The sequence below is a fragment of the Amblyomma maculatum genome, chromosome 4, assembly GCF_055883805.1.
Source record: "Amblyomma maculatum isolate TAMU_Amacu chromosome 4, ASM5588380v1, whole genome shotgun sequence".
NCBI classification, from domain to species: Eukaryota; Metazoa; Arthropoda; class Arachnida; order Ixodida; family Ixodidae; genus Amblyomma; species Amblyomma maculatum.
The window spans coordinates 114,091,486-114,212,851 of NC_139347.1; the positions used below are offsets into that span (position 1 = coordinate 114,091,486).

Here is a 121,366-nt window from a genome sequence, read left to right on the forward strand (position 1 = left end):
CTGAGGCTTATTTGTGAATATTGTTCGGGAGGGGCAAGTTGTGACAACCGGGTAACAGATGTGTTTTTTTCGTGTCCTTATTTTGAGAACGTAAGCGCATGTGAGTGCATTTCGTCTGTCTTTCAGTGAAGGCTCGTTCGTTTCCACATAAAGACTATTTATTGGGGATGTTCTGTACGCTCCGCACGCAAGGCGAAGGCCTAAGTTATGTACCGGGTCTAATTTTTTAAGGTATGAAGGTCTAGCTGAACCATATACTATGCTCCCATAGTCTAAGCGTGAGCGTATAACAGAGCAGTATATATGTAGAAGACATGCCCTGTCGGATCCCCAACGTTTCCGCGAAAGAACTTTCAGTATGTTAAGAGATTTGGAAGCTTTCTTTTTCAGTATATTTATGTGTGGTAGAAACGTAAGTTTTTTGTCGAACGTAATGCCTAGAAATTTGTGTTCAGTTTTCACCGGTAATTCTTTTTTATTTAAGTGGAGGACAGGACTGTTCTGAATGCCTCGCTTGAGCGAAAACATAACTGCCACCGTCTTCTGAGGAGAAAACTGAAATCCATTTTTGTCGGCCCATTTCGCTAGTTTATTAATTGTTATTTGTATTTGCCTCTCACATGTTTGTATGTTTGAGGATGTGCAGGCTATCTGAAGGTCATCTACATAGAGCGAAAACATAACAGAATTTGGGATTTCTCTGCAAATGAAATTCATTTTTACAACGAACAGGGTTGTGCTTAGAATGCACCCTTGTGGCACCCCGTTTTCCTGAACAAAGCTTCTAGACAGGGTGGCGCCGAGACGGACTTGGAAAAAACGGTGTGAGAGAAAGTTATTTAAAACATTTAGCATTCGGCCTTGGATGCCTAGATCTGCTAAATCCCGCAGGATCCCGTACCTCCACGTTGTATCATAGGCTTTCTCTAGATCGAAGAAAACTGCGAGGCAATGCTGTTTATGTATAAAAGCCTCTCGGACAGTGTTTTCAAGGCGTACTATGTGGTCAGTTGTTGAGCACCCTTTCTTAAAACCGCACTGATGAATATCAATAAGTTCATGAGATTCTAAAACAAAGGTTAATCTAGTATTTAAAATAGTTTCAAAAGATTTCGCTAGACAACTGGTGAGAGCAATAGGTCTATAACTGTTAGGAGAAGTTGGCAGTTTTCCTGGTTTTAAGAATGGTACAATAATGGCCCTTTTCCAAGCTTCCGGCAATTTCCCTAGAACCCAAACTTTGTTAAAAATTTCAGAAGTGCCTCTACAGAGGCTTCGGATAGATGAGCAAGCATCTCGTAATGAATTTGATCAGGACCTGGTGCAGTTTGTTTACCTCTAGCTAGGACTTTCTTTAATTCTTGCAGTGTAATTAAACTATTGTATGGTTTGTTCGTGCTGCCACTTGTTGGAAGCTTTTGTTTTTCAGCTGTGCTCTTATATTTTAGGAATGTTTCTGTGTAGTGTGTAGAATTTGAAACCTTATGAAAATGTTCCCCTAATATATTTGCCTGCTCTTCGATGCTCGTTTGCATACCAGGTGCTGTGAGAATCGGAATTGTATATGAGGAGAAGCTGCCATTTAGTTTGTGGACTTGTTCCCACATTCTTTTAGATGGTGTTGAGCTGTTTATAGATGTCACGAATTTCTGCCATGATTGTTTTTCGGCGTTGCGACGAATATAACGAGCTTTAGCTTTCACTTTTTTATAAGCTGTCAAATTTTCATATGTTGGGTATCTTCGAAACTTACCCCAGGCTTTATTTTGTTGTTTTTTTGCCTCCCTACATTCCCGTGTCCACCAGATTTTGCTGTTTTGTTGTACCATTGCTGAGGTTTGTGGAATGGCAAGGCTCGCGGCATTTATAATGCAATCTGTGATGAGTTTATTCATTTTATCTACGCTATGCTCCTCTGAAAAAATTGTTTCCAAGTCTGCTTCTGTTCTAAAAAAATCCCAGTCTGCTAAATGGGGTTTCCAACGTCGTGGTTTGGTTGGTATGACAGATGTTGAAGATGAAGATGATAAACTGATTAGTGCAGGTAGGTGATCACTCCCATATGGATTATTTAAAACATTCCATTTAAAATCGTTAAAAATAGAGGGCGAGCAAAAGGACAAATCTAAAACGCTCATCTTTCCTGTGTTTGGAGAACAGAAAGTAGGTTTTCCGGAGTTTAGCAAACATGTGTTACTGCAAAGAATAAGGTTCTCTATAACTTGGCCTCGCGCGTCAGTTTTCTCACTACCCCACAGGGGTGAGTGCCCATTAAAATCGCCTACTACCACGTATGGCTCTGGAAGCTGGCTAAAAAGATGTTCTAAATCATGGAGAGTTATTTTTAGGTGAGGTTGAATATACATGCAACACACAGTAATGGTTTTATATGTAAGTAATGTGGCTGCCACAGCTTCTAATCTGGTGTTTAATTGGTGTTCTCGGGCTGCAATACCGTTTTGCACTATAATGGCCACTCCACCGGAAAGTCTGCTGGCTTGTTGTCGGTCTCGGCGGAAGACTTGATATTTCTTTAGTATTTTTGTGTGCTTGGGACCTAGATTTGTTTCTTGCAAGCAAAGCGCAACAGGTGAGAGTGTGGTTAGGATATCTTTTATGTCGTTTATGTTGGTTAAAAGTCCCCTGCAGTTCCATTGCACTAGGAACACCATCTTACTCTTTTGTGAGTTTAGAAGTAGAGTTATTATTTTTCAGGGCCCGTGATGCGGGCCTTGTCTTTCTTGGATCGTTCCAAGGAGCTTCGCCGTCTGTGTGACGACGAAGGCACATGGCCATCTTGGCTGGATGTGTCCATCACCTCTTCAGAGGAGGCGGACAGTTGTGCCGGAGGCGCGTGTTCATTGTTTTTAGACCCCGCCTCAAGGGCAGAGGTCTTGTGGGCCACCGCCCCTGAGGAACGGGTGGCCTGTTTTTGGGGTGGAGTGGTACTAACCACTTCCACCAGGGGCGCAGAAGGCCCTACCTCAAGCTCACTTTGTGTGGCCTGGGCAGGTGTTGAAGGCCGGTGTGGTGCCTCGCCCCGTCGCACCACTTCGGCGAGATTTGGCTTTGCCGTGAACTGGAATGCTGTGCGTTTTGTCTGGAAGTATTTGGTTCGTGCTTCTTTGTAAGTTATATTCTCAGTTGTTTTGATGGCAATGATTTGCTTTTCATCTTTCCAAGTTGGACAAGCTCTTGAGTAAGCGGGGTGCTCCCCGTCACAGTTTGCACAGTGCGGTGCTGCAGCACAGTTGTCTGCATTATGTTCGCTTGATGCACATTTGGCACATGTGGTACGGCCGCGGCAGCTCTGTGATCCATGACCATACCTCTGACATTTGAAACATCTTCTTGGATTTGGTATATATGGCCTGACATTTACTTTTATGTATCCCACTTCAATTGATTCTGGGAGCGTGCTGCTGTTGAAAGTCAAAACAAGATGTTTGGTGGGGATTTCCTTGTCATCCTTTCGGATCTTGATTCTGTAGACACCTATGACATTTTGGTCAGCAAGTCCTTCTGCCATTTCTTCCTCAGTCAGGGACAAAAAGTCACTTTCTGATATAACACCTCGGACAGTATTGAGAGATCGGTGGGGTGTGATAGAGATGGGTATGTCCCCAAGTGCCACAATATTTTTCAGATTAGAGAACTGATGTTTGGTCCTGACTTCAAGCAAGAGGTCACCATTTGTTAGTTTGGTTACCTTGTAACCGGGGCCTAGGCTTCCTGTGAGACATTTTGATACCGTAAATGGAGAGATTTTTCTAGCTGGGATTTCTGACTGTTCACTATGAACAATGTGGTATTTCGGAAAGGTTTCTTTTTGTTTTTGCACGAACTGGCCTGTTACATCGGTCCGCCCTCTTTTGTTTGGAGGGCGATCATGTGTTGAAGATAGAGAGTCCATGAAAGAGTTTGCTTTTTCGGTAGTTGTGCCAGCCACCCACCACGGAGCCCAACAAGGGGGCGAGACAGGAAACTTGCAACAAGCCCTGCCGACGCCAGCTGTACACCTCTACTATAACCGAATATGGGTAACTCAGGGTAGCTACTCCACACAAGGTTAACCCTTGCCGCCAGGAAAAAAGAAAAAGCAAGAAAGGAGGAGGAGACAGGACAGGGCCAAGAAAAGAGATAGGAAAGTGAAAGATAAGGGGGAGGACAGGAAAAGGCGACTGCCGATTTCCCCCGGGTGGGTCAGCCCGGAGGTGCCGTCTGTGGGAAGCGTGGGCCAAAGTGGTGTGTTGCCTCCGCCGAGGGGCCTTAAGGGTCCAAACACTCGGCATCGGCTCAACCACCAGGATCCCCTTTTCCCCAGACACGGCAATGCCACGCACGGCTAAGCGTGGGTGCTGGGGTCCGTGGTGTCGCACAGTACACGCAAACACCTGCTTTAACAGGTGCCCCCTGCGGGGTGTCATGCTTTGCTGAAAAGAACTGGGCTGATACATCGGTCCGCCTTTTCTTGGAAAGGCGATCAGTTTGTTTAGAGGAAGAAGCCATAAATAATGTATGATGTTCAGCCGCGGCGCCAGCCACCCACCATGGAGCCCAACGAGGGGACGGGGCAGGAATTGGCAGGCAAGTCCTGTCCACGTCAGCTGTACACCGTAACTATAACCTAATATGGCGTAACTCAGGGTAGTCAGCCACACAAGGTTAACCCTCGCCACCTGGAAGTAAGGAAAAACCGGAAGAGAGTAGAGGACAGGAGAGTTGTAGGATAGAAGATAGGAACGTGAAAGATGAAGGGGAGGATAGGAAAAGGCGACTGCCGATTTCCCCCGGGTGGGTCAGCCCGAAGGTGCCGTCTATGGGAAGCGTGGGCCAAAGTGGTGTGTTGCCTCCACCGAGGGGCCTTAAGGGTCCAAACACTCGGCATCGGCTCAACCACCAGGATCCCCTTTTCCCCAGACACGACGATGCCACGCACGGCTAAGCGTGGGTGCTCGGGGTCCGTGGTGTCGCACAAAACACACAAACACCTGCTTTAACAGGTGCCCCCTGCGGGGCGAAAAAGGACAAGCCCCGAATCACGGGGCCAAAAACAACGTAGTCTCTATTTTACTCGTATAGCTTAAGATGGCTTTTGTAATAAACTGGAATTGCAGGGGACTGCTTAATAACTTAAGCGACATAAAAGACATTTTAGCAACATATTCACCTGTGGCCTTATGTCTGCAGGAAACAAACCTGAGTCCTCTACATGTGAATATTCTTAAAAAATACAAAGTCTTCCGCCGTGATCGAGAGCAGGCATGCAGGCTCTCGGGCGGTGTTGCCATCATAGTTAAAAACAATATTGCAGCTCGTGAACATAGGCTCAAAACTCGGCTAGAAGCAGTAGCTGCCACACTTATCACAATTTGCAGTATTTATATAGAGCCACACTTAAAAATAACACTCCATGATATCGAAGACCTTTTCAGCCAACTGCCAGATCCATGCGTAGTAGTTGGCGATTTTAACGCCCACTCTTCTTTCTGGGGCAGTGAAAAAACTGACACGAGGGGCCAAATTTTAGAAGACTTTATTCTGTGCAATAATATCTGCTTACTTAACACCGGAAAACCCACTTACTGCTCCCCGAGCTCCGGTAAAATGAGTTTTATTGATCTATCTTTCTGCTCATCATCGGTTTTTAGCGATTTTAAATGGGATGTCTTAGATAATCCGCATGGAAGTGATCACCTACCTACAACAATCAGTCTAACATCATCACCATCTATAATTCAAACCAAACCAAGATGTTTGAAGCTGCATTTAGCAGACTGGAAGCTTTTTAAAGAGAAAGCTGACTTAGGAAAGCTATTTGCCGAAGATTTTAATGTCGACGAGTTAAATGAAAGATTTACCTCTTGTACTTTAACCGCCGCACGCCAAGCCATCCCTCAATCATCTGGAGTTGTGAGACAGAACTGTAAAGTGTGGTGGACAAAAGACTGCAGGGAGGCAAAGAAAAAACAAAATAAGGCGTGGAGTATATTTCGCAGGTGCCCCACACAAGAAAATCTCCTAATTTTCAAAAAGGCTAGAGCTAAAGCGCGCTATGTACGTCGTACTGCTGAAAAAGCTTCATGGCAGCATTACATCTCTTCTATAAACAGTCATAAAACATCCAAGGATATGTGGGCACAAGTAAATAAATTAAATGGCAAGTACTCCCCGTTTACAGTTCCTCTCCTTACAGACCCAAATACCCAGACAAGCATTCAAGAGCAAGCGGACATTTTAGGTGAACATTTTTTCATGGTATCTAGCTCATCACATTATTCAGAATCATTTTTAAAGTATAAAAGCCAAGCAGAAAGACAGAAATTACCTACTACTGGCAGCGTTCACGAATCATACAACAGTCCCCTTACACTACAAGAAATAAACACAGTTCTCTCTTCCGGCAAACGCACAGCACCAGGCCCAGATGAAATACACTATCAAATGCTAGCCCATCTTTCTGAATCCTCAGTTGAAGCACTCTTAAAATTTTTTAACAAGGTATGGATGTCAGGAGAAATACCGCAGGCCTGGAAGAAAGCCATTATTGTTCCGTTACTGAAACATGGAAAGCCACCAACATCCCCAAGCAGTTATAGGCCCATAGCACTAACGAGTTGTATTGCTAAATCATTTGAAAGTGTTCTAAATATCAGGCTCATGTTTACACTTGAATCTCGCAAACTTCTCGACACCCGCCAATGTGGATTTAGAAAAGGATGTTCGACAACTGATCATCTTGTGCGCTTGGAAAATACGGTACGAGAAGCATTTATACGCAGACAACACTGCCTTGCCGTATTTTTTGATTTAGAAAAAGCTTATGACACGACGTGGAGGTATGGAATCCTACGTGACCTGGGAGACCTTGGCATCCGCGGCAGAATGTTAAAATGCTTGAAAGAGTTTTTGTCCGACCGTTCTTTCCAAGTTCGTCTCGGTGCTACTCTGTCAAAACGTTTCACTCAGGAGAATGGTGTCCCTCAGGGGTGCATCTTGAGTACCACGCTGTTTGTAGTAAAAATGAACTCCATAGTAAAAATAATCCCAACGACTATCATGCATTCAGTCTATGTCGATGACCTACAAATAGCATGTACATCCTCTAATGTATCAACGTGTGAGAGACAAATTCAATTAACAGTGAATAAACTAGCGACATGGGCAGATAGAAATGGTTTTAGGTTCTCTGCACAGAAATCAATAGCCGTTTTATTCTCACTTAGACGAGGTTTGCAAGTGGACCCTACAGTTTACCTCAATGACATTGCTCTCCCAGTAAAACACGAACATAATTTTCTAGGCATTACTTTCGACAGAAAGCTTACTTTCCTCCCCCACAAAAACACCCTTAAAAAGAAAGCCTCCCAATCTTTAAATATACTTAAAGTGCTGTCACGTAAACGCTGGGGATCTGACAGGACATGCCTTCTGCAGATTTATCGTTCAGTTGTACGTTCGAGCTTGGACTACGGTTGCATAGTCTACGGTTCCGCAAGACCCTCATACCTAAAACGACTAGACCCAGTCCACAACCTAGGTCTGCGTCTTTCGACTGGGGCATACAGGACGTCGCCTGTGCGAAGTCTGTATGTAGAAACCAACGAACCATCTCTTGAGGACAGAAGAACCATGCTAACTTGTTCATACATTCTTAAGATCCGTTCGCTACCAACACACCTCTGCTACCCCATAGTAACAAAGTGCCCGTCCAGAACCCTGTTCAACAACAAACCGCAAGCAGTCAGACCCCTCCTCCTCCGCTTCGAACAGATGTGCGAAGAAATAAAAATACTCGATACACTCCCCGACATTGCACAATGCCCTGATCCATTACCCCCTTGGTATAAATTTCCCTGTGTATGCGACCTTACTTTAACACAGTTTGACAAACAACAAACTCCACACGAACACATATTACAAGAATTCCTGACATTAGAGGAAAAATACAAAGACCACAATACATTTTATACCGATGGTTCTAAAGCGACCTCATATGTTGGTAGTGGTGTCGTAGAAAACAATCGCCAGAAAACAGTTAGGTTGCCCAATTGTGCATCAGTGTTCACTGCAGAAAGTTATGCCATATCCATTGCTGTGGAAAAAATAATAAAATGCAATATTGAAAAGAGTATAATCTACACTGACTCCCTCAGCTTAATCAAAGCATTACACTCTAAAAATGCAACAGAACCTTTAGTGGGAAAAATAATACATTGTATAACATCAGCCGAAACACGAGGTTACAAAATTAAATTCTGCTGGGTACCTAGCCATGTCGGAATCGTAGGTAACGAGAGAGCTGACGAATGTGCAGCAGCTGCCCACAAAGCAAAGATAGAAAAAGTAAATGTACCACGCAAAGATGTTTTGAAATTCATACAAAAAAAGCTCAGGGAAAAATGGCAAGCCTCATGGAAAAATGAAATAAACAACAAACTACACGTCGTGAAACCAGTTGTCAAAGAATGGAAGTCATGCAGTCACCAGAAACGCTTCATGGAGGTAATATTATGCCGCCTTCGAATAGGACACACGCATCTTACTCATAGTTTCATTCTCAAAAAAGAAGATGAACCCATATGTGAAGACTGTGGACATGGACTGACGATAAACCACATTTTAATTTCATGTAAAAAACTCGAAAAGCTACGGAAAAAGCATTTCACTCAATTTTACACTGAACAGATACCATTCCATCCATCACTTCTCCTAGGAGAGAATGCAATTGTAGACATTTCATGTGTTTTTAGTTTCTTAGAAGAAACATCTTTCCTGAACAAGCTATGATATCTTAACACTTTATTCCTTCTCAAACATAATATACCTTGTGCTTGGCGCATGATAGCCTGAGTTGCTTATGCGCCATAAAACACAACACAACTTCTCGCTTTCTCCAATGATGCTTAGTCTAGAGAAGCCTTTGGGTCTTTGCTTCGGCGTTGCGAATCAGGTAATTGGTTTCTGTTATCCATTTGTTGCTAGATATCGATGTTGGGAATTGACCAAGTAAAAGTAAGTTCATGCCAATCTGTTGGAATAGCCTCGTAAGTGGTTGGTTTGGTTATATAAGTTCTGCAGGTCTTGTTAGCAGTGTTTTTTGGCGTTACCAGTCGCAGCAACTCCTGACATAGTGCGTGGCAGCAGATAGACGAGGCGAATATAGGCCAATATAATATAGCTTGATTGCAATCGAGAGTACAAATAAAGCTGAGGTGCTCAGCTGTGGGCTCATTATGAAAGGCCTGTAGGATTTCATAGAGAAGGCAAACAGGGACAAGTAGGTAGGTAGTAGGTAGTCTTGGGTGTGAATGCCATTATAAAACACAAAGGAGGCTAATCCACATTTGTACACATCTCACACACCTTTCTTACTCCTCGGACAAGAAAAACCTACATGTGAGACATGCAACAAACAACTGACAGTAAACCACTATTATGCACAAAATATGAGGAAATCGGGAGGAATCATTTTTAGGTTTTCTATAATAAATACATTCTATTTCATCCAAGTCTTTTTCTAGGAGAGGATGCTATTGTCGAAATGTCTTCTACTTTTGATTTTTTTAAAGAAGTAAAGCTAATAAACAAACTCAGAGTTATTTTAACAAGAACTGCTTTACCTTGAGTTTGGCGCATGATGGCCTTAGTTGCCCCTATGTGCCATAAAACCCATCACAACATGCTAATCCACATTTGAACACTGGGGGGCAAGGACGACTTTGCTCTAGCTCGAAATCTGAGCACAGAGTTTGCACTAAGTCAGTGCTGCTTATGGGCCCTAAAACGGCATCATTTTGTCTTCTTCAAGCACTTTTGGACGAGGGATTGTGATAAGCAGTAGTACCAGGTGTGGTATGGCCAAAATAGGTCTTCCCAGCAACTCTTAGAGCAGAAATAGAAACGTTTTATAGCATAAATATTGGCTTTTTGAAAAAACTTCAGAGCATGTGGTCAATGTAAATCTTCAATAAGTCGTAGGGCCTTTGCTACCCTTCTTGACAGCAGAAATGGTGCTTGCTTACAAATAGGCCTGCTGTACAGACAGTAAACAGCACGTGAGCACGCAGTTGAAAGTCTTGTTTACACCTGCTAGTCGCGAAGGGTGTGTGACCGAGGAGCCGCTCGACTCAACTGATGTTCACAAGGCAACCCCTGAGTCGCTTTCCCGAATTGCGCTCATTCCGAACGAAACTTGCTAATCTTGAATGTTCACCAACAACCAGAAGCCGGATATAAACCTAACTTCCATTCATGCCAACTGCGTCGCTGATTGGTTACCGATTTGGGACCAGCGTCACAAGGCTTGAAAAATGAGTAGAGCTTCAATGGCTACGACTGCTGCCTTTTGATCAGTGCGACCATGCCTGACTCCCACGGGTTAGCCTGAAGCTAAGAAAACCGAAACTATTCCACTGAGCTGTACTTCGGAAATGGGGTGACATGCCCACATAGTACGCATGAAGTGCATGTGCACCACTATTCCATTAAATTCAGATTTGGGAGGACTATTTCAGTGATTTTTGAATGTGCAAGTCGTACCTCTGTGTTGTACCACATCCAAATTATAAACTCTGCAAGCCCGCCTATTTCCAAATTAATGAGCGTCTGATACCATAGCATGGGCCAGGACCACCATGGTTCCTATCCTGAACTAATGGTTGAATTGTGTTGTGTTGGGTTTAGTGGCGCATAAGCAACTTAGGCTATCATGCGCCAATTTCATGGTTAAGAGTGTTGTATTTATGTAATTTAAACTTACATTCTGTTTAGGACGTTTGCTTCTATTAAAAACCTGAAAACACAGGGCAAATCAACAAGCGCATTTTCACCTAAAAGCAAAGCTGGATGAAGAGGAATGTGTTGTTTGTAAAACTGTGTAAAATGTTTTTTCCTCAGTTGTTCAAGTTCTCTGCATGAGATTAAAATGTGGATGACTGTTAGCTCGTGTCTGCATGAATCACACAGGGGCTTATCCCGTTTAGTTAAAATGAAACTATGTGTTAAATGTGTGTGTCCTATGCGAAGACGGCATAGAGCCACTTCTTTGGAACGTTCAAGGTGGGTGCTCGATTTCCACTCTTCTATTACAGGCTTTATGAGGTGTAGTTTGTAATTTGTTTCAGTGTTCCAAGTGGACTGCCATTTTTGTATCAGTCTACTCTGTACCAATTTCATGCAGTCTTGAGATGGTATCTGCACTTCTTCTATTTTCTTGTTTCGAGCTTTGGCAGCGCACATATCTGCTTTTTCATTACCTCGGATTCCTACATGACTGGGTACCCAGCAAATTTTTATGCTTCGTCCTTCATCTGTAAGTGTTGCTATGCTGTGTATGATGTTTCCAAGTATTGGTATAACTGCATTTCTTGTGTGAAGGGCTGTGACTACACTTAGGGAATCTGTGTAGATAATACTTCTCCTGAGGTTTTCTTTCATTATTTTCTCTATGGCAACAAAGACAGCATAGCATTCAGCAGTAAAGATGGACGCGCACTGTGGAAGTCTCATTATTTCCTCCCATTCGCCTTGAACAACTGCGCTTCCGACATAATGATCTGTTTTCGAGCCATCCGTGTAAAAGTCTGTGAAGTTACTGTATTTTTCTTTCAGCTGAAGGAATTCTTGTATGAAGTGCTCTTGTGGGGTTATTGTTTTTTGGAACTGTGTAAGAGAGAGGTCGCAAACAGCAGGGACCAGGTACCAAGGAGGCAGAGGGTTAGGTCTTTTGGCAATGCTAGGTAAACAATCCAGTAGCTCAACCTCTTGACACATTTGCTCAAATCTTAGGAGCAGTGGTCTCACTGCATTGGGTTTGTTGGTGAATAGTGTTCTAGAAGGGCATTTAGTTACTAGAGAATAGCAGATATGCTTTGGCAGAGATCCGATTTTAAATATATAGGCACATGTAAGTGAAGTTCTTCTGATTTCAAGAGGAGGTTCATTTGTTTCCACAAGCAGACTGGATATAGGAGAAGTTCGGTATGCTCCACATGAGAGTCGAAGTCCTGTGTTATGTACCGGGTCTAGTTTTTTTAAATATGATGATCTAGCTGACCCGTACACTATGCAGCCATAGTCTAAGGTGGAGCGTACGACAGATCTGTAAATGTGTTTAAGGCATGTCCTGTCAGCGCCCCAGTGTTTACGGGAAAGAACTTTTAGTATGTTTAGAGATTTGGAAGCCTTTTTCTTCAGGACATTTATATGAGGAAGAAAGGTGAGTTTTTTGTCAAAAGTTACGCCTAGAAATTTGTGTTCGTTTTTCACCGGTAATTTCGTTTTGTTCAGGTGTAGTGCAGGATCTGTTTGTAAGCCTCGTTTGAGAGAGAATAGGAGAGCCACTGTTTTTTGAGGAGAAAACTGAAATCCGTTTGTGTCTGCCCATGCTGCTAGTTTATTTATGGTCAACTGCACCTGTCTCTCACATGTAGATACGTTAGAGGATGTGTATGCAATCTGTAGATCGTCAACATAAGCTGAATACATTACGGATTTCGGGATAACTGTGCTTATGGAATTCATTTTTACTATAAAGAGAGTTGTGCTTAAGACGCATCCCTGTGGTACGCCATTCTCCTGTACAAAGTTCTTTGAAAAGGTTGAGCCCAAACGCACACGGAATGAGCGATTTGACAAGAAGTCCTTTAGACAGTTTAATATCCTACCACGTATGCCTAAATATGCTAGGTCACGGAGGATGCCAAACCTCCATGTAGTATCATACGCCTTTTCCATATCAAAGAAGACGGCAAGGCAGTGCTGTTTGTGAATAAATGCTTCACGAACAGTGTTTTCAAGGCGGACTAGATGGTCCGTGGTAGAACATGCTGTTTTGAACCCACATTGGTGTATGTCTAGAAGTTCTTGGGAATGAAGGACAAAGGCTAATCTGGTATTAAGAACACTTTCAAAAGACTTTGCTAGGCAACTTATGAGAGCTATGGGTCTATAACTGCTGGGGGCCGTTGGTGGCTTTCCTGGTTTCAGGAAAGGCACAATAATAGCTTTTTTCCAGGCCTCAGGAATACTCCCGGATACCCATACTTTGTTGAAAAATTTCAGAAGTGCTTCTAATGCAGGTGTAGAAAGATGTGCAAGCATCTGATAGTGAATTTGATCTGGGCCAGGTGCAGTCTTCTTGCCGGCAGATAGAACAGTGTTTATTTCTTGTAGTGTTATTAACTTGTTATATGTTTCATTAGTACTTCCACTTGTTGGCAGTTTTTGTTTTTCGGCCTTGTTTTTGCATGTTATAAAAGATTTTGGGTAGTGTAGTGAGCTTGAAATTGCAGAAAAATGATCGCCTAGAATATCTGCCTGTTCCTGTAAGTTTGTTTGGGTGCCAGGAGATGTTAGAAAGGGGACTGTGTACGGGGAGAAGTTGCCATCCAGTTTGTGAACAAGCTCCCACATTTTTTTTGATGTGATTGAGCTATTTATTGATGATATGTATTTTTGCCAAGAAGCCTTCTCAGCGTTTCGGCGGATGTACCGTGCCCTAGCTTTCGCCTGTTTGAATTTTACGAGGTTTTCGTTTGTAGGGTACCTGCGAAAGGTTCCCCAAGCTTTGTTTTGTTTCTTCTTTGCATCTCTGCACTCCTGAGAATACCAGACTGCGATTTTTCAGTATCACTCCTGAAGACTGTGGTATAGCTACAAGTGCTGCGTCAATGATGCAGGCCGTAAATTTTTCATTTATCTCGTCAACACTGAGTTTTTCGGAAAAGACCTTTTCCAGGCTGGCTTCAGACTGGAATAGAGCCCAGTTCGCAAGGTGCAGCTTCCACCGCTTGGGTTTGTTTAGAGTGATGGAGGGTGAGGGTGTTAGGCTGATAATGACAGGCAAATGATCACTTCCTAGAGGATTGTCAAAGACGTCCCATTTAAAATCAGTAAAAATTGATGGGGAGCTAAATGATAAATCTAAAACGCTCATTTTCCCCATGCTTGGGGAGCAGTATGTATGCTTTCCTGTATTTAGCAGGCAGACATCATTGTATAATATAAAATCCTCTAATATACGACCTCTAGTGTCTGTCTGATCGCTTCTCCAAAAAGTGGAGTGCGCATTAAAATCTCCAACAACCAGATATGGTTCTGGCAGTTGTTCTAAAAGCTCTTCCAGATCATGAAGGGTTACAGTTAGGTGCGGTTGGAGATATAGTGAGCATATAGTTATTGTTTTATAATGAATGATAGAGACAGCAACAGCTTCGATCTTGGTTTTGAGGCTAATTTCACGTGTTGCTACTCCATTCTGCACTACAATAGCGACACCTCCAGATAACCTATTTGCTTCTTTTCGGTCGCAGCGAAAAACGTTGTGTCCTTTTAAAATGTTTTGGTGTGGTCCTAAGTTAGTTTCCTGTAGGCAAAGGGCTACAGGAGAAAATGAATGTAAAATGTCTTTTATATCGTTGTAGTTGTTTATGAGACCTCGGCAGTTCCAGTGTATGAGGAACGCCATTTTTTTTTTTTTTGGAATGTACCTGAATTTAGGTTTCAGGTTTTTCTGGTCCTGTTATACGAGTTTTTTCTCTCCGTTTTCTTTCTAGATAGTTATGCCGCCGCTGCAGCGTGGACGAGGAAGGGGTTGTGTCCATTGCCTCAGGGGCTTTGGACGTTTGGGGAGAGTTAGGAGTGTTGGTTGCAGGCTTCCCTTCTGGGGGAGAAGCCTTTTGGGCTGTTGGCTCTGGGGCCAGTGTGCCCTGTTTCTGCGATGGCAGGGCAGCTTTCGCTGCTTCTGCCTGGGGCAAGGATGGCCCTGCCTGAGGCTTACCCTCGGCGGAGACCAAATCCTGTTGTGGTGTGCTGCCCCCATGCTCCACCACATTGGAATAGTTCGGTTTGGCTGTGAACAAAAAAGTGCCCTGTTTAACAAGATATCGCTGTCGTGCCTCTTTAAACGTTATGTTTTCCTTGACTTTTATGGTAATGATGTCCTTCTCCTTCTTCCAAGAAGGACATGACCGTGAGTACGCGGCGTGTTCACCTGCACAGTTTGCGCAGTGTGGCGCAGCTTCACACTCGTCAGGTTTATGTTCATTTGAGGCACATTTTGCACATGTTTGTCGGCCACGGCAGCTCTGGGAGCCATGACCGAATCTTTGGCAGTTGAAACAACGTCTAAGGTTTGGAATGTAGGGCCGGATGTCTACTTTGATGTAACCGACTTCAATGGATTCAGGGAGTTTGCTGGAGCTGAAAGTCAGAACTATGTGCTTTGTTGGTATTTCTTGGTTGTTCTTCCGGATTTTGATCCTGTGTACACCGATTACATTTTGCTCAGAAAGACCTTCTAGAAGTTCTTCTTTGGTGAGTGACAGGAAGTCATTCTCTGATATCACGCCTTGGACTGTGTTCAAGGATCTGTGAGCACTGACCGTTATTGGGATATCCCCAAATGTAGTAAGTTGTTGAAGGTTGCTGTACTCGAGTTTGCTTTGCAGCTCAAGCAGGAGATCCCCGCTAGCCAGTTTACTAACTTTGTATCCTGGGCCTAGTATGGTTGTGAGAGACCTAGATACTGCAAAGGGGGATATTAGCCGAGCTTGTTTGGCAGGGCTTTCACTGTGGATCACATGATATTTAGGGAAAGTGTCATGCTTTGCTGAAAAGAACTGGGCTGATACATCGGTCCGCCTTTTCTTGGAAAGGCGATCAGTTTGTTTGGAGGAAGAAGCCATAAATAATGTATGATGTTCGGCCGCGGCGCCAGCCACCCACCATGGAGCCCAACGAGGGGACGGGGCAGGAATTGGCAGGCAAGTCCTGTCCACGTCAGCTGTACACTGTAACTATAACCTAATATGGCGTAACTCAGGGTAGTCAGCCACACAAGGTTAACCCTCGCCACCTGGAAGTAAGGAAAAACCGGAAGAGAGTAGAGGACAGGAGAGTTGTAGGATAGAAGATAGGAACGTGAAAGATGAAGGGGAGGATAGGAAAAGGCGACTGCCGATTTCCCCCGGGTGGGTCAGCCCGAAGGTGCCGTCTATGGGAAGCGTGGGCCAAAGTGGTGTGTTGCCTCCGCCGAGGGGCCTCAAAGGTCCAAACACTCGGCATCGGCTCAACCACCAGGATCCCCTTTTCCCCAGACACGGCGATGCCACGCACGGCTAAGCGTGGGTGCTCGGGGTCCGTGGTGTCGCACAAAACACACAAACACCTGCTTTAACAGGTGCCCCCTGCGGGGAATAGTTGAATTAACGAGACCTTACAAAACATCCATAGAAATAAAGCAGTTGCCGCAAAATTACCACATGTGAGATGGCTGACTAAAGATGTCTATTTCAGCCACGTCTACATGGTGCAATGTGATCGTAGCGTACATTCCACTATGTTCTTAAGGCTGGTTCCACAAGTGCAGCATCTCGATGCTGCCAAAGCATTGCTATTGTGCCTAGGTACTAGCACTGCCACACATCGATTTCACAAAAAAAGAGCAACTGGTGTGACCATTGTGAAATGCTGCAACCAGTGAATAGAGTTTGAAATCTCAATGGTTGGCCACCCCAAGTGAAGACAAATAAAAAGTTCCATAATTTCCAAATATGCACATCAGTCAGATACCTAGAATAAGTGTGGCTAGAATGGAATAGCAATTGTTGTCGCAAGCAATTTCAAATGTTTGGACACCCCTAGAAACTGCGCCATGTGGGGAAAAAAAGAAAGCATCGTGCTTGCGTGGGCTTTTTGGATCAATTTTACGTAGCCCAGACAATAATTATCAAGGTGCTCTTTTTCTGGCATGCATGTGGTTAGGCTCGGCATTCGATAGAGAATGGCTAACATAGATGATCCTTTCTCCAAGCCCATCGCTTTTTGTACAAAGATGGCGCCAGGGCTATGTTGCTTCTCTTTTTTGTCTTGTAATTTTTGTCAAAGTACCAGAGGATTAGAGGGGACTTCCTTCCCAATTAAATAACATCTGCTTTTGTCAAGCTGGGTCAAAGTTTTTGCATGGCCAAGAAATCTGCTCACAGCTTTCATCTCACTAAGCTCCAGGAACAGGGTAATAAGTCTGTCTTTCTTGGTCAGGGCATATGCCATCTTTGTGTATTATGTGCCCAATGAGCGTGCACGTGGCACTCCTTAGGCTGCAGAGTCAGTCCTGCTAACCTGATTGCACCCAACACTTTCTCAGTCTCTTCAAGTATTCCTCAAAAGCTTGTTGCAAAGACTACACTGTCGATAAGACAAGACAGGTTTGTCCCCCCTGAGGACTGCTAGCACTGTGCCCAGGACTCTATATGTTACTGGTGCAGCAGTACACCACAATGGACCTGCGCTGGCGTAACAGTGGTAAAAAAGGCACGAAAGTCGGACCGTCATTAGCATTTAGACCAAAATAGACCTGTTCCAACCTTGGACCGACGTTCATGCCACGATTGGACCACTGTACTGCCCATCTATTGGTGATAACATTGGCCTGACATTCAATGCCACAACTGGACTTGCATTCAGCCTGTCTACAAAAAATGTACATGCCACAATTAGACTATTGTTTATTTAGCCTATCTGTTAAAACTGGCCCCAGAATTCATGCCATGCATTTTTAGTGCATCCCAGCTAATATTTGCATTATGCAAGCCACGAACTCCATATATACATGCATAAAATAAGGTGCAACAAGAATCAAGGTAACCATTTATTCAAAAATGCAAATCATGACTGGCTTCCACACTAGGTGAACATGCATCCACAATGAGTGCGGGCAGGGCCCTGCGAGGCAGCACTGGAGGCGGGGGGCTATGCTGAAGGAAGTGGGGGCCGGGCGAGGCAGCGAGGGTACTTGTGCTGGATGTTGCTGAAGTACAGGGGTTCGGTGTGGTTGCCAGGCTGCCAGTAAAACTTGGCATCAGTGTCTAGGCAAAGCGCCGCTTCCTGCCGCCACGGTTCGGACGAACCAGGCAACCACTTCATAATGAAATCGAGTGCTTCGGCACCATCTGCGCCTGCCTTCTCACAGATGGCATCTGCACAAGATAAGTGGACATTTTAAACAAAACTTTTCAGTGTAGGTGTACGCACGCTGCAAAGAATTAGAAAGACGCTGTTGCCCCCAACATCCTGGGGCCCACACTTTTCTTGTGTCAAAGCTGCCAAGGACACAGGACTCTGATGGAAGTAGCGTTCTTTCCACCCACAACGACCGTCTTGTTTCTACTGCTACTGCTGCATGCTCAAGCTAGCATACGACGCTGAAAGAACACTTTGTTGACTCAGAGAAATCAAGCTTATTTCACTGAAAGAACTAACCACACAAGTTAGGCCACACAAGTAAGTGTTACACGGAATGAGCCTCATAATTCAAGGACTTAGGGCAACCAAATACAACTTTAGAAAAAACTCACAAGAAAGCTCTTCTAATCAACTGTATTATAGCTACTATGGTCCACCTTGCAAGGACTAGAGGGGAACACAAGTTGGCCAGTGCAACATGACTGAATGCTGCGAGAAAAGATGGACTTAATTTGAGCGCGTGGTAAAGTGGTAACAGATTTTACAGACAAAAACTGTGAAGCAAAGCCTGTTACATGTACTTCCATTGATGTTTTAAAATTAACAGCTACTGTAATTAATAAAAATATACCTGTGGCCACCTAGCACAGCCTTAGGCCAATACCTTTCTGACCATGAAGACTGTATACAGTCGAGCCCACTTATAACGATACCGGTTATTACAATATATCGGCTACAACAATGAACAGCCATGTCACCGTCAAATTTACTACAATGATGGGTTGCCGCACTAACGGTTATAACGATTAAAACCGGCTACTGTGACCCAGCTTTAAAATAAAATACGCGTGATTCCGACGAAAACGCGAGCGTCCACAATCGCACAAAGCGAGCGCATTTCGCTCCGCATGTCACCCTTCCACCCCTCGAGACGAGTGGACTGCGCCCACGATACGAAGAGAGGAGAGCACTCCGTTTCTCTACCCTTGCCCCCCTCCCCCCCCCCCCCACCTCCGCGCTCCATCACATGGTCGCGTCCCCGCCGGCGTATTTGGGTTTGCTCTGTGCGGTTGCTCCGCAAGGGAGAAAGAAACAGAAGAGACGAAGAAAACGGGCTGTTCTGACTAGCATCTACCGCCCAGCGGCGCATGCTTTTTCAAAGGGCATCACGTTGGACGCGGCACTAGCTTGAGAGAGCCTATAATACTATTACTATTACTACTACTACTACTACTAACAATAATAATAATAATAATAATAGTAGTAGTAGTAGTAGTATTGTATTGTATTGGGGTTTTATGGCGCATAAGCAACTCAGGCTATCATGCGCCAAGAGCAAGGTTAAAATCTGTTCTTATTTGAAAAGGGAAGAAGGTTCGTTAAAGTTTACAGTTTATTCAGAACGTCTGCTTCTTTTAAAAAACTAAGAACACATGTTAAGTTTATTTTCAGAACGTCTGCTTCTTTTAAAAAACTAAGAACACATGTTAAGTTTATTATTGCTCTTTCTCCTAAAAGTAATTTGGGATGGAAAGGGATGGCACGATTATAAAAAATAGTGAAATGCTTTCTCCGTAGTGTCTCTAGTTTTGGGCATGTAATCAGGATGTGGTTGACTGTGAGTACTTCTCCGCATTCTCCACACGTAGGCTTATCTTGTTTCATTAGTAAAAAATTATGTGCGAGATGTGTGTGCCCGATACGCAGACGGCATACTGTAACCTCCATGAAGCGTTCTTGATGGCTGCATGATTTCCATTCTTTTATAACTGGTTTTACTAGGTGTAGCTTGTTATTAACTTCGTTATCCCATGCAGCCTGCCACTTTTGTCTCAGTGTTCTTTGTATAAATTTTATGGCATCATTATGTGGAATTTTCACCTTCTGTACTTGAGCAATGGAGGCGGCCGCAGCACATGCATCAGCCCTCTCATTACCGCTGATTCCTACGTGGCTTGGCACCCAGCAAAATTTGATATTAAGTCCTTGTGTTTTTGCTATCACTACATAATGGACTATGTCCCCTATTAAAGGTTCTGTAGAATTTTTTTGATGTAGTGATGCAAGTACGCTCAGAGAGTCTGTATAGATGATACTGTTTTTGATGTTTTTGTTGACTATTTTATCTATTGCTAGGGATAAGGCGTAGCATTCGGCAGTAAATATTGAGGCACACTGTGGCAACCTTACTGTTTTTTCCTGTTCGTCTTCTATTACTGCACTGCCTACATGAAATATTGTCTTTGAACCATCTGTATAAAATGCCTTGTGATCACTGTATTTCTCATTTAATGCCAAAAACTCTTGTATAATGTGTTCATGCAGTGTTTGTGATTTGCGAAATTGAGTTAATGTGAAGTCACACACAGCAGTGAAATTGTACCAAGGTGGCAGTGGGTCAGGTCTCCGTGCAATATCAGGAAGTGCATCCAGCAAGTTGAGTTCCCGGCACTGCTCTTCAAAACGGAGTATGAGAGGTCTGATGGATCGAGGTTTATTGATGTACAGTGTTCTTGAGGGGCAGTTTGTAAGTATGGAGTAACAAATATGTTTTGGCAATGAGCGAATTTTCAGGACGTATGAAAGTGTAAGCATGGTCCTCCTGTATTTTAGTGGCGGTTCGTTTGCTTCTACATACAGACTTGCCACCGGCGATGTCCTGTATGCACCAGTTGAAAGACGCAGACCCAGGTTATGTACTGGGTCCAGCCGTTTAAGGTATGACGGTCTTGCTGACCCATAGACCACGCACCCGTAATCTAAACAGGAGCGTAGCACTGAGCGATAGATATGGAGAAGACATGTCCTATCAGAGCCCCAGTGTCTCCTTGAGAGTACTTTAAGGATGTTGAGAGCTCGAGAGGCTTTGACTTTCAGGCTGTTTATGTGTGGGAGGAATGTGAGCTTCTTGTCGAACGTTAGTCCTAAAAATTTGTGTTCTTGCTTTATCGGGAGTATGGTTTCATTTAGGTGCAGGGTGGGATTGAGCTGTAGGCCTCTCCTCAGAGAGAAAAGAACTGCAACTGTTTTCTGAGGCGAGAACCTAAATCCATTTTTATCTGCCCAATTACTCAGTTTCTTTAATGCTAGTTGCATCTGTCGTTCACACGTCGATAGGCTGAATGATGTGCATGCAATTTGGAGGTCATCAACATAAAGGGAGTACATAACAGACTGTGGGATTACTTTGGCTATGGAATTCGTTTTTACAATGAAAAGTGTAGTACCTAATATGCATCCTTGCGGTACTCCGTTCTCTTGTGTAAAGTTCCTCGAGAGTGTAGAACCGAGGCGTACTTGGAACGAGCGGTCGGACAAAAAATCTTTTAAGCAGTTCAACATTCTGCCGCGGATTCCAAGATCTGCCAGATCGTGAAGTATCCCAAATCGCCAGGTGGTGTCGTACGCTTTTTCCATATCAAAGAAAACTGCGAGACAGTGCTGTTTATGTATGAAGGCTTCTCAGACTGTGTTTTCAAGCCGAACTAGATGATCCAGTGTTGAACAAGCTCTTCTGAAGCCGCACTGGTGGGTGTCAAGGAGTTCACGAGCTTCAAGAATGAACATTAACCTGGTATTGACTATGCTTTCGAATGATTTGGCAAGGCAGCTAGTTAGGGCTATTGGCCTGTAACTAGTAGGAGAGCTTCAGGAATGGTACAATGACAGCCTTCTTCCAAGCATCAGGCATTTTGCCTGACACCCAGATTTTGTTAAAAAATTTCAGGAGTGCTTCTACTGCAGGTTCGGACAGATGGGCTAGCATTTCATAGTGTATTTCATCGGGGCCTGGTGCAGTTTTCTTGCCATTAGTTAATACTCTATGGAGTTCCTGAACTGTAATTAAGTTATTGTAGGGCTCGTTGGTATAACCATTCGTAGGAAGTCTGTTTTTCTGCTGTGTTTTTATACTTTAAGAAGGAGTCTGTGTAATGTAGGGAACTAGAAACATGAGAGAAGTGTTCTCCCAATAGGTCAGCCTGCTCGAGTATACTTGTTTGTGCATCAGGGGGTGTAAGGAAAGGAACTGCAAAAGGAGAGAATTTGCCATCGAGTTTGCGAACTTGCTCCCACATTTTCTTTGCTGTGACGGAACTGTTTATTGAAGACACATAACCTTGCCAAGATCTTTTTTCAGCATCACGTCGAATATTTCGAGCCTTAGCCCTTGCCTTTTTATATTTAATTGGATTTTCCTGTGTAGGGTATCGACGAAAAATTCCCCAGGCTTTGTTCTGCTTCTTTTTGGCCTCTCTACATTCCTTTGTATACCATGTCTTTCCATTCCTTCGTACAATTCCCGAAGTCTGGGGGATGGCTAAATGAGCAGCGGCAATGATACATTCTGTGAACTTTTTATTTTGCTCGTTGACATCGAGGCTGTCCGAAAAGAGTTTTTCTAAAGCGGCATGTTTTTGGAAGAGTGCCCAGTCGGCTAGGTACAGTTTCCAACGCCGTGGTTTAGTAAAGGTGATTAATGGTGACGATGTTAGACTGATAATGATGGGAAGATGATCGCTTCCATAAGGGTTGTCAATAACATTCCATCTAAAATCAGTGAAAAGACTTGGTGAACAAAAAGACAAATCAATGCAACTCATTTTTCCAGAGCTTGAAGAACAGTGTGTTTGCCAGTGTTCAGGAGGCAAACATTGTTGTTGAGAATAAAATCTTCTAAAATCCGACCTCTGGCGTCCATTTTTTCGCTTCCCCAAAAGGATGAATGAGAATTAAAATCCCCTACTAAGATATATGGCTCCGGTAGTTGCATTAAAATTGCTTGTAAATCATTAAGTGTGATAGTGAAATGAGGTTCGATGTATAAAGAACATATTGTTATTGTTTTAAAATGCACCACGGTGACTGCAGCAGCTTCAATTGAGGTTTTAAGGTTGATTCCTCGTGTCGCAACGCCACCTTGGACCACAATAGCAGTGCCTCCGGAGAGCCTGCTTGAATTCTGTCGGTCACAACGGAAGACTTGATATTTTTTAAGAAAGTTTTTGTTCTGTGGTCCGAGATTGGTCTCCTGGAGACACAACGCAACTGGAGAAAATGAATTTAAAATGTCAGTTATATCAGTGTAGTTGTGTAAAAGCCCGCGACAGTTCCAGTGAGCTAGAAATGCCATGGTGGCGGATTAGTTGGGGATAGGGTTGAAAATCTATGTTGTTGGGTCTTTTGAACCCGTTATTGGGACTTTGTCCCTTCTTTTACGCTCGAGAGAGCTTTGCCGCCACTGCTGCGGAGGCGAGGGGGGCGATGTGTCCATCACATCTTCAGATGTGCGGGACCTTCGTGCAGAAGGCACGGATACACTTGTTTTTGACCTTGCCCCTTGGGACAAGGCCTTCGGGCCCGCTGACCTCGGGGTCAGCGCAGCCTGTTTTGGGGTAGTGGAGTAGCACCAGCTACTTCCACCTGGGGCGCGGATGGCACCACCCGAGAAACGCGTCTTCCTCTATACTACTACTACTACTACTACTACTACTACTACTAATAATAATAATAATAATATTAATAATACTAAATAGCAGAGAAATATTACTGTGTGTTATTATTATTATTTAGTAGTAGTAGTAGTAGTAGTAGTAGTAGTATAGGCTTTCTCAAGCTAGTGGCGCGTCCAACATGACGCCCTTTGAAAAAGCATGCGCCGCTAATCGCTAGGCTGCTCGGCTCCTGGGGGCGGTAGATGCTAGACGGAACAGCCCGCTTTATTCGTCTCTTCTGTCGTTTTGTCCCTTGCGGAGCCACCTTACCGAGCAAACCCAAATACGCTCCCCGCCGCCGTCCCGACCGACTCTCTGTGTGGCGATAGCGGCGGCTGTGTGCGGGCGGGCGTCGTAGTGCTTATACGTGTGGGGTGCACGTGGTGTGTGTGCAACGCCTGTGTGTGTGCTACGCTGCAACACTTTAAGGATAGGCACGGGACTGTATATAAAGTAGTCACCGGCAAGGAAGCTTCACTCGACATGGAAGTGAGACACCGTTGGGAGGAAGAAACCCTGCCACGTATCTTCGAGAAGTACGCCGACAGCGATATCTACAACCGTGATGAAACTGGACTTTTTTTTCAAATGCTTCCCGCGAAAACCCATGCAAGGGTGGAAAGAACAGTAAAGTGCGTGTGACCGTACTTCTGTGCGCAAGTATGGACAGAAACGATAAATGTCCAGCATTTGTCATCGGAAAATCCAGGAATCCCTGCAGCTTTCGAGGTGCCGCCAGAATCCCCGTACGCTACCGCCAAATGGTAAGGCGTGGATGACACGAGCGCTTTTTCATGAGTGGCTCGTGGAATTCAATGACTGCATCGAACGCCAAAAGAGGAAGGTTGCATTGGTATTGGATAATTGCAGTGCGCATCATTCCATGCCAGAGCTTTCCAGCGTAGAAATCTTCTTCCTTCCGCCGAACACCACTTCAGGTTTGCGGCCTATGGATGCCGGCATTATCGCTAATTTTAAGGCCCTGTACCGCCGCCGCGTCCTGAACAGGTTAGTGCTTGCCATGGACATGGCTGCGCGAAGTGATGAGCAGCCTGATTTTAAGATTAGCCTACTGATGGCAGTTCAGTTCATCTTCGGTGCATGGTCAGAACTCAATGCTTCAACGGTGCAGAATTGTTTCAGGGAAGCAGGCTTCATTCGGGATCGCACGACTGCCGCGGCTGATGCTTACGTAGCTCTGACCAATGAAGGGATGCCAGAACTGTGGTCTGCGCTCAGCAATGATGCATCGGGACTGGATGAGTTTCTGCATGCAGATGATGATGTGCAAACGTCCGAAATCCTCACTGACGAGGCAATCGTGGAAAATGTGCGAGCGGCGGGCAACGACAGCGATGACGACGACGACACTGCAGATCAGCCTCTCCAAGTAGCGTCCTCACAGGAGGCCTTGCATATGATTTAATCCCTCCGGGACTTCGTTTTTTCAAGGGGGCCTTCCACTTGAGCACATCGAACAATTAGATGCTCTCAAGACCAATGTTAATAAAAAGCAAGCGAAGCTCACGGACTATGCTTTTTTTGTTAAGTAGTGGACAACTTTTTTTTCTGCTTGATTAAAATTTTTGAACCTTATGTTGACTGCATTTTTTGGCAAACCCGGTTATAACAATGACATTTTCTTGACACTTGAGTATTGTTATAAGTGGGCTCGACTGTACTCCGTTTCATACATCAGGTGCAACGCAGCAAAAGCTACGCAAGTAGTCCGAAAGAAAAAAAGGCGTATCACTACGCGCTCGTTTTGTGGCCGAGTGGTTCTAGCGGAAACGGGCTCTATCCGAGCATACACATTTGCAATAACTTGCTTCGCATGTCTAGACATCATCGCAGTGCGGATCTTATAAAAAACTGCGTACCAAAGAACCATTTTCTCAAAAAGAGATGTGCAGCGCGGAGGGCACAGCCAGTGCCATCTAGTGGCACAGCTGGCAAGTTTGCGGTCAGTGAAAATGCGACACGAATGAAAACGACATAAAAACATACAAATTCACCGAATCCGATCTTTTCTCCCTAAAACGTTGCTATTTATGAAGTTGATGGCAAATGTAAGATGTATTAAGCTTGCAGACAAAATAACTATTATTTCCTCTCGTCAAGAGCAGGCATTATTTTTCATCGCGGATGCGGAGAGCGCAAACAAGAGCTGTAGCTTTGGCAGCGTTGCACTTGATGTATGAAATGGAGTATAGAGGCGCTGCACAGAAACCCCCATGATGGCTGTGATGGCACTGGCCTCCACCCCTTTCTGCCTTTTACCCCCCAGGTGGAGCAGCTGCTTTCTCTGAAAAGAAAGAAAATCATAGTTGCGCAACTGCTGTTAGGCTTTTAGTTCATTTCTTTTTACAGAATAGATTAAAGTGCCTGCTGTTTAATGCATCATTCTTGTTACAAGCGATATAGAAACTTGTTGCAGATCAGGTAGTGAGAAAGTGCGCCTAAAGAACACATTCTTATTCACATCAGTACTTATGTTATAGTCACCTGTTTCTAGAGCTGCATGAGTAAATATGAAAAACAACACTGCCATCATATGCAGTGTCCCATTTCCCACTTGCTTAGGCAGACATCCAAGATCTATCTGGAATTGAACAAATTATTGCCTTGGTTAAATTCTTAAAAATGTTTTTTAAACGAATTCCGTAACCGATTTTTACATCAAATACCATATTCTTAATCAAGCGGATGTCAATTGTTCCCCCAGCATCACTGCTCCAATGACAAGTTGTAGGCTTTGCCACTATGCATGCAATTGGCTGGTATTGGTGCAGCAAGCATCGGCGCATAGTCTCCGCCTTATTTGCTTCATCAAATCCTTCCATTTTTAAACGAACATGCACGATTTTTACATGGTATGCCCTACACATCATGTGCTGCAGTTATGTTGCATTGTATTGTACTTTGTATGGACCCAACACTACCCCTTGGTATGGGTCCAAAATCTTGGTGCATATTCTATTGTTGAAAGATTACTGTTCCAAATAAAAAAAAAAAATTCCTCTCTAGCACCAATTCCACGACAGCTTCGATGACAAGCTGTAAGCTTTGCCGGACTTTGGGTACACTCGCTACTTCTTAACTCCAACACCGCCACTAAAGGCTTGCTTTCTAGACAGTCACAAGCTGTCCATGCATGCCATAGCATGGGATGTAATGATGAGAAACTTTGCAGAGTGATTTCAAAGAATTTAGCTTGCTTGCTTAGTAAAATGTAAGGAAAATCCTGTTATAGCCGTGAACAAACTTCTTCAAGCCAGCTTATTCATAAAAATGACTCAAAGTATAATGTGTTCAACACATTGGCTATACACCTGTGCACTGCTAGGATGTGCAATATTTTTTTTATTCTTGCAGGATGATCTTACACAAAGTGTGGAAATGTCAACATAATCCACGAGAAAAAGCATCAAGCCGCAACACTTGATGCCCAGCGAAACTGGACATTAAAATTTAAAAAAGTGAACCGTGACACAAAAAAAAAAAGATCTATTTTTTTGCCGAGAAACACTTCTACAGGCTGTTGTAAAGATTTCAGATCACAATCATAGCCTGCAATCAGCTGACTCTTTCGATGAAGGAATGGGAACAGCTCAAGCTATAAGCCACCACGAGAGAATTCTTGCTGGGAAACCAAATGGGCCCACCTTACTGGCACATTCAATGGTGAACCCACCACCCAGGAGTGTGTATAGGTGGCATCAAGAATTTCGGAGCAGGAAATATGGCCCACAGTGCAACCCATCTACAAAGCTGCAAGAAAACAAGCCCAGGGTAAGCAGAATTATTTTACGAACTCTAGCATCGTTCTGTGAAATTTCCAGGCTTCTTTTGGCTAGCAGTCTCAATAAGTACACACCATCACATATCAAAACTGTAACCTTTGAACAGTTCTGGACAGTATCATTAAGTGTTGGACTTTTGCTTTTATTTTTGACAGATTTGGCACACTTTTTTTTTGTGAGTATTCCAGACCATCAGGTTCATTTTTGGGGGGTTGGGTGAGAAAGTATTATTTTTCATGGAAAGATTTCAGGTTTCAACTTTATTATCAGTAAAATACATGATGACACTGTTTTGATTCAGACGTGATCTGGGCTTTAGCTTTCTTTTTTAAACCCGACAGTTCATATAGCAGTATTTATATTAGTTATAATGGTTAAAGGGCACTGAAATGGCTGAGAGGAAGCCTCAGTTCGCAAGCCGAGTCAATGTTTTGACAAGGTGTCTTGTTTGAGCGAAGACAAGTCCTCTTGTCGAAATGGAACTAAGGCTTCCTCTCAACCTTTGTTCAGTGGCCTTACTGTGTAGCCATCTTCTTTCTCTCATTCTACCATGGATTCTTATAATGGTTAAAATATTTCAAGGAAACAAAATAACCAATGCAAGACACGATAATGGAAGTACCATATGTAAACAAGGCGCTAACAGATGCAGTGAACAACGCTAAGCAATATGCAGTTGCAGGTTTTGGAGTCACTGCTATTGGTAACATTACACCATTCACAATGATTAATCCGCGACTATTTTCAATAACTTTTACAGCTCCTTGATCTCACTGCTGATAAAAGGTGCTGGATAAGGTTTAAGTAAAAACTGCAAAGTGCTGCCAAAAATCAGGAAAAAAGCTATGCGGAGACTCAAGTCATGTATTATACCAGAGTGGTTATTTTCATGGCTGAAGAACAATCTCTTTTAGACTGCATGAAAACGTCTTTATTAATCACTTTGTTTCTTATGTTTTCTGTGGTAGACACCAGTAAAAGACTGGTCCGCTGTCAAGACATTGCAACAGAATAAATGATTTTACGTTACGCGCATACAGCTCGGTAGGTCAAAAAGGCATCGCTATAAACCAGAATTGAGAAAAATAGTGTGGGCTAAACTATAGACAATTTCATATCAAAACTAGAATGAAACACTTTTGTGCTGCACTCAAGGCATTGTCACATTACTTCACTTCCCATTTAGCGTCCCTAGCTCTGCTAGTTAACATAGCCTCAAACTGATGACATATGTGCCTCCAGTGGTATGCAGTTCATTGTAAGATACTGCAGCTTTCCCCCAAAACCAAACCAAAATTTTCCAAACACTTTGCCAAACTTTGTGCCCGTCTCTTGATGCCAAAAATTTGTGAAATAAAAAACCGCTGCTAAAGGCATTATCACATTTACTCTTAAAGCAATACTTACACCATCCTTCTATTTTTTGTTCATGAAATATCAAACTTCTTTGATAATGCGCTATGCAGAGACATCTAAAAATATGTTGGAACAACAGTGTGGTTATCAAAAGCAACATTGAGTGAAAAGAACGTTTACAGCAATACAAACAATGTTCTTTATAGAGTTACATTATGCTCTGTAGCAAACACCTGAATCAGGATGAGTGTAGAGGTAAAATTAGTGACAAAGTCTTGCTCAAACATAACTTGTGAAAATTTGTGTGTTTCAAGCATAGATTTTGTTCTGCCCTACTGCTGTAGCTCACAGCCTGTAGTAGATATACATAAAAATGTTATGAATGTTGTTTATTGGACATAAGGAGGAATGAAACAGGTGAGGTATTCTAAACAAGCCTCTTTTTATGCCATTCTCTTCCTGCTTGTTTGCTTTGCAGGAGTAGACATCACCTTCACAAGTGCCACAGATGACAGCTGGGCAGTACTTGTGACACCCATCATGCGCTGAGCCCAACAGCTGGAGTCAGCTCAAGATATATTTGTAGACTCCACATTATCATGTGATGAAACTAGGAGCACTATAACGGTGCTGCTAACAGCAACAAAAGCTGGAACTGTGCCAATAGCAGTTCCGATACACAGCTTGCAAACAACGCAGGGGTACGAGCAGGCCTTTCAGCTGTTGAAGCACCAATATCCAACATGCTTTGGAACCAGCTCGGTATATTGCTTTATTGAATTATGAGCAAATGTAAATAAGGTTCATTTTTTGACAAATTGTGTACTGGGTCATTGACATTAGTGCCTTGGGCAGTCACAGCAACAGTGGCTAGCAGCATAACAAATCTACTGCTAGTCTGAATGGCTTAGCAATGGTACTTCAGTGAGCCTTGCTTTGCTTTCTTAAACTTCCCACAACTCATTTTAAATATTAGTGTCAATCATGCTTAACCCCCTAGTAAAGAACAAAGGCATCACACTGCCAACAAAAATGCAGATAATTCGTGCTATGGTTTTTTTTCTGTTGCGATGTATGGATGCGAGAGTTGGACTGCGAAGACGGCTGACCGCTGAAGAATCGACGCTTTTGAATTGTGGTGCTGGTGGATATTCTTGAGAGTTCCTTGGACTGCCAGAAGATAAATCAGTCGATACTGGTGACTATAAACCCTAACTGCTCATTAAAAGGTAAAATTTTAAAGTTAAAGCTCAGCTACTTTGGTCCTCTGATGTGAAAAGAGGCAGTCGCTGGAGAAAACTGATGCTGGGAAAGATTGAGGAACATGGGAAAAGGAGTAGGCAGCAAAAGTGATGGCTAGATGGCATCCTCGAGGCATTGCAGATGAATCTACGCGATTGGAAAGATAGTGGGAGAGTAAAAGAAATCTCGGCGTAATTTGGTTTATAGGGTCACAAGAAGTCTCACATGACTGAACTGTTAATCATGCTATGTATTGCTCATCTGATCAGTCTAGCCCTGCTTGTGGTAAATACCTTTTATTCACAAGTGAGTTCATCATATACTTTTTGTGTTCCGGTTTCAGATTCTGTATGCGAAAACAGCAGAGCAGCTCCAGAAAGCCAAGGAAGAACTCCGCAGTTTGAAGCATGAAGCTTTTGTGAAGAGGGTCAATACCTTTCTTGATAATGAACAAGAATGGGTGCTCCATTACCGTGCCGGCACAATGACTAGGGGGCACAATACAAACAACCATTCCGAAGCGCCCATCCGCATTCTGAAAGATGTTCTGTGCTGCAATGCAGTAGCCCTGGTGGACTTCACTATCACAACATGGGAGAGCTACTTTGAGGCAGGGCTGCTAAGGCATGCTCACAATCAAGATGCCTCTCACCGTGTTGCATTCCAGCACCTGCTGCAGAAGCTGCCCAGCGATTTTGCCGAGTCGATAGTCCAGCTAGATGGCACTTTGTATAGTGTGCCTTGTTCTTCCGGCACAGGCTCTCCTATGAAGTGGACGCCAACATTGGCACCTGCAGCTGCTGGATAGGCAGCCAAGGTGCGTTATGCAAGCACCAGGCTGCTGTGCAGAAAGCCTTCGGTGGCTTTTTCCCGAATAGCCCGAAGCTGACTCCTGAAGATCGGCAACAGCTTGGACACCTGGCGTTGGGAGACCGCTGCCCGCACCTAGCATATTTTCTTCCCATGATGTCAGCAGGCTCTGTGGATGTGATGTAATGAGCAATTGTAGCAGCATGTCAATTTTTTTAGGTTTATGACCATAAGAATGTCATCACCGTGAGAATATGGCCCTGAGTTCATTTCCTGACTGGTAAGAATACTCTAAAAGAACAAAAGGGGATGTGAAAAGGTTCCATTATATACTGCGTGCAGAGTAGATTAACCCAGAATCGCTGTTGCTCATTTCTTGCAAGGCTGCAGTGAACGCAAAGACAAAGCCTGTAGAAACGTGTCTGTCTCCACCACTCGGAACAAAGGATATAGCACAACCGTTTTGTATGCCCAGAGAAGGGCTGCGTGGGCAGAACAGGGCTTTTAAAACTATCATGTTAAAAATAATGCACTAAACTGAGAGTAGCGCAATGGATGGACTAACAACCATATAAGTCAGGAAGAGAAATAAACACATAAATTATCCAAAATTCGATTTCTTATCTGTCATTGTTATAGAGGGTGTACCCACACAAGAATATCTGCGCTTCTTTATCAGGAAGATCTGAAGGATTTCTTGTGCTTTATACGTCAACAATGCAATAGTTATCGAAATTCTGTAAAAAGTGGCATTACAACACAGGCAGAATGCCTGTACAGCTTGAAAACATGCAACCAATAAAGGAAAAAACATTCAAGTCATTCGTATACTTTGTCTCACTATGTAGCACTGTGGAAGGCAGCGGTGCCCTGGACCAATCAGGATCATGCAAATTATAATAGACAACTGTGCTCCTCTTGGCCCAGGCCATAATAATAGGCACGCATGGTCCAGAAAGGATCAGGGTGTTGTGTTTTTCTTTTCTTCTAGGATGGAAGTTCGAGTGTGTTCAGTAATTTACAGTTCTGCATTCCTCCCTCCTGTGTTGTGTGCGAGGGGTGTTGCCGCATCCTGTGCGTGGCGCGGCGCCGAGCCCGAGTTGGGAGTAAAAGGTCGAGACATGCGGGGGACCGCGCCCCGGCGCCAGGAAAGAGAGAGACTCGCCTGCAGATCATGTTCTCCTGTTTCGTGAACTGACAGAAAGCAGACGTGTGTGTGCGGCGCCCCCTCGGCGCCGACGGAGAGAGAATGACTGTCGGACACTTTGCTTTGTGAACTGAAAGAAAGAAGTCGTGCTTGTAGCGAAAGATATCGAACGGTCAGAATTATATTGGCTGAAATCCGTTCAAGAGGAGTCCTATCCAGATGACGTATCGCGTCTACGCCAAGGAATGTCGGTGAGCTCTCAATCGACCATCCAGAAACTACAGCCCATTCTAGACAAGGAGGGATTACTCCGAGTTGGAGGCAGGCTCCACTTTTCCGATGAGAATGAAGAGGTTCGGCATCCGATTCTACTCCCTCTCAGCCACCCATTCATGGAGCTCGTTATTCGTGACGCTCATTTCCGAACATTCCACAGCGGCACTCGAGACACTCTCACTGAAGTGAGAGAAAGGTTCTGGATTCCACGTGGCTTCAGCAAGTTAAACGGGCAACAGCTACCTGAGAGGTCGTGCAAAGCCAGGAGGAGCTCCCATAGCACCTTTGCCAGCAGAAAGAGTAAGTCGTTCGTAACCGTTTGAAGTCGTTGGCATAGACTTTGCCGGACCGCTCTTCATTAAAAACACGGAAACGGTCTCAAAATTGTACATTGCACTTTTGACGTGCGCCGTCACTCGAGCCGTTCGTCTAGAGCTTGTCTCGAACCTCTCATCTGATGTCTTTCTATTGGCTTTCCAAAGATTTATCGCCCGACGGGGATTACCATCTGTTATATACAGTGACAACGCGAAGACATTCCAGAGGGCTTCTAAGGAAATTGCAGTACTGAAAGACATCCTATTTGACGGAAAGTTGCACGATAACTGTGCCAAGACAAGAATTCGGTGGAAATTAATTGTCGAAAGAGCAGCATGATGGGATGGATTCTGGTAGAGGATGGTGAGAACCGTGAAGGTTTGTCTGCGCAAAATTCTACGTCAGGCCAGACTCACCTTCAAAGAGCTTACAAGTGTTCTAGAGGAAGTCGAAGGCATCGTGAACTCCCGTCCTTGACCCATGTTTCTGCATCGCCAGAAGAACCAGATGTTCTTATGCCAGCCCACTTTCTGACTGGAAAGACATTTACCTCGTCACCATCATCGTATCCTGGTGTCATCTCGTCAACCCAAGCTTCGACACGAAAGTGGAGGCATCATCAACGATTGCTTGAACAGTTTTGGAGGCGTTGGCGCAAGGAATATCTTGTCTCTTAGGTCGGCTCACACATGTGAGACCCAGCGTACTACAAAGACCTCCGTCAGTGACCTGGTTCTCCTTCACAACAAAAAGGCGCCTCGACATGTGGAAGACTGCCAGGATAGTGGAATCGATCCCAGGAAGAGATGCCCACATTAGAGCCTGCGTCGTGAAGCTGCCCAATGGAACCACACTGCGACAGCTGGTGCAGCTTCTCTACCCCCTCGAGTTGTGTGTTTAGCACTACCCTATCCCACAGCTGGAGCCCGGGAGGTTGTTGTGTTTTTCTTCTCTTCTGGGATGGAAGTACGAGAGTTTTCAGTGATTTACAGTTCTGCATTCCTCCCTCCTGTGTTGTGTGCGAGGGGTGTTGCCGCATCCTGTGCATGGCGCGGCACCGAGCCCGAGTAAGACTATGCTTCCCCACCCACCCCTCTGCTGTTTACCTCGTGATCTGGTGCCTGGGAGCCCAAGGTCGAGACATGCGGGGGACTGCGCCCTGGAGCCGGGAAAGAGAGAGACTCGCCTGCAGATCATGTTCTCCCTGTTTCGTGAACTGACAGAAAGCAGACGTGTGTGCGGCGCCCCCTCGGCACTGAGGGAGAGGGATTCGCCTGCGGGTCTGTCAGACATTTTGCTTCGTGAACTGAAAGAAGTCGTGCGTGTGTTGTTTCCCCTTGTTTAACCTCCCCATATAATGTAAAGTTCAATACAGTTAGTCGTTTGTTCTCACGAAAGTTTCACCCTGTTGTTATTGACTGTTACCACATGCAACACAGGGTACCGCTGCTTTTCACAGTGCTGCAAACATTTTGTGAGATAAAGTATAATTTGCATAATATGGTGCACAGCACAAAAACTGTACTGATCAGCTTTGCTTTGTACAGAACTATGTACACAGCATATCAAAATGTTATGCATGATTCACAGAATCAGCATACATGCAGAGGTATGCTCACAATATAATTATTTTCATTAAATATCAATTGCAGGACATGGAAGCCAAGTACTGGGCACTAGAAAAGGAGCTGCAATGTGTGCACAAACTGGCTGAGGACAGTAATGCTCTGCTGGATGCATTCATAGCCCAGCTTAAGCACGTGAATACAAGCAGTGCTGCACATGCTCTACTGCTGAAGCTGAAGGTCTCTGCAGCAGTAGATAGGAGGCGTGGCAGAGTGATTAAAGTGCAACCAACTAGCCTGGCAAAACGCCGGCCTGCCTTACCAAAAGGTTCGAGACGTGTTCCACCTGGGCGTCCAGTCACGGCATCCACCAGGAAGACAAAACGTGGGCACAAATTAAGCCGTAGCATTGAACAAAATGTTCCAGGTCTCAAAAGCCACTAGGGCTTTTTTCAGGGTTCACGCTCACTTCACAGTCGAGACCAACTGCACATTTCCTTAAGGATAGTGTTCCTGTTTGTATTCTTTTTGACGCCAGGGGCCGTATTACGCACCGCTCTCAAAATCGCTCTCAAGTTTGAGAGCGTGACGTTAAAATGACGAGCCTCAGACATATGAAGTGTGACGACATCGTGGCTTTAGCCAATTACAAGCAGGCTAGGGTGCTTAATAGCAAAGCCCCGCCCCGGAAACTTTTATTTGCACGATAAAGGGGCCGTGTGCAAACATTTTTCGTGAAAACACAGAGAATAAAGTATAAATGTTCTATTTACCTAAGAAACATTGTTCGAAGCTATAATACGGCAACTAAAAATAGAAGCATTTTCAGTATTACAATTAAATGTGCTCCTAGGTAACGATTTTCACCGCGAGGGTCAGCTGACGACAGCGAGGCGTGAACATGGCGGCCTGCAAAGAAACAGCCGATTTTCCCGTCTAGTTGCTGCTTTTTACGCGTAGTTTAAAATCGAGGTCCTCTGTAGATGTTGTTAGTTGCCGGAAAAATCTGACTGAAAGCAGTAAAGGCTACGAACCTGCAGTGAACAGCTTGGTGAAAGTGTTTGTCACGAAAATAGCTTGCTGAAGAGTGTTTTCCATCAGTGCTTACCAGCGATTGCAAGAGCGACGAGCGGTAGATCTAGTGTTATTCTTTGGAAAATACAAGAGGAAATTGAAGGCTACACTATTACTTCTGCCGATAGATGGAAGCTGACAGTATCAGTAAAGTAGGTGGCAGCCACTATGCAAGAGCTCGCGACTGCAGTGCGGGAAACGAGATCCGGTGCACGACCCTCAACCACTGACTTGTCGTGCAAGCCAGAGTGACTCGCTGCTGTGCATCGCAACCAGTTGACTTCAGGCACATTGGGCTCGGTTCTTCATATTGCGATTGATGCTGCTGCTGCTCCATGCTGATGTTGTTCTGTGTGAGGTACAGAAATCGACGTTTACGCTGTTTTGGTTTGTTCAAGAGAAAGAACACTTTCTTTTTTACTCTCACCGAGGCGAGAACGAGTTTGTTCAACCAGACCTAAGTTTAGAGGCGATAAAGGTAGGCCTGAGCAGGGATGTCTAGTATGTTGCATTTCTCGCAGCGGTAAGAGTGATGGTGTTGGTCGCACATTGTTGCAAGGCCTCTCTGACGGTGTCATAGTTTCTGTTCGTGCTAGACGGTGTCCACTCTGTCGGCAGGAAAAGCAAACGTATCATGCATGTGATGCCGCAAGCGAGCTGGAAATCGGCTTAATTTCTGCGATCGCACTATGACAACTAGCTTTCAAGTGCCTTTATATCCATCAGAGTCTTTAGTGTTTCAAAGTATGTTCATTTTACACACATGCATTCTCTTTCAATATTGTGTGAATTATGTACAAGCCTTTTCTATTAAATTATCAGTTTGAACAGAAGATGAATTTTTTTGGTTATTTGTTGAACAGACTTGGAAAATAAATGCCAATGACAAAAGTAGCTGTGCAAAATGTTTATATCACACATTTATGGCGTAGTCATTTATTGGATGCTTCTAGTTTAGCTTCCTCTACTGTCTTCAAGCTGTTTAGCATTCTTCTTGACAGTGTTGCACGTTTTATTAGTGTAAAATAACCTTTATTCACACATAGCCCCAGCAATGCATTTGTTATGATTGCAGTTATTTTATTGTCACTAAGATTTTTGTCATTCAGCAGTCATTCTGGGCACTATTCTCCTAGCAGCTGCTACAGCAGAGAGAAAGAGACGTCTAATAGTCTACCATCCAGCTGGCTTTGTTATATCTGATATATAAGCATTTTGTATACTGCACCATGCATACAGTACCTATTTGTATAGGTAGCTTCAATATGCAATGGAATGGCTTCTTTGGGCCTAGTAATTTATTCTCGAATGTACATGTCAATGTTGTATGGTCAATGTATATCAAGGTACATGTGCTTCTCTATATGCTGCCTCTTTTGCAGTAAAAACACTCAAGTGAAACGCTGCTGCCAAGAAATAAGTGTTTCTACTGAACATAAGTGGCAGTAAAAAAAAAGATCTTTGTTGGTAGTATTTTCTGATTACAATCAGCATCATGAACATTTACTGCTTTGCTGTAATACTGCACTTTTCATTTTAAGCATGTTTACACCACAGTGACCACAGCCAACTGTACCAGGCTGCAAAACGGTAGCAGAGAAGGGACAGCGAGCTGGGACTGGGATGGCTTGGCACTGGTGTAATCAGCCATGACTTCAGTGGGTAGTTGCCGTCTCATGGGTAACCAAAATATGACATCAACTTAGGCCCATCTTTTGCTAATCTCAACAGCTTTTGAGCATGCTTTAGCACTCAATTGAAGATCCATACTAAGTAGCCCACAGCCAGAATCGTAAACATTCGCAGGAATGCTTACAACGTGTGCCAATGCTGTTTAGCCAAGCATCATTGTAAGGACAGCCTTGTAACTTGGTAGTGATGATTACCTGCATAACAGAAACACCCTGGTTTCTTAGGCAGCAAATAAATTTAAACACTATAAATATTTATCTCCTATTGCTTTTGCCATGAACAAAATTTCAGTGCAACATGCATTCTTTGGCATATGGCCCGTCTCAGCATATTCAGGAAATGTATCTCTTACCGAAGCCAAAATCTAAGTCAGTCTCTCCCTGCAAGGCTTGTTTTCAAAAAAAAAAGTCTTGTCCTCAGGAAAGACTCCCGGTTTTTGCAGAAATGAAAAGAAGCAGGCGTTTTTATGGCGCATTCACTTTCAAGCCGCGAATGTGTCGCAGGCAGGGAGCGTGACAAATGGCCCGAAACCAGTCATCGAGGAACAAGGCGCGCTGGACAATCAATAGTCTCTTCATCCAGTACTTTACATATAAAGGGCAGGTATACAGAACCCTTTCGACAGCTCTTGCTAGGTCATCTTGAAGACAACTGTTGAAAAACAATGCACGAGTGGGAACGAGACCTTTTGGTTGGAAAAAAAGCCTTGCAGAGAAGCCGACTTACAACAAGTGGTATTGCACACATCAATGCATATAATCAAGATAGTTCGATGACCAACACGGGTTTTTAGAGCTTAACCAGGAATAAGACGCAGGTGTTCAGCAGACCTTCGATCACCTTTCGGTGCACAGGAGTACCGCTATCAAACATTATGGTGTCGCAGCGCTGGCAGACAAGGACAAAGACTAGGGACATACACAACTGCACTGAACTTGCAACTTTATTTTGGATGCTTTTGATCCACGCATATATAATTGACAGAAGGATGAAATGAAAGGAAGCAGGCATTTTTACGACGCATTCACAAACGCTAGACGAACGTGCCGTGGAGGAGGCGTTGGTCCGGCGGGGCAGCCAGGGTCACGAAATGCGCGTGTTCGCTTCGCAGATCTGAGATAAAGCAGGCAGAATACAAGTTTACTATGATCTTCAGAACTCTTCGGCAAACACACGCAGTCAATAACAAAATCTACTCACTATTGTGATGTTCACAACGTGCGTAGAACCCCTTGCCTAGTGACTTGTTTCCGTATCCTTGACGGCAATCATCGTTCCGCCCGATGGCTTCCGCAACCGACGCACTGCGTGATGCAAACGATCTTACATTCCCTACGTACGTTGGAAGCACGGTATAATCGTGGTTGGAAGCCTCCGGTAGCAAAAAAATGCAGTGCGCTGGCCGGCGCGGTGGCGACGCACTCGCCCGCAAGCCGCCGTTCATCGATGTTCGTCAGACATCGTCGCGCAGTCACTACACTTTCTGCTTGTTCCCGAGTTGAACAGAGCCGGAGCAACTTGTCAGGCAAGTCAAACGCGTCCTCGTGCTTCATTCTTCGCTGTGGATCGCCGATACAATACCTCAAAGCGGCGCATCGCAATTTACGCGGCCGCCATTTTCACTCTCAAACGTTTGAGACTGCTTCTGTCGCTCTCAAAAAAACGCTCTCAATTGGTGGCCATATTTAGGTGCTCAACGTCATCGTTTCTTTTGTGTTCATGACGTCCACTGGTGACGCAGAACTGACCAATAGGACATAGGCCTTTGAGAGCGATCCGTTTGAGAGCGGTGCGTAATACGGCCCAACTATCCATTCTCAGTTCCTGGGTTCATCACCACTTCAAGAAAGTAGTGACGCCAGCCGCCTCTTCCACAGTATGCGCCGGCAATTGGAGTCTTGCTTCTTAAGAGCCCACTCTGCCCTTACTGACTGCTCTATTGGCCTTTGCTTGAACCTTACCCTCTGCTCTGAATATCTCATCAGCTCAACTCGCCTTCTTTCAGTGAAATTTTCCCGCTTCCTTCCTGAAGCTGCCATTTACATTCCTATGTGCCCTTTTCTACCCATGCAAGACAGCGACTACCTGGCATATCCCATAGCACGACACCACTTCTATCTGCTATTTGGTCGACAACCGGATTTTCTTGGAATTCGCAGCTGCACCTGAGATCCGCGCTATCCGATGTCAGCAAGGCCAAGCACCAGAATTTGGGCTCCTCGCTGAGTGAAACATGTCTTGGGCTAATGCCACCATGGCCTCCCAGTTGCAACAGCCTGACAATGCGACTGCGACACGGATAGTTGAGGAATCTGCAGAGCGGCTGTGAGTGATCGTTGGAAGGCCTAATGATCAGAAGCTTGCGTGTCACGCCCAGTTTTAGAAAGCTACGTGCCCTACATCTAAGACGTCCTGGCAGTCTGTCACAAGATTGATGCTGGCTTTAGTGACACCGACAAGGTACACCATGCGCTCAAAGGAACTGCCTGCAACACTTTTCAGTTGTTCATCTGCAAATATTCTGTTACAGTCAACAGCATTATTCAAGAGTGCCATCAACTTGAGCAAGTGAAAAATCACTGCAATCCCCAATAGTTTTTACAGCTTCCCAGCACTGCAGTGGCATCTACCAGCGAGGAATAGGGACCATCGTGTCGAGAGCGTGGACTCTACAAAGTCCCCAGTAGGTGGCTAAGGTGTCGGGCGTTATGTCTGCAAGAGTATTACTACACAAGGTCTATAAGTCTGGTCACCTACATACAGGTAGTGACTGCCTTTCCCGCTATCCAGTTGGCACACTGAACAATTCTGGCGGCGGTCGCAATGCTTACTTGTTTGCACTCTCTTCCTTTACTTACACCAATGAAGAGCAGCGCCAGGATGCCGAGCTACACAGTATTGTCGACCGCCTTGAGACTGCCCCTTCTACGTATTTTGTCCTCTGCGGTGACACTTTATACCACCACAACGTTAACCCTGCTGGCTCCGACTTCCTCCTCCTCATTGTTCCCAAGCACCTTCGCAGTGCCGTCCTTCGAAAACTCCACAATCTCCCAACTGCTAGTCATTTGGGTGTCTCGTGCACTCACGAACATGTGTCGTTGATTCCATTGGCTCCACCTCTATCACTGTGTGTGCCACTGAGCTGCCTGCGACAGCATCAGAAATGCTCTAACATTTACCCGGCGCTGTTTCAGTCTACTGACATCCCCTCCAAGACTTTCTATCAAGTCAAACTGGACGTTCTCGGCCCATTTCCCAAGTCACCCTTTCGAAATCAGTATAAGTTGTAGTTGCCACAGACTACTTGCTATGCAATTATGCGTGCAGTTGCAGCCACTACTGCTACTGATGTCGCCGATTTCCTTCTTTGAAAGATTTTACATCATGACGGTGCTTCCAATCAACTCCTTACAGACAGCAGTGACTTCTTCCTTTCCTAAGTTCTCGAAGACATTCTCTGTTCCTGCTCCAACTAGCATAAGCTTGCCACCACCTATCACCCCCAAATCAATGGCCTCACTAAGCACTTCAGTCATACTCTTACAAATATGCTTGCAACATACATTTCACCGCACCACTGTGACCTGGACCTCGCTCTCTCATACTTCACATTCACTTACAACTCCTCTCACTACAACTGTGCTGGTGATTTACTTTTATGTGCAGCCATCATCCCCAGATGCCTCTCGACATGCTGCTTCCAACATCTGCTTGTCCACCTTCTGCCTACTCCCATAATGCTGCTTCTTATGCCAACCTCACTACCAACTAGACCCCTCTTGCCTGCTTGTCTTGAATATCACACAGTAAAGGAATCTTGCAACTGTCATCACCACATGGTTTCCTTCTGTCCTGGGTTTCTCATCTTGCTCTAGATGCCATCTCGCCATATGGGAATCCCTGGAAGACTTGAATGCCGGTATGCCTGCCTAGATTGTGTGCTTCGTCAGGTCATCAGATCACTGCTGTCACCTATGTTATAGCTCCAGCCTTCTTGGCACCTACGTCAAGTTCCATTTTTTCCGAGATCATGCAAGTCTCATACCTGAAACCTTATCATTCACTGTGTATTATTTGCACCAAGATTACTCTAAGCATGATAAATGTAAAATAATTTAGAACATGAAGGAATAAAAATGACATGCTCATGCCAGCATGCACACCTGGTTGAATTCATTACTTCAAGAAGTGCACCTTCATGGCGCACTTGTTGGCGTCTGACCATTATCCCTGTCTCTCCCTTTTGTGTGTGAATTTTTTGCGCCAGGGTTTTTTTCCCAGTTAAAAAAAAAGTGCGCCTTCACTCTTCCAATTTCTACCAAGTATATTTTTATGATGCAATTATATGAGATTTAAAAACTAACATCCATTTGTTTATCAATAAATAATTTCATTTGCACCAATTCAGTGTTGGGAGCATGATCAAGGATGCAAGGATATTGAATCCAATTTAACTGCACTGTCTTTATAACTGTGTTGGTAACACCAGATGTACAGTGCCACTTGGGCTAACAGATGCGTATACATATTTGGATCAAGTGCACGTCAAATACAAGATATCAAAACATATTCGTGCTTGCTTATTATTCCTGCCAAAAACTGCAATTTCATCGCCTTTCAGGATGACCTATGTTGCTACAAACAGAAGCTATATCATGGTAGAGCCTACACCCTTGCCATAGTTTCCATTCAGCTTCCAGACAGAGCACATGGAGCAATGCTTAGCAAGCTTGCTTTCAGTCTGCACTGGCAGATAGATCACTCTAGGCCATATGGCTTGATGGCATTGTGCCGCGCTTGTAGGAAGCTTTTAGCTACTATTGACGTCCGACAGAATGCACTCTAAAAAAAGAAAAAAAAAGAGGCAGACACCTGCTGTCTACTACTACTAATAAGCAAACGAAACAGGAGCGCAGGTGATCCGCAGCAACCGACTATTTCATGCACAGCGATTTGCGAGAACCTGGTTGGAGAGCCGAATGGTCAGCGCTGGGAGATAGCAGCGCGAAGGCAAGAATGGTGGAGCACAATCGAGGGCTTTACACTAGCTTCAAACAATAGCTAGGATAGGCACGGCACACGGATATGGCATGACTTGACGATACTTAATGGCGCAAACAGGGCACAAGTGGCGCAAGCGCGCCGAGATCTGCGCGAGTAGGGAGACGTGGGCGGTGCCATTTTTGTTAAACCTAGGTGTCAGCTGTCATTGCCGCACCGTTGACAGTACTTTTTTATATCCACTCAGTATTCTTATTAATTTTAAATTTCATATTTGAAATGTTTCTTGACCCCTAAGGGTGCCTTTAAAAGAGAAAACAGAATTGCGCCGGAAGCGCGTCAAAGCACTGCGCAGCCAATAGCGCAATAAGGTGCTGCGCCGGCTGCATTTGGCGAAGGCGCGTCCAGGCAGAGGCCGTACGCCTCATCCATAAGCAGCATGTCGGCGGCGGCCAGCACCTCGGTCACATTGTCATTGTCAAAGCGCACCTTGAGCAGACCAAATAAAGAAGGTGGCGCTCAGCGCATCGAAGTGGCCCTGCGCTAGTGCGGCCATGCCGAGGCAGGACTTCCATGTTGTTTAGCAGGCAGTCCAGGCAGAGGTTGTGCGCCTCATCCATAAGCAGCATGTCGGTGGCGGCGGCCAGTACCTCGGTCACATTGTCATCAAAGCGCATAGAGTTAGTTCTCTTGCTGGTAAAAAGAATCTGCACCTCCTGTGCATTCAAGACAGCATTCTGATTCCGGGGAACACCTGACCGCTGTGAAAATGAACACTTTTCAAATTTTATGCCTTCACCACAGCTCTTGTCACGCGGAATGCCTCCGAAGAAACACCTATTTTCGGCTATTCGGACTCTTTTTTCTTGTGCAAACTTGATGATTAGCTCTTCAAGCATGGCCATAAAAAGTTAGAGCGTGGACTCATTAGTGGTGCGTGCTAATGTTCGTCTTTTGAATCTCTAATCATCCCAATCTCCTACACGGCAACAGATATTTAAACACATCACATTTGGAAATCCATGTATAGTATTTGCACATTGACCATTTCTAAGCATTGAATCCTTGTAGCTATTCCATTTTCTCTCAGTTTTCCTCCCTTCCATTACGACGCTGTTCAGGTGTCCACAAACGAAACGTGACAGATATAGTGCCTTTCTCTCCCTGTACAACAATCATGGTTGTTATCACAGTACTTGCATATTGCTGTTTTTAACACTTGGTTTCACGATTCGAATTCATCCCTTTTTTTCAATTTCGCTTTCGGTTTTATTTTTTTCACCACATCGCGCCCGTTCTTAAGGCGAACTTATACTTTGACGTTTGGGTACGTCGGGTCGGCAACGCTGCGCCTGCCGCAGCGTTGCCGACTTGACGGTCACTCTTTACTCTATACCGGTCACTCTATACTCGGACACAGCCTGACACACGCAGCGACTTGCGAATGGCAAAGTGCATGCGCAGAGCATCCAGCATACTGCCTGCCATAAAACTCGCGAAGCAATCCTCCGCAGCTACTCGTCCCTTTTTCCTCCGGTCCCGACGAGATTTCGTGCCTTTTCATTGAAAGCGTCTTCAGTTAAAGCACTTTGTGGTAGGAGTCGGATTCCTTCTCGGTTGATTTGCACGTAGCCTCAGGAATGTTGTTGCTCGATGAAAAGTGTGTTGTCATGCAGAATTTTGGTTCATTTATTGAACGCAGGATGACGAAGACTTCCTTTGATAAGCTATTAGACCCTGTTTATGAAAGAATTCTGCACCCACCAACGCACAGGAGGCGAACTTATACTTTGACGTTTGGGTGAGTCAGGTCGGCGACGCAGTCACTACTCGGACACAGCCTGGCACACGCAGAGACGCGGATGGCAAAGCACATGCGAAGAGCGTCCAGCGCATCGCCTGCCGTGAAACTTGCGAAGCAATTCTCCGCAGCTACTCATCCCTTTTTCCTCCGCTTCCGGCGAGATTTCGCACCTTTTATTGAAAGCATCTGCAGCGTCTTCAACGAAAAAAAACAGCGCGAACAAACGGGGACGACAGGAAGAAACAACAGGAACAGCGTCTTCAGTTCCAGCACTTCGTGGTAGAAGTCAGATTCCCTCTCGGTTGATTTGCATGTAGCCTCGGGAATGTTGTTGCTCGATGAAAAGTGTGTTGTCATGCAGAATTTCGGTTCATTTATTGAACAGGATGACGAAGGCTTCCTTTGATAAGCTATTAGACCCCGTTTATGAAAGAATTCTGCACCCACCAATGCACAGGAGGCCCTGTTCTTCAGCAGAAAGGCTTGCAGTCACACTGAGGTAAGATGCTCGCTTGAAAACAACTAGCGTGATGTTCAGCGTGTGAATATGCAGCGTGCACATTTATTTTTTGCCTTTTACCCTAGTCTTCAATGTGCCTACATCAATCGCTATTCTCATGAGCCGGTGAATGAACCCATTCATGGAGCTATCACAGAAAAGTGTGCGGGCCATGGCAAAGGAAAGGTTGTGAGAGCTGCAGGGTATAGGAACCAGAAAGTGTTTGGGATGGGCGCGGGATGGATGAAACAAGAAGCAGCAGCGATGTGGGCAGCCACCACTGCCTAGAAAAGTGGTTATGCTACGCTCTATTGCATTATATGCAAAGTGCTGTGCTTAGTCAACATCCTTTCCGCATCCATTAATGCCATCTCCATGTTTCTTGGCTCTTAGCCAACCATATGTGGTCACACTATGATCGCAGTATTTCTTTTGTTTTTTTGAGCCTCAAACTCCCCCTCCCTTTGTATTAAATGCAACATTTGCATATTGATGTGGATGCAAGAGATAGCTGATGGCTTATTTTTCATGAAACATTTTTGCCGCCTAAGTAGATGAATATGTTCATCAATACTTAACATATCTGCTACTCTCTATAGCCTTGTAATTGTTTCGTTCTTAATCCATATTGCAAAACATGATTGTGATAAGTATTTGAACAGTAATGTGAAGCGCTTGTTCTGTTAACATTCCTTTGTAGATTCCTGGACACTCGTGGATCGATTCAAGCCATCTCAATGAGTTAGAGAATTCATACATCCACAGTGGGAGAGATCTTAAAGGAAACTCTTCCAGCAATCTACAATTTCCTGAAGCCTGTTGTACTTGGGTGTGAGAGAGTGGAAGAAAGAGAAGATTACGAAGTAGAATTTTCCGAATGGATTGGGAGTATTGACTGTAAACATTTCGCTATCAAATGCCCTGAAAACAGTGGGCCAGACTACTTCCACTAAAGGGGTACTACTCATGCTCGCAATCGCAGATGCTAATTATCGCTTCATTATGGTTGACATCGGAGCTAAAGAGCAACCTGAAGGCAGCCATTAAATAAGACTCGCTTCAGGAGTTTCTAACTGGCCGGTTTATCTGATGCGTCCCTACCCTGGGAGAAAGCTAGAAGAAAAAAAGTATTCAACTATCACCTCTCGAGAGCCCGCAGACGCATTGAAAATGCTTTTGGCATCTTAATTCCGAGATGGCCCGCGTTTTTGGGTACAGAAGAAGGTAAGCGAGCTCCTAAGCTCTATGATAGAAGCAGCCGTGGTCCTGCATAATTTCCTCATGGTAGACAATGCATATTGCCCTAACAATTACGGGGACAAGCCCAAGTAAGGAGACTGTGCAGGATGGAGAGTGGCGGCACATGGTTTCCCAAATTGGCAGCAGTGCACCATCATTAAACCACTGTGGCCTGCCTCAGCTGCCATGGACGAAATTGCAGACTATTTCATGTCTGCTGAAGGTCCATTGCCATGGCAGCTAAGTGTTGTCAAGCGGAGCTGATGCCACTGCATGACATTTTATACTGCACACAGAAATGGAATGTGCACATTGATACTGAAAATGTACTGTTCTAGAACAGGGTGAATAAGACTCCGCTGGGAGACAGCTAGAAGAAAAAAAAAGTATTCAACTATAGCCTCTCAAGAGCTCGCAGACGCACTGAAAATGCTTTTGGCATCTTAGTTTCGAGATGGCACGTGTTTTTGGGTACAGTGGAGGATAAGCGAGCTCCTTAGCTCTATGATAGAAGCAGCCATGTCCTGCATAATTTCCTCATGGTTGATAAGGCATACTGCCCTGACAATTACGGGGACAAGCCCAAGTGAGGAGACTGCAGGATGGAGAGTGGCGGCACATGGTTTCCCAAACTGGCAGCAGTGCACCACCATCAAACCACCGGCCTGCCTCAGCTGCTGTGGCAATGAGGGATGAAATTGCAGACTATTTCATGTCTGCTGAAAGTTCATTGCCATGGCAGCTAAGTGTTGTCAGGCACAGCTGATGCCATTGCATGGGACATTTTATACTTACTGCACACAGAAATGGAATGTGAAAACATACTGTTCTAGGACAGGGAAGTAACTGGCAGGCCGCCTGCCCATCTTCATGACTGGTTTGCCCAGCCAAGCTAAACTGGCTGCTATGTTTTTCTTCGATAGTTATGTAACCAAAAAACATGAAATTGGCTGACAATAGTAACTTGCTTCTACTAACCATCTAAGCTAACTATGTAAAGCAGAGTAAAAACTAGAAATTCTGGTTTTTCTGGGGCCAGTTTTTTCAATTCGGTGTGACCCCTCTTCAGGGGCCGATCAGATTTTTTTAAAAACTTTATCCATGCAGTTTATTAATTAGCTTTTTTAAATAATGCCACCTCTGTTTCACCTTTATATGCAGAGAAAGGTTTCAGAGCCTCTCGCCTGTTCGACAGACGAGGAGCCTGTCAGCCGAGGTTTGACCACAACCGCAACTGTTAATAATTTCTTTCCTCCACTTTACAACCTATCGCCATGGTGCGGACCACAGCTTTGGTATGGGGGCTCAGGGTCTGTGGTGGTACAAGGTGCCCCTGCAGGTCCATATATGTTTGAACTGCGAAGGCAACATCAATAGCTTATAGACAATGCTAAATCTTGCACGGTACCTTTGTCACATCGACACTTTTTGGATCCTGAAATTGAACTGCATTCAATGCAATGCAGATCGAGGTTATCACACAGCTCAAATGCAATCAAGCCCGAGCCTGACACTCGAGAGGCACCAGAATGCAATAAAACCTCAAATATTAATATAGAAATTTTGATGGAACTTTGTTATTAACTTGGGTTATTAAGAGGCTTTGGTAGGAAGAGCGCAGTGATTAACTGGAAGTACCATCGAAACTTTTCATCTACATGCGCATGGAGAAAACTGATGAGAGTTGGCCTAGGGCACATCTGCACACTGCGGTCAAACTTTTCTCTTTCTCTGCTTTTGACAGATTGATGAAAGTGAAGAACTTCACATGGAATAAAGGTATGTCCCATGTTTCCAGCATCACACTATCGTTTGTGGAATACTGTCTCCTATTATTTATTATTTCTCCACGGGAGACATCACGACCAAGAACCTGGTCATCGAGAGTCAAATGCGTTTTTATTTTATAGGCGAAGGGAAAGAGTGTCATAAAAGCTTCCAGAAACTCAAATCAGTATTTCCACTCAGCCGCCTTCTCGGCAGGCATGACTACATACCAAAGCCACAGATCGATGAAAGTGGAGAACTTCAGATGGAATAAAGGTATGTGCCATGTTTCCTGCATCACTATAGTTCATGGAATACTTGTCAGCTATTATTTATTATTTCTCCACAGGAGACATCACGATCGCGAACCCGATCATCGAGTCAAATGCGTTTTTATTTTATAAGCAAAGGGAAAGAGCCTCATAGAAGCTTCCAGAAACTCAAATCAGTATTTCCACTCAGCCGCCTTCTCGGCAGGCATGGCTACATACCAAAGCCACAGATCGATGAAAGTGGAGAACTTCAGATGGAATAAAGGTATGTGCCATGTTTCCTGCATCACTATAGTTCATGGAATACTTGTCAGCTATTATTTATTATTTCTCCACAGGAGACATCACGATCGCGAACCCGATCATCGAGTCAAATGCGTTTTTATTTTATAAGCAAAGGGAAAGAGCCTCATAGAAGCTTCCAGAAACTCAAATCAGTATTTCCACTCAGCCGCCTTCTCGGCAGGCATGGCTACATACCAAAGCCACAGATCGATGAAAGTGGAGAACTTCACATGGGATAAAGGTATGTCCCATGTTTCCAGCATCACTATCGTTTGTGGAATACTTGTCACCTGTTATTTATTATTTCTCCGCAGGAGACTTCACGATCGAGAACCCAGTCATCGAGAGTCAAATGCGTTTTTATTTTATAAGCGAAGGGAAGGAGCCTCATAGAAGCTTCCAGAAACTCAAATCAGTATTTCCATTCAGCCGCCTTCTCGGCAGGCATGGCTACATACCAAAGCCACAGATCGATGAAAGTGGTGAACTTCAGATGGAATAAAGGTATGTCCCATGTTTCCAGCATCACTCTATTGTGGAATACTTGTCAGCTATTATTTATTATTTCTCCGCAGGAGACTTCACGATCGAGAACCCAGTCATCGAGAGTCAAATGCGTTTTTATTTTATAAGCGAAGGGAAGGAGCCTCATAGAAGCTTCCAGAAACTCAAATCAGTATTTCCACTCAGCCGCCTTCTCGGCAGGCATGGCTACATACCAAGCCACAGATTGATGAAAGTGGAGAACTTCACATAGAATAAAGGTATGTCCCATGTTTCCAGCATCACTCTATTGTGGAATACTTGTCAGCTATTATTTATTATTTCTCCGCAGGAGACTTCACGATCGAGAACCCAGTCATCGAGAGTCAAATGCGTTTTTATTTTATAAGCGAAGGAAAGGAGCCTCATAGAAGCTTCCAGAAACTCAAATCAGTATTTCCACTCAGCCGCCTTCTCGGCAGGCATGGCTACATACCAAGCCACAGATTGATGAAAGTGGAGAACTTCACATGGAATAAAGGTATGTCCCATGTTTCCAGCATCACTCTATCATTTGTGGAATACTTGTTACCTATTTATTATTTCTCCACAGACTTCACGATCGAGAACCTGGTCATCGAGAGCCTAGTCAAATGAGTTTTTATTTTATAAGCGAAGGGAAAGAGTCTCATAGAAGCTTCCAGAAACTTAAATCAGTATTACCACTCAGCCGCCTTCTCGGCAGGCATGGCTACATACCAAAGCCAGTGGAAAGGAACCATTGTACTATGGTGTTTGTGAAGCTTCAAGGATCGTGGACCGACTAGTCTGCCACCACCAACGAATCTGCCAGGTACTCCCCCCTATCCAGCACCTCTTACTCCTTCCTCCCTCATAACCCAAGCTCCACTGGCTGCTCCGGGGCAGGTCATTTGGACCAACTCCGCTCACTGCAGAGAGCTCCACCTTGATCTGCCGACCAAAGGCGGATCTCACCGGAACTTCCAGTTTATAATGTCGTCACTTCCTTAGGTTGCAGGATGTTTTTCGGCGGTTTTCAGTGGTTTCAAAAATATTGGCAGGACACACTGGGCATCGCCGTTTTTTGCGCGCGCAGTATGGCATCTGCAATTAATTAGCGACGACAATTTCGACTTGTAATGCCTTCTTTCAGCAATATTTTGCAGGGTCACCTACAAAACGCCCAAAAGTTATCGGCTACATAGAGGATGTGGTACACAAGTACTCCGATGAAGAGGTGCATATTATACGCGTAATGTGGAGAAAACCAAAAAGGAACCTTAATTTGTATGCAGTTGTCGCTCGTGCAGCAATTCATATGTATAGTGTGGCAACCGAACTTACTGCCGGGTTCGAGGCGTTCTTCCATGTACCCTCGTTCTGACAATGGGGATTCGGCTTCAAAAACAGCTAAAGAGCATGTTCTGGCTTTCCTGTGGTGAGTGCCTCAGTTGCTAGGTAATGTAAGTGGCGTGGCGGTGGCCTAGCTCAGCCAACGATCTGTCCGCCGTCTCGAAAAGCCTAAACCAGATGTATTATATTTGCATTTATATGCGACCACAGGCATAGTAAATCGAAGCTTGGTGCATATATGCCATAAACAGCACACAGCACTGTTCCAGCTCTCTAAATTGGGCTATTCATAGCTAGACACAGGCAAGACCACAGTCTTCAGGGTCATAAACCGTATAGACTACCTCGAGGAGGTGTCTAAAACATCCATCGCATTTCCACATACATAAAATTATTCGAGACTACAATGATTCGTCTTATGATTACTGTGGGAAGCGTAATAATAATTTGCTGTTTTGTACCGCATTGTACAGGTGCGGAAGTGAAGATTATGACTAGAAATGCCATTTGCTGCAAGACATACTAGACATGGCAAAAGAGCATGGATGCGTTGAAGAAAATGGCAACAAATAAGCTGGCTTCTGGTCACCCGTCATGCAGCTGAAAAGGCACGTGCATGTGACAAGAGATGTTGCTGCAGCCGCTCTTACGCTGCACCTTGAAGGCCCAGTGTCTCCTCCACAGATGCGCAACCAGTGTAAGGATGTCTAGCAAACCAATATTTTCAAAATCTCTGAATTACAAATTTTTCCTGATTATTTAAGTTCAAATTCCCTGCCGAATGAATCTGCAAGTGAAAATATTGAAATGGAGTACTGAAAATTAAATGTGCACTGCATGCGAGCTGCCCAGCTGAGCCAGACCTAACCAATATGGCTGCACGCGTGCTTGGCAGCACAGCTTGCTGATCGCCTTTCGCACTGGCTGCTACCGATGCGGTTATTCATACTTTTAGTTGCGCACTACTCTCACGTAGCATTTACACATATTTACACAATACCCAAACACATGTGTATTGTTTCTTCTATTGTGGCAGCTCAGCCATGTGCTGGATTTATCGCGCCTCACCTTGCGGCGCAGCCGCCATGGCGGACATGCGCTGCCGAGACAGCACAAAATACAATCTGCACGAATAACTTGCTGTGGGTCAGCTTCATATGAAAATGCATTGCAGAATATATATATCGTGCAACTTTCCCTGATTTCGCTAGACACCCCGAGGGTAAGTGCCCTGTTAACACAATACACTGGCTATATAGGGAGCTGTGCTGGGAATGTGAAAACTGTTGTTCTGGATTACAGTTGGATTTACAGTTACTGCAATCACTAAACGACATTTCAGCAGGGTGTTACAGGATGGTTCAAAAGAATGGCATATACAAAAAAGCATTTAGCACCGATTATACAAGGGAAAGCAAAACACAAGCACTGTTGAGCTCAACAACTAAATATGAATAAAGCATGCTAAATAAAGCAAAGTAAATGATACAAGAAATAGATATATTGTACACTTTATAAAAATACAGTTAATGTTAATGCAGGAACGGGGTTTCTGTGCTGAATCCAGTTGACTGCTGTGTTGAAATTACATTATAGATGTAATATTATAGGCAAGTAAAGCCATACTATGCTTAAGGGCTGCAGGGAACATCACAAAGTGTGGCAGAAGTACAAGAAATTTACGGAATCGATGGACATGCACAACAATGCCGACAATACCAGCAACAGCGCTAATGGCCAAGATGCATCAAATGACCCTGTCAGCAGTACATGGCAAGCAAACAGCAACATGCCTACAGCAATAAATGTAACACAAGCTGCCACAGCGACAGCAAGAAATGTGCAACCCACAGCTACCACACAAGAGATGCAGTTCAACAAGGAAAGCAAGGCCTATCAGGCAAGCTGCTTTAGAGCTATGATGGCATCTATATAGCAATGAATGTAGCAATGCGATGGCCACAGAATGAGCCTAGTGCACCTTAGCTTTATCGGCGCAACAATTCCATTGCTGTGATGCAGGTCTGTGCGTTTTGGACAGTTTTGTATTTCTGTGCACTAAACATTTTTTTTTTTGGTCAGGGTACAGGCCTTTGAAGTCAGATGCTACTGCAGGCACAATCCTACAATGAAAAGCTGCTGGCAACTCGTCAAATATCGACCTCTGACAGCGATAAGGACACTATAGTGGACCCCAGCTCTTCTAAACCTCTGACGATGAAAGTAGTGAAGATGATGGCCTTCAACTTCTAATGGCAAAGCATCTGGAGCATGCTGGTAACACCTTAAAGAGTAAGCATTGTGACACTGTATGGCTTCGCTGTGTTGACGAACCTGCAAAGAAAATTTTATTTCTAACACTTGTTTTTTTCAATGCAGGCCCACTACAACCTGGCTTCCAGCATTCATTCCCGGCAATGCTGATGACAGTGACGTGCGGACCTCTTGGGCCCCCTACAATTATTTTTTGTAGTATGTACCCAAGAGGCATACCAAAAAATGGCCTATTCAGTGAACAGAAGCCATGTGAAAGTGACTGGGCATTCGTTGGATGTTCAGCTAAAGAACTGAAGACATTTTTAGGGACATCATTGAAAATGTCATGCTTGGGCTACCCACAAATTCAGATGCATTGGCAAAGAAAGACGAGTTTCGCTTGTAGCCGAAAACATGACTCGTAACAGGCATTTCAAGTTACGACGCCGGCTTCAGCTTGTCATTGAGCTTGATGTTAGCGATGATGAGAAGAGGACCTGTTCTGGAAAATCCAACCCCTGGTCTCTTTAATTAAGGATGGCTGTCACAAACTCCCTCGCCCCAAGCACGTTTGCATTGATGAGCAGATGATACCGTTTACCGGGCTAACACAACTCGAAATTGTATGCTGGAAGCTCACGAATAGCAAAGTCAGCGGTGCTGCGACTAACAGAAACACCCAGCCCAGGGACGAAGTTATATTTTGATAGATATTTAACTTCAAGTGCACTCCTGGATAAACTTGAGCAAAAAGGAATTGCTGCGACTGGACCAGTGATCAACAACAGACTGCCAAAAGATATCAAGCTGTCCAGTGAAAAAGAACTACAGAAAAAATACCTTAACGTGCCCCTGCCACACGTCAAAATGTGTATCAACATGGGTGGTGTTGATATGGCTGATCGAATGATTAGCTATTACAGAATGAAGGCCCGGGTCAACAAATGGACTATCAGAAGTATGTTTCATTTATTTGACATTGCATTGAGCAATTCATGGGTGCAGTACAACGAGGACATGCACAGAGAGAAGTTTTGCATTGATGATGCCTGGAATGAACGCAGTGTGTGCATTAAAAAAAAGTAATTCTGTCCCATCCTTTTAATGCGCACATTTAGATACTGGCTAAATCTTCGCTCATTATCATTGTTGATTCTGAAGTGGACCACCGTTCTGGTAATGTAGTGAGTGCTTATTTTATGATGCGTGTACATGTTTTTAGGAGCAATTTTTGAGACACTGCAGTATGATCGTTTGCGAGCCTTGGTCAGCTGCGTGGTGCTTTACGTACAACGTCTGATGCATATCAGATTTCAATACAAACTGCCGGCTTATTTTCTGTAGTTGGCTAGCGTGCTGATGAGGACAGAAGCGCAGTAGAAGGGTTGACACCCTAAGTGTTCCAGGAGTGAACGGGGAAAAGGAGGGAGTGAAAGAAGAAAGCTAGAAGCACTGTTGTAACTAAACCGCCTATAGTTTTACGTGCGAACATCGTTTGCATTTAGAGATTGGATCCCGCCTCCATGGCCGGGGTTCGATCTGATGATTGACGTTATGGCTGGCATCCATATGCTATGACCATCATCATGGGGCATAGAAGCTGGCCTTTAATATGTTTGTGGCACGTGCTCTTAGCTCCCACCAATTTTATAAATTCCCCTGAACTCGTGCTTGTAATTATCATATGCTTAAAATATTCTTAGCCACTCTGTTCCCGAGTTACATCTGTTTTTATACACTGTGGGAAGGCACATATCACCGCTCCTTCCCCTCCTGGCTACGATGCAGTGGCGAAGGTGAAGTGTGGCCTCTCCTCTCTACATCACGTGGCAGCCTCCTTCCCCCTCTCTTCCTCTACTGCTGTGGCAAGGGAAGCGCGTGCTGTGTTGGCTGGGTGTGGTTTCGGGGAGAGTGAGTGCGTGTGTGGTGGTGTGCAATATCGACAGAGTGGACCGGACGGGCTAGCTCCGGAAAAGAGGGACTTTCATCAGGTGAAAAGAATTGGTTGATCGCGCGCAAACATTAAACCGGCTTACCCTTTGGTCCTCGGTGTTCGTGTTGTTCTTGGGGCTACCACTGTGGTCTGAGCCAGCGGAGCATTGATTGCTCTGAAAGCGGAGCCGCAGCCCCGTAGAGAAGCCCACAACACACAGGCCGTAGCAGAAGCAGAACTCATCTGAACTTAGTGCAGAATAGGAATGAATTACCAGCATTCTGAAAATCTGCAAGGCAGTGCCAGTTTACCGTTGAAGTAGCACTCTTGAGCATTGCATACAACTGGGGAGACAGCCTCTGCAATTTTACCCTAATGCTTCAAGACTAAGCTTTTCCCAAAAACTTTTCTTGTGGAAGAAAAAAATTGTACATAATTTATGATGGGGGCTAATTCAAAGCACTGTGCAAGAGTTAAACATTTTACATCATAAAGGTTATCACACACTTAGCAAGACACTTGTTTATTACTTTAGCTGCAATGTTCAACACGACCAAGGGTTATTTGCTCACAAATCCTGCAAGCAGGTGAAAGCAGCTGTTCAACGCTGAAAATTGACAGCACAAACTTTTCAGCACTGCGTGGAATCACGAGCAGTATTTCTAAAGTGCAAGGGTTATGAATATCAAATTTCTCAACAAAAACGAGGATAAGATGCAGGCATGCCTTCTATTTTAATCTATGTTAATATGTTTGTGAAAATCCACTACAGAGATCAAACTTAATGACAAGTTCTGGGCAATACAATGAACGGGTGCCCTTAATGGTCTGCCCAGCAGTTTCACAAGAGAGTGGATGCTCCATTTGAGATGAAAAGCCACCACTCCAAAAGTGAAGTCAAGCTTCAACAGCATCAGAAGTAAAAAAAAAAATGGATCAGTGCAGAAACTGCTTTGGAAGAATGCAAAAGCATTTTGCACTGCCATGTTTCAAGAATTTTTGCTATACTAATAGTTTATTTTATTATTTATTAGTATGACTAATTACATTTACAATTACAGTCCAGCCCACTTATAACAGCCGCAGATATAACGAACGCTCGCTTAGTACGAACAAGGGTGGTGCTACAGTCAAAATATATATTGGGGCAATGGCACAGTGTCTCAAATAGAACAAACTGTTGTGGTCTCAACACTCGGTTAGAGCGAACGCGAAGCTGTCGGGCCCCCGTAGTTGACCGAGCTGGCGGTGTTTGGCGCGGTTTCGCTCAACTGCGAACTCGCGGCAGGCGAATTTTGCGCACTTTGTGTTCCTCTGACACGACGCGAACACAGAGCGCACAAAGCGTCCCTCAGCACTCCTTTGCGGGTAAAATAAAGTAAAAGAAGAAAAAGCGTGCATTCAAAAATTAAAACGAAAAAGCACGCGCACGCGGTGACGAAAGAGAAAGTGGCGACGCCCACGTCGCTGTGATGCATCCAAGTGATCTGCGTCGGCCAATCCGGAAAGTCAGGCGCCTGCTGTACCGGCTCAAAACGGTTCTCCATTTGTTGCGCCGTCGATTCTTTCTGTGCAATGGCACTGCATTGACATCGTTGCCGCATCCGTGCCTTTCCCAGATCGGGGAGTTGAAGACTGCCTCAACGCGCGAGCCCACTTCAACCGCGATTGGTTACATCGCGTCGCTTAAGGAACTCGTGTGCAGCAGAGGCCTTGGCGATGAACATATTACCACGCTGGAAAAATTAGAAACTGCAGTGATGCGATCAGCTTTAAAGAAGCAGACATGCATCACTGACTTTTTTCAAAAATAAAGTTAACTTTCGTCTCGCTTGCTTTTTGCCCATATTATAAGCGGTCCACTTACTACGAACTTTGGATACAACAAACAAATGTGGCATGATGATCAAGTTCGTTATAAGTGGGCTGGACTGTATTACTATTATCATCATAACGAAGATCTCAAGATGGCAGCAAGAATGCATGTGTGCTGTGCTCACAGCCTTTTATTAGTAGGCAGCAGTTTTTCCGCTATGTCAACTGTGAGCAATGTGTGCGGTGTGTCATTTGGGCTGGTTTTCAGGCTGCAACTTTTGAAGTCTTGCTCACAACTATTTGTGAGCAATTTGTTTTGTCATTGATGGAGCTGTTTCTCGACCGTGACAGTGGACAATTATTACAACTCTCCAGAGTTAGTAGATTTGTTGATCAAACGAAGAACAGATGTTTACGGCGCAGCCAGGCCCATGCGGAAGGGTATGCCTCCGTTCTGGGAAGCAAAGCTCCAAAAGGATAAAATCGTTGCACACCAGTGCAGTCAGTGTCTTGCAATGCAATGGCAGGACAAGAAGACTGACTTTCCTGTGTGCTGTCCATTCTGCGATAATAGAGGAAGTTGTCAACAAAAGGAATGCATTAGATTACAACAACACGATGGGTGGTGTGGATAAATGCGATCAGACTCTGTCGTATTACCCTGCTACCAGAAATGGTCAAAAGGTGCACTACAAGAAAATTTTTTGGTACCTCATCGATATGGCAAATTTCAATGCACTTCTACACCAGACGCCTGGAAGAAAAGGCACTCATCTTGATTTCCGTGTCAAACTTGCGGCACAACTGCTCAGGAAAAACCTGGATGAAGACAGGAAGCCAAAGCAAGGAAAATCCTCACGAAGCGACTTGCTGAAGTTACAAGGAAGGCCCCAGAATAACCCCCCTCACAGAAAAGAAAGCAACACCCATGAAAAGATGTGTAGTGTGCTACCAGTTTGGCGAAAAAGGTGCTTCAAGGAAAAAAATAGCAGGAAACACATTACTGGTGCGAACAGCGTGGAGTTGGCCTCTGTGCCCCACCTTGCTTCGAAAAGTACCATGCGAAAGTGTCCTTCTAGCTGTGCTTCAGGAGCTGTGGAAATTAGCCGCTGTTCATGTCTTTATTTTGTGCGCAGTTCATATTTTTTTCTTCATGCTCTTTTTTATTGTATCGAACTCTGCAAGATGCTTTTTTGCACAATACCGGTGTCTTGCAGTGAAGCCTTTCAACATCTTTTTTATGAAATTTGTGTAATAAAGATTCCCTACAGCATCGAAAGAATGGTGCCGTTTTCCTCAGATGCTGCCGCTGCTCGCCTGCTCCGGACGACTACCGACAGGACACTGGAGTCTGTCTCTTGATTGGCGCTGACCACTACAGGGGCGCCACTACAGATGTCAAGCGGATAACAACTAAAAAGCTTGTCGCCGTGGAGACCATCTTTGGGTGTACAATGCAAGGCACATTGGCAAAGAATACAGCGAAGACCTTTTTGACAATGACCGGAGTCATGCGTGTGTTTATGACCACCGAGCAAGATGACCTCTCCAGTCAGCTAAAGTCATTATGGGAACTGGAGCATCTCGGTATAGTTGACACAAGGGTCACAGAAAAGGATGGTGTTCTGCGAAGCATCCAACAAAACGTTACTTATAGATGGCCGTTACCATGCCTTGCCCCGAAAGAATGCCCCAGATTTAGCTGACAAGGCAATAGCTGCGGAGCAACAAAACTGATGAGAAACAAAAAGAACATGCAAGTTTATGACCAAGCGCTGAAAGGATACCTGATTGCTGGGCATGCTGAGGATATCAACGAAAATGGTGAGTTCCAAAAGGGACCTATTACCTGTTGCATCGAGGCATCAGATCAACAGCAGACCACTCAAGAGGTGAGCGTACTCTCTGCTGGACCAAATTTAAATAAGCCTCTCACATTCTAATCAGGTTCCAAACTCACAACATCGCTGTCATGTCCAACATCAAAAAAGCATTCCTCCAGATGCAGCTTGTGGGGAGTGACCATGACGCTTTGTGACTTCCTTGGTACGAGCGAACCTCCAAACAGTCCGAAGCTCTGCCTCCCATTAAGGTGTACCGAATGACTAGAGTGCCTTTCGGGGCAACATTAAGCCCCTTTCTGCTCATAGCAACTTTGAGGTAGCATATAGTCAAATGCAAGAAATTTATCGCAGCATAGCCGATATCTTCGAAAATGACTTATATGTTGATGATTTGGTTACAGGCACTGACACCATAGAGTAGGCTGAATGCATACGTCAACAATCGCAGTGCATTACACAAGGCTGCCGGCATGCACCTGTGCAAGTGGCACCCGAATGCGGCACAAGTTTCAATGATGCTCGAAAATGAGAATGCACGATGCACGAGTCAGATTGCCGGAGCTCACCATGACCATGATTTTCGGTGTCGAATAGCAGCCCCATACAGACGACTGTGTTTGAAATAAGCACCCTGATAGATTTTCTTGAGATCACAGCAAGACAGATTTTTGCTGCAAGCATTAGTGCATATTTTTGACCCCTTTGGGTTTCTTGCGCTAATTTCAATTTCCACCACAACGAAAATTTTGTTTTACCCTCAGGGAGCGACGTATGGACTGGGATGAAAAACTCTTCAGACGTATTCGAGAAATGAGACATTTCGTGCCAACAGCTTCCTGCGCTTCGCCACATATCCATACCTCATAAACTCACCTTGAAAGGAGAGCATACCAAGCCTGAGCTTCACATTTTCTGTGATGCCAGTTCGAGAACCACTGTATCCCTTTTGATGGCTAAGTCAAGAGTGGCTCCGCTACAGCGCTTGTCATTGCTGCGGTTAGAGCCAATGGGGGCACTGATAGGAGCTCGGCTGGCCAAAACGCTTTTTCAGCAAAACGTGAGAGCTATTTTGATCCACTGCTTTCAAGTGGAAACGTTTAGTTGCAAATAGAGTACAGGAGGTATAGTCTCCGACTGATACGGCAGTTTGGAATCATTGCCCCGCAGATCTATTAACAATGGGGCATTATGCCTTCCACTTTGATTGAAAATGAAGTGCAATGGAATGGGCCTGCATGGCTGAAGACGACCACCGAGCACTCAGTGCTTCTCTCTAGCATTGATAGCAGCTCTTGCGCAGGAGGAAAAGGCCATGCAAGTGCTCAATGCAGTGACATGCAGTGCACCGGACCCACTATAGGATATCGAAAATATTAGCTTTTTAACCTGGATTCGAATAACCGCGTGGGTTCAGCGCTTCCTGAATAACTCTTGAAACCCTTCCCAGACACAAGAGGAAGGGTTAACTGCAACGGATCTGGCACAGGCCTGCATGCGCGGCACTGCTGCCCGAACTAGTCACCTGCGAGCGTTGGAAAAACTAGTAATTCGACAAGGGCCTTTATAATCTGAGGGGTCATTGTTTTGACGAAGCTGCGAACATCTCAAGATTTAGTGCGGTACAGAAGCATATCACGGACTCAGAACCATGGTCAATTGTTGTGCACTGCAGTAACTGCCTGGACCTCACCAGGAGCTGTGATATCGTAGGCAACACTGAATATTGTAAAGGATGTTTCTAATACAATCCTTAACCCTTTCGGCCCTGGCGGTGTCAATTGACACCGCACGACGAATGATACCGCCACGGAAAGAAAACGAAACAAGAACTGGCAATTTTTCGCCCAAAGTGAAGTCCGGGCCCACCTACTGCCATGGACATCAGTATTCTCGCGTTTTCTCGAACGCTGAGTTCACAACGAAGAAGAAGCAGCAGAGACATCATGGCGAATGCGGAGACGGGTGAGTTGCAATTTTCTGCAATTGTAGCTACGTAATTCCTTCGAATTATGTGCCCAGTTTTTTGTATGTTGTGCCTTAGCAGTACATTAGTGAGAAGGCGTTTGAGTTTTTTTGTTTGCACATGCAGCTTTTGCGCACCGGCATGCTTTTGTCATGTACGATTTTGACACCATCAGAGCTCAACGGTTGCAAATGGCGGTGGACGAATCGATTGTGGCGCCTGCTTTAGAGGCGCGATATCTGAATGAATCCTGACGCAGTATGTTAATTACCGTGTTTCTCTCTGTTCACAGGTGCGGGTACACCTGCGACTTTGTTTTATTCGTGTCACCGAACCCGTTCCGCACGGCTACAAGCAACAACCGACGCGCTGTTCGAGGAGCTCGACAACGGCAACTTGTCCGACGTAGACTGCGAATTTGATGACTCTGACGACGAGGGAGTGCGGCCTTGTGCTTTTGATGAAGCTCAAACGGAGAGCGACAGCGAAAGCTCCGATGACGAGAGTGCACTGCACACATCTGGGGCCTGGAGACGAAAATTGTTCAAGCCACCACACTCGACATACAAAGGTGATGTCCACGAAGCATCGGGACTCGAAGAGTTGTCGTCACCCTATGAATATTTCAAAGGGTATGTGCCAAATAGTGTATTCCTGGAGCTGGCTGAAAAAAAAAACCAGTACTCGGTGTTTCATGAAGGCAGCTCCGTCAACACCAACGAGGCAGAGATAAGGCGACTAGTCGCACTACACCTCACAATGGGGGTCCTCCACTATCCGAGGCTCAGGCTTTATTGGAAGCCGAACATGAGATGCGATCTCGTGGCGTCTGCAGGAATGCCACGAAACCGGTTCGAGAAACTGCGCAATAATTTGCATATTGTAGATGTGAATTGCCCCGACTGCAACGACCGTCTCTGGAAAGTGAGGCCACTGCTCGATGCTTTCCAAAGCAAGTGTAAATCACTTACAGCAGAGGAGCGCCTCTGCATAGATGAACAGGTGGTGCCCTTCAAAGGGCGTCTTGACGTAAAACAGTATGTCAAAGGAAAGCCGCACCTACGGGGCATCAAAATATTTATGCTCTGTGGCGAATCTGGCCTTGTATATGACTTTCTACCCTATCAAGGGTTCACAACAAAAATCGAAGATCGCGTCAAACAGCAGTATGGTGTTACAGGCGCAATAGTTTTGCATTTAGCTGACCGAATTCCATCTGATGTGGGACACAAGCTTTTTTTCGACAACTATTCTACCTCTCTGCCACTGCTCCGTAATCTGTTTTGTAAAAAAATATTTGCTACCGGCACTGTAAGATCGAACAGGTGTGAAAAGTGTCCTTTGCAGACTGAAAAGGAATTGAAGAAAAGCGGCCGCGGTTCTTCAGAGTGCGTTGTGAGTGCTGATGGAAAGATAGCCATAATAAGGTGGATGGACAATAGGATTGTGACCCTTGCGTTTAATTTCATTGCCATCGAGGAAGAAGGCAGTGTTCGTCTTTGGAACAAAGCAGAAAAGCGTTTTGTGGACGTGAAGCGACCAGCAGTCATTAACGCATACAACCGCAGCATGGGCGGAATCGATAAAGCAGACTTCCTGATTTCTCTTTATCGAACTACCATTCGCTCACGGAAGTGGACCTTGAGAATGACGTTTCATTTTATGAACCTCGCAGTGGTAAACGCTTGGCTTGAGTATAAGTGTGACGCGGACAAAGAGAGCCTCCCTAAGCAGCTTGATCTCCTTGACTTCACTCTGAAAGTCATCGACGCACTGTCAGCAGCTGGGTTGAAACCTGTGGCACCCAAGAGGGGAAGGCCTTCACTTTCACCATTGCAGGCTTCGAAACACCCAAGGATGGCAGAAAATAGACCTGTCCAGGATGTGAGATTTGATCAGCTCGGACATTTCCCACTTCATGATGACACGACAGAAAGAAGGTGCAAGATGGAAGGCTGCACAGGAAGAAGCCGCATAATGTGCGAGAAGTGCAAGATTCACTTGTGCCTAACAAAGTCGCGAAATTGCTTCAGGGGTTTCCATATGCGTGTATAAGATATCCCTTTGATCGCTGTCACTATTTTGAATCGCCCTATGTACTTTTGAATAAAGCTGCTACATCTTTCACTTTACAACCATTGAGCCCTGATGTACGGTTTTGACACCATACTTGTAATTCTGTAAGTATTGATGTTGTGAAGTTGAAAATTTTTGGTGATGTTATTTATGCCCTAAACAAGAAAAAAAAAAATGCATTAAAAAAAATATGCAAAGCTCTCTTCCTAGCAGTGGGAAAGCCACACTAAAAGGATTCTAGAAAGCACTGAATAAATTCGAAACTGTTCGGCATCAAACTTTCTATTGCTCTGTTTAGCCCATGTGAGGAGTTGGCAAAAATGCTTCAACACCCAGTTTGCTGTGCAGCCGGACCAAAAGAAGCAGCAGAGGCTCTTTGCTGCATGCGGTGCGCCTGGGAGTGGTTCGCAAGTTGCTGCAGACATGGACATCTCATCTGAACCATTCTCCATGTTTGCTTATACCCTCTTTACACGGCCGGCTTAACTGAGGTTACCGAACTTAACCACAGTTAACCGCCAATCGTGGTTAGCTGTGCTTACACAGCTTGCCGCCGTTCTTGGTTACGGCCGCCACTGTCCATAAAGTAGAACCGAAGTGGCGCGGTGATTTGCGGACCGAAGCATCATTTACAAATTTCTTATTTATAACTGTTTCCGGAGTGCCGTCCGACAAGGCAAGGCGTCAACAGCACGGTCGAGCCCCGCATAATCGCAGCACTTCATCGACCACCGTAAACACCGCCGAGGCCCCTCCTCCCGCAGACTGTATGCGAATGACACGGCGGCTCACTAGTGCCGAAATCAAAAATAAAGCGTGCTAAATTTATCAGCATCTGGACTACTGAGCCGAATGTCAGGACTGAATCACTCTTGAGGATCACTGACCAGCGGCAAATTGCTGGTAAGACCGATAACTGCGATACTATCAAGTTTCTGCTCAAGCCAGCTGCCGCCGGTGCATTGTGGCTCTTCGCTCTGCTTATACTAGCTCTGCGATTATTGCGTCACCAAAGTTGATCATATCATTATTTTACGGACAGAATAGAATTCACAATAAAAGTTTCGACAGAGTCGATCAGTTCCAAAGCGCCGACCGCCGCGGCTTCGAAGAGAAATAATTTACGCCTATCGACGACTAGGGGGTTACGCACCCCGCCGTCGTTCGCCGCGCTCACACACTTTACTGCCGCGGCAAGTGTAACATACCTCAGCCTGCTCGCAACATCCCGCGTTGCAAGCGTTGCGAACTTGTGCACTTTCATGATAAAGCTAAGACCCGCGCTCAGCACCAAGCAGCGCAAACAATAATGCAGACACAGGACGGGGCTTCAGTACACAGACTCTTGGCTGTAGGCCATAACCGAAAACGTCGGGCGGCACAGTAGACACCGCCTATTCAATACGGGCAAACGAGTACACTGTTGAAGCAGACACGCTCGTACGCTTCGCGCAGTATGGTGCCGACGAGCAGCCTCCGTCAACAGACGCCACCATAACCTCGGTTAAAGACGCAAACTAAGGTTGCTAAACTCAGTTTGTGATAACCTCGGTTAGGGGTGTAACCTTGGTTTAGTCTGCTGTGTAAATGGGCTAACCACTGGTTTGCGTAACCGCAGTTACACTAACCATGGTTAACTCTGCCCGTGTAAAGAGGGTATTACCGGCTACATAGGGCATCGAATGACCACCCCCTTTTTGCCATGGTGATTACCGAGTGCATGATAGTCGATCAGCGCATTCCCAATCAAGGAGCTCCCAGACATGTTTAAACTGCCACAAGCTGGGCAACAGAGCAGACGTGCCTCCAACCATGCCAACCCACTTGCTGCTGCTTTAGCATGGCGCATGAGCACCAACAGCTGGCCAACCATCGTCCTGCGAAGCACCGTGCATTGTATGTACAGGCACACATCCTACTGGCAGTAAAAGCTCTAAATACTGTTTCGTGTTTATCAATCGACCCAAATCCTGCACGAAATCCTGCAGGAGATGACTCTAGTACCCTGTGAAGCAGCAGCTTCGGCTCAAGCTCTTGGGATTCCTGAGCAAAATCCCAGGCCAAGATCACACCCTTTAAAGTGAACATGAGGGCCATGAAAAGTATGCAGAGCATCGGAAAAGGCATTACGACCCTCTCTGATTTCTGCTGGAATGAACCTGTCACACAGAGGTCTCCACCACAGAATGTTTCAAGCCACCTAAGGAAAGTGGTCAAGGTTTGTGAGGGCACTGCAGCAGCCTCTGAAGCTGCTAGTGTCAGTATTATCAAGGGAGTGCATAAAGATCTCCAAATAACATTGATGTTATCTTTGACAGCACCCGAATGACCAGAAGGCGATCATCTACTGGGGTGGGCTGCATCATCTAAATGTACACCAGTCTATGATTGATCATGTTGTCCTTTCAAACCTTCGTCTTGGATGTACCATCAGTTCTAAACCTTCAGATAACGGTTACGAAGACTGGCTGGCAGAGCATGAGTGCCAGAAGAACATCGACTGCAATTCAGGGCGAGTGAAAGTTGTGGCAGCCCTCCTGCTGTTCAAGCATTCACTCTCCAAAAATGGGCTCCACTACGCAACACTTTGAGACGGAGACAGCCGCACATTCTATGCCTTGCAGGCAGAAAACGCCTAACCAGGTTTGTCCCCATAGAAAAAAAGGACTGCCTGAATCGTGCACAACAGTATGGGTACTGCACTATGAAGCTTATTGGAGAAAAAAAAGGCCCAGGGCAAAACACTCAGAGGCAGAGGAAAATTGACCCAAGAAAGAAATAAAAAGGTCACTAACTACTACAGTGCAACCTCCGCAGCCACACGACATGTCAGGAGTGAAAGCAGTGCAAGCCACGCTTCGACATGTCTTCGACAGACTGCCCCCGACCACAGCTTGTACCCCGATTGCGTGAACTCATGGTGCAAATACAATCGCGCTATCGCGAATGCTGAGGAGCCTCCTACTCACCAGCTTCTGTTTGCGCAGCACTAGAGCCAGTGTTTGCTCAATTCAGTGATGCCTTGCTGGAAAGGTGCGCCGATGGCGATTTGGACACAAGTGCCCAAGAACAGCCACACATCACTGCTCAGTGTAACAAGAGCAGTTGCTGAAACTGTTGCAGTATTTAACAAAGGCAGAAGAGAAACTAATCGAGTGTGTAGCTTTGGGCCTCGGCTACTCTCCAGGCTGCACCTCCTTCGTCAGAGTCTCGAAATGGACCGTATGAGGCTGAAGAAATGTACAGCAGCCTTCTTGAGCAACAATGCCGAAAATAACAGTCTCTCTAGGAGGCACAAGGGAGACAGGTGCCCCGACTACGGCCCTGGACAAGTGTAAATTTCCATCAACACAAACCGTTCCAGACAGCCCTGAAGAGGTGTAAATCACCATCAGCATTCACAAGTGTTTAGTTATAGAGCTTTCACAGCCCTCGTGCAATAACTGACAATATGCTATTAAAATATTGCTACTGCCTTGTCTACACATGAGGACCACAAGTTTTGCTGAATTCCTAACGACATATGCTATCTTGGCCTTGGATTGTCTGTGATATCTTCATATTTAGTTGACATATTCAGAATGGGAAGAATATGGGATTTTTGGTGACAGATATCACAATTCAGGTGTCAGCCGTTCATCTTATAACATACAGTTGAACCCCTCTATAACGAAAGCCCTCAAGAACGAAATTCTCGCGACAACGAAAAATTCTGGCGCCCCCGGCGAACTCCCATAGGGTTCAATGCATTTGTCCCCTCTCAACAGCGAAGGGTTTTTAAAAAGCAGTCCCGCATTAACGAAAGTTTGAGGTAGTGATCTGCAACATTTTTTCGGCACATCAGCCAGTCGGGAACATAGAATGGGCGAAACTGCAGCAGCACACTCATCCGACAAGTCGAGCCCGTTCATTTCACCTGCCAACAAGCACCGGCGCAGCCATTTTTGTTTACTTTCGGTTGGTTCGGTAATGATGATGATAGCAAAGCATATATATTTTTTTTTTGCCCGCTGAAAGCGGCTTTTTGCTAGCCTGTCTGTTGGCCACTACGCATGTATGTGACGTTTCACGCCACGTGACGACACCGCCGGCCAACCGGGGAAGAGCAAGGAGCCTCCTTTTTTTTCTTTTCGCTAGTGCGCCGACCATGCGACCACGCTATCTCGCCGATCTCGCCATCCGCCTTGTGCCGCTCGCGACTTGACTGTGTACAGTGTTTTTTGTTGTTTTGTTTTTACTGTCGGAAACATGCCGCCTCCTGTAAAGAAGCGCAAGTTTTTGACGCTGCAGGAAAAGGCTGCAATTATCGCCGAAGCTGAAAAAGGCAGGAAGAAGACTGATATTGCGGAGGAGTTCGGTATCCCGTGCAGCTCGCTTTCTACGATTATGAAATCAAGGAATGGCATCATGGCGGCACTCTAGAACGGCGCGCGCGCTCAGAACAAGACTTTGGCAGCGCCGGTCTACGAAGACGTGGACAAAGCCGTATTTCAGTGGTTCCTGGACAAGAGAGCGAACAAGGTTCCTTTGTCCGGAAGCCTCCTGCAGCAAAAGGCGATTGACTACGCGTGCATTCTGGGGCACGACAACTTTAAGGCGAGTGCCGGATGGCTAAGTCGATTTAAAGCGCGGCACTGCATCGTCGCCAAAGTGTTGTCGGGGGAGTGTGCGAGCGTAGACGCTGAAGCAGCATCTTCCTGGATGGAGAAAAGTTACGAAGGCATAATGGACGAGTACGAGCCCTCCGAAATTTATAATGCGGACGAAACGGGCTTCTTCTATGAAATGTTGCCTTCAAAAACGCTAGACCTGAAAGGAAAAAAATGCCATGGCGGCAAGCTGAGCAAAAAGCGGGTCACCATTCTTTTATGCTCAAACATGGATGGATCTGACAAGCGTCCCCTCCTCGTGATCGGCCGGAGCAAGACTCCACGGTGTTTTAAATGTAACCGAAAGCTTCCGGTCCAGTACACTGCAAACCAAAAAGCGTGGATGACGCGCGCAATATTCACAAGCTGGCTGGAAGCCTTTGATACGGACATGCGAAAGCAGGGCAGATCTGTCTGCCTTTTTTTGGACAACTGCAGTGCGCACCACATTGAAGACGTTGCCCTGACGAGCATCCGCTTGATTTTTTTCCCCGCGAACTGCACATCCGTTATCCAGCCTCTTGATCAGGGGGTTATCAAAAGTGTGAAGTCTGCGTACCGAAGAAGGCTCATACAGCGGATGTTGCTAAACATCGAAATGAAGCGACCGACAGAAATTGACCTCTTCATGGCGCTGGAGATGCTTGCCGGCGCGTGGATTGCTACTTCGGCCACGCTTGTCCAGAACTGCTCCAGGCACGCCGGTTTCGCAGCTGGTCAGCACGCCTTGGCAGAACCGAAAGCTGCAAGCGGTGACGATCTGCAGCCACTAACCGAAGCATGGAACGCGCTTCGCAGTGTAGATACAATGGTGCCAGAGGCTGTTGAACTGGAGGACTTTTTGTGTGCGGACGCCGACTTGATCGTGCACGAGGAATTCAGCGACGACGCTATTATCGACAGTGTGCGCAAAGGAAATGAGGCGAGTGACGACGAAGATAGCGAAAACCAAGCACAAGGTAAGCAAGTAAGCTCGCGTGATGTGCTTGATGCATTCGATGTGATCCGGACTTTTCTCGGCGACCACGACGACGACGACGAAGCTATGCATAGCTTATCAAGCTGCGAAGCCAGAGTCGTCAAGCTCCTGCACAGCAATGTCAAGCAGAGCAAAATAAGCGATTTTTTAAATTAAATCTTGGTTCTGGAAGGTAATGGGTGTGCTTATTTGTCCATTTTCGCGACAACGAAAAGGTTTTCCTTCCCCAGCGGTTTCGTTATTGCGGGGTTCGACTGTATAGTCAAACTTGACATGCAGTTTTCCCAGTTTCATATTTTTGGTCAGTCTCCTCAGCCTTATGCAGAGTTTTGATAACTTCTTTTTGGTTCACAAAAATAACACTGGCACCATTCTCTTCGGAAAAGAATTCGGTACCTGATGACATTCTTACTTTATTTTGTTTAGAGCATGCATAAATAGCAATTTGCAAACAGCTTAACGAATTTCAGTGTCATATACTGCAATCTTTTACTCTCGACAGTATATCAGGATGACATGTCTTAGAAAAAACAAATGTCATCGCGTATGGTAACTCTTTAGCTATCAATTCATGTAATTAAAAGCAACAAAATGAAATGCGAAAGTTTATTAATGGTGCATAAGAATTTGTCTAATTACACTCTAGGCTTTGTAGAAATTTTGGAATTGGGAGATAAAAATACATCTGTATGTAAAGTTTCACGAGGTTCTAATAAATAAAAAAGAGATTTAGGACACTCATCCCCTCTTTGACATTGATCCCATATTCAACGCCTTTGATGCCTGCACCTCACTGAAGGCTGTGCCATAATAAAAGGCAATATCCACACCCCCACCACCAATATCGAGCACCTCACCAACAAAAGCAAAAAAGCCACAGCACACGTTCCTATTTGATACTTGGTGCACATGATAAATGTTTCAAAGTAACACCTGTCACACCGCCCTAAAGTGGCTCAGACTATGAGAAATGCTGCAGTGCATCATTCAAAGGAACAAGTATTTAGAAGACAAGACAACATTGGAATGTGCAAGAGAGCTGGGCTACAGCCCACCTTGCTCGGCGAAGGGGCTCTCTTGACGATTTCCAAAGTCTCTGTGTTGAGGATCCAGGTAGAACAAGAGGAAGAACATGGTTGCATGGTATGAAAAAGTACTGAGCAAGGGTAGAGGGGGGAAGCCTCAGTTTGCAGGTGGAGCCAAAGTTTCAACAAGTGGACTTTTCTTCTGGGCACAGCAATCATCACTGGCAGGGGTTTAAATATACTTTTGCTTCCTAAGAACAGCTGGGGAGGGGGATAGTGGGTGACAAGAAAGTAGGTCAAGGAGTGAATAAAAAAAATTTTTTCTTCAGTATGTATTTCTCAGCGTGGAACTGGTGATCCTGTGGCCTGAAAAAGAAATAAAAGCAGCAGTACCAGGAAGAAATACAACGCATATGGATGATTAGTCAGCACCAAAAGCAGGTTTAGTGCAGGCACATCTTTCTTGAAAAGGGACAGGCATTCCAATGTATGACACTTTCTCACCGCTGTCTCTCCCCCCCCCCCTTATGCAATGTCCCTGATAGGGATCTTTAAGGGAATAATAAATGATGATGATGAAAGGGTCTTGATAAGGAGTACAGTCTAGCCCGGTTATAACAAAGTCGGCGGGAATTAGAAATCGCTTCACTATATCCGCCATTTCATTGTATCTGGACTAAGAAAAAAAAACACAAATTTGAGTAAATTGTTTCTTCGTCACTGGACGAAGTGGTCCAGCGTTCCCTGAACACTGTGCAAGTGCAGTCTTCAGGATCGTGGCCTCCATACTGTCCATAGCGAACCGAAGTTCTGCTCTGAACTCCCGAGGTACATCCATAGTGTGTCAACTGCTGCGATGGCCGCCGCGGTCACCGGCTTATGGGCGCAACCAGTGCCGTCACACTCACTCTCAAAGGCGCTATCCCTCCCTTCCATGACATTCCCAGCAACTTCGTCATCAATTGTGAATTCCTCTGTGGCAATAAGTTCATCGTCAGCCGAAATGAAGTCCACATGGAACAGACCTGGAGGCACAAGGTCCAACTCGTTAGCAGACTCCCATAACTGCTCTAAGCAGGCTGTCGTGGCAGCAGCGTCAGCTGTTGCAGCGGTGTCAACCGCAGCAGCTTCATCCTCGGCAGGTGCCGTGTCCGCGTTGCTGCTTCGGGAGAAGCCAGCTTTCTTAAAGCAGTGAGCGATAGCCAAGTGCTTCACATCCCTACAGGCTCCGCTTGCAAAATGAGACCTACATCTCGGCCACATTGTCGGCAGAGCGAGCATTGATCAGGAGGCGCTCATAACCCGGCGCCGGTAACGCACATTGAAGTCAACGATAACCCCCTAGTCCATAGGTTGCAGCTTGGCAGTAGCTGTTCAGGGCAGGAACAAAATCTCGACAGAGCTCAAGTGTGCACTGACGTGATGCACAGTGCAGTTGTCAAGCAATATCAGCACTTTGCGCTTCCTCCGGACCATCTCTTTGTCGAAGTCGGCGAGCCACTTGCCAAAAATGTCTCATCATCCATGCTTTCTTGTTGCTTATGTAAGTCACTGACACAGAGAGCACTGTGGCCGCGCGGTTTCTTAGCGTTGCCAATGACCAACAAGTCTCGCTTGTCCAAACCATCCATATTGGAGACGATCAGCACTGTGATCCAGTTTTTTCTGGCTTTTCCTCCCACGCATTCGTCCGTCTTGGCTGTGAGAGTCTTTGATGGTAGCGGTTGGAAGAACAAAACAGTTTCGTCTGCGTTATAAATGTCCTTGTTGGAATACGCAAGAACCTGACTGCGATGCTTGGCCATCTACTGCTGGAGCAATCCCTCGTCAACAGATGCAGCCTCCTCAACAATGTTTTTACACGTAATATTTTGCCTCTCCTTGAGTCTCTAGAGCCACCCATTTGATAGCTGGAAGTCATCATGACTGAGAGCAAAGCCCAAATCCTTAGCCTTCACTAGCATGATGTGTCAACTGAGCGGGATATTTTTTGATTGGACATCGAAGAACCACCTGTAAAGTGCGGCTTCTACATCGGCGTACGTGGTTCACCGGGTCCTCTTTCGGTCCACACTGCCAACTTCGTCGTCGAGAACAGCGTCGATCTTGCTGCTGTTCTTGATTATCGTGGAGAGTGTAGGCTGTGCGATTTCATACTTCCATGCGATATCACTCTTCTTCACGTTTCGGCGCACTTCGTCCAGAATGAAGCGCTTCTTTTTCAATGACACTTTTCTCTTTCCCATTGAGAAGCTGAGGCTCGCAAGACTCGACATTGCTGAGAAATCGAAGCGTCGGGTCCAAGAAAGGGGATAACTGAGTAGGTCCGTTGTCTAAAAATTGTCCAGGCGAAATCAGGGGTTACGATACCAAAGGTAAGAAGTGGAACAAGGCAGGAAGGCGTAATGACGTCAGCGAGAAAAGCAAAAGAAGCGAAACAAGGCAGGAAGGCGTAATGGCATCAGCGAGAGAAGCACATACAAAGATCCACGAAAGCGCAGGAAACACTCTCGCTTCTCTCTCCTTTCACGATGCTTTCTCCCTGACTCTCTCTCTCCCGGGGCCAGAACTGAGAGGAGAGAAGCCCCAGAGAGAGAAATTCAATAACCGTGATTCGCCAAGTCGACCGCTGCTCCGTGACGTCGAGAATTGCATTTTATTTTCTTCTTTTTTTTTTTTACCTCCCGCGCAACCTGGCTCAAAGCACAACGAGATGCCACATCACGAAAATGACAAGTCAAGCGATGCAGCGAAGCAACCTTTCGCGTCGCGAAAGAGCAGACGACACTGAGAATGTGGCTGTCAGCCAAATTTTGTCCTTATTTTCAAGTTTAACTGAAGGCGTAAAAATCTCCTTATTGATACATTATTTTACATTTGGTACAAAATCACTTCGCTATATCGCTGACGTGCGCTTATTTACTTCATTAAAACTGGACCCAAATTGTATTGAAAATGCAAAAATGGGAATGGGAAATTGAACTTCCTTCGTTATAACCACTATTTGTTATAAGTGGCTTTGCTATAACCGGGCTAGACTGCATGTCTACAGATGAACGATTCTCAAAATCTTTCTGCAAAGGGGGGAGAAGAAAAAAGAAACAGAATAGCAGGACAGTAAGCCACACCTGTCATGCAAAAAAAAAAAGAGAAAAAAAAAAGTTTGAGGGCCAATTAAGGTAAGAAGTGATAGAAGGAAATGTGTTTGGAAAAACACGTGCAGCATATGCTATTGCAGAAGGGAGATAGAGTGTACACGTGCTGTGAATAAACTGTATATTTAATGCTACACGAGATTGTTTTCCCAAATACTTATGGTGCAGGGGAAATATATTTAAGGGGGGACGCGGGTCTTTGGGACTGAAAAGTTGCCAAAAAATCGATTTTTCAATTTTGTCATAGTTGGATGCACCTCATCATTTTCTATCATTTTGACAAGTTTGGTGGCCCAACACTGCATATTTATAGAAAAATCGCAGATTAAACATGCAAACTCGACAGAACTGCTCGCGAAAAAACATAGCGAAATGCCTATTTTACGACACCTGTCGCGCCGTGAATATGGTTTGCAGCGCTGCGATCTTGGTCTCGTTTGAAAAAGCCGTGCCTCAACTTCCTTTCCTGCAAAAATGAAAGGCCAGTCACGATTCGCAGAAGAGAAAAAGATAGAAAACAAGAAGTGAAATGCGGCCATGCTATTGGCTGTGAGCAGTCACGTGGCGAAATCTGCATCTGAAATTGGCCGGTGCCATTTTCTTCGGACGCTCGGTGCTAGCGTGGGCGATGCCATTTTGAAGAAATAAAAGCACCATGGGGAAACCATATCGGAAGTTTCACAGCATGCACAAATTAGGAAAAAAGCGTAAAACATGCTGCAGAAAGAATGCCCACGACACGGGTTTGTCTCCAGCGATGTTGGCCAGCGACAGCATTGTGCCAGAACGTCAAGCGGCGGAGGCGACCTTGGCAAGTGTTCTGGTGTTCGTCGCGGGCGCGGAGCACGTTGAAACGACAATGGAAAGCGGCGAACAGCTGGATGATGGACTCATTGCACAAGAAGCGATTTTAGCGAACGATAGTGCAGTGCTGGAGCGTGAATCGACTGTCGTGACAAATGCTTCAACGACGAGTACAGCGTCTGCCTTCGACACGGAGCAGCCCGCGGACTCGGACGAGATCAGTGATCGGCGAGAGCGTGTTAGAGTCGACACAACGTTTTTTGCCAGCGCTGACCAAAAGAAGTTGCAGAAGGACTCCGATGATAAACTCGCGAGCCAGAGGAAGATGGGGATGCTCGCATCAGAATGCACAAGCGTCTGCAGCTACCTACGCTGTCATCGATTTGGCAGCGATAAATAGGCTTCTTCAAAATACTGTGTGTCGGACTTGCGGTGGCGACGTTGTCATTGCAAAAAACGGCGCGGAGTACGGGATTGCAGTGAAATTGTGCATGGAGTGCCGCAATTGTAGATCTATCGCTAACGAATAGAGCTCTCAGCGGGCAGAAGGTGGTGCAAAGTGCAGGCCGTATGAGATAAATATTCTCGCAGCTTGCGCTATGCAGAGCACAGGCAATGGCCAGACATTTTTTCGGCAATGGGTGTGTCCCTTAGGGGTCTACACCATAAGCGCTACCAGGGCTACCTGAAAACGAAGCTGAAGCCAGTAGCAACAATTGCTGCAGAAAAGGTGCTTTCCAGCTGTGCCTTGTCAGTGAAAGGCTTATACCAGGAGCTATGCTTTGACAACCCTGGAAATGTGGCTGTCTATTTTGATGGCACATGGATGACTAGGGGTCACACATCCCATATTGGTGTGGGCACAGTGATAGAACTCTTTTCTGGGTATGTTCTAGACTATGTGGTTCTTTCAAACTTTTGTGCAAACTGCACACATGCACCACCAAAGGAAGACCCCAATTATCAAATCTGGCTGTCTAAGCATGACTGTCAGAGGAATACTGACAGTAAATCGGGCAAATGGAAGTTGAGGCTGCCCTTACTCTTTTTGAGCGTTTGCTTTCATGCCATGGCCTGCGCTACACAGTGATGCTGTGTGATGGCGAGAGCCGATCGTTCCGCGCTGTTGAAGATGCTAACATATATGGATACATAGCTGTCCAAAAAGAAGACTGTGTTAACCATGTTAAAAAGCGCATGGGGACAGTGTTGCGGAACATTATGCAGAAGCACAAAAGCAGTGGTTACTCCCTTACTAGAAGAGGCCGTCTGATGGGCGATCTCATTGAGAAACTTTCTAAGTACTACAGCTGGGCCCAAAAGTCCAATGTTGGTGATGTGGACAGCATGCAGCAGGCAGTAATAGCCACCTATTACCACGTGACTTCGACAGACCAGCTCTCTGATCACAGTCTGTGTCCAAGTGGCCCAGACTCTTGGTGTAAGCATAATGCTGCTGCTGCCAGAGGAGAGACGCTACCCAGCCACAGTTACAACCTGCCTGACAACGTAAAACAGGCGCTGCGCCCTGTGTACGAGCGGATATCTGATAAGAAGCTGCTAAAACACTGCCAAAGGGGCAAAACTGAAAATGCCAATTAATCCCTCCACTCGGTCATTTGGTCATTGATGCCTAAACACAAACATGCCTCACTGTTTGCCGTCGAGGCTGCAGTCGCCGAAGCAGTTATGCGTTTTAATTCTGGAGTGGAGCAAGCATCTGTACACATACTTCGAGCACTGACGCTATTGGAGAACTGCACCAGTTCTAAGAGAGTGGAAGAAAAAGACTGTCGACGATTGACGAGTGCCATGCGAAAACACGCAGCCTCGGACATATTTCTGCAGTCAGCAAAGCAAAGCCAGCGATACAAACGTGATGCTGACTACTCACCTGGTGCCTTCTAGGCTGTTTGCTTCCAATAATAAAGCACTTTGATGTGTTTCCTATGCGCTTGAATATGTTGCATTTCGTCTTTTGTGTTTTTCTCAGTTTGGTTTGTTTCATTACTCTACGAAATTCTGATCAACTTTTCTCGGCTTCCATTCACCCAATTTTTACCATGTTCGTTTTGTTTGGAAGCTGAATGTTTGCTGCTTGCAATAAGGTCACCAAATATAACTTCACCTAATTGTGAGGTTTTATATGTGAATTTCAAACAGCTGTAACTTTGGTTCTAGGAGAGATAGAACAATGAAACTACCCTTATTGCAAACCTTGATGAGAGTAGAATCTACTGATACAATGCTTGTTTATATGGATGCAACCAATTTTTTCAAAACTTTGTCAGTAGACCACGACTGATATTTCTTGATAAAAAATAATGGCAACATTTGCACAAAAATGGATACCATATTTGCAATCGGCACATTAAAGTACATAATAGCTGAGGTTTTCATTCTGCTAAGCCCAGTATTAAAATTTTTTTTTCTAAGACCCTCTTCCCCACTTAAGGGACTATAACGTTCCTTTTGGAGATATTTATTCCTACTGCTTCTAATGTTCTAAATTTAATGATTAGATATGCATACCTGCCAACCTAGCAACATGAAAATTCAGGAGACCGGCGTGGCGGCGGCGGCGAGGAAAGGAGAAAGGGAGGGGGGGTCTTCCTTTGAGTTTAGCAATTTGTAAATTATTGAGGCTGAAATATTGGAAAGAGGTGAGAGTGGCGGCCCACTAGGTTACTTTGAACTAATCTCCCTGTTGTTGCATCGTCAGAAACTCTTCCAAGTCATTAGCATGACTGTAAGCCAACCCCTTATTTAGAATTCGAAAAACCGAAGTGTGTGTGTGAGGGGGGCAGGACAGTCAACTAACAGTTGAAACCAAAGCATGGTACCCTTAATAAGAGCAGGATAAAAACTGTATCAGGGACGATACGGCAAATGTATTTGCTCTACAGCTTAAAGTGCAAAATTAAGTTACTGTGCCTGTCTCTCAGGGAGAATTTTTCTATTTTAACTTTTACTGCACAGCACGAGCTGCACCTGCGGGAGTGTTGACAGTGTACGGAAGAATCACTTTTCGAATTGCAGTGACGCTCGCTTTTTGCACTTCAGTCACATCGGGTCAGGTGACACGGCAGCACTAGGAAGTGTTGATGGTTGATGGAAGAGCCAACTCCGATCGTTTATTGAGTTCACGCGTGGTTCGAGTGTTGCACTTTTGACTTTACGTCCAGCCACATGCTTCGTCATGAGCTCTGCAGTCCAAAATGCATTGTTTCACGCAGTGCTCTAGGAGGCGGCTATCATTTATGCCAAGAAAGAACTGCGCTGTGGGCCTAATGTGCTAAACAAGTTATGCGGGAATGGCGTTGGCAGCAAGATAAAATTTTCAACGCCAAGTGAAGGGGCTTCCGAAGGATACAGTTGGTATGCTACCCCTAGCAGGAGGCCGAGCTTCCTGCCGAGCTTGCGGCGCATATCATCGAAATATGTAATTTGAAGTGGAGACGAGTGTAGCACAGCCAAGTTTTCGGACGTGGCTTGTTGGGTGAGTTGGTTAAACATTATGTTAAAACAGCGCTAGAACATGGACAAATAAAAAAGAAATGTGCATCTGTCCGTGTTCTAGCGCTGTTTTAACATAATAAATTTTCACCGTTGAAGGTATCCATCGGTACGTTTTTTTTGGGGGGGGGGGACATGGGATTCAGGAGGGGGGGGTCGACTTATACATCCTAATCGACTAACAATCGTGTAAATACGGTATATAGGCTCGTGAAAGCGTCAGAATGTGGACTTGCCGTTTGTCTAACCAGATATTTGTTTCCAGAGCTATTCTGACTTGGTGTAAAGTGTGCACGCATTTACTTATTGTCTGCTTTAGTTTTTCCTGGCCATGCATAGATACTAAAAAGTGCAACGGGAGTCCAATTTTCACTTATAGGACGATGAACTGTTTTAAGGGAATTGTCTAAGGGAGGCCAGTTCAGTGTTCCTAACGCACTATCATTGTAGTACACCGTTTATTTGCTGCAACAAGTCATTCATTTAAATCAGTTTTTCAATTTAATCCAGCAATCGAGAGGCTTATTTGATAAAGTAAGGGGACAGAACCTACAAAGAAGAAAGAAGGAACATCACCCAGCACAACTACCAAAAAAGTAGTACACAACACTAACCCTTAAGAATTTTACTAGTGGTATAAACTGCAGTCTGTACAGGACTATGCACCTACAACTAGTCATAATGACCGGGCAGTCAAAAGCTTCTACAAAGATGTAGAATTAGTAATGGGTGAAAAAAAAAAATGACCAAGGTTGCTAAAGCAGTAAAAATAAAACTCTTCTATTAAAAGAAAAATTCTTATTTCACACACACATGCCCCCTTAATACTGTGACTAGGTGGCTTGTCTGGGTGACTCGACCAGTCATTCTGACGCATGTTATCAAAAGTCAAACCAGCGTCCCCAGGGATGCCAATTTTTCACCTTTTGAACTGCGAGGGCGATCATCAATGACAGCAACCAGTATAAAGGATGGCTTCCAAGTAGCTCTCAGCAGTGGGCACAGCGACAACGCCAGGATCATGGCCTCAAACCCATTTTTGTTCCTTGTACAGGTTTTTGCTGAGTTGCTGCCGATACCAGGACAGCCAGTATCGGGACCGACAACGGACCAAACCAAACTGCTAATGCACTTTTCGGCTTGTGACTGCAACTGGGTGACTCAACCAGTCATTCTGACGCAAGTCATCGAGAGCCAAACCAGCGTCCCCAGTGGTGCCAATATTTCATCTTTTGAACTGCGAGAGCGATCGTCAACATCAGCAACCAGTATAAAAGGCAGCTTCCAAGTAGCTTTCGGCAGTGGGCATGGTGGCAACACCTGCATCATGGCCTCAAACCCATTTCTGTTCCTCGTCCAGGTGAGCAGATGATATGGAAAGTGCTATAGCAGTAATAATGTCTGCCTGCTTGTCCTGCCATGCCCACAGCCTGTGTTTGAGATGCTTTGTGACCTGCAGTTTTTGCTACTTCTGGGAGGGGATGTTGAATCGAATCCGGGTCCAGAAGAAACATTGCTAGAAGTCCAGTTGAAAGCAACTGCCGCTGACATACAGAAAATTTAAAAAGGCCAAAACAGTAACCAGTCAAAATTATCCGCGATAGACAAAAAAATCGAGAGGATTGGTGCGCTCGAGAAACAAGCCTCAGAGTGTGTAAAGAAGGTAACCAAACTTGGGCAATACGTAACTTGATAATCTCGAAAATAGGAGTCGCCGGTGTAATCTGATTGTTTATGGTCACTCAGCAATGTTTACGTTATTATTTAGAACAGTCACAGCAACAATAAGACTTTTATGCAGATAGATATAGGCCTGACTCGTGTAAGAGCCGCACCCCATCAACATAGAGGGAAAAAAAATGCGGCCTTTACACGAGTATACAGCTGAACCCCGTTATAAGAGACATGGATGTAAAAGCCAATCGGGTATAAGAGACACCATTCACCCAAATGGCTGGCCGCCCTATGACTTTCATTAATTGGACCTCTTTTTTAACAGACATTGCATGTAGAAGACAATTGGCTATAAAGGGCAAATTAGCTTTAAAGTTTGGTACTCAGTCTTGCTTGTAACAGACACACCATAGCAACTACAGTGAAAACAAAAGAAGAGAGCCATACCTGTACCATTATGCAATGCAGAAAAGCTCTTCAAGCTTGCCACAAAGAGCACAAGTGCAACTGCATATGCAAGCATCTAAGCAAGAATATTGGGAGCGTGCATTGGGCTCTCCAATTAGTGGAGCTTCCTATCACGAATTAGCATAGGTGTTGTGTCCACTAGTCTGAAGAATATAGTGAAGATTGTCTATTATGTTGCATTTCAGTACAAGCGACAAATCTATTTGGTTTTGGCTGCTTCTAGCACCTTGGTGGTAAGCTGGTTACTTTTACGATTTTGTGGCGCTTTTTTTACTTAAATTCTTGTAGTAGCCCCACGTCACATTGCAATTGCACTTTGCAATCGCTGCAAACATGGTTTGCCAACATATACAGCTTTGGCACATCGGCCATGAGGCTCTTGGCCTGATTTTCAAGCTGGTAGAGGCTGTGTTGAACAGCATCAATGCAACCATGAAGCAGACCAAGATTTAAAACTGTTTCAACAGTAAATAAATACAAGAAAGTTGCAAGGTGTGGTCAGTGCGGTGGTCCACCAAGCAAATGCAATATGTAAATGAAAGCTATAATAACGCTTTTGAAACGTGACGTACAATTTTTTTTTTTGTATTTTAGCCGTAAGATGCCTGCGCTGAAATAGAGACAAAAACTGCTCCCCAGTGCATGTTCCTTATAAAGGGGTTTAACTGTATACGGTACATTGAGAAACGAACTGGCCCGCATGAAAAATGGTTGTACATTCAAAATACAAGTGAATACATCTTCAATATTCTTTTTACAAAAAATAACCTGTGATACTGTAGTAAAACTGACATTCAAGCGAGTTGGTACAGCATGTTGGAAAATTTCCAGCGCACACAGGACAGGGACAAAGAAGAGAACACCGTGTTCCTACACACACAGTTTCTACAAAGCAGACGGTGGACTCACCAATCAGCGTCTTCACTGCATAGAGGCCTAAAGGCTTGTCCGTAAGCAAGAGGAACCGTTGTGGCCCTGTAAGTAAAACAGGCGAGTTAGTGCTCACATAAACAATGGGGGCTGCATGCAAATTAACACTCCCTGTTAGGCCTAATTTTTCTGCTGCAATACTGTAGCTTGGCACGATGGCACAGCGATACTCATGCGACAAACGGGCTCCTTCGTGTCCTACATTGCGCACTATGTGCGACACCATGCCTTAACTAATGTCAGGGCTGCAGCTTTTGAAAGAAGAGGAGAGCACAGTTCTGACCAGCAAGAAATCTGCAAGAACCTGCTTTAAGGATGCCACAGAGTGGCTCATTACCACAAGCATTCAGAAAAGTGACAAACAAAAACAAAGCTGTACATAATAATATACGCAATAAAAGGGTAGCAAGCATGTGCAAAAATAAAAAACAAGGAATAAGCTGACGCAGTGCACTCCTGGCACTGTGTCACTGGAAATGGCACTGGAAGTGCCACTTCTGCGTGGTTTACGCTTTCAAAATAGCTCCCAGCAGAGGTAAGACAACATGTGCACAGAAAGGACCAAAATGTACTTTTTCCAGTATACTCGCTTCATGAAGACCAGGAAAAATATAGCTAAAACAAGAAGAATGCCATGCCTAATTAGCGTTGAAAGCAAAAAGATGTCATGCCAATTGAACAAACCATGTGCTGGGCACTCAGGGTACTATCAAAATTCCCAGCAGACCACTGCGTTACTGTCAGGTCCTTTCCCTCGACTTGGCCACATTTCTGAAGGCATACCCTACAGACCCCTTGCATATATCGTTAAGTAGACTTTCCCACACTGCGTCCTGCCCCAAACATGGTGTCATTGGCCACCAGAAAAACAGCAATATAGAGTTAGAACTGCATGGTACTGCTATACAGATATATGTAGTGCTGCTATGGGAACTATGTGAACATATGTGAATGCATAAATGACAAATAATGGCCATAATATGATGTTTCAAAGCACTGCTGTTCTGCCACTAGTAGGAAATGCAGTACAGAGGTGAAGCCGACAACATTTATGAAAGGGGTCTCAGATTCCTCCAGGTACACAAAATTTTCCTGACAATTTTGCAAGTCACCAGACATCCACAGCACTTTCCACAGCTCTTCAACATGCATGGCATGCTCTCTCATCAATGATGTAAGTGCAGAATGGCACTGATAGGCACACAGCTTCTCAAGACGCCGCAGCTCCTCAAGGCGCCTGCTGTTAACACTGGACAGCCTGAGTGGACAAAGCTTTCCGATTTGACAGACCTTAACAGCATTTCTGACAATAAAACTGTTCTTCTATTCAGTTTTAACCAGAAGGAATCTATTTCATAATTACCCCGCAGCACTTATCACATCCTCAACAATTGGCTGCATATTTTAAAGTACAGGCACGAAATACCAGCCATAGCAGCTGCATTTGGATAAGCTGAAATGAACAAAACATCCATGCATTGTGCAATATCAATACCCACTAAAAGGACATTCAAGCGCAAATGGCATTTCAAGACTACCGGAAGACAAGTATGAGCCAAGTTAGATGCCTACATTCGGGGGCAACGACAACTTTATCCAATCATTGTTTTTAGTAAATACTGACCTGCCAGCAATTCCTGTGTAAATGTTCCCTGAGCAGCAACAGATGCATTCCAATGGTGAGCAAATTGACATTAAAGCAGTCCTCCCATCAGTCAATTAAAACTACCGACGTCCCAACTGAAAATGAAAAGGCTGCCACAATTTCCAAGCGCTAGAGTAAACTAGTGAAACTTAAGTCCCAGTTCGTCTTCCATAGAAGCCTTTACATTTTTCCCCTTTATAGTAAAGACATTTTCGCTAAAGATCGGTTATAGTAAAGTGCGTCTGGTCACAGCGGTGGCTTCCCACGAATTGACTACCACACGCGCGCTTCCCAGAATCGTTAGGCATTTTTTCGCTTTAAATAACAAAATATGTGTACAACCTCGATAATTCGAACTCGGTTAATTCAAAATCCCGGATAATTCGAAGGTTTTCTGCGGTCCCGTATTTTCCAATGTAAATTTGGCCTGATAATTCGAACAGGCGGCCTGCGCCAGCCCGGTTAATTCGAAAATTTGGACTGCTATGCGGCAATGCCTGATACATGTTTCGCCGCAAACCCGGTGAAACGACGGCCCTACGGAGCCGCGAGGCAAAGCCACATAGTAATGGTGATGATTTATAGGCGAAGCGCCCCAGCCGGAGCACTCTCTGCACAAAAATCGGTCCACAGTGCGCACCGCCGAAACACGCGCCTGCAGAGGAGACGTGCTTCACTGCAACACGGCGGGCACACCGGTTTTTATCACGTGACCTCGCCCCCACTCCATCCCTTGGTGTGCTTCGCCCACTCTTCCCCCGTGCCTTGATGATGATGATGATGATAGTGTTAGCTAGTCCCTTTTTAACGGGTGGACACCAGATTGGTGTCCCAGCTAATAATAATTTAAAAAAAACCACACACACACACAATTGTCTAAAGAGACATCGACTAAGAAGGTCACACGCAGCACTTCACCTGGACACACCCCACAACCGCGCTTACCCTCACCACACACTCACACCCCCACACCCGGCCCAAACTTCATCACAGTTGGCGAACTGCACTCCACCATTCGGCGAGCCTTCTCGTCGTCGCCGCAGTTGCTTTAAGCAATGCTTTGTCAGCGGCCGCGCTGTCTCCGGCGGCGCCGTCCACTGTTGCGGGTGGGGTTGAGGGGAAACCGAGCGCCTGTGGGAGTGTGGCGCCCTCTATGGCCGGCATGGAGAGACGAGGGCAGCGCAAGGCTAAATGCTCCACCGATTCGTCCTCGGTGCCGCACACCCTGCATAGAGTACACGACACAGCAGGATCGAAACGGCGCCGGTAGAGCAAAGTCCGCAAGGCACCAGCCCGTGCCTCAAAAAGGAGGCCGCTGCCTATGCTGTTGTCGTAGAATCGCACCGGGCCGATGCTCTGCCTGTGCTCCCGGTACAGCGCCAACGTGGACTTGGCTTCCATATCCCTGGCCCACCTGACACCCTCAACCTCCCCGACTCGCAGCCGCACTTCAGCAGCGCATTTGGATGGAGAGTCAGCCGCCATAGGGTGGGTGAAAAAGCCAAACTTCTTCTCAAGTTGGTAAACTCGCCTGGCCCAGTCCGTCCTGATGCAAGTGGCAGCCAAATACTCGAACACGCGCCTCGCCCAATGCTCCCGTGGCAAGAAGAGCAGTCGGCCGCGAAAGGCCAACTTGCTGGCCGCCTCCCGTGCCTCGAAGGTGGACCAGCCTACGTCGCCCTGGATGGCCTCAATGGCAACCTGGCCATGGCAGCCAAGGGCAATGCGCCCAACCTCATGTCGTCGCCTCTCAAGCCATCCGCACGTAACAGCCGACAGGCAAACCACAGAGTTGGCGAACGACAGTGCCGGCACGTGCACCAACTTCCAAAGGTCGCGCACCATCAAATAACGGCTGCAGCCCCACAGGCACCGGCGGCGGAGGATGCACTGAGCCCGGAGAGCACTCTGGCGTAGCGCCGCTTCGTGCACAGAGTACATGTCCGCCCCGTCGGAGAGGTGTATTCCGAGGTATTTATACGCTGTGCAGGTGGTCAGATGGTGCCCGCCCAGCGTGATCTCGTCCTCACCCGCACGCTCACCAGCCAGCCGGACAACCGCAGTTTTCTTAGTGCTGAACCGCAGCCCCAGCACGGAGATTTCAGCGTGGCAGATATCGACGAGCCGCTGAAGGTCCCTCGCCGATTCTGCCATCACGACCAGGTCGTCGGCGAAAGCAAGTCCTGGCAGTCGGCAGCCCTCGTCGACTCCGCTTGTGCTGAGCCGCAGGCGAAATCCCAGGCTTGATGCAATCAGGGCCCGCTCCACGCTTGACACATACACCAGGTAAAAGAGCGGCGACAGTGGGCAGCCCTGCCGAAGGCCTTTCGTCACCACTATGCGCTCTGAATGCACATCACCAAAGCACACAGTGATGTAGTTCCGCCTGTAGAGGCGCCGGATGGTCAACAGGAGAGTCCTTGGGAGACCGCGCGATAGCAGGCACGCAAACAAGGCCTCATGGGGCACGTTGTCATACGCTTTCTCGACGTCCATGAAGCAGCACAACAACGAGCGCCCCTCCTTCCGCGCGATGCCTGCGCACTGCGTGATGACAAATAAGTTGTCATCTAACCGGCGGCCTGGCCGGAAGCCATTCTGCAGCTCGGTGAGCACACCGCGAGCCTCCACCCAGCCACTGAGCCACTCCTCTAGAACCCTGGCAAAGAGTCGGTACACAACACTGGTGACTGTAATCGGGCGGAAGTCCGGCAGGTTTCCCGTCACTTCTCTATTCTTTGGAATGAGAACGACTCGCCCCCGCCGCCATTCATCCGGGATTGGTGCTCCCTTGATAACAGCTGTCAAGAGGCCAGCGAGCTGTTCTCTTGACTCCGGGCCGAGGCTCTTCACCAAACGAACCGGCACCTCATCAGGTCCCGGGGCTGTACGAGCACTTATGCGAGTGAGGGCGCGCTCCATGGTCTTGCTGGAGATCTCCCACCGCGGCTCCATCTCTTCCGGAGTCCCCTCATCCATCGGCGAGGTTACGGTCTCCTCTTCGAGCTCCTCACATGCCACCGTCTGTCCATACAAGGTGGCATAGTATGCCGTCAGGTACTCTTGCCGATTTTCAGGTGGCTGCCCTGTCGTCGCATCAATGATGGGGGGCAGCGGGGAATCCCGCCGGTCCATTGAACGCACATAGCCCCAAAATTTCTGCGCTGCCGTCTTGCCCTCCTCGCGCAGGGACCTCATGAGCCGAAGGTTGTGCTCTGCGAGTTTCGCCTGCACCAGTGTTTGCACCTTGTGCTTTAGGTGCAAGTAGTCTGCCCAAGCAGCCGCTATCACATCCGGAACACCTTCCTTAATGGTCATCCGGTGGTTGCGATTTGCCGCACGCCGCTCCTGCCACGCCACTTCCACCTCTTGGTCCCACCATGGATTCCTCCTCCTACGAGGACGTGAGCTTTCACGAACCATGTGGTCCAGAATTGTTGCATGTAGCGCAGACATGTACTGGTCGTAGGTCCGCACCTCCATTCTCCCCGGGGACGCCTCGAACTCGTCAACTACTCGCTCAGTCGCCTGGCACGGAAGGTACGCGGCAGTCCGATGGGGGGTACGTAAGCTGGTTCCATCTTTCTTGCGGTAGCTGCCAAAGACGAGGCGTAACCGGTTGTTGTCGCTTCCGAGGCTGAAAAGACCCCCCTCGTCGACTGCTATCTCCCTCAGTGCAAGCATAAGGATGGACGAAACCAACGCGTAGTCGATAGTTGTTGAACTACCACGCGCGCACCATGTTGCCTGCCCCTCACATCGTGGCTCAAGGTTGGCGACCGTCAGGTCGAACTCCTCAGCAAGCTGCAGGAGAAGTTGCCCATTAGCGTCTGTGCGGCCGTCCAGCTCGCTAAGGTGGCCATTGAAGTCGCCGAGGATTATTACTTGCCTGTTGGCGGCTAGGCGACGCACATCCCGGCGCACACAGTCCATCAACTGTAAATTCTCGGCTAGATGTTGCGGAGACAAGTAGAGCATGCACACTACAGTGGGATGCCCCATCACTTTACCATCCACCCACAAGTGTTCCCTGCAGCCTTCTTCTACGCGTTTCCATTGGAGATCCCGTCGCCACAATACTACGACCCCGCCTCCTTTACGACTGTGGGCATCCCTGTTGCACCCCGACCAGCACCACTCGGCATCGATGGGTGGTTCTTCCAGGTCTTTTAGGTGCGTTTCCACCACCCCATACACCGAAAACCGCTCCATGTCCAAAGTGCGGTACAGCTCGGCCCATTTCTGCTCCCGCCTAGCGCCCTGTAGGTTCAGGAAGCCCACCGAAAAACACAGCTGCTCCTTTCTCCGCCGGTGGACGCGAGCCCGCCCGCGGCCTGCTACTGCACTGGTCGGGGCACCTGTAGCGCCATGTGGCGACTGACCATCTCGGCCACTATGTGGTAGAGGTCGCGGCCTATTCCGGCGTCCATTTGGTGGGCTTGGGACCCGGACTACTGGGCGAGCGTCGGATAATACTGGTTCTGCAGCACACTCTGTGTTGGCCCAGGTCCATAAAACCGAGGATCGGGCCACACTGGCATTGGCAGAAAAGGTAGCTGGGGTGCAGGTGGTGTCAGATATGCTGGTCCGTCCCGATTAGTGGGCTGGACCCAGGGCACCCGTCCCTGAGCGCACAACTGTGGTGGTGAGGTCACCTTTCCGAGGGCCAGGGGAGTGCTCCCCTCTCCGAGGGCCCCCGTTGTCATCTGCCCGCGTGCGCACAGGCTTTCGGTGCTCATGCCAGCATGTTCTGCCGGACCAGAAACGGGTATTTGCTTGCTCTGCGCCGTGGTCTGGTGCCCCTGTAGGCGATGCTCCGTGCGGGTTTTCCGTGCCCCACTCTCTCCGCCTAAAAAACGCTGCGCAAGCTCCACCAATTTGTTCGCCACTTGTCGGGCTGCTTCAGCACGGTAATGCAGACCATCCCTCGCCAATCCTCGGTCTCCTTGCAATCCTGCGGCCTCCACGAATGTGGCGCCTATAGATGTACACAACGTTTTCAGCTCAGCATTGAGCCGGGCAACGCGCGGCCTTAGGTCGACATCCCCAGCACGCACCACTGGAAGGCCACAGATGACCAAATTCGGCACATACGGGAACACATCGTCACGAATAGAACTGCACACCACCTCCGGCTCCACACCCTGTAGTATGTCGAACACTCCAACGTGAAGCACCACCAGGGAATCGCGCAGCCGCTCGTGGCTCTGATAACGACGCAGCAAACACTGCGCATCGAGCACCGTCGCCCGTCGGACGTAGCGCCATTTCAAGCAATCTCGAGTGCCCAGCTGGCGGCGAAGGGCTCGCGCCAGGCGTGGGACGTTTGTGTCCCCGATGACACAGATTTCCCGTGAAGTCGGGGCCAGGGCGTCCCCCGCACCTGTACGGGGCACCTTCTGACCAGCACACTTGCCTTCGTTCAAGGTGTTGTCCATCCGTTTACTTCGGGGCCTGGGCTGCTGGCCGGCAGATGATCTCGTGGTGTCTGGTAGACCACCGCTGCTCACCGCTGGCGTGATGCCACCCGGAGCAACGATATTCTGCCCGCTTTCTCCAGCCTTCATCTTTCTGCCGTCTGACCCAGTGCCAGCCGCGTGCAATTTCGAGCACGGGGTGGTTTGCTGCGACGTCGGGCGTGCATCAGTTTGAGTGCTCAGTGTCCTTGCCTGGGCGTTGTTCGCCGGACTTCCCGCTGTGCACAAAAGGCTATTATTTAGCATGTCAACAGCTGTCAACTGGTGGTCGCTCGCAGCTTGCTCCTGCTGGATGTGCTCATCACCACCCCCTGTCAAAGGGGCATGGCCCACGATAGGGCCGTCCGTGTCCACTGCAGGTAGCTCCCCGCTGGGCAGGGTCGAGGGTTTAGGCAGGACACTCACCTGGGGTCCCTGGTCGGGCGCCAAATCGGCAGCTCCATCCCCGTGTGTGAGCGGTAACCCCCTTGCCTGCTGCGGTGCCCGAGCGGCGTCTCGCCAAAGTGTCCTCACCTCCTCCTCCGCCGCGCATAGCCTGGCACTGAGCGCCTCCAACCGCACACACAGCTTGCAAGTAAACGAGACCGCTGCATTGGCTGTCTGAATATCCTCAAAGTCGGTCTCGTCGAGGTAGACCCATCTCTGGCAGCCGTCGCATTGCACCATCTGTGCGTCCGTGCGCTCTCGCCTCTTTGAGCTTCGCGCCATCACCGCGCGGGACAACAGGAGAGCCGGTGGAATGAGAAGGAGGAACCGGTCCGGGATGAGGGAGCACTGTTGCTGCGCCGAACCTGAGCTAGCCTAGGCCTACATCACTTTTCCCTGCATAGCCGTGCATCCTCCACGATATCACGACAATTCAGCATTTAACGCCGTCTCGCACAAACGTAGCAGGGAGCCTGCACAGCTCGGTCACCCCGTCACACATATTCCAAAATCGTAGCAGACGATCGCAGCGTGCGTCCCACGAGCAGCACAACGCAGCACGAGCGCCGTTTTGTAGCGTCTGCAAGTACGCCACCACCATCGCCGCGCCGGCCTCGCCTGCGCCATTTCTTTGTGTTGTGCGCTGTGGTTAGGGGTCGGCTACTGTGCCATTTTTTTGGGCGGGACTGTGCAGAAGTGCTAGCTTTGTGACCGTAGCAGTGCAGAAATGCCAAAGTACAAGACTTTAACGCTGCAGCAGAAGTTCTGCTTGATCCAGGAAGCAGGCAAGAGCGCTTGTTCGAAGACCGAGTTGGCCAAAAGGCATGGCGTGCCCCTCTCGACGTTGTCCACAATATTGAGCAACAAGTCAAAAATACTAGAGGCTTAGGGCAAGACCTATTCTTCGAAGCAGTCACGAGTGCGGGCTCCCACGTATCAAGATGTGGAAGCTGCTCTGCTTCGCTGGCTGCAGAAAGCAAACGCTGCCCACCTTCCCGTCAATGGAACGCTACTGCGGGAGAAGGCCAACGACCTAGCTCTACAACTTGGGCACGAGGAATTTAAGTGCAGCAATGGATGGTTTTGCCGTTTTAAAGAACGCAATAATTTAACCTTTCTCACCGTCTGTGGTGAGAGCGGCAGCACTAACGAGAGCGTTGTCGAGGATTGGAGAAACCACACACTGGCGCCGCTGCTTAGCGAGTACGGTGCAGACGACGTTTACAACCTTGACGAGGCTGCACTTTTTTATAAGATGCTGCCAACAAAAACATTCGCAGTGAAGAACACCGCCATCAAGGGTAGGAAACAGGCCAAGGACAGGATTACTGTGCTGTTTGGCGCAAACATGTGCGGTAAACACAAGCTGCCGCTACTGGTCGTCGGGTAGACGGGGAAGCCTCGCTGCTTCAAAAATGCGTGGCTGCTGCCAAAGGATGAACTCGTCTACAGGCACAATAAGAAAGCCTGGATGACAGGTGCAATATTTGAAGAGTACGTGCGGCAACTTGACCGCAAGTTCGCGGCCACGGGCAGGAATGTCCTATTTGTCGTCGACAACTGCCCGGCACATGGCAACATCCCACATCTCCAGGCCACCAGGATGGTATTTTTACCTCCGAACACCACTTCGATCCCACAGCCGATGGACCAAGGCGTCATTCACCACACTAGGAAGATTTATCGGTACCACCTGCTCAAGCGCATGCTCCTTTGCTACGACAATGGCAAGGAGTACTCCATCGACCTCCTCGGAGCCATATGCCTCATGGTGTACGCTTGGAAACAAGTGGAGCCCACATTGATCAGGCGGTGTTTTGAACACGCTGGTTTTTCCAGTGAAAGCACTGTTGATGCCGATGCAGACCACCCATGTACTACTACTCTTGACGAAGAAGGAGCAGAGTATTGCGACCGCATCAATGCGCTCTGCGCAGAGGATGAGTCCAAAGCAGTCGGCTTCGCCGAGTATATCAACATTGAGAGCGAAGAGCAGACTGGCTACTCTGACTTGGAGAGTGAGATCACTGCTGGTACGAACATGCGCGATGACAGCGACGATAGCGACGACGACACCGGCGAGCCTCCCCGAGCACCTGCTCTTGGTGAAGTTATCGGATCGCTGAACGTTATCCGCAGTTTTGTTGAGTGCCGCGGTGGAAGTTCAGAGATGTTTCGTCTATTTGACCAACTTAGGAGCCGCAAACTACCGGACGCGGCAAACCAGCATCTCTGATTACTTTCAGTAGTAATTCAAAATATGCCGAATAAAGGTAACATGTTCCTGCAACGAATTTTTTTTGCCTAAGTCTTATTTCTTGGTATGTTCGGTTAATTTGAAAACCCGCTTAATTCGAAGATTTCTCGCGGTCCCGATGACTTCGAATTAACGAGGTTGTACTATAGCATAGTGTTTTTTAAATTGGCTCTACTGCCATACATAGCAGCACTCAGAAGAAGTCAAGTTTACATAGGCCTTGGAGCTGTGAAAGAAAGCATGCAGTGGGTAGGGAAAAAATAGTAAAGCTGTCTACTAACACGGAAAGGAGGCGGCGTTGTTCATTCGAAAGTAAAAGAGAGTAAAAAGTGCAGCAAGAAATAAGGAAGCAAAGAAACAGCAAAAATTCACTGCACTGTACAGCACGAAGCATGATGCAACGATGACAAGAAGTAGAGGTGCAGCAAATGCAGTCTTAGAGTACTTGACTGCCACATGCGTTTATCATTTATTGCCTTTTTAGAGACAGAAACAGCAAAAAAGTGACACCATATCCATGCAAGGCTTTAGTTTTCACATGAAATCAAACTGAGTTGTATTCATAGTTATGTTGCCCTCATGCTTAAGAGGTGCTTCCTCAAGGTATACCAAAAACCTTATAACTAAAGAATGTCACAAACAGGCAATAAGAGATGGAAGATATTTTAAGTGCTTTTTTTTTTCATTAAGCAACAAAACATGTTCAGTAAGAGCATCCTCAGGGCCATGTCATCGCCAACAACTGATATAGTAAAGATTTTTGCCAGACCCAGTGATTTTACTATAAGGAGGTTCTACTGAATTAGATAATTGTGCTTCTACTATGATAGGCGAGTAGCAGCACAATTACCTATTGTAGTGTGCATGATCCTGATTGGGCCAGGTCACCCCTACCTTTCCTAGTGCTAGCAGCTTGTGAGATAAAGTATCGTAAGGGATACCATCAACCTTCACCCCCACCTTAGCCTTTGTCACCAACATAAGCTATGCACTCGGGTTGAAGTCTATCAGGAGAGTCTATCAGGAGAGCCTCTCAGTGCTATAGGCTATGGCTATGCATCTTTGGTAATAATGGGCCCTTTTCGCCACCCCATGTGACATGATACGTCATTGTGGAGCCGCTACACTAGGCACACTCTTCCATGAATCTAGCCAGTTACATTTTGTCATTTACGACGCTTATAAAGCTTTGCTTTCAGTGGTGATGGTTTCGGCAATTAGAACACAGATTCGTTTCAACACAAGCCAACTTCCTGTCATTGTTTCAAGTTAACCTGGAGCTCTCCCCAATAGTGTCTCACTGTGAGGTTCTTTTCTTTAGATCTTCTAGCCACCTTATTCTGTGGCTTATTCCGAGACAGTAATCTAAATAGACGACCAGACTGACCAAGCTAACAACGAATACTTTTATATACAGACATGGACGGGACGAGCGTAGAACGAGCAAGTGAGACGATGACAAAACACAAATTGTCAAAAAGTCACCAAGATGTTGGATGGAAAAGCCGGTGCAGACGCTCCGGGTAGTCAGAGTTCTGAAGGGTCGGTGCAGTAGGGTCAAGAGGCCTCGGGTTGCCTTTCCGCGGCCGATGCTTCAGGCTTCCCCGACGTGCCAGGGGCCCAGCACGATGCCGAACGTCCGTGTCAGTGATGAGCCGCGGTTACAGCAGCGGCGATGAGCTGCAGCTGCAGCACTCCCAGGTCTGGTCATCCGGGACAGGAGGCGGGCCAGGACAGGATGCAGTAGGCGGCCCCAGGTCTGGATGCCCAAGTCAGGCCTGGCGGAACACGAACCGCCCGAGCTCCGTGGACTGCAGCACTCCCAGGTCTGATCACCCGGGACAGGAGGCGGGCCAGGACAGGAGAACAGAACAGGATATGGCCGGCAGGCCCCAGGTCTGAATCCCCGGGTCAGGCCTGGCAGAAGACGCACCGCTCCGAGCTCCTTGGGCAGCCGATCGGCTCCGCTGCTCGCCTGTTCTCTCCTGCTCGTGCCTCGCGCTCCTCGAGCCAACCTCCACGTTTTCCTCTTCTTCTTTCTCCTCCTTCTTTCTTCAAATTATCATATGTTCTTCACACTCACATAGCCCTTGTATCGGCCTGTGAAATTAAACCTACCTACCAACTGTATTTTTCAAAATACTAAGGCCCTCTTTGATCCGTCGAGTGGAGCACAGCATGTTCTGTGCCCTGCCGTGACAGCCACGCGCTGTGAGAGCTTCGAGAATCAGTGATCTGATTGAAACCTCACTGACATCCCCCATAAGGAAACTACATTTAAAATCTCTGCTTCACAAATATTTCTGCACCATGAACTCCTGGGGCAGATTGGAGTGACATGTAGGATTTTACAGCAATGCATGAAACACATTCAGGACACGCAACTACCATGAGGCAACAATACTTACTGACAACTGACTTACTGTCCCACAAGGTGTCATATACATCCGCCAGCACGGCAGCTACAGCACACACCAATAAGCATAAAACTAAGCAATAATGCTGCCTCAAATACCTAAAAGGTGTAGAGACACTTCAATAATGGGTTCGTGTTTTATCTTCTGTAATGATCATTACTAACAGGAGTGGAAGCAGGCTCGAGCATTTTGGAGTAGCTCAGGTAGGGAGCAGTCATAATGAAATTTTGGAGCAGCTTTTGGGCAATCAAACAAGAGTTTTGGAGCATGTTTCTACTGTTAAATGCCCTTGATAATTTCAACTTTCTATTCCTGACATATAAAATCCCTCTTTTATTCCCTTTTAAGCAACGTTGAGCGCTTTTGCAGACTATGCACGCACTTCTGACACGACAAATAGCCAAAACATGTTATGTTTAAAACAACAAAGGCTGACCTAAGCAACAATCTGGAACAACCTTACAGAAAATGGAATGCTTGCATATGTACTTCATAACCGAAGACCAAGTTTGATCTATTTTGACATGATAGATTCAAAAGTGGAGTTTACCATTTCGATGCGCTCAAGCAGCGCTACTAGTATAGCCACTTGCACTAATGGGCACATTTCTGCTATCTTGTGCACATTCTTTGATCCTACGCTTGTGCTTATCAATTCCAGAGCAATGACCAGTGATGCCTTCAGGGAGGATAGATGGCACTAAAGGGTAGCCTTTTCCTCCTTCAGCTTCTTTACTTAACTGTCCCCTGCCAGTAGCTTCTAATCTTCTTGCTCAAGCAGTGCTGCAGTTAACAAGTTGGCAATAGGCTCTATGTGACCTTCAAACATCTTTGGGAACTTTTCAGTGATTGGCACCTTTAGCAACCTACAACTCTTCAAATAAGCTTTTGTCCGACATAGGCCTGACACGCTTGTCATTGACAAATAGGCTCGATGGTGAAGTATGTGCTTGTTTTTAAAGAAAGAGCATTAGAATAACTTGTGTAATTTTTGTTATCTAACAAGTTTCTTAACGGTTCCTACCATGCTAATGTGGTAGTTAGTGCTACCTCCTTCACTTGCGGCTCTCACTCCACCAATCATTCAAAAGCCTGGGAGGATGTGCTGTCACATGCACAGTGCATGTTTTTCACAATTGCCTCTAATCGCTTGTGAGTCATATTAAATTTACTAGCAAAAAAATTTTAAATTATACTTCACACTTCCCTAGCTTGCGAAATTTTCCTGTATTGAGCCCGGTGCAAGAGATGTTATACCTCAGCGCATTGCTATAGTTCCTATGTTGAGCTAAGTTTGACAGTAAAAAGTTGCAGCAATCAGTTTAGAGCAGTTTTGGAGCAATATTGTGCCTGGCAGCAGGATGAAGCAGGGAGAGCAGTTTCGAGCAGAATGGAGCATTGGAGCAGCACTTCCACCCCTGCTACAGTACATGAATCACCTCATAATATAGAATATTCACTTATGGCCACTGAGAAATCTATAATCGAATTTCTTCTCTCATCAGTTTCGGTTTCAACATTCGAGCGATGGCTGTGACGTCAAAGTCAAATCTAGTTCATGTGAGGGATGAAATAAACAGCGACATAATCGTTTCTTTGTCGTTTTATTTCACCAGAACACTAAAGCCAGCCTGCCTCAAGGACAGGAATTACAAAAGCCTAAGAGTCAGCAATTATATCGCTGTTTTTTCAAGCGGCACGTGACCTAGACTTGATTGTGACATCACAGCCATCTTTTGGCTGCTGAAACCGAAATGGCGGGAAAAGAAAATTCAAATAAATGTACATAGGCACAATCCTCATGGTGATTCAAATACAAGAATGTCTTTCGCATTATTAAAAAAAAGTTCAATCAAAATTCGGTGTCTATAGTCCTTTAAAGCTGGTGGCAACCTACCTTCCTAATGACATGGTCCAACGTTGTCACATATGTTAGCATTCGGCTGGTCGGCATGCTATTAAATATACATGCAGTGTGAGGGCAATAAACTCAAACAGTGATGTGTATAAAACATCCTCTTTTACGGAACACACATACCTTTCATTTTAGGTGTTTTTGATTACCATGACAGAACCTCCTCGCACCCCGGCGATGGAAACTACATAATGGGGAAGAGAAAGAAAAGCAACCATGACAATGAGCAACTATTAGATTCGGTTTCATGCATTTCGCTTACTTTTGTTCTGCTGTAAAATGCACAAGTGCATCAATGACGACGACACTCCCGACACTCCCAGAGCCATGTATAAACTGCTCCCACCCAGCCAAATTTTTAATACTATATCATACACTACCAGGGAACATGCTGAAGTTGTGCTATCAGCTTGAAAGGTTACTGTTTTACTGAATGGTTTAATGCCCCAAAGCGACTCGGGTAACGAGGAACACCGTAGTGGAGGGCTCCAATGATTTAGACCATCTGGGGTTCTTTTAAAATCCACTGACATCAAACAGCACACGGGAAGCGGCTGCCAAGGCCTGGTCAAACTCACATCTTCAGGATAAGCAGCAAATGACAATAACCACCTAGTCACCATGGCGAGCAAGCAAGCTAAAATATGGATGGTGATTGTGAATATGCCTGATAGGCACAAACTGCAGCAGTGGACTGCATCCCTCAGTACATCACAGTACCGTCTCCAAACACAGAGCGTCCACACAGTAGCATCATGATGCAAGGTTGCCTTCAGTCACACTTGATAATGTGGATGCAAAACGGCCAAATTTTAAAAGGCTCCTTACCTTAGTGAGGATACCTTAAGAACAGCGCGCCCACCTTTGGTGAATCTTTCAATAAGCCCTCAATAAAAAGTACTTAATGAGGCGAATTCAAAAATCTTACCGAAAGTGGGCACTCTGCTCTTAAAGCGCCCATGAAAAGCAATTTACTAAAATTTCAAGACGCGCACGAGCAATAGGTATCCCACCAATCTTTTAAGGAATTGCGCCTCATAGATATCACATAGGTACTCCAATCACGCATTCAAGAAATTAGCATCAGACTCCTTTGTTCTGTGGGAAGAAGCACATTAGCCAGACTGGGAAATAGAGGACACGCCACTGCAATATCGGAAAAGTCTGGCACCAACTTTTCGGCACCAAATTTACCACAGTCAACTGCGGTAAAAATGCTGTGGTGGCAAATACGTGAACAGTTTCAAACGAGAACGAGGCCCCAAAGTGTTTCTTTGATGTGCACATGCCTCTTTTGTTTGCTGCTTACGGCGTCGTACACAAGGATGGAGTCTTATATAAACAGTGGTACACAAGCGCAACAACTGTGCTACGCTTCAAACCAAACAAATTAACGCGTTTCACCTGTCCCAAGCGCTGTCAGTCCCATCAAGAACTACCAGCGGTCACACGTGAACTTGCACGCACGTGATCGCATTTTTCCGATATGACGGTTGCCATCGCAAACACTCTACACACATTCCAGTGAAACACTTTGTATTCGACGCAAAGGACATCACATCTCGCAGGCAGCACGTACTTTTCACTATGCTCAAGTCTACAAATTTGAAGTCACACTCGCGTCCATTTTCAAATCACAAAATAAAAAATAAAAAAAAAAGTAAACATTTTTTTTTTTTTTTGGCAGCGTTGCCAGAGTCTTTCTCGAGACCGGCCAGCCCACCGGCCGTGCCAGAGTGGTTTTGCTAAAGTATAAGATAATTTTTACAAAAAATACAACCTCTAACTAACATTTTAAAAATCTCGTATGTTTTTGCGCAATTATTCAAAATTCTCGGGGCGCCAAAGGCAAGGCCAAAGGGTCGAAAAGTGCGAAAAGCACCAGAAAGCTGTTGAAGGTGTACGGAACAGAGCACACCGCCTGGTTACGGTGGCAACTGAACTGACCTTGACTGAACTCTGCAACGTTTTTTTCCTAATTTTTTTCCCACTTTATTTTGGGCCGGATTCGAATTTCATAGATCGGCCCAATCGCCTGTTTCAAAGGGAAGGCCACAAATATCATCATCATTATGATCATCATCAGGCAAAGAAAAAATGTGAAAAGAGGCTTATAAAATGGATGCCTACGTGAGACGAAGGGTGCGCTTACGTGCTTGTGCTATGAATTTGCTTCTGTACCGAACAGAGGAGGCTTTGACAGAGGCGACTGTATTGATTATTTGTTCACTCCCAGACTGGTTTACTACAAGAGGCGAGTGTGGTGGTTATTTGTTGACTCCCGGATTGTTGTACTAGAGGTAGTACACTAGAGGCCTCGTAGAACTTTACAATGCATCGCTCCGGGCCGCTCTCGCAGCCGAGTGTTGTTTTCACTGAGTCCGCGATCAACTCATCGTTTCTCATCTTGTGCGACCGCCACTAGCGATCAACTCTGCGACTACGATGCCTCATCGAACAAGAAAGCCGTGAGAATTCCTTTTTTGTCACAGACTGTCTGTCGGTTAGTTGAATCACGACCTACTGTACAATGGGCGACCTGCGCATCCCGCGGTCGCTTACGGCAGCGCGCGGCCGAGGAAATACTAGATATACAATTGGAAATACCACGTGATACTTGAATAGGGACCAAGCGTGCCGGTAGAGGCCGCCAGTGCTCACCCTCGCCTCACAGCAACGCTCCGGCGGCTCCGGCTCTGCCGAGCCCTGCCTTCAGGAGTACGGCAATGATGGCAAAAATTTGCGCTGGAGCTGCAGTTAAATCGCCATTTCTCATTATAGATAGGGTGCGCCTAGAAAAATGCGCGGCGATACACGCGAAAACCCCAAACATTTGCTATATTCGCTATGCAGTGCAATGAAAGACTTTGAGGGCACGGCGCGCTGCTATGATTGAAACGGTATAGTCTCTTTGAACTTTTTTTTTTTGGCCGAGGCTAGAGCCACGCCCGTGGCACTAGCAGGCTGCTGCTGCCACGCATAAAATACGTCACACTACGTCATCATAAACTAAGCAAAGAAAAAAATGTGCATGACAGCAAGTAAAACCTTTATAATTCTTATTTAAAACTTAAATTGTTGGTAAAGAAATGATTACTGTCCAGTTTTTTAATAATTTTTACTTATGTAGTGATCGGTAGCGTCGGCGTTTGGCGGTTTGGCGCGTTGGTCGCGCTGGCGAGCGCCAGGAGTGCCAGGAGTGGAGGAGCGTGTGGCTGGGCGCTGCTTTAGGTCTGCTTAAAGGCCCGTTCATGCCCATCTACTACATCTACCTTGGTCAGCATTGCGCGCAGAATGACGGAGTTTGGACGCGCTTGATTGTGACATGCAGCTGCAGAGGAAGTTTTTTTTCTAGCTTCGTTCTGGGCTTCGGGTTCGGCTGTGCATTGTGCACTTCACTCGACGCAAGGAAATTCGTCTCCCCGTGGGCTGCTTATCTCGTTGTCTTCGTATTCCGCCTTCAAATACGAAAGAACTGCAGTTGCTGCAGTGTTCTATTCCATAGCTCTCAGGCGGTACGTTAAGGCACTGCAGTTATCTCCGAAATCGTTCTGCGGCCAGCTAGGCTACTCGTCCGCAATCAATTCAGTGCTAGAATTTCGTGAAAAACAATTTGATAGAATCGCCTGTCAAAAAGGAACTGCAGTCAGGAACAGCTGGTGAATATTTGAGGTTGCTTTTGGTACTTACATAAAACTACATGTATGAGCGCGAATTGGGTTTGCATTGTGGCTCAGCAGTGTGGCTGATCAAGCTATGTTGGTAGGTCAGCAAAAACGGGACATAATGCAGACTCCTGTTTTTGGAAGGTGCACTTGTACTCTGCAGTATATGCCTTGTATCTGAAATAACTCAGCCCTTCTTGCGGAGCCTCTCCGCCCATATTTCAATAAAGTTGCCATCTTTTAGATATTTGTCAAGTCAGTGCAGTGCAGTCTTTTGGCTTGTTCTTGTGTGAAAAAAAAAAAAATGATTTCCATGGAAATCAGTTTCTAAACACGCTTTTGGAACAGACTCGAAGCTCCAATTTGATTAAATTGAACATTCCAGTTGGGCAGTTCAGCTAAGGCTTCCAATCTTAATGCTTATTCTGCCGGCACTGACCTGAAATGGCAGCTCCAAGCAGGCGACAGGCAAGCATGCATATGACACATAAACCATACGAACCTACATATATACCGGAAGAGTTGACACAATCTTTTCTTTTTGGGACCTCGCACATTGGACCCTACTTAGTAGCAGATCTTCAGGGATCAAAGTTACTTCGTTTAATCAACTGCTGTGGTCGTAGAAATTATGCAAACTACACAGCAGTTTAAGTTGCAACATTTGTTTATTGAATGTTCAACAGGGCCTTCTAATTGAATGTTCCAATGTGATTGCCAATCAGAAGTAGAAAAACCATTTGAGCTACATGATTACATTCACAAGTCCAGCTGGCATGTCTTATTTAATCTACTTCATTCCTAATAGACATAATGGTATCTTTTTTTTTTTTGTCTGGGTTAAATTGGCACCATACTTGGCAAAATTACTGTTCAAAAGCAGTTTAATTACATTACCAATTACTTGCAAGCAGTGTTAAAAATGTAATGAAATTACTAATTACTGCTCCCAAAAAGTAGTAACATTACAATTACCTCTGCAGAGCAAATTCCTTCTCATTTACTGTCTGGATTTCATCCGTATAGAAACTAAGTAAAGCTTGTGAACAAAACTTTTCCCCAGACACTAGAGCACATTCTTTCATCTTACCGCCAAATTCTATCCAGTGAAACTATTCCCTCTCCTTTTCCTACATAACAGGCTATTAAAAATATGACAATGGCAACAAAACAACAAAAACAGAATCATGGTCAAACACTCGCCACATTCATTGCACTCAAAGAAGTAATAAGAGGCAAACTCGGTGCCTTGCTCTCGCGGCGAGCTGCTTCCACCGTTCTAAGCCACTGAATGATATGATTTATAGATTCCATGTTCGCGGGACCATGGCAGCTTGCGCTGGGTAATTTTCACACCATGAACATTTCCGCCTGTCTCTTCCCCCCCCCCCCCCCAACTCCTTTTTCGCCCATGATGACAAGTGTAACAAAGCGGCACTGTGCCTATAGCCAGTATGCAACAGTGAGTGTTACTGCGCACTTTCAACTAGTTTTGACCTTCAACCATTTTGCACCGCTGTCGCTTCGATGGACCCTCGACGCCTTACATGTACCTGCTTAGAGAATGGTTGTGACCCTTGGACACACAGTTCTACTCAATTCTGTATTTTTTTGTTCACCCATCACTGTGGGACAGGCTTGCCGCATATGTCATTACTGCTTTCTTAGCATCGTACCGGGAGTGCATGATATGATGTATAGAAACAGCAGTTATTCACTTTAGCAAAAGTAATTTTGAAATGAATGAATTACTTTCAGTGCTTAAAGTCTGGCTCTGTCAGAGAGGGTACTCTAGAAATTCGAGCATATTATATACGATCATATTATATACGAAGGAGGTTTTCGTGATCATTTTATGACATGCACCCGAAAAAATTAATCCCTGTGCTCTGCAAGCATGATCGACAAACAATATGTGACATAAAGCAGCTTATAGTGAAACAACAAAGCGTTAGCACTTGTAACATATGTAATATTGTTTCCTGAAACCACTATCTTGTAGCACAGTTCACATCGAGAACTGAATTTCTGACTGTCTGGTTGCGAAGAAAACTTTATAAGAGTAAATAAGTTTAAATAGAAATTTTGCAAATAAATGTATTTGAGTAAACTTTATAGGAGCAGCGAGAGTGCTATGTTCTTTAAAACACTTTACACAGGAAGCACAATCTTAATCGCACTTTAAATGTAAAATCAACTAGGTAGGAAAAATATATTCTATAATTTTTACACTTCAAGTGAACCCATTGACAATTAGCAAGAAATATTGTAAGAACTACCAGCTTGGTCTGTTTGACTGGTGACGAGTACAACATCTGAATAATATTGTGTAAGCATATTGACAATTTGCTCAGCCAGCACCTAAAACACAGTGTGTACTGAACCAGCAAAATCGAAGAGATGGTATGTGTGTAGAATAACTTAACTAGTTCCAGCCTCTGTGTAGAGGGACTGACCTTTGTTTTCTTCATTGCAGATTTTAGAAATTCTGATTCTTACTAAAACAAAGCAATAATTCTTAAAACAACTTGCTGCAAAATTTTCTAACAATCATAAGCATTCTCTGATTGCCACTGAGAAGAATAAAAGGTTGCACCTGCTTCATATTCGTGCAGTGCTGGACACCCAATATATTCAAGTCTCAGACCTCTCGTAAAAACTGGTGAGGGTTCTTGGACGCCGCGACACCCCCCTGACTTTAAGCTCTGCTTGTGATAATCTTTTGATGTGTCTAAAATAATAATGTGGACTATTGTGAGTTGCACATTTATTGTAATGCTAGTGTAGTGCATCTGACAAGTATATTCCCACTGAAATCAGCACTAGCAGGTAATCTATATGTCTCAAAAGGCAAGCATGATACCTTGCTTGTGACCACTGATAAGATAGAAACTTGGAGGATGACAAAAAGACTTGAAATTGAATGTTGGAAAATTACCAGTGCACACAGGACAGGGACAAGGAAGAGAACACCATAAGCTAACTGGTCAAGTGAGTTGGTAAACAAGAACATAGATGTCATTTGCCCTGTGCAAACATCTTTAGCTATTTCCATCTGCTCGTACAAAATCGTGACTGCATGATGAAAAATATTGGTCAATGTAATTCACTGTCCTAGTCACCATGCAGCCACCACACAACGCACTATTTGAAGGTGAGCAAAAGTAAGGAACATCCCTTTAAACTGAACCGCTCAGAAATGTTCACGTCACTAAAGCCCGACTCTCGCATGTGACGATATGCACAAAAGGCCAGAAGGGCTATGTAATACTATATGCAAAAGACTGGCTCATTCCTACCAAATGCCTACACCTCAATTGCGCAATACTTTACATAACCAACTACTGTTCTGGAGCACCTGGGTTCGAGCCAAAGAAACATAAGGCAACTTGTAGCGTAGACAAGACAGCAACGCAGCAATTGACTGCTCCCCAGCCGTTCTGTATTTCACTTCCTCGTTTTCTTCCATGCACATGTGCAACAACACTTCGTCTTTATCACATTTCCACCGCACTTAAAAAAAAAAAAAAGCTTGCTAGCAAATGGCTAAATATCCTTTAATACATCACAGTCTTTTAAACCTTGCGGGAAGCTTCTTTTGACAAATGCTTCTGCAGGGAGAAGGAAGAGGAGTAGTAGTTGCTGCTGTTGAGGCACACTTGGGTTCAGGGGGGGTCTGTCGGTTCTGTGTCAGGCAAAGCCAGGAATGAGGAAGTTCCCAGGCTAACATCAGCGTTATTGGGGCTACGCGAGGTTGGACTCTGGTCTGCGTTTCTGGTACGTGGACTGGTCGACACTCGGGTGCAGTCAGTGGGCAACAAAATGTTAGCGAGGAGAGCCATCAGAGCTGAAGGCGGAGGTTGGCACTGAACTGCTTTCCTAACAGCTCATAATTTGGACGAGTGCCACACTCGCCCATCATCCAGCAGGTATGAGACTGGTCCAATTTGCTCCACAACTCTTCAAGGCTCCGAAACCGAGCAGCCAGCTTGCCTCGCACAATCGGCTTACGAACTCACACATAGTTGCCAATCTGAAAGTCGCAGTGCTTGGTTACACTCCGCTGGTCTGCATAAAGCTTATATTTGGCTTACTTCTGCTCTAGCCACTGGCATTAGAGCTTCAGCGCTCTTGTGCGATCAGTCGAGAAGCACTGATCTGGCAGGCACGCAACGTTAAGTCTTATGCGAGGCATCTGGCCATGAACTAGGATGGCTGGAGCGATTCCTGTCGTGGCATGTGGCGCACAGCGATAGACACAGAGTTCAATAATAGCTGTACGTAGGTTACGTCGCTCGCAAAGAGCCATCTGAACATATGCCCTGAAAACCTTATTAAACTGTCCTACAAGTCCATTGGCTTGGGGGTCATAAACTGAGGAGTAGCAGTTACGTATACCCCGAGGATGAGAATTGTGATCCGTGATCCAACACAATCTTTTCAGGGTAACCCTTGTGAACAAATGTACCTAGAAGCAATTCTTGAACTGTGGCAGTTGTGAAAGAAGCCTCCGGCCATTTACTGTAATAGTCAACGAGTGTTATAGCAAAGCGACAGTTACTAGGAGCTTGGTCGAAACGCCCCACGATGTCGATTGCAGGCTTATCCCAAAGCTTGTCTGGCAAAGCAACAGGTTGCAGAGGAACAGTGGAGACGTACAATAGCATCACTGCTGGAGGAATCATCTTCGACTTTCTGCACTTCACTGGAACGATCAGACGACTTGCAGATTCCAAATGGCCCACTTTGCCGCACCGACGACACTTCCGTTTGCGATTGGTTGGTTGCACAACTTTTTATTTCCATCGGAAATGGGCGTCCTCTTCCCCGCCCCCGGCACGCGTGCCGGGGAAGACGGAGAGTCGTGCGCCCGCGGATTAGAGGCTGGCTATTCTACTTGCGAGCTTGCCACGTGGAGTCGTTCGCCAGGTGGGTAGGAGAACCGCAGCGATAGCACGAGCGCTCCGGAAGTGCAGATGAAGATTTACATACGTGGCAACTGCATTTGATGCAAGGGACCTGAGGGACCCGTTATGATGTGCACTCGCATCTCACGCGCTGTACTGGAGCCACCTCTCCCGACAGCTCATTTGCTTCATGGCAAGCTTGCTGGCACTGTCTAGCAAAGGCCAGGGCGCGCGAGAAAGTCAAGAAGGAGATGGCGTTCACCGAAATGGTGACTAATGGTCTTCTTCACAAGCTGGTTCCTGATTTTGTAGTCTGCGAAGCTCCCAAAAAAACCGCAGTCGCCGACAAGGCTGCGAAGGGCAGCGATGTGTACTCATATGCCATCTCTCCGGCAGTTTGTACTCAGCGTTGAAAACGGTGGCGTGCGGCGATCACATTTATGGAAGATTTGCAGTGCGTCGCCAGTAAAAAGATAGCATCGTCACCGGAGTGTGAGGCAGCAGCGGTAGGCGCTGAAGGGGACGACGGCGACAATGTGTAGAAAATTCGCTGGCAGGATAGCCCTCTCCGGTTAGCAGAAGTGTGGAGGTATCTAGTGGAGGCACCAGACGCCAGCATGTAGTTGTGGAACGCCAGCCTCCATTACTCCCACGGAAGGGCGGAGGCGGCTGAAGACCCGAAAAGCTCATGATGGACGGTCAGCAGTCCACGCCGAAGTCCTGGTTTACGCTACCATCCTTGTCGCCAAAATATGTAGCATCTTTTTCTCGCTGTGCGCGTGCAACACTTCGTCTTTACCGCACAACTCACAAAACAAATGAACTCATGCGTACCAATAGCAATAATTAATACCGCCGCAACAAAATTAACGGCTTTAAAGCTATGACAACGAACAAATTTCACACAGATGAAACGCCACTCGGCTAAGGAGGCAATGCTAGGAATTGCACGCCTTGCAACGCGCCATTTTAAACGGAAGCGCACAACCACTGACGTCATCATGCACGGGTCACGTGAGTGTGACGTATTTCCGTGCGTGGCAGCAGGAGAAACGTGTGTGGGGTCGGCTGCTGCCACGGGCGTGGCTCTAGCCTCGGCCTTTTTTTTTTCTCATTGTCTGGTGGAAAGCTGGTTAATGTTGTGCTGCCAATATAGTCTAGTACGCACTTTCTACAGGGTCTTGAATATTTGGGGGCTGGGATTTGAAAAATTCCTATGCAAAATCTACTACCCCATTCGAGCTGAAATAACGTTCACAAAGTAGCAATATATCGTCTACGTTATCTGATAAGTGATTCAACATCGGTACTTGCCTAGATTTTCCGAAATCGAGGAAAAACTGCACTCGGCGGCGTGCACAATTTTCGCACAAGAGAGTCGAAACGCTGCTTTGACATGGTACGTCATCTGTCGAGCATTGAGGCAAGGTCCATCCCGGCCGTTAGCTTGCTTGCCTCGCTGCCCGACAGATGACGCACCATGTCAAAATAGCTTTTCGACTCTCTTCTGCGAAAATTGTGCACGCCACCGAGAGCAGTTTTTCCTCGATTTCGGAAAATCTAGGCAAGCACCGATGTTGAATCACTTGTCAGATAACGTAGACTATATATTGCTACTTTGTGAACGTTATTTCAGCTCGAAAGGGGTAGTAGATGTTGCATAGAAATTTTTTAAATCCCAGCCCCCAAATATTCAAGACCCGATATGTTAGCCGAGGCCTGAGCGCCCCGCACTATATTCTCCCGTTGGTTTCGCTCGTCCCGAGCGGGACGCAATGAACGCAGTACGCGTTCCTTTGCTGCGTTCGGCACGTTCACTGAAGTGAGGTACCGTTGAGAGCGTGGTATAACGTAAGTAGTTTTAATTCCAGCGCATGCAGCAATCCTAAAATGTGCTGTTATTGGCGCATTTATTTACGCCGCTTTAAGAAATGATGACGAGTCTCAGCCTGAAAAATGTCAAGGGCACTTTATTGTGGCACATCATACTTTTAGAACTTTTCGCGAGACAGGCTTCTTATTCAACGTCTTCCTTTTTGCGTTGCCCTCGGTGAGAAGTCCGGCAAAATTGGTTAAGAAGGGCCTCATGAACTTCTTAACTACAAGTCTGGCGAGTTCCATTCTGTGGGCCTCTGTGGGGTTGACAGGGCAAATGAACAACGGATTTTTAACAATGCAAGGAAGCACAACTTCTCAGAACTTCTTTAGAGGCTGTGGCCCTTTCATCAGTACTTCAGCTGCTTTAGAGGCAGCTTCCTCCAGAATTGAAACAAAACACACAAAGGCCAAAGTGGGGTAGGAGAGCCCTCCCCTGTCGATTCCTGCAATCAGGGCAGTTGTTGTTGAAGTGGAAGTTGGGGCGCGTAGCTTATCAATGCATCCCATGCATTCAATGTTGTCTTGTACTGCCCTCACCAAAAAGCCAGCAATCAGGGCTAAAGTGCTTGACCTCAAGCTCTGCTGCGGCAGACCTGAAAATAAAGTGTGGCTTGGTGTAAGAAATAGGTAATAACAGGCTTGATAGCAGTTACAAGAAACGGTAAACTGGTTAGTGATTTTGTTGAGTGTACGCTACAGTGACCTTGGCATTGACTGCAGGTCAACATGTAGTTAAATAAAAAGCTACTTGAGACATGTTTCAGAAAATGCCTAATAGCACATTGTGCACTCTTGGAATTTCGGTCAAAACCGTGGTCAAAACATATATGCTTCACTGTTATGCTCTTTTACAAACATGCAAACCGTTACAAGTAAATTCTTAGCTATGTTTTCAGCGCTTGCTCCACAATGTATTGATGAGGACAAAATGCATACTTGGGTATCGTTCCAATGCAGACAGGTAGGGGAGCAAAAGCTTTCTAATGTCCTTTCCTGCAGTGGCCTTGCTCACTGTATGAGCAGGCCGATGTGATGCTGCCCCTAGCTTTCCCACCACACTTCCGACATTGCCACTGGCTGACGAATGAATGATGCCAGTGACCAAAATCTTCTGCAGCGCCGACAATGCTGTGTAGGCATCAGTTTGGTCATTGCTGCCATTTAGCTGCCTAATAGCAGAAAACAGCGACTCTACGTCATCACTGGAAAACTTCCCTGTCAGCACAAAGTGAAATCCTGCATTTAGCAGGTGTTGTGTGCACATAACAGTGGATGCTGTTGTTATGGTTAGTGCCTCGTGAGTTTCTGCAGTGTGAAATTCCAGCTTGTGAATGGTACCTTGCTTCCACGAGGCAAAATAATCTAGGCATTCTGCCTCCAGCCATAGAAGCCTGCAAGTAAAAAAAAAAAAAAAATGATTCATGATACAAGAAAGTGGCACCGAGCTATTTTTTTTTTGCAGTATGGAAAAAAAAATTACAAAAGGTTTTAAAAAGAGAACATGAGTATTAGCTTTCGCATGCACTTTTTATGTGGATGCTTTCTTCAAGTATACCAGCATTTTTGCAAATTGAGACTTTTGAAAGATAATTGCTTTTAGATATTTCAACCGTAGTGCATATACCTTTCATCACTTGCGCTGTAGAAGGGCATCCTCCAAGCATCCCTGCTGACAGTGTAAAATGTGGTGCTCTTGATGTTGTGCACTGAAAACCATTTGTAAACCGTCTCTGTGAATTTTACTGTGGGCAAGCAACCCTCAAACCCAGGAGCGCCAAGGCGATGTCCATGCTGCTGCAGAAACCTTAGGACTGAAGTGACCTAAAAAAAAAAAAAAGAGAGAGAGAGAAAAACAGTAGTGAGCATCTAAGCTGTCTTCTGAAGGTTGGATAAGCTAACACTGGAAATATTAAAGAGATGCAAACAGTTTATAGCTTTTAAGCAATCCTACAGACTGCGACTGCCATTTATATTTACACTGGTATATACAACGTTCACACAAGAAAATTAATCAATGCATATTTTACCTGTGGTGAGAAAATGTCAATAGTTCTACTGACATTCATTTTCTCGAAGTTACTTGGCCAGAGGTGCTTCTTTGTCAGGCCCCGCACCATTTTAAAAGCGCCCTGCCGCTCTTGCACCTTGTGGAGCAACCTGCAAAAAAGTAAAGGGTTAGCATAATACTACAAAAGTTACAAAGCAAAAAAGCATTGTTTGTTACCTTAAGTAATCTGGCAGGATCAGCTTCCCTTTGTTTCGGAAAATTCTCTTTTCATCAAGAAACTGCGACCTGATATTTTTCAGGATGTGACAGTAGTCAAATGTCAAGTAGAGCTGCCGGCTTTCACCTAGAGGATGCCTGGAAAATTGTTCGTAATGACTATTATGTCGCCTTAAAGCAACATTATAAATCCCATACACAACCACCAGAATGCAAACATGACAGAAGACTTTGCACAAATATTCACAGCAACACATGCATTACATAAGGCAACAGTGAATGACCACTCACGTTATGACAGGCTTGATAGGGCCACCTGACAAGCTAGAAAAAAATTTGCAGTTTGCCTGATGATTGTCTCCAACTAGCCTCACCACCTGAAAGCCTGCCTCTTCGACAGATGCCATTACTTTAAGGGCAAGCATCTCTAGTTGTCTTCCAGTTAGGGCCTTCGTAAAATAATACCCAACGGCATTCTGCAAAAGAATATAATAGGTGCAAATTTGATAGACATCATGAATTATATCTTTTAGCACAGCTAAAAGCTCAACATACCTGTAATGAGTGGATAGACCAACGAAAACAAAACATAGGAGGTGGGTTGCCAATTCATCTTCTAGGTTGCAATCAACTTCAGCACCTCCCAAGTTGACCAGATTGTGGACAACATCTGATTGCTTTTGGTATATAGTAGCCTGTTTAATAGACATCTCATCCATGATAAGGGAACCACATCGTGCCTGCAGAGAGTAATGTAAAAACATACATAAATGATTCCTTGATGTGCAACAGAGTATTTTACCTGTTCGCAGTGCAGTTTTGCTTCTACTTGGAGCCGCTGCTTTATCAGTGAAGAGACTACTTCTCCAGTGCAAGCACCGATGTACCTTTTCAGTGTCAACCTGCAAGGTAATTTCAGCACGCCAGACTCTCTCAGCAGCTGGTAACACGACGGAGATTTGGCATGCCAGAGTACACACTGGCGTATAGTTTCTTCCTGCCAGCGGCGCTTTGACAAGCCCAAAAAAGCCAGCTGCTCTTGAATGAAAAGGGCTTTTGCATCATTTTGCTCCACTTTTTCCTGAAATAGTCCAAGATTGTGAAAGGCAAAATTTCAATCAACAGTAATTTTGATTGATAATCCAATAACAGATACCGTACCTGAAGAACCGTGAAGTTCATTTTCTTCATTACTCCCTCAGTTTTTCTCTTTTCATGCCTGAGCAATGAGAGCTCCTCTTGAAGCTTTGCATTTTTCTCTACAAGCCGTCTGCATTTTCTTGAGAGGGTTGCCACCTGCCTGAACAATTTTGCAACTCGTGAAACCGAGAGCCTTGTTTGTGTTCCCTTAGCTGCCGGCTTTGATGACAATAGGCCACTTCTCGGTGCTTCTTCTGGAGCTAACTGAAAGGTGGGAAGCAAAAACTGGCCAGAGGAGACTTCTTGGATTGGGTCTAGCAAAGACATTTCAGAAGGCTCCATTAGAGCTCCTGGCAAAGGTTGTTCTGCAGATTCAGAACTCCCAGATTTCTGAACAGTTACAGCCCCGCTGTTCCCATCATCACTGGTTAGTTCTTCTGCTGCAGCTGTGTCAAGCATACACTCACTTTGCCTGAAATGCAGCAAACAAACGAGTTTTATTACAACAGCTGCAACAGACAGCTATACAGTTAAGCATATTTTATGCTGTTTTTACAGCTATACAGATACAAAAAGTGCGACAAAATATTTGTATTTACCTGCTTTTTTTCGCAAGCCCAGGAGACTTGCTCACAGAAGGAGCTGATGGAGGCAATTTCCGTTTCAGCGGGCGTCGCGTCTGTTTTTGTAACGGCTGCAAGTATGTAGGAAATTCCGGAAAAACCGTTGGGTTGGCATTGGGTTTTAAAATCCGCAGCTTCACTCCTTCCCGATAATTTTCGGGCCTGAAGTGAAGGCTACAGACCTTGCTTCGGTCATTTGGCACCCAGGGCTGTTTCCCTGGCCCTGAGAAGAAGAAAAAAAAGAGGGACATCGTGGAAATAGGCATACATTACTTAATGCGGGTATGTTCTCAGTACCACTCAGTGCAACGCAAACTCTACTATTGGAGCGCATGAGCCACGACCTACAGTAACTTGTGGCATGAGCGCTCGGAAGCTAGATCGCCACTCGGCGGGAGCCGTCGCTTGAAATGCTTATTAAAAGCATGTTTCAAAGCTAAGTGCAGCTTAGTGGCTTACCTTCGCCTTGCCGAGAGTTGTTTCTCAGCCACTGGTTGCGAATGTCAGTCACAGGAAACTCATGGAATGAGTTTGGCATGAGTTTGGAGTTTGGAGGACTTGCACAGCGGCACGCAACAGTATACCATCGCGCGTGAAAATGCCGCAAACGCGACAGCTGGCCTCCACGGGGCTGAGAATGATTCAAATAAGTTCTTGCAACCAAAATATGGCCAGACAAGGTGACCGCCAGGCACTAATCGACACGCACGTGCGTTCCTCTCTTCACGTGCTCTCGCTGAAACACATGCGGTCGGCCACAGGGTGGGGGTGAGCACAAGCGCCACTGTTTGCTGTGGCGGTTTGGAATACTAAAAAAAACCACACAAGCAAAAGCAAATCGCCGGCGCTGGCGCAGCGCCGCATGCGCAGGTCGCCCATTATACAGTAGGTCATGAGTTGAATATTGTTTTTGCCTTTGTTTAAACCTTGATCTGGCTTTGAATTTATACGCGAACAGCGTAAGTACCCTGTGCGGCAAGTTCCAGCGCCTCCTTTGCAGTTTTCAACGAAGAGGTGTACGGTTGCGCAGCTGCTTTCCCAGCGGAAGCTTCGCGGGACGGAATACGTCCAGAGTTGTTGCGCCTGACATTACAGGTTTGATGGCCCTTTTTCCTTTTCACACCTCGCTTACATTGTTTTTGTTTGTTTTTTCTGTCCGCGCCTTGTCGTTATGTCAGGCAAATATAGCCCTTTCCTGCCCGCGCACAACCATCCCGATAAATAACATTTTTTTCCTGCGATTATTTGTTTGTGTGGGCTTCTCAAGTTACCTCCATCATCAAAGAATGCAAATATTTACTTCATCATGTTCAAAACGAACCCACACTTATATGTGGGCTGGGCTTTTATTAGTACGACATTCAGTACAATGAAACAAATGAGTGCATTTGATTTTGCACCCCTAAACTGGGGTATGGAATGCTTTAAAGCAGTTCCTCTCGCTTGTCAAACAAGGGTAGACATCACACTTCGTACAGCGCGTGCGACTTCTTGACAAGCAGCCAGGCTGCCTGCAACACCTAGCATTCTTGATAGGGTTAACCACTGGATAATGATCAAAACCGTCTGTGCGCTTGTCCACACCAGGAATTCTTGCCACCCTGATGGCTTTGCCAGCTTGCGCGTCGTCAATGAAATCGCCATCAGCACTACCAGACCTGCACCGTTTCGGTGATGCACATAGTGCTTCACCGATAGTGAGACGAAAATCCACAAGCTCCATTACTTCACGTCGTTTGAAGTTGTTTCCACTGCAGTCCGCTCGATACTCCATCCAGGCGTTCACAATGGCCAAGTCCACCATGTGGAGACTGGCTTTCAGAGTCCATTTCTTTGTTTTGATCAATATGCGGTAATATTCCATTAGCTGGTCACAAACATCAACCCCTCCCATGAATGACTTGTACCTGCGGACAACTGCCGATGAAGGAACGTCAATATATTCCTTCGTTTTCTTGGGCCAGCGCTTCACTGTTTCAACTGGACTTGCACCAATGCATGTAGAAGCAGTAGTAAAGGACTTACTATCTTTTCATTTCACAACAACCACCTTTCCATCGGCTCTTGTGAATTCTTGAGAGTCACCTTGCTTCATCGCCGCGTCACTTTTGAAATGAACATTTCTGACACGGTTTAACATGATAGTACCTGTTCCGTCAATGCCCCTCTTGATCAGTGCATCCGAAAGTGGAATGGTAGTAAAATACCTATCGAAGTGGACAGATGACTCCTTTGGCAGTGTTTGTACGAGCCTGAGGACGTTTGGACCAAGTCCAAGAGCAGTACCTGCAAGGGGTGTTGATTTCCCTTGGTAGACTTCACAGTCCATCACCAGTCCAGCAGAAGTCGGTAAAACAAAGTTTTTCAAGCGAAGTGGCCTTGGCTTTCCCTTTGCATACTGTCGAAGAGAGCACCTACCAGTGAACGGAATGATCTGTTCATTAATGGAGTAACTGGCAGGTGTTCTCTGTAGCTCGAGGCAGCGGTTACGTACAGCATCAATGATTGGCTGCACTTTCCACAGTCTGTTCTCTGTTGGATTCTCTGGAGGTGTTTCGGTATCCACAAAATGTAGGCATGTTCGCAGGGTTTTAAATTGGCTCACGCGACATCACGTCGGTCACTTGTTCCACCTTGTAGCCCCTGCGCCAATACATGTGGATATTTGAAAGGCAGATGCATCCCATGATAACATGCATACCAAACAGTTGGCGGATTTTCTGCGGGGTCGCCTTCAGTATTTTGCTTGTGGTTGACAAGCAGTAATTATTAGTTTTCTCTGAAGCGTTTTCAAAGAAAGGCTCATCAAAGTACTGCGAAAAGTACTGAAGCGGCGTACGCACGTTGAGCAGGACATTATTCTGATCATCATCATCACAGGGAGATCGCAACTTCTCCTGAAAGGTCTCCTCCTTCCGTTCGACCTTGCCTGGTGGCTGATTTTCTGCTGCAGATGATGAACTCTGCATGTTCACGACTGTAGCATCATCACGCAATGCCTCACTTTGTTCATCTTCGTCATCACTGCTTGCAACTTGGCGCTCGGGTAACTCCCAGTCTGGGTCGTCGTCGTCACTGATGCATTCAATATCAGAAGATTCCAACATGTTCAAAATTTCTTCCATGTCATCTTCATTTTCTGGATTGAAGATCCCTGGAGAACAAATGTTAAACAATATTAGCAAGCGGCAACATTTCTCTTCGCAAAAAAAAGACGACGTTAAAAGAGCAAGCGGCTAGCGTTCGATGGCTGCGTTCCGAGAGCTCCCTAGTCACATCTGCCCAACCCACACGTATGGGTGGGTGGCACTCGCTAGTTGTTTTCGGCGCAATCATGCCTATTTCTTTTACAGATGTATTCTTTGATGAATCAGGAAGCATATTTTATAATTACATTGCCTTACAAACTCGAATAATCAATACTATCAGCTACTTACGTCTCGGTGCCGGCGGCCACTTGCTCCGGCTGGGTTACGCCATCTTGAAAATGCTGCGGTGGTCCTCCTGGAGGCTCGTTTGCAAACTAACCAGATTGGTTAATTCAGGGAAACCCCCACAAACGTGGTGGTTGGGCTGGAATTTGCGTGGGGTGTGCAAAGTAGCCAGAAAAAAAAATTTTTTGCACCCACACGTATGTGTGGGCAGGGCAGGAAAGGGATAGGCAAGATCGGTGACTGGGGACCTTAGGATAGCGCAGCTAGTGCATGCATACACACCAACTTCATTCCTTGAGTTGTCAGTACTAATACTAATACTTCATTCAGCATTCATGGCAGGTGACCTAGGCATGCACGGGTAGCAAAAGGCAGTGCTGCCCATACCAGGACGGCTTGCTGATCCTGACCTGGGACCCAAGGTGTCCTTCAAGATATGAGATGGGAAAGAGGAAGGGGTGAGATAGAAGAAACTGGATGAAACTATGAGACCCATTGCGCCGCCTTCCTAATGATCGAGACATCAGAGGCGGGAAAGACCTGGCGATGGTGGCAGGCGACCGTCGCCACTGTCACCCGTTAATAATGACAGGATTATCAATGATGCGCCCTTCATAGTGCGCACACTCCCAGACACCCTTAAGCCGCGTTCATACTACGTGCTTATTTGTCGTATCATATCTATCGCAGTGCGCATAGCGGCTGGAACTCCCGTTTACGCAGCTTGCGACCGCGCATGTTCACACTGGGCAGTTCGGTGAGATGCGTTCTTTACGACCGGCCAATCGCCGCTCTCAACATGGCGCCGGTTAGCGAGCGGCTCATAGCGGAGGTCTGGGCTCTTCAAGCTCAAAATGAGATGTGAAAGGAAAGACTGGACACACTAATAAAATACGAAAAAGAACAATGGGTATATTAATAATTAACCACTCGATTACAAATACACTTCTTCGTTTCGCACACGCACGTTCGCACACAGTTTTCAAATGTCCGCTCACCATGCTTTCGCACCGCTCACTCCTTCGCACATTTCTTCACGCGCCCGCTCTCATTGTCGACGTACTGCGCACTCCTGCTCGGTGTCCCGTGATCGCACTCCCTCGCACCAAAACAGGCGTACGGTCCGCCTCCATCCCTGCTTGCGATTTTACCAGTGCCCCGGAGCGATCTTGGAGACGGGCTGGGGCGGTGACTCAAAGGCCGTACTACTGACTCCAAACAATGAGCCGGGGCGCGCGGCAGGCACGGAAACGTCCGCGGAACCTCGTCTCCCCTCAGAAAATGCTGACCGAACTGAAATTGTGATACGTCCTCCACGAAAAGTGGCGACACGCGCCGCTCGAGTTGGGAGCCTGGGTCGCCCACCACGAGAATCTCTACTCGGTATCGATGTGGACACATTGCAAGCGCCAGACGGAAGACTTTTGCGATGCGGTCGTGCGCGAGGGTGGACCTAAAGCCACACTGACGGAATTTTCCGTGTGCAGATTCGACGCTCGCTCGATTCGGACGGTGGTTACCGCGGTGCTGCGCAACAGGACCGAGTTTCGCAGGGCAATCACTGCGATCGTCCATGAGAACGGCAATGACGACGGGGACACATCCTTTAAAGGTTGGGATTGGCTATCGTTTCTCGTGTACAGAAATCATCCCGCTCTGATCAACGAACTGCGGCTTCACTTTGCCGGATCCACACTGACTGCTTTCGAACTAATAGACAAGGTGACCGCCATGATGAAGAAACACTCCCACAGATTCCAAGACTTTTCGGACGCTATACTGAAACTGAGTGATGCGGCAGCTTCGGTGCAACGACGCAAGCACTCTCTTTCCAGCGACAGCGACGTACCCGCGAAGCGCCGCCGAGAAAAAGGGAATTGGCTAACCGCGCGTGCATGCAAAGTCCCGTTTGGAACAGGATCGTCGTGGATGCAGACATGTCAGACACTCTGATTAAGGGCGTAGCAGCAACCGTGAGTGGTGGTGGTGGTGAGGTGAAGAAATCGACGAAGAAAAGTCCCGTGAATGCTTATCTTGCATCATACAGATCTTCGCTGGTCGCAAACGACACGGACGGTTGCACGTGTCACGGCACCAAAAATGCCAAGCTGCTGGGAATGGCGGCGTGCGAGGAAACGAGAGCGCACAAGTTTCTAAGATCTGCATTGGCGCGCTTGATGGATGTGGTGGGGCGTGAACACTCATCGTCACTGCTGGATCCGATAGAACAACTGTCTCTGAGTGCAAAGACAATCGTTCCTTCCCAACTGTCTGTGCCGCATCCTCGGCAATAATTTCCAAAGACTTGATTACCTTCGGTGACTTTGTGACCCAATCGTGTTGTTTCTCGAGGTTGCCACGCGTGCAATCTCTGCACTTTAACAGCGGTGGTGGTGGCGAAGAATCGTGAGAAGAACAATTTTATACCAAGAACATTTGTTACTGCTTTAGGTATGCGTATTCGCACTACTTTCTGATAAAGTATGGAGCGTGATACGTTAGGAAATATATCTTTATTGCAGGGTTCAATGTAACACAGTGTGAACAGATAGATAGAAGATGGTAATAAAGATCAATATTTTACAACCATTACACACACTCCTTCCGTGTGGCAAACAGTTACACAGATTTGAATAAATACAGGCCTTCAGTAGCAAATGGCGTGTGTGAACACGACAGTGTGCATCGGGTGAAAGCGGCTACTGCAGCTGCTGTTGGTGCACGCAAGTCATCGTCACCGTCATTGTCCCATTGCACTCTTGACACTACATAATCTTTACAACTGGGCGGCGCGGCCACCCCGTACGCAAAACAGCGCTCATCTCTCCTGTCGCATCTGCGCGTCATGCAAATGCGATGTAGGCTAGGGCAGCTCTTCTGAATCGACTGGATGAAAGTTCTTCGTGACACGCGAGAACAATATCGCGGCACCAAGGTGATTAGATTATTCAAGTGTTTGAAGTTGGCAAGAAACTTTACAATTGTAGCATCTACAGCTCAATTGTTTAACCCAGATATATGTTCTTTACGTGACAAAACGCTCCGCTAGTTAAATATGCCAATAATTCCCTATCTGACAAGGGTATGGCTTGCATGAACAGAGTTTCTACATGCGTGTAGGCTCCATCGTCAGTCGGAGGCTGCTTCATAAACGCGACAACGCCGCAGCGGGTGCACTTCGTTGGCGCGTACACATGGAACCTGTCATCTATGCTGGCAATGATGACTGCAGTCACTGGAGTTAGAAGCCTACTCGAGGCTCTTCTACAATGGCATGAAGCCAGAACAGTTGTTGCATACCTTACGTACGGCGTGCCCGGCGCCTGATCGGCCACGTTGTGTGCGAGCGTAAGGGGAGTGGGGACTGTGTTAGAAAATCGATGTTCTATCACGACACACTCTGATGCTACTCGGCACACAGATTCCACAATCTCCGGAGGCATTGCGTGCTTGCACTCACCAATATCAACCCTGACAAATGAGTTACTGCCAGTCTTGCTGGCAGTAAGATGCGTGAAAACGGTTGGCGTTACAGTCCTAAGCTCAAATTGGGGCAGCAGTACATGTTGGCACGTGGATGACACCGTCGCTAAAAAGTTAGCGACACGCCTCACAAACGGCGTTGAGAGCGTGAGTTGGCGCGGCCCGTTTGAAAACAGCATCAGGTGGTCGGCACTGTCCAGCCGCCAGCATTTTGCGTGGATTTGGAGGCTCTCAGCCGGTGCGAAACCGAAGCATTCATCCAATGCGTTCACAAAGTGGGTGGACATTTCATCTACATGTATTGACAGGTTGGCAATGTCAGGGCAACAATGCTGCTGTTGGTCCGTGGCCGATGTGACAAACGCTGCACTTGACCGAAACTTCAGAACAGTAGCACCCGGCCGTTCCCTGTTCTACACACTGAGTACACGTGCCATCGTTGTGGACCATTCCACGATGATGATTTCTAGAACGACGAGGTCCACGCGTGTACCCCTCAGTCGTCCAGATTCCACCGTTGCGAAAATGCGTCTTCATCACCACCATCCAATGCCGCCGGTCTTTGCTTGCGCGGGTTCATTCGTTCGATTATCTCGTTTGTCAGTATGGTGGGCCAAACCACAACTCCATTCTTGTAATACCGGCTAGTAAGAAAGGCCCGCTTTCGTCCTCACCGTCTCCTCGCTGTTCCACAGTTGTTGCAGCTATCGCAGGGATTCGAAGTTGCTGTTCTCTTCCTCCTCCTGATTCCAATTGCCGCACCACTTCTTCTATGCCATTCTGTACGAACTGCCACGAATCCGGCCGGTTGACTGCAGAGATGCGTTCCGCGACGGATTTCATCCAGCCGAGTTCAAAGTGGCTTAGAAGAAAGCCTAGCGTCTCTTGCACAAGTCGCGGCGGACTCGCGTACGTTCGGTACGGTAAAAGCCTGTATGTCAGTGGTGTCGGTGCGTCGCCGCCACTGTCACCGTCGTCGTCGGTAACAGCAGGTTCCACGGACAACATAGATGAGTCTAGGTCCATCGCGTTTGACCGTGGAAATTCCATCGTAGCGTATATATATAGGTGTAGATATAGGATCGATTCTGATCACGTATGCCCCTTAAACCGGCCTGGCCGTGTACTTTCGACTAAAGCGCACACACGATTACACATGAAGATTGTTATATCGTGGCGTCGCATACGAATAAGCATAAATCTGAATCTAGATCGTAAACTGTTAAGGATGCTCAGTAAGCGTGCTAAGTATATAGTAGTAGGAGTTGTTGTTGGGGGGTGTGTGTAAGGTAGATGACTGACACCAACGAACGAACCGCGTGATATTGGAAATAAGATATTAGTGTGTGTATATATGTGTATATGTCTATTTTTGCCGCTATCATGGTTGAGCAAATGTTCCCAGACAGCGTGCTATGGCGTTCTGCGCATTGCATGCGGATGAAACGGACATCCAGAGAAGGATGGAACATTTATGACGCGGTGGCTGAAATATATATTACGATTGCAGAATGCATGCAGAATGGAGCATTGTTTTTCAGTGCAATATTGTTACATCCACTATGTATCTGCTATGTCATGATTCAATGGGGTATGGGGATGACCGTTTGCGTCTAGCGACGGCGTTGTGTGAGTATAACAGAGACATATTTCAGCCACCGAGCTATATCGCGATGCGCGTCGTTCCGTTGCAATAGTACGACGCAATTAGTGTATGACTAAACTGGCCGTGATGCCTGGTATACTCAGCTAGCAGCTAGTAGACGAGCGTGTGCTTGTGTTCTGTACATATATATATAATTCAGATACCGCATTATAACGCGATGACGTCGTTCCGCAAACAGTATGAACGTATTATGACGACCACACTTCAACTCGCAATTGTAATAATATCTTTATTTACACTCCTGCAAATTGTGGTTGCTCTGCAGGTTGTTGTTGTTGTTGCGCTGCAAAAGCATAACGTCCAATCTTTCCAGCAAATCGTCCATGTTGTCCACACCTATCCTGTCTCTAATTTTACACCACCGGGTCATTTTGTCTTCGTTGGGATCGTCGTTCAACACGGCCTGTATCACGGCGGCACCGTTGATCACGTTGCGAGACAGAACTTGGGCCAGACCGTCGACTCGTCGCGCGTCCATATTCTTCTCGTAGTGGTGTTCCACGAAAGCGTGAAGTCCCGTAGTGCACGCTGGTTCACCCACCGTGATGGGTCTTTCCTTGGTCAGAATCTTCAGATATGCCAGCGTCTCGAAAGTCACGGGGGTCACCGATTGGATCGGGGCGTTCAAGTCGATGCCGTCCGATAACACGCGTACAGAGTCCGTCACAATGCGAAGCACGTCTCTTCGCGTCCACTCTTTGGTCGGACGTCTGTGCATCGAAGTGGCCCAGCCCATGCGGTCGCTGACCAAATCTCTGTACGACGAGTAACACCATCGTGTGGAGACATCGGTTGGGTACGTCACTGTGACCGCCTCGAACACGTGCGTGCTGTGATGCGTGGACATATACGCGTATACCACCACTCTGGCGCCATCGTATCGCTTGCCGCCGCCTATTCTCTCTTTGGTGAATACTTTACCGATCGAGACCATCTCGCCCGGCGTGAATCTGCCTCCCAGTAGACTTCTAGTGGACGTCCACCACGCGGGCATCGTCGTTGCAGACGTTGTAGTGGTGGTGGTGGTGGACGGAGGACGCGTGTCCACGCTGTATCGTATCCGCCGATCGAACAGCATGCGGCCTGGATCGTTCATGTCTAGAATGACGGTGGCATGCGATTGATCAGGAGGACAAGTCATGGGCAGACGAACAGATCGTTTGAACGAAGCCTTGAATTCGTCGTTACATTCCATACCCTTTCCTTCCCAGAGCACGAAATCTATTCTCTGTCTCTCACAGTAATTGTTGTTGTTGTTCCGTTTGTTGATTCGCTGGTGTATAACAGATGCGTGTACTACGACCAGCGTGAAAAAGTCGAGAAACGTGTGACCGACATCCACCACCAGTTCCCGATAAGAGCAACACGTGCAGTTCGAGCTGCATCGAAGCAAGTCTCTGTGCGCGTTGGGGATGATGTACGTGACGAACGTGTGCAGGTACGGCGCGGACGTCTTGTAAAAGTAGTAGACGTTTCCACTGTTGGCGTAGTCCACCAGCACGATGGGACTGCACGACGCTACGTGGTTGAACCACACGATGCGAGCCTGTCTCGAATATGTCGTGACAATGTTCTTGTCGAACTGTTTGCGGTAGATGCTGTGGGGCGACACGCTGTTCAACACCATGTTCACGTACTCGATGTCACAGTTGGGAATGGTGTAGGGGACGTGCACGCACTTGAGGCGCTTCACCATGCCGGTGAAAGCATCGTACCCGTAGCGCAGCAAGTGTGCGACCACTTTGAATTCCCTCTTGGTCATTGAAACTGAATCCAACGATGCGAGGTCGGGCCATATCCTATCGAACAGATGCGTGCGCAACGCGCTCACCAGTCGTTTGCGGTCGCAATGAAAGGATCGAGTGCATATGCACACGGTCACGTACGACTCTGCAGCAGTCGTCGCTGAAGAATCTCTGTTACGGTCTAGCGTTCTCTTGTCCGCGGTAACCACGACGCATAAGTGGTGGTCCAACATCGCGACCACTGTGGCCGCGGCGGAATGCGTCGATACCTCGCTTCCGTTTGTCGCCAGCAGTCGTTCTGGCGGCCGCTCATATTCATCGCCGAGCAGAACGTACGACAAAGCTACAGCTTCTAGAGCGCTGCATATCCTACTCCACACGCTTTCTTGCTGGTGCTGCTGTTCTTCTCCTCGCGATTGCTGTTGCCATTGCTGCTGCTGCTGCTGCTGCTGCTGCCACGGTTGATCTTTTCCACCCTCATCGATGCCTTCATCTTCGTCTTCTTCTTCTTCGTCTTCTCGCGTATTTTCATCGTTACCGTCCTCGTCGTCTGATAAAAGAATGTAGAATGTCTCTCTTCTTTCGTTTCCTGCCACCACACTCAATTGTCTGTTGCTGCTGTTGCAACTGCGGCGGCTGTTGCTGCTGTTGGTACTGCTGACGATGCTGTTGCTGAGTGGGAAACACGAACCATTCGTTGATGATTACGTCCTGCAGCAGTTTCGAATCGACCAACCTATCCGTGATCAAAACTCTGTTCTTTCCACTCACTATCACCTCGTACACCACTTTGCTCGTGCTGTCGAAATTGATGTCGGTAGCGGTCGCGGCTCCAGCGCCAGGCGGAACGTACTGGTAGTTGTTGCGATGCCCGTAAGCGCTGTTGGCGTAAGTGTAATCCACGTACACGCCGACGATTTTCTCGTCGACACCGCCCCACCACCATTTAGGAACCATCATGCGAAGCATTCTCTTGAGTTGCAATTGCGTGTGGACGTTGTAAGTAACGTACTGATCGTCTTTGACGTGAACTGAGCAGAACTCGTTACTGTACTCTCCGGTTACTACGATAGCATCGCTACCACCGCTGCCGATAATGCTGCCGCAGGTCCGAAAGACGTGGTCGATCACGCGTTCCAAGTGAGCGTGAGAGTACACGTACCAATTTTTCGCCTCGATTGGCAGCAGGTCGTTGCCTCCACCACATATGTAAGGATGGCGAGTCGAGCAATCGGGATGCACGATGATGGCGTTGATCACTTCGGCTATGCGGTTCCCCATGTACTTGTTCAACATGCGGTAATGAAAAGAGATGGCAGAGTCGTTGTTCACTTTGGACTTGGCTGTCGCGGTGTCGACGGTGGACGACGACGCGGCTGCGGATGCCGCGCAAGAAGTTACAAACTGTACGTGATCCGAAATGTTCTTGCGAGAAAGACGAGGATACGCGATGCAGTCTGTCCACTATGTCTTTAGGGCAGGTGATACAGTCCAAACTCTTATTCCTCCACGCAGTGAGCAGGTACACGACCGTAGACAGTAGATATCTACTGACTCCCCTTACAGTTCCTTTGGAACCGACCACGCCGCAGTCGTCCGTGCTGAAGTACTCGGGGCACGACGCCGCGGTCTGGTTCAACCACGGGTCGTCCATGACCGCGACTGTACGTCGACTTCGTCTGTCTCTCGACGACACCCCCCATCTTTCGAGTAATCCAATAATATAATCTAGATACATCTTATCTTTCTCCTCCAAAACCGGTTCCCTACCGACGCGTGTATCATCATATATATCAGTGCAGCCGCAATCGATCAAATACATGACGGCCACGTTGCCGCCTTGCAATCATTGCAGTTATGACAACGAACCCATATCACTCGCTCGCACCAAGTACTTCACGGCTAAACTTACGTGCGGCACCGTCCTGAACGGCATGTACACGGATTGTGAGCACTGCCACTGGTCCAACGTGCGCAAAGCAATAGTGGATCTCATAGGGGACTCGTTTCCACAAAATTTTACGGGTGATCCGCGACACGCGCACACCGAGCGTTGCGAATTGGACGTACAGAGTCAAAATATCTTCCGTTCCGCCATTAAATAAGACCAGTTACTGCGCATGTCAGGAGTGCGTTAGCGAGCGTTTGAGGCGTGGAAAAGTAACGGTGTGCGCGTGTCCCGTGTGTCCCAAAGGCACGCTGGGGTGTATAGCCAAGCGGTATGCAAAGCAGCAGAAAGCGTGCTGTGGATCCCGACGTCACCACCATCCCATCGCGAAAGCAGAGAGACGGCGCGGAAGAGTCGAGAGTGCTGGAAACTAATCTAGTTGCGTATCTTCAGCGGTACGCCGCGCACGAGCACAATGTAGCGCAATGTAGCACAATCCTCCGCAAAATTATTACCATGAAGAATAGTGTCAATTACACTGATTTGGACGCGTTCCTGGTTCCGCCGGCGTAGGCGGCGCTCTTGAGGGGACTCGGCCTTTTGTACTATCGCGCTGCTGCTGTTGCTGATGATGTCGCTGCTGATTTCTTCTCTCGTACTTTCTCGTACATCGTACTTTCCGTATCCGAGCTATCTAGTGTAGAATCGCACCTCAAAAATTTTTCAAATTTTTCCAGACTCATACTTCTCAAGTCCAATGGCTTTTTCGATTTTCGATGCGTTTGTGTATCGTATTTGCTAGCATACTTGGGGTTGGGCTTTCGCCTGCGTTTAGACGTTCGCACAGCATCGTATTCACTAGCATACTTGGAGTTGGGCTTTCGCCTGCGTTTACACGTTCGCACAGCATCGTATTCACTAGCATACTTGGGGTTGGGCTTTCGCCTGCGTTTAGACGTTCGCATAGCATCGTATTCACTAGCATACTTGGGGTTGGGCTTTCGCCTGCGTTTAGACGTTCGCACAGCATCGTATTCACTAGCATACTTGGGGTTGGGCTTTCGCCTGCGTTTAGACGTTCGCACGGCGGTCGTTACGCAAGGAGATCGTTTTACGATATTCTTTTTGCCATCTTCCTGGACCCGGTTCTCTACATCCACCTCGCATGCTGCAATTTCCTCGTTCGTAAACTCGCCCAATACGATATCCGTTAGGTCTTGTATACTCATGTTCACAATTTCGAAAATAGTGCCCTCGTCTACAAAATCGTCCAGATGGAGATCTTCGATGGTAGCCGGCAGGTAATCCTTCTACAAGAAGAAGAAGAAGGACGACGAATGTAGTGAGAATATATACACGAGACTTTATTCACACACGTTACACACACACACATAGTGTTGTAAGTGTCTAGTTATCGTCTCCGTCGCTAATTACAACGACATCTCTTATGTCTACACCAGTCATTAATGTAGCACAATCCTCCGCAACGTTATTACCATGAAGAATAGTGTCAATTACACTGATTTGGACGCGTTCCTGGTTCCGCCGGCGTCGGCGGCGCTCTTGAGGGGACTCGGCCTCTTGTACTATCGCGCTGCTGCTGCTGCTGATGATGTCGCTGCTGATTTCTTCTCTCTCTATGGTGCCGGTGGTAGTGCTGCTTTGTTCTTCCTCCGTTATCACTCGAACCTTTACGAGTTGCATTTGATACGTTTCGCACTTGCCGTCTACCTCGCCGGCACGGGTGCCTGCGAAGACCGCGAAGGATGGTGCCGCCATCTTCTCTTTCTGGGGGACCGGAGTCGAATGAGCAGTCGATGTCTCTAATCTCGTTCGAGTTCTGACGACCGCGGAATCGCACGCCGCTCATATATATATACTGAATCGCCGCTAGACGGTGCAGTGAGTCTCCGGATATTTGAGAAGGGAAGAAGAACTCAAGATAAGAACAAAACACACATCATTCGAGATAAGAACACTCCGCGACACGACCCTCAGAAATAATAATACACACACTCGA

The 121,366-nt window shown here is 46.3% G+C and overlaps 1 protein-coding gene, 1 long non-coding RNA gene and 2 pseudogenes across 8 annotated transcripts; 1 reads left to right on the forward strand and 3 right to left on the reverse strand.

Moving 5' to 3' along the window:
- Positions 1-2,704: 2,704 nt before the first annotated feature.
- Positions 2,705-4,414, reverse strand: LOC146191982 (uncharacterized). The gene has a single exon (XM_084600415.1). The coding sequence runs from the start codon at positions 3,911-3,913 to the stop codon at positions 2,705-2,707; it is 1,209 nt and encodes a 402-aa protein (XP_084456541.1). The 5' UTR covers positions 3,914-4,414.
- A 12,810-nt stretch (positions 4,415-17,224) lies between these two features.
- LOC146191983 (uncharacterized) lies at positions 17,225-94,353 on the reverse strand. Of its 7 annotated transcripts, none has more exons than XR_014706734.1 (4): positions 94,273-94,353; positions 92,817-92,877; positions 78,536-78,601; positions 17,225-17,981 (listed from the first exon to the last, which is right to left on the reverse strand). It is a non-coding gene; the product is annotated as an uncharacterized LOC146191983 (long non-coding RNA). The 7 variants fall into 7 exon arrangements; XR_014706733.1 differs by having other exon boundaries at positions 94,098-94,346; XR_014706739.1 differs by lacking the exon at positions 17,225-17,981 and adding an exon at positions 92,676-92,733 and having other exon boundaries at positions 75,535-78,601.
- On the forward strand, positions 29,362-30,925 carry LOC146191984 (uncharacterized; annotated as a pseudogene).
- An 8,666-nt stretch (positions 94,354-103,019) lies between the features above and the next one.
- On the reverse strand, positions 103,020-104,796 carry LOC146191985 (uncharacterized; annotated as a pseudogene).
- Between the last annotated feature and the right edge of the window lie 16,570 nt (positions 104,797-121,366).

Coding starts and splice junctions, on each gene's coding strand:
- LOC146191982 (XM_084600415.1), bottom strand. CDS start 3,913: ATGGACTCTCTATCTTCAACACATGATCGCCCTCCAAACAAAAGAGGG.